This window comes from Falco biarmicus, chromosome 1 (assembly GCF_023638135.1).
Source record: "Falco biarmicus isolate bFalBia1 chromosome 1, bFalBia1.pri, whole genome shotgun sequence".
Lineage (NCBI taxonomy): Eukaryota > Metazoa > Chordata > Aves > Falconiformes > Falconidae > Falco > Falco biarmicus.
In genome coordinates this window covers 87,492,712-87,635,627 of record NC_079288.1, presented here as the reverse complement: position 1 = coordinate 87,635,627, position 142,916 = coordinate 87,492,712, and the positions used below count along the sequence as shown (strand labels likewise).

Here is a 142,916-nt window from a genome sequence, read left to right as displayed (position 1 = left end):
ACTTATCCAATGCTGCGGGCTCCGTGGCACCTGCAGCCCCAATGCACCCAGCACAGGAACAAATGTAACTCTGCTGTGGGACAGGTTTGCAGCAGCTGTTCTTCCAGGACTCTCTTCTTTTAGTGGAAGACTTGCCCAAGAGCTGCGAATTGAATAAACCCTACAAGAAAGCGTTAGTAGACAAGAACGGCATGCTGCCTTGCTCTGTGCCCAGAGCTCTGCCGGATGGAGGCAGTGGGAATCCCGCGTTACTCCAAATGGACAGAGCAGGGCTTGGCCCACTCTGGCTCGCTGACAAACACAAATAAACATAACTGGCATGAAGCACAAACAGCCTGCCAGGACAGTGCAACGTCTCCGTAGAAACCCCTGACAAGAGAACCTGATGCTAATTTAATGATGGCAAGAATAATGCTGTAGCCTGTTGATGTTGTAAACTTCCTTGTTTGAAATTTCTCCTTTTTATTAAAAAAAAAGGAAAGTGGAATGTAATTGTTGGAGATAATACCGGATGCAAGGCAAGGGATGGACACAGTGTCTCTGGTGGTGTGACAGCTAGTGATGACAGATGCACGCTCAGCTCGCACTGATTTCTCCTTCACTGTTCCAGTTCACAACTAAAAATAAGAAGAAGGAGCTGAGCCTGCTTCAAGGAATTGTAGGGCAATAGATAAATAAAAATAAAAAGTGATGTTCCTGACTGGAGACATTGCTAAAGCTGGATCACCTCCTTTAGTGCTGGCCCTTTAAACCTCTGCCCAGGAAAAATCACCGAATCAATGAGTTCCTGTGAAAAATAAATATTCCTTTCTTACACAGCCAGGAAAAATACCCAGAGATGAGGATGCAGTGAGAACTGTGGACCCAAAGCATTCAGGAAACACAAAGATGACTCCCCAGATTGCTAGATCTGTAGAGAGAGAAAGTTTTGATTCCTTTTTTTTTTTTTTTTAAATTTACTTTCTGCTGTTAGGTTTTGAGGCAGTGCTCACACTTGTTTCTGACTACTGTGATTGCAAGAATCTGGGTTAGGCAGTACCTATGCACCTAACTGAGGTTGTATTTTTAACTTGGAAATCTCTGAAGTCCTGAGTCCGGTCTCTCTCACTCTCTAGGTCCATCCCAGCTCCAGATCAAGGCAAACCCTGGGCACACACTGACCTACCCCTCTTCTCCTCTTCATCCCCTGAGCCTGGGTACACCAGAAAGTTGAGCCGCGGTGAGCTCTGACTACGCAGTTTAGGTGTTGAGGGGGATCAGGATCCCACGATGAAGAAGAATCTGGCGAACTCAGTTGGTATTTGGGCACTTTGAATTACCACCTGGAATTAGCAGCTTTTTCCTACCAGCTGAATAGTGAAATTTGAGCTCCCAATCAAATATTTAATTGCCCAAAGTTAGCTGAGGTGCATCCCTCTCCCAGCAGGTTGGGATGGCACTCCCTCTGCAACCTTTCAGTCTCTGCTAATTAGACTAGGCTTAATTTGTGCCTTGATCATGCTTCAGCTCCCTGATGGGAAAAGACTCTGTTATACATCATCTCTTCATCCCTCTCCTCCATTCTTTGGTCGCCTATAGAGAGGAAGTGCATGTCGGTGCTCCACAGCCATGAGGTTACCCAGTTGTATTGGCTGAGGCTCAGGGAATCCAGAGACTACTTGCATGACACACATTAGTGAATTAAACATGCATGGGAACTCGGGCACCGAGGCCAGCTGGTTAATAAACTTCTTACCCTTCAAAACAGCAGGGCTTCCTGCAAGCCGCCTCCTGGGAATGGTCCCTGGCCCAGCTCCCAATCTGTGCTAACTCAGAGAGGAGCCAAAACCAGAAAGATTTATTTGATTGTTGTTTCCTGTGTTAATAAAACCAAGGAGGAAAGAGCAGAGCTACAGCCCTGCACTCCCTTTGAGACCAGGCTGGGAAAGTTACTGCTTACGGTAACACAGGGAGAGTGAAGTGGCTGCCAGGTGGGCTTGGAGGCTGGGAATGGATTTGCCATCATAACAATAATGACTTGATGTAGAGAAACATTGTGTGATTTTATTCTTTAAGGCTTAATAAGTGTTTTAGAAGGACTATGAGGCGAATATCCTCTGCCCAAGGTCATGCATGCCACCAGTCACCTGCAGAGCTGTAACTAAAAGGACTTGATGAGTGAGACCTGTCTTCTGTAGGAACCTGCCATGAGAATTTTGACTTCAAGGGTACCAGCATTTCTGGTAGGTTTCCCCCCTACCTTGGAATTTATGCACACAGAGACATTTGATGCTATATACAGTTTTGTTTCATGACTGTTTGGTCTGAATTCTCCTGTCCCGCTCTCCCAATGAGATAAATAAAACTGATTTCTCAGGAAATACCCATTTCCTGATTTGTCCTCAGCACAATCCAGCTGTTCTCAGGGTCTGAATATGAACATGAGTATTTACTCTTAGCTCTGAAACACAACCAGTTTTGGTACAAAGCATGCTAATATTTTCTATTTTAACTTTCACATAGCATTCTCTTCTCCCCCCCCCCCCTTTTTTTTTTAGACTTCAGATTCAAGTAGTCATAGTAAAAGGTCTAAAAACCACAAAGCACTGGAAGCTTAAAAGTTTCAGGGAAAGAAGCATGCTTGTTGTTTCCAGGAGATGAAATGAGGCCACATTTTGTTGGCACTGCTGTGACTTTCCCGTGGTAAAATGCTTTGAAGGTGTATTATATCAAGAGATGGTGGTTCGGCACTTTCCCCTCATTGTCTTTGGTGATTATAACTTTTCATTGCTCCAGCTTCCTCCTCTGTAGTCATGGAATAAGGTGTTTAATACCATTTGGTACTTCTCTGATGTGTCAAATAAAACACCGCGCTGTTTTGCAAATGTCAGGCTCTTGCCTGAACTGAGCCTGGAACGTTTGTTTCCGACCATCAGGTTTCACTTCCCCTTTGTCATGTTTAAGTTCATGAAAAACAGGCATTACATTTTGATTTCCATTGAATCACAGGGCAAAGCCAGTCACTGGAGCCAACCAAATAACACTAACAGAGGAGCTGACTCATGAAATTGGCTGATATTGAATTACTCTTCCAGAGAAGACTGAAAGCTGAGGCTTTAACTCCCCAGAGATATTAAAAATCCTGTTGTGCTCTTTGCCAGAATGTCTGTATTCATTTTTCATTATTGCCCCCAGCACTTGTTATACCAGGATAATTTGGAATGAAAATTAGGCAATATGTACGTTAAGTGCTTCCAATCCTGTTATTCCACCATTTGCAGAGATATTTCCTTCAGCAAGGCAAACACTATCTGCTTACAGTATGCACAAGGCACATGACCTTGTAGAAAAGATTGTCCAGAATTGGGAAAGCCAGAAGTAAGGTTGTCCTTTGCAGGACAACACCAAGCTATGTCAAAACTGCTGCAGCATGTCTTGAGGTCCCTGGTCCCAAAATTATCTATGTCAAGAGTGAGGTGTACCTCCTTTCTACCTCATCCACCTGAGCTGTTTGCTCCTAAAGGAGGACTCAGCTGCCCAAATGCCAGCATCTGGAGTCATTTGAGGTGTCACCTGACATGATGGACTGTCTACAGAAGGTCTGTGTCCTTCTGGAATGGCAGGTGGAGTTCAAGCAGGGCACCCTGTGATAACTCCAAGGTTTAAGTCCCCGATTCATGCCCCAGTCTCTATTACCTGCAACATTTCTGCCCAGCTCATCTTCCCTACCTCCGATTCTCTCTAGCCCTTTGTTCCTCCTATGAGAGATACATATGTGCCTCACCCCTCTGCAGTGCCTTGGGAAGAGACAGACTCCTGCTACTCATGTCAGCTCTTGCCTGGATCATACTTGGCACTGGCCAAGAATGTTGTCTTGAGCTCCTATATTCCTAACATATGTCCTGTGTGCTGCAGAAGCAGGCAGAAGAGTACATACTGTTCACATTTAGGAGCTGTGGAGGGCAGAGATAGACTCATTCATGTTCACAGAACATGCCTGCAAACTCATCATAAATCTCATTGAACACAAGGAAATAAAGCCAGATTTTTCAAACATGTTTACCTAAGCATGTTCCAGTGGATATTCGTAGGACAGGTATCTCCTTGATCATTTTATAACATGTTTTATAACACTCCAAAACATCTTCTAGTCTGGCAAAGCAACATCTTTTTTATCTTCCCCTCAACCTTTTTTATCTGAAACTTTACATGAAATCTCTTCTGGGACAGATGTCTCTCCCCAGCTAATTCTTGTCCGAACAATTACAGTTTGGCAAAATTTCTGAGCAACTGAAAGCAGGCATTGAAAGTAGGAAAATCCAGGTTGCCTTAATAAACAGAGCAGCTGGAGCAAGATGAACTAGCAACAAACTGTATATGCCACTTACAGCAACAGTTTCTTTAGCTTTGCATCCATGAAAAGAAGAAATCCTTTACTCAGAGTGGTGAGGCACTGGAACAGGTTACCCAGAGAAGCTGTGGGTGGCCCATCCCTAGAAGTGTTAAGGCCAGGTTGGATGGGGCTTGGAGCAACCTGAACTAGTGGAAGGTGTCTGTCGCAGCACTATGAAAACCAGCCAGCTACAACAAGGCTTTTTTACCATCCCATACCAGGTTAACTTCAATAAGTAGTTCCCACACCTTGCCCCAGCACAGCCACCAATCCCCCACAAGGTATCAAAAGTTCATCTACTGTCCGTGCTGTTTCTTCATCCTCTTCAGGCCAGTCCACCCTGGCCCTCCCTCTGCTTCATCCAATACTCCTCTTCCATACCCCTTAGAGCTATTTAGCTACTTAGCAGGAACCAGCCACAGCTGCACATTATCCGTGTCAGCCAACCCACTGCCCCTGAAGCAAGCCCACAGCTGTATATTATAAATGTTAATTAACCTGCCTTCATTCCTCTCTAATTCTTCTACAGGTGTTCCTGCTCATGGCAGGAGGGTTGGAACTAGATGATCTTTAGGGTCCCTTCTAACCCAAACCGTTCTGTGATTCTATGAAAAAAACCTTCATTTTAAACATTTGGCTTCCCTACTGGCAAGACCGTCCTTGGCAAGATGTTATAACACAAGTGCACTCGCTACTTGTCTGCGCTGTGCGGAGCCTTGCCTCTTGCTTCCTGATGATTGCCCTGCTCCAAGCTTAAAAACATGGATACTGTAGCCTTTATGATTGAGCTCCATTTCAGCAGTGAATGAATCCAAAAACCCAAATGTCTTCTCTTTCTGAGGAGGTGGGACTTCAGGGTCTTCTAGAGACCTGTGGTTAGCCATGGCAGGCCTTTTTTTGTAATGGAAAATCTTGAACTTGGATTGCATGGATTTTCAAAGGAGCTTCTAAAATCTTAGTGGAGTGGATGACAAATATATAAGCCAAGGGCGTCTTGCTTCACAGATGGAAAGATACAGAAACCATGCTGATAAAATTACTGAAAACTGTAACACACCCACAACACATAGGCTACCATATTTTTTTTGCATGCAAATTCCGGGTGAACCTGTAGCCAAAAATGGCAACTAGAAAAGCAACCTGAGGGGACTCAATTCCTTCATACAACTTTGAGTCCAAGAATAATGATATGTGTCAGTTCTGTGGATATGTGCTGAACCAGCCAGAATGATTCCGAATGTTTGGCAAAACGGAAGCGTTAGTCACTGTGAAAGATCAAGAAGTTAGTGTTGGCATATCGTGGGCATGTCAAGAAGTGAAAACCAAATAGGGAAAAGGGTAATGTAATGGAAGAGAAGCTGAGAAGGAGATGGAGGTGGGAAGGGTAACTTCTCAAATAAAGAATACTCTGGAAGATGAGAATAGTACCACCACAGGCAGGTCATGGATGCAGCAGGGTGGTAGCCTGTGTTTGATCTCAGAGGAAGAGTAGCTCCAGCAAAGCCAAGCTGGCAAAGAGGAATGTGTCTTGCTCAACGTGTCATTGCCCTCAGCTGGATGACTCTGCATCCTCCACCCAGCATTTCTGAATCTAAATCCATGAGCAGGCACTGCTCTCTTAGATCTGACAGGCAACTGTAGGTCACCAGACCTTCTGCACCAGGCACTGAAGCAGGCTCAAAACTAGCCTTATGCATGCCGAGATCTCCCACCTCTTCTTTCCCACTGTGGACTGTAGCCTGGGCTGGATGCCTGTTCCACCTTGGGATGAGCTCTGTTGGGGGTATCTGCTGAGGAAGCAGCTGTCTACCTGGGCTCCTACTCTACCTGGAGAGCATGAACTGGAGCATGGTCCTTCCCAAAGGTGCGGAAGCTCTCTTTCTGAAGATGGGTTTGCCCAATGCCCAACACTAAGCATAGACAAACGTGTGCTGGCTGTAGATGGGAGACATCAAGCTACAGTGGGGCACAGAGTATTGCCTGACTTCTTTTCCTGACAGGTAAATCAAGTTAACTCAGGTTTAACTTGACTATAATACCGGGAAAGTGAGGCCTCCACACATAGCAAGCTTTGCCCACAAGGTGTGATGAACCATGTAAGTGAACAAGGTGGGCAGTGGTAAGTAGAACCAGTGAAGCCTGATGTCCTACAGAGGTGTAGCTCTTAATTGGGTTCCCTGGTGTCTCATAAGGCTCTAATTAACAGACTCCATAAAAATCCTTCCACGCCTGGGACATTCACAACATTTGGTTGAAGCTGCCCGATGACTATTGGTCAGTTATTACTTTATTCCTTTTAAATTAGGAAGATGAACAGACAGACGGATGCATACATAGTCACCTAAGCCTTGTTTCCAAGGAAGCCAAGGCTCATAGATGTTTGAGATAGCTCAAGGAGTTAGGATGGACATCTTACACCTCTCAAGTGTTGATTCATAAACCCCCACACTAGGAGTGACCTGTCAGACAAAAGTCAACATCATGCTTTCTTGGTAACAGGCTCATACAATGCGCGTGTGTGTGAAATACTAGCCTGGCAACATTCAAATAGGCTTGAAAGGGAATAAAATACACTTTTAAAATCAATCACCATCTTAAATTTGTTTCTGTATTGAAAAGAGTGGGGGAGAGCATGAAAAGGTTGACGTAGCATAGACAAAGTGATTCACCAGGAAAGTGAGGGTCAATAGGTGGGAGTGGGCTATACGTTTAATCTCTGTGCCAGGCTTTCAGGAATATAAATGAGGAGCTGATGACCCTCTGCAACATAAGTGGATCTGTGACCCCTCCTAAGGCTGCATTGTGGGTTTACATTTTGTTTTTGCAACTAAAAATTACAGCTTAAGACCTGAGAAAGAACACACTGTAGATAACTGGTTCAGCAAACAGAATCTTCACAGGGCAACTGTAATTTTTTATTTTTTATTATTTTTTAAGTATATGAAGTTCTATGCTGGTATAAACAGGCTCTATGTCTGTGTTTCCACATACACCTGATCTGCTCAGATGGTGTAAAGAAGAGCACAGCAAATATAAGTACCCGTTTTAGGGCACGTGAATTACTACCTAGGCTCCATTGCCTGATCTCCATTGACTACATAGGAGCCTGGATGCCAGTCGTACAAGCAGGCACCTGTGTGTAGACAAGTAAAATGGGGTCATCTTGTGTGCCCCTTTCTTTCAGCTTAGACCAAATGACATGGAGTTGTATTTCTGTAGCTTGAAGCTCAAGGGGAACCATTTCTTTGCCGGCCTACTGCCAGGACCCATATAACAATATTAACAATAATAACTAAAAAAAAAATAACAAAAAAAATATTAATACAGGACTGATCCAGACAACACCATATATTGTGATTTCTAAGTCATCACAGCGAGTCCAGGGACTGCAAGCGTGAATTTACAGGACTGGCCTTCAAATGCATGGCAGTTAGAGAGAACTGATTGTCTAAGCACACACCTCAGGGCCAGCTGCATTTTTCTTGTGCACCCCGGAGGACAGCAATGGGAAGGAAGGTTACCTGTAACTCAGGGATGTGTATTAAGAGACCCCACTCTTTTTCTGAGTTGATTACAGATTTATTACCCAGCACTTCTTCCCAGTTGCCAGCATTGTCTTTAGACACAGACAAGTAGGTGGTTACCTCAAGCAGAAGCTGAGCTTCGAGTAAGAAGAAGACAGTTCTGAATACTACAGCACCGACCACGTTCAAGATAGCAGAGACTTCCTCCAGGGACTGCCGGATCTGAAGTCCGAATGAAGCAGTGTTGGCAAGTGGTGGCCCAAACCCTCTTGCCTGCTCATCTGACCTTGCTCCATGCCTGTGTCTCTGCATACCACAGAGGGGAACTAGTTTGTTCAGAGCAAACTGAATTTTGCCTGCAGCGCTGCAAAGCCTGTAGCCAGCTCTGCCAACTTCTCTGCCTGTGGAATGAGGGAGTGATGATAGTGATATTTGATGCAAATTCCCACCTGCCTCACACGGCTGTTTTGGGCTTTAATTAATACTTACAAACTGCTTAAAAAGCCACATATAGGAGCTGTTATGTAAGCATGAGTTATTATTATTAAAAAAACATTATGAGTGAGTTATTAGACTGACAGATGGAATTATCAGTGGAATTATATTTTTATCAATCATCTTTCATTTTGTTTCATCTCATCTTTCTTTTATCACCCTTCAGCTAGGCTGGCAGTCCTAACACAGTCTAAACGGATAGCGTACTGAATGATAGCGTATTGAATGTTGCATCACCGGATGGCTCTCAATGGCACAAATGAGTAAGCCAGCTCTTCCCAGGCAGTGAAGGGACCGTGTTGTGAAACTAACCAGAATCCATCTGTGGGTTGAAAAGGGCACAAACGATTTAGAGCTGATGATAGCTGAGACCTGAATATCATTTCCCTCACCAAGGCTGGCTCTCAGCTTAGGCAAAGCAAGTGGCTGCCACCCTCACGGAGAGCTGTGGGCTGCGAGAAGGAAACCTGCCAATGGGAAACATTTACAATTCCCCAGCCGTAATTGTTCTTCATCAGAACTGGCAAATTGCTGTGACGGCGAAGTCATCTCAAGATGTTGGGAAGTGAACGCGCTATCACATAAACTCTTCTTCCAGAGAGCTACTGATCAGTGCCTACCTTCAAGGTAGGCCTAGGTACAACAGGAATCTGCACAGATGAGGCTTTTTTGTGCTCTGCTCTGTCCTCCATGAGAACCTGTTGTCTCCAATGCATGGGTGAGCTGTCACAAAGAGGAGCTGGGGGCAGAATTTGTGAGGGTGATTGAGAAGAGCTCACAACTGCTCTCGGGATAGGAACTGCAAAGGAAGCTACCTCCAGTAGGTTGGTGGTGAGGCAAAGGCTCCCATGACTTTTCAACACCCAAAGCCCCCAAAGAGATGACTGTCTCCACCACAGGGCAGTTTTGGTAATTCTTGTTTCAGTCTTGGTGGGTAACTGCATAGCAAAGATCTCCTTCCTCCACTTGGACAGTGCCTAGCACTTCACTTTTGGCTTTTTGGTTTTTACAGTCCAAGACAGAGGTATTTCTTTTTATTATCAGATTTCAATGGAGTGGATCTGTATCTAGAATCTGAAAAGTTTCTGGGATATATCTCAAGACTAAAAAACCCAAAAAGGGCCCACGTAGAAAACAACTACTGATAATGTAATCCTAATTTCTGTTGAAGAAAATCCTGCTTCCTTCTTGACTGCACTGGGAATGACCAACTGAGACAACTGGATCCTATAAAATACATATTTGGGACTCTGTTGCTTTCTTACTTTTCTGTTCCTGCCCAACCATCCCACCTGTGAAAACCTTCATATATCTGTTATTTGTTACATGTTTTCATTTAATTGCTACATTTAATTTATGATGCTATTACATTCTAAAATAGATAACCTGCTTGGCAGCATGTATTCCTAAAATAAGCAAGTTAATTAATATGATTAAAAGCAACATCTTTTACTGCTTCTGGTACTCAATATTAAACTGAAGAATGAACATTTAAATAGACAGTTTCTCATGTAGGTCTCTTATTTTTACAAATTATAAAACCTCAGTTAATTTTAAAGGTTTCTATCCAAAAATAGTACTGTACTTTAATAGTAAAGTAATAAAAAAAAACCCCTTCCATGAAGTAAGAAAGAAACAAAATGTTAAGCGTTGTAAGTTCCAGACGTTCTTTGCATGACTAATACTGTAACCATGATTTTCGACTGGTCAGAAACCAAGAAATAAGAATGCTCTATAATATCAAACTATGAGTAGAAGATGATCATGCAGTTAACATGGGGTGATGGTTTATGATTCGTAGGATTTTAGTTACTGTGCTAAATTTAAATCCTTAATTTGCTTAAATTAAAATTGCTCAGTCTGGTTACAGCCTTTTCTTAGACAAGTCTGAAAATTAACTACAGTTGCACATTATAAGTCTTACTTTGGAGGTTTATAACTACAATGTAAGGAATTTAAGGATGATCAGATGCTTGAAACTGAGGTAATCTCCTGACACCCCTGAAGAGGATTTGGGGAGATCAAGTAGTGTGCAAATTCAGGGCATCTCTTCTTTCTCATGAAATTCAAAGGCCAGGCACCCATTGCTGTGGGTTCAATAAAATAAACTATTATTTTATTGAACATTTAGCATAAAAGTGTCTTTTAGTTCTACTCCCAGACAAGGGCCAGGCTGTACCACACACTGTACAGACATGGAAATAAAAAGGACAGTCTCTGTCTCGCAAAGGCTATGGTCTAAGGATAAGGCAAGGTATAACAGATGGAGACAGACAGATGGAGGAAAGCAAGAAAACAATGATACAATGTCAGCCAGCATGACGGGAAGTCAGCTCATCCCCCCAGTAGTCTGTTAGGCAGCTTTTTACAGGATCGCAGCAAAATACGGGGAGTGGCATGGGAAAGAGCATGAAGGTGCTTGCCTGCAGGCTAGCACAGAGATAATGAAGGCTGGCACCGCTGGCAGAGAGAGCTGGCTTCCTGATGATGGTGAAAGGTGAGGGATGCACCATGAGTAGGTAAAAAAGGCCTTGAAAATGAAAAGCAAGCCTTCAAATTGGAGGTAACAGAGAGAAGGGAGCCAGAAGATGCAGGGCATCAGACACAAAATATTAGGTTTTGCAGCTGCTCCTTGGGTAAGTACAGGTGGGGTTAGGCTGTGAAGTCCAGAGAAGGGGACATCGCAGCATTCAGGATGGGAGATGGCTAAGTGTGGGTGACTGCATCTCTGAGCCTTCAAGTGGATAGAGTCAGAGACATTTAGACAGCTTGAGCAAAGGGACAAAGAGAAAGACCCAAGTCAAAGGTGGGGCCCAAATGAACAGTCTGAGTGACAGCCTGCTAAGAAAAGTAGAGGAGGGCTGGCAGAAGCCATCCAGAGCTTTAAGTGACATCCATAGTATGAGTATACCAAACACAGGTTGGTATTCTGCCCCAGACTGAGGAGGGCAGGAGGAGTAAAGGGTTGGATCTGCAAATCACTATCACAGAGGCAGTACCTGGGTTTGTCTCTATGAGATTCTCCAGAGGAGATGTAACAAGGAGACCATACAGCAGACAGCATATAGAGCCCCATGAGACTTGCACAGAGAGCCTGGGAGAGAGAAGAAAAATATTCTCCAAAGTCCGTGCTGAAGGAGCCACTGGAGAAATAGGAAGATGCCAGAGAAGGACCAGACTTCAAAAAGATCAGTGTAACTTTTGCAATTGATTGACAGGTCAGGGCAGGGGAGGATGAAGTATTGTTTTTGAGATAAAACTTTAAAGAAATCATGAGGGACTCCAGAATGAACATTTCTTAGGTGTTGAAAGGGATGGACACTGGAAGAATCCAAGACAGGTTTGGTATGTCCATCCTTGGAGATATTCAGAACTTCACTGGACAAAGTCCTGAGCAGCCTGATCTAGATGGATTTGCTAAGTTTCTTTCAGCCCTGAACTATTTTATGAAACTTGGCAGCAATTGTTCAGTGTGTTCAATGAACTTAAGAGGTGGAGAGAGAAGGCAAGGTGAGGCAGGAATGGAGGTGGCAAATGGATTTCAGAGTGGAGGTTTTTGGAGATGATAGAACCTAAAGCATGATTGTACTGTGAGGAGAAATTAGCAGTCAAGAATGAAGGTGTAAGGACAGAGTAGGGGACGGGATAAAAGTGTGTGTAAAGAAGATAACATGAGATATTTGAGGCAAGTGTGAGGATGATCAAAAAACTCCTACATAGGTGACCATGGAGAAGAATGAAAAACAGATGGAGGGCAGTGAAGTACAGAGGTAGGGAAGGGTCACAACGTATGTTGTCCACACACTCTTGGGAGTATTAGGCCTGTCGTTGGAGAGAAGCAGAGCAAAGAAAAAAGGGAATCTCAAGGAGCGAACAGCGCAAGAGTCTAACAGCATATTAGTCAGGTAGCGGAGCTCAAGATTGAGTTAATCCACTCAAAAGAATGAATATATAACAGATGAAGTCACCCTTGCTGTTCATTGTTGCGATTCATCAAACCAAAGATAGACTTTCATAGCACAGGTGTCTCCATTTGAGCAACTCACCCTGGGTTCCCTTTAAAGTAAATGCAGAAGAACAGAAACTTTGAGGGCATGCTTCATCTCATCCTAAAATAGAGATCTAAAACAGATCAGCTGACTCATGCCCTAAAAGAGTATGAATTTTTTCTCACAGATTACAAAGGGAGCTTACACACCCGAGTTCAGATTAGAACTATCTACTGTAGGAATATAATTTCAGGTAAGTGCCACACTGCCTATCCACCCCAAACACTCTGAAGTCTGAACATGGGAGCAGAGAACTGGTATCAGGGATGGGCAACTTTGCAATGGGAAAGAAGGCAGAAGAGTCAAACATAGAAGAAAATGAGGAGTGGAGACAAGAGAGGTGAGGTAGCTGAGCATGGAAGACAATTCATGGTCACCTGGACATCATGGAAAAACTGACTGTGGGTTTACCGTCAATGCTGAAAGAGTGCAGGTTGCTTCAGAAATTGCCACTAGAGAAAACATGTCTTGACAGTATTGAGTGTGTGGCAATTCTCAAGAGTGTGAAAGTTGGCTAAGAGTTGTACAAGACTGTACTCCTGAAACAGGAGCATGTGAACATGTGAACACCTGCATCTGAATGAGGTGTCTAAGCTCCCTTTACGGTCAATTAAAATCTGAGGATCAATTCTGTTGCCCAAACATAGGCATCAACTGCTACTTGAGATGCCCAGTGGTATCACATCTCCATTTCCATAAGGGCGTAGTTCTCCCATAGGTCTGGTATCAGATTTGCCATCTCTGCATGGATGTCTTGGCACTCTGCTACACCTCAGGTGGCACTAGAAGTCTGTGGGTAGGTAACAAGAGTTGAGCCCAGTGAAGTGTAGGAGTGATTCAACTGACCCTAGAGTAGATAACACATATTAGGAAGAAATTCTTCCCTGTGAGGGTGGTGAGGAGCTGCACAGGCTGCCCAGAGCAGCTGTGGATGCCCCATCCCTGGCAGTGTCCAAGGCCAGGCTGGATGGGGCTTGAAGCAACCTGGTCTAGTGGAAGGTGTCCCTGCCCATGGCAGGGGGGTTGGAACTAGATGGTCTTGAAGGTCCCTTCCAACCTGAACCATGCTGTGATTCTATGATTTTGACAGCTGAATGCCTCAGGAATCACTGAACGCTGCTATTGCAGAAGGATGAGGGGCTTCCCCCCACCTACGAGCTCCAGGCAGATGTGGAAATACCTTGGACTGAACTAGGTGCTATTTTTAGGCAACTGGATCCCATACCGTGCTGCCACCAGTTACAGAGGGGTTTAAACACACAGTCCACATGCAGAAAACCCTGTGTAGACACTTAAACTCAGGTTTAAGTCATCTGTCTGCTGAACTTCACCCTTGGTCTATAATTCAGATACCCTGAATGCCAAGGCATGAGGGCACTGTTGTGGTGGATGGACTCAGGAGCCTGCTCTTGAAGAAGACAGATTGAAAACTGAAATAGACTTCTCAACATTTCAAGCATAAAACAGATGGCTTGGCTTCCACGGGCACAGCCTCAGCCCTGATGCTACTGCAGATTTTATCAGGGAGATTAGCATGAAGAATGAGGTAGCCCTGGCACAACCAGGTCTGAAGTTCCTAAAAGTCACCAGTACAACTAGCAGAGATGAATGTATTTCTGGCAGCCTGGCGCACCACAGAAAGCAAGGTCTGAATGGGTAATGGAGTGCAAACCATTCCACTGTCAGAGCAGAGACATGATGATGGGAGGGCACAGACAGAAAGTGCACTGCAGGAGGTATTCTGAACCTGTGGGTAAAAGAAAGACTCCGGCTTCCAGCACTGCCAGTTTGCCATTTTTCATCCCCACTAAATTCACTTATTTATTTTCTTGTTTAAACTTAGCACATACCTCAAAGAACATAACATTTTAGCTTGACAAGCAGTTTATTCAGGCAGCTGATTTACCAATTCAAAGGCTACTCCCTACAGACTCCTACCAGAAATATAAGTGTTCAGTCATAAACCTCTGATTTAATTAAAGAAAGACTTAGACCTCCAAACATTATCACAGCTAGAAAATCCATAATTAGTTGTACATTTTTCCAAAGGAACTTTACCCTGATTTGCCTGAAACCTGGAGAAGGGCTCCATACATCTCTCATAATTTCCTATCATTTTCAGCTCAGGCATTAGAGACGCTGTGTGGGCAGATTTAATAGGTTCTTTCTCGCTTCCTGGTGAGGAGAAAGATTGCATAAGATATGAGTCAAGACACCAATCCTGAATCTGTGACAGTGACACTTGCAGGAGCTACGCTGTCTGCTTGTTGGTTGGGAATGTCAATAAACAGCACCTTTTACAGGAGGAAGATCAGCCTACTTTGGGTCACTGAAGAAAGGCTGGCTAAAGTGTTCTCTTTTTGCTTGAGATTGAGGGCTCAGCATTACCCACTCTTTGGGAGGAAGGCATTTGTAGAGGAATGAAGCTGGGTTAATTATCATTGATAATATACAGCTGTGGGCTGGCTTCAGGGGCAGTGGGCTGGCTGATGTAGATAAGGTGCAGCTGTGGCTGGTTCTGTTAAGGGGTTGGGCAGCCAATGAAGAGAGAGCAGCCGAGGAAGAGAGAGGAGGAAGAAGCAGAAAGAAGAGAGAGGGAGCAAGTGAGCCCATCCCCTCCCCCCAGATGAGGAGAGACTAGAAGGCAGCAGAGGGACTGCATGAAGAGTATCCTGGTATGAGATGGTAAAAGACTTTGTTGCAGCCGGATGGTTTGGAGAGCGCTATGATAATTGGTGCCCCATGTGAGGCCCTTCAGATTATGAGACTGGGTGTAATGAATGGCAACAGCGGTGATGGCTGTGCCAGGGGATGTTTGAAGTTTTGAACAGTGACGGTGGTGCCTAATGCAGCAGAGACAGGCAGGGATAGCCTATGATCCAGATCACGTTGAGATAGGTGGGAAGAGCCTGGGGATCTTGATCAGACGCTGGTAATGGTGAGCTGTTGGGATCAAAGAGAAGGAAGCCCAACTGCCGTGGAGTTTAGAGACTGAGGGTAATGTGTGATAGCAGCAGAGTACATAGCCAGACATGGCAACAGCCCACAGCGTTGGTGGATCCAGAGTGGGTTTGGCCAGACAGTGGTGACGGTTGTGCTGGGGGAAGGTGTGGGAGCAGCGTGGTGCTGCAGGTGGCTCCCGCTGTTGCTTCTGCTCGGGCTGGTGGTATTCTTGCCAGTGTTTATGTGCTCGTTGAAGGTGTCTCCAGATGAAGAAGAAATGGGCAACCACAAGGATGTCAAGAAGTTTTTCAGGACACAGAATGACATGTTAGCACTGTATTCTAGATCTGCTGCTGCTGCAAGCTCATTCAGGTTACTGTGCAGTGTGACCCAAGAGGTGAAAGGACAAGGTACTATAAGTTCATCAGAACCCTCCTCTGAAGAAAACAAAATCCTAGATGTCAAACAGCAGATAAGAAGAAAGGTGATCAACCTGCAGAAGATGAAAAACCCAAGATAAAAGTGAAGAAAGAATATGAGTATGACTTCAGGGACAAGTTGTCCAAACTGTATGAAAAGTTTATTTGTAAAAAGTTTGTGATGGTTGGTAAAAACATGAGGTATGAAATCTTAAGAAATAAAAATGAGTTCAGGGACAAGTTGTCCGGACTGTATGAAATGTTTCTTTGTAAAAAGATTATGATGATTGTTAAATACCTAAGGTATGAAATGTTAAAAAGGAAAAGAAAAAAGAAAAAAAGGGGAAATTAGAGGACTGTATGAAAAATGTATTTGTAAAAAGGTTGTGATGATTGTTAAAAACATAAGGTATGAAATGTTAAAAAAAAAAAAATTGTAGAAGAATGAAGCTGGGTTAATTAACATTGATAATATACAGCTGTGGGTTGGCTGATGTAGACAAGGTGCAGCTGTGGCTGGCTCTGTTAAGATCTTGGGCAGCCAAGGAAGAGAGAGGAGGAAGAAGCAGAGAGAGCAATGCGTGTCCCCCCTGGATGAGGTGAGACTAGGAGAAAGCAGCAGAGGGACTGGCATGAAGAGTATGATGGTATGAGATGGTAAAAGACCTTGTTGCAGCCGGATGGTTTGGAGAGTGCTGCAACAGGCATTGGTGTTTCTTTTCTGAGCCCAGCTTACCCTTTCATGCTCCTGACTGCATCCTATGCTTTCTGACCCCTAAGATAAATCTTTCTTTAGTAATGAGTCCTCTTGTTCACTCTCCTAGGGTCCTTGTTTATTCCCAGCACCCTCTTTGAGGTGTTTTTTTGCCCAGGTCCAGAGCCTTTTGACACAGGTTTCCTCCCCTGTATATGGAATAAAATTTTAAACAATTCACACACTGTTGACAGAAAGAAATCTGAAGCTTTCTCTATGTTCAGGTCCCCAAAACATGGGTCTATTTAACCTAATTTTGGGCATCTTACCAGAACACCTATCTTAGATGTTTACTTATCCTAGTTACCTTATGGGGTCACTGGTAGGAACCATGTACCCTCAGAGAGTGGACCTCAGGCATGCTATTTTTTTTTTTTTTTTTTTTCACAATGAGAATGGTGAGGCACTGGACCAGGTTTCCCAGAGAAGCGTGGATGTCCCAACCCTGGAAGTGTTCAAAGCCAAGCTGGATGGGGCTTGGAGCAACCTGGGTTAATGAAAGGTGCCCCTGCCCAAGGCAGGGAATTGGAACTTGATGGCCTTTATGGTCCCTTCCAAACCAAACCACTCTGTGACCCTGTATCTCTATAGGCATCGCAAGGCAACCATTGCTCCAACTTAAATACCCCAGTTAGGTGCCTGAGGTTTGGCGGAGCAATGCTGGGCTGAAGTTCCTCAGACCATTTTATCTCATTAAAGTATCTTCTTGGTTTAATCCTGATTTGCTTTTTTGAAATTGCGAACAGCAGTTAAGCCCAGATTCTGTTTATCCCTCAATCTGATTTAAACAGAATCAGCTAATAAACCCTCCTGCTTTCTCCAACAGTATTTCAGTAACTATGGCAGATTGTTAGCACTACCACAGACAGCAAGGAGAAAAATCTTTTCCAGCTTTCCTCGAAGTCATGTTGACCTACACTGGTTCTGTTCCACCCCTTCCAGCTCCTATTTCTCCAGCCTAGTAAATCACAGCATGTCACACAGCATCCCCATTCATACATTTATTTCCATCTTTCCTGAGCAGTGCTGACTTTTTGTTGCCTGTGCTCTAGTCTTGAGCTCTAACTCATTATTATCATTGTTATCCTAATACCTGGTTTCATGTCCTGCACTTGGAGTTTGAACTCCCTCACTTGCACTAATACATACACATTTCAGCTCTTCTTTTAATGGAACACCCCCACTGTCCTTTCGCTAATTGAATCACCTACCTCATCAGCCTTGTCGCGTATGAGCACTTTCTTTCTCCTTGCTGCCCACCCTCCTGCCCACTGACACACTTTGTCTTCACTTACTTGCTTTTTACCTCACTTTATTTTAACCAAGACTAGATGCGGAGATTACCTGGGTCTCTCCCACTAAACATATAATTTTTTTTTCAATTACAAACCTGGGTCTCTCCCACTAAACCATATACATTTTTTTCAATCACAAATTAGGAAAAGACAGCATGGAGCCAGCTCCACCAGTGTTCTTGAGATGAGTTTCCAACTACTTCAGGGCATCCAAATCCGACAGCCTGAAAACCCAGATCTTCAGCAAAATACTTGAAAAACAGCTTAGTATTTCACTGGCGTGCCAGTGTGTTGGTTAAAAAGTGCAATAGTGGAGGATATCACAACCATTCGTGGATCACATTTTACCCTCTCAGGCTGCCTGGCACCACCAGTTGTGGTAAGAGACAGAGGCTCTTAATTAATGGGTTGCAATATTCACAATGCTGTATATCTGATTTTATTAAACACTTCCACTGAGGTCACATCCAGAGTCCTCTGCCGCCTGGGTGCTTTTGCGCTAGACAGAAAGAATCCCCATGTCAAAAGCTTTCCCATCAACATGCCATTGACACTGTTTTTTAAATATTCCTTTTTCCAAGACATTTGCAGTCGTCAGGGACACCTGTGTTTTATATTGTCCTCCAGAATTGGCACATCAATAAATCGCTGTATTTTAAAACATTATATTTCACTTTTAAAAGCCTTTGGGCTTTTTTGGGGTAAGCCGAACCAGGCAGAGCTGGTCAGGCCTGGCTCTCTCTGAAAATCTTCCACAGCGATGGCCTTTTTAAAAACTCCTCTCCAATTTTCATTTCAAGTGACATTTTATTGGAAAGGATTTTAGTGTATTACATCTCAGACTGAGTAAGTCTCTGGATATTGTTAGAAAATTAATACAGAATGTGAACAGCTTCCTGTATGATGTGTAAGCGATAAACATTCAGAAAACCCTTCCTCCTCGCCTCTCTGCCTGTGAATTGATCTTCTAAAAATAAAGGGAATGACAGAATTTCTGTATTGTATGACAAGAGGAGCCCTTCAGTCACTTGCAGCAGAGGAAGCAAATGGCAAGCTTTCTCACTGATGACATTTGGAACTGTTATTAGCACTACAACGTGCAGGCTAAATTCTGCTCTCCCTTGCACCGCTGTAATTAAGGGAAAATGGCAATGAAATCAAGCAGGTTATTCCTCATACTTCCTGGGGAAAGCAAGCATGGAATCTCTGCTTCTTCAGCAGTATTTACTTTTTCACTGCTGCCTCTTCTCTTCCTCACCCAGTCACCCCAGGCACACACCCTGATATGTGCTATTTTCTTAAGCTTCACTTGTAAATTGATTTCTGGTGATGATTTCTGGGGATGCGTAAACAAGGACTAGGATAGGCTGAGACCAGAATATTTAATTGCATTTGTAATAGGAGATGGGTTTGGATATAAAGCTGCATTTTCTTGACAGCATTTTAATTATTACAAGGAATGTTTGCCTTGACATACTTTAGCATTCTGATTTATCTAGCGCTGAAAAATAACATCCAATTCACTGCAGAATCAATGCAGACAAAAATGAACATCCACTGCCTTTTGGGAGATGTTACGCTGGATACACGGCAGATAACTGCTAGGAGGAGAATAAATAACTCGGGAGACAGAAAATGTTATGGAGGAGCCTTTATTTTTCAGTCTACTTCAGCTTCCCTCTGCTTAGTGGAGAATGAAAACTAGTGCAGTTATTTATTGTCATATATGCAGAGAGGCGGACAGTCTGGAGCTATATTCATATGGACAGTTGGATGTATTACTTATACCAACACCAGAAAAGCTTAATTGCTTTTGAGAAGGAGCTCAATAACTTTATAAAAGATTAAATGATGTTCTGTCTGTGAAACACGGATTGTGAAGCTGCAGTCAATGACCCTGGAGACTCATCTCACTCCTCCATACTGCTCGAGCTGTTGGGGAAGGACTGTCAGTACCGTGCCAGATCAATGATCTGCATCTTCTGCTGCTCCAGCTTCAACTGCCTCTTGCTCTTCGTGCTTTAGAGGGAGGGTAAGTAAATAAAACACAGCTGGATGAACATGATTTTTGGGGCAAACTCCCTCCTTGCCCTTGCTGACAACCAGCTGAAACATAAAGTGTTAGCACTTGTAGTGGATGCCTCAGGGAGAGCATTATGGCTGTGTCAGGGAAGAAGTGGAGCCCCTCCTTCCTTCATGGCACCCAAAGGGAAACAATTAACAACTGCAGAGAGCCCACCGATGCCCAGGGCTGCCGGGGTCCTTGCAGAGGTTCATCTTGACTTCTTTGCCTGCCCAGAATCACAGAATTGTTGAGGTTGGCAAAGACCTTTGAGATCATCAAGTCCAACAGTTAACCCAGCACTGCCAAGGCCACCACTGAACCACGTTCCTAAGCACCGCACCTACATGCTTTTTAAACAGCGCCGTGTATCTCCCCCAAACTCAAGGCTTGTCCTTTTGCCAACGCAAATGGTTGCTGACAGACCACCACAAACAGACTCCCTCTCCTGGTGGAAAGTTTTGAGCAAGCTGAATGGACTTCCCACCAAGGAAAATCAAATCCATTCCTTGGTAACACCAACACTACCTCAAAATGTCTGCTGCCAGATTTTAATGTAAGCTCATCAGCAAGACCCAAAGCTTGCAACGATCCAGGTATTGCTGCTCTACAAGTGGCCTGGCACAGAGGAGCAGAGGAAACAGTTCCCCGCCACAGGAAAAGCGTGCAGCCACCATGTTGTCTAAACTCCTAAATTACCAAAGTCTGATTTAGTGTTTAACTATACGTTACACAAATTCATGATCCAATGTCTGCCTTTAATCATGTCACGTTGTACCCAATTGTGCATACCTGAAAGTCGAAAATATTATCAGAATTATGCAATTTAGGTGAGACTCCCAAAGAAATCTTGCTTTAGAAGTCTCAAAGGGGTTAAATGTCTAAACTCCCAAATTACCAAACTCCCAAACTCTGATTTAGTGTTTAACTATATGTTAAATAAATCTGTGCACAAAGTTTAGGCCAATCTGACTCTCTGGAGTTAAAAGTGGCAAATGAAGGGATTTCTAATCAAGGGAGTCAGCCTTGGGAAGGGTGGGAAACAAAGAACGGATGGTGGAAAGAACAGTTATGTGAGTTACGCAGAAAGAGGCCTCCAAGTGAGGAAGCTCTGGCTGCAAAGGACAAGCTAAGTGTTGCAATCCAGAGAAAATTAGTTGAAAGAAGGACAAAGGTAATTATGGCAGTGGGAGATTGTGATCTCTGACGCAAACAGCCCCCCTAAAAGAGGGCAAACCCCACCTGGAGAGCACACAGAGCTGGTTAAAAAACTTCAGTAGTGCTGCCTGAGGGTGTGTACTAGTTTGCATTAGCGGTGAGAAACTTATAACCAATCCTGTGTGTGAATGAAAATGAGTATGTAATACACTATGAATGTGCGAGTGTTCTACTGTATATAACGTGTACCTTCATACATATATAATAGACACCTAATACGTAACTTTGTGTGCACGTTGGGCAGTGATCCCCCGTGCATCCAGCACTGTAAATAAAGAGAACGCCAGCCTCTTAATGCGACGTCGGTGTTAAGAGGTTTACTCCTGATTGTTGCTGACAGTCACACTCACTCGGAAAGCCTCTCATTTAACAGACATTTCCCGAGTGTGCGCCTACGGACAGACCACTCCGAGCCAGCGGGCGGCCCGACCAGCCGGGACTGGAGACCGGTCTGTGTGAGGAGACGCGGCGGAAGCGTTACCACCCGAACACCCCGCCCGCCAAAACTCCATCTCGCGCTCCCTCAGCCGTCGCTGGGCGGTGCCCGCCCCGCCCCGCCCTCCAACGGCCGCCCCGCCCTCCAACGGCCGCTCGCCGCGCGCGCATGCACGGGGCGGGAGGGAGCCCTGGCGCCGGGGCGGCGGCGCATGCGCGGCAGGGAGGGGCGGGCTGGCGCCGGCTCGCGTCCCCGCTGCGCGGAGAAGGCGGCTGTAGGGTTGGTGTTATGGAGCCGGGAGAGCAGGCGGAGGAGGAGGAAGATGAGGAGGAAGATGAGGAGGAGAGGGTTCCTGTGAGTACAGGGTCTGGTGGAGGGGTTTGGGCAGGCGGCTTTGAGGATAATGTGGCAGGGAGGCGGTAGCGGCTCTCAGCAGCCCCTCACCCCGTCTGCGGGCCTTGGGGAAGGGGGGTGTGACAGGCTGGTGCACCCGGGTTTCTCCTTCCACCCCGGGCGGGGAAAACTGGCTTAATCTCACATTCTGTCGCGGAAGGGACTGTCACTGGCTGATTTTTCTGGTCCAGAAAAAGAGGGATGCAACTGACCTGGCCTTCCCCCATCTCCTGCCCCGGAGAGAAGGGGGTCTGTGACCTGTCTGATCCCTCTCCACCCCCTGCAGTCTCTCCTGGGAGAAGGGTGCCTGTAACTGGCTTGGTTTTTCTTCCCGTTCTGGGAGGAGGGTGTGTGTGTAATTGTCCTGTTTCTTTTGTGCCTTATTCTGCCCTAGAGAGGGGTGGATGCGGCTGGCTCAGTCATTAACCCTCCTGGGAAGTCAGAACCAGGGGGGCTGGCATTGCCTTATGGAGCTATTCCTGCCCTAGAAGGGCTCATGCATGGCTCTGTACACTTTGCTGTGTTCATATCAAAGCTGGAGATGGGGAACAGGAGTTCTCTGGGGATCACTGGTGTCCATCGCATCCTGCCACCCCTATGTTCTCACCCCCATGTTCTCACCCCAATAATTGCCGTCTTGCTGAACTTGCCCCTTGTGACAACATTGGAAAGCTTTCTTCCCGTGTTGTTGCACTGTTCTGGTGCCTGGTCTTAACTGTCCTGCTGTCTTCATGGTAGTTTCTAGAAGTGTAAAGGGCTTGTAGCACCTGCACAAGTTCTGACTCTTGTGAACTGTTGGGAGTCATGTTTGTGCAGGGTGCTTGAACAGCTGGTGTCAGACACTTTGGTCTGGAGATGTTTAGTGATGTCGTGCCCACAGATCTGTGTTAGGAAGGTATAAGAGAACAACCCAAAATGAAAAGCTACACGATGGTGATCGTTCCAGAGCTTTGTCCCGGAACTCTGAAGGAACTCAGAGGCACAACAGCCAGATGGCAGCCAGTAGTAGATGCTATGTCAATTTTTACAAATGGTCCGTGGGAAGAACCACAGATTAGTATAGGTTTCAGTCTTATCAGAAGAAATATTAGAAACTAAAACAAGGAATGGAAACAGCCATGTGAATAAATATGACATATTAAAGGAAAGTCTGGACTTAACAAACATGTGAATATGGGAACTCAGTGTATCACAGATTCACGGAATGGTTTGGGTTGGAAGGGATCTTAAAGACCATCCAATTCCAGTCCTCTGCCATGGGCAGGGACAGCTGCCACTAGCCCAGGCTGCTCCAAGCCCCATCCAACCTGACCTTGGACACTTCCAGGGATGGGGCATCCACAGCTGCTCTGGGCAACCTGTACCAGTGTCTCAGCACCCTCATATAGCTAATGTCAACCTGCCCACTTTTAGTTTAAAGCCATTCCCCCTTGTGCTGTCACTGCAGGTCCTACTAATAAGTCTGTCCCCATTTTTCTTGTCAACCCCCTTTAAGTACTCGAAGGCCACAGTCTTAATTCAGTTTCCAAAAGCCTTCTGCTGAAGTACCTTCACCATATGTTTTCAGGAAGGCTAATTTGCAGCAGAATAAAGGGACAGTTCTTCCACTACTCTGCGTTCTTGTATATATTTAAGTAGAAATGAAATTAATTTGAATGCTGATATACAGACAAATTTCACAGTAAGTTCTATGTGATGTTATAAACTAGTGAACTTGTTTCCTGCTTCTTGTTTTACCTTTATAATAATCATCACAGGTCAGTTTATTTTGATCCTTTTTGGGTGTCAGGTTTTCTTGTTTTACAGTGGCTGTTGCTTCCTTCTCCATATTTGTTTTGCGCTGTGGTTTAACTGCTGCTCTGACAACCAGAGCTCAGCTCTGGGAATACCAGATGGAGCTGAGCCAAGCTTGTTGCTCATGTACTGCTGCTCTTCTGGGTCAAGGGGATGCAGGTGCAGACAGAGAGTAGGCCAGGCAGATCTTCTGTCTGTCGTAGTATGGCTGCTCTTACACCTTTATTGTATGTTTCTGTTGCAAGAGACTATTTTATCTGTAACTTTAAATGGCAAAGATTAGCACTGAAAACGTGTAACTTCTAACATGCAGGGTTGTGGTTTCATGAGTGCCATATAAATCAGCAAGCCCCAGCTCACCTGTTAAAAAAGTGACTTGTGCTGCTGTGCCCTGGTTGCTTGTTGTTGCCTCTGGGTTGTTCTGTCACATATTCCAACAGACAGCAAACCAGCACAGCTAGGCAGTGGATTGTTAACTGCAGTTAAAATTGGGTTAAGTAACACCTACTCAACTCTTACCTCAAGCTTTTGCCTACTGAAGAGAGACTGGGGACTGTATCTTCCAGCCAAAGTGCTAGTTTATGATAATTATGGCATTTATTTATTAGGCATTATGGAGCTTTTGCCATCAGACTGCAAGAGTGAGAAGAAATTCTGTAACCAATGTAGAGATACTTTTTACTATTTATGCAATTTCTGTTTTGGGAGTTAAAATACTTGGTTAGTTTCCTCTTTTAGTTTGTATTTGATTATGAGGATGCTTTAAGCCCTGTCCTCCAAATTTCTTGACTCTACATTTAGCTAAGCATACGTTTTACAAGTAAGATCCAGGAGGATCAAGTTTTTGGTTCTCATTCTTAAGTGCTGCAAACTGATGGCTGTAGTCCATCATTAATAGAAATATTTCTGCCTCCTTTTTGTTTTTTAAAGCTAGGTAGAAACATCAAACTAAGGTACCTACTGACAGAGCTAGCTTTTATTTAAATGGTTACTTAGTGTGGGAAAGATACAGCAATGAACATTTTTTTTTTTAAATACAGAGGATAGTACAACACAAATTACAGTTCTTGTAAGTATGATCTGAACAAAAAAAATAATTCAAAATCAGGGGCTACTCAGTGCTTTTTCAGTGATCCAAAGCTGAGAATGTAAAGAAGTAGCAGACCTTTCCATTACATAAAATCACTCAGGAATGCTGTTAAATGTTCGTATTGGAGTTACAATTTGGACAGCAAGCAGTTAATGGATTTTTGCACAGGAATGAAAATAAGATGGCTAAGCTACCTTGTGTGAAACTCAATTTTGTCTTTATTTGCAATAAGTAGACAAGAGATTGATGCTTGGAGGAAAGTTAATAGTTTTGATGTTTAGCTGTTAGATTGCTGAAGTGACTGTAGCAGTGTGATCATACTAGGAATTTAGCATCTTATAATTGGAAATAGGCTCTCACCTAGGCTGCCTTTCCTATGAGAGTTTGGACCAGGTGATCTTTCGAGGTCCTTTCTCACTGAGCTATTCTATGATTCTGTGAAACCCAAAATAAGTAATTCTGAATTAATAAAGAGGAATGCAGCTTCCACTGGAAAAAAATTGGGATAAACCCATAGTTTCACTTAGTTTTTACTCTGTGTGCCTAGTAGAAGAGCTTGTGGGTGAGCGATAGTACCTGGGGTGGTGGAGGCTTGAGAAGGTGACTGCTTAGGTCAAGTGGACTTACACAGTCCATAGGGCTGGACATGATGTGTCCGAGGGGGTGGTGGAGCTGGCTGATGTCATTAAAGTCCCTCTCTATCACCTTTTCAAAGGCTGTGATGAATGGGAGATTGTTCGTAGTAACCACAAAAAGGTTGATGTTCTGCTCTTTTTTTAAGAAGGGTAGGAAAAAGGACCTGAAGAACTACTACTCAGCTTAGCTGTTCAAAACCTAACTGGTGGTGTTCCTCTGGGGCCAATCCTTGGGCTACTGCTGTGTAATGCCACACTGGTGACCCAGGTGGATGGCGTGAGTGCACATGCATTGAGCTTGTGGATGATATGCTGGAGGACAGGGCTGCCATTCAGAGGGACCTTGGCCAGCTGGATTAATGGCCCAAGAGGAATCTCATGAGCTTTAGCTATGAAAAATGCATAATCCTCATGAGAAAATTCCCATACATCAGTATCAACTGGTGGCCCTTCAGAGAAGAGCCAGAGGACCTGGTGGACAGGAAGTTGAATTGGAGTTGACAGTGCACTCTGCAGCAGTGAAAGCTAGTTATGCAGTCGGCTGCATTAATAAAAGCAGAACTGGCAGCTGGAGGAACTGAATATTCCCTTCTCTTGGCCACAGCTGGATCCTGTCTCCTATTCCAGGCTGCTGGTACAAGAGAGAGGTCAGCAAAGTGGCCTGAGTCTGGTGGAGGCCACCAAGACAGTCATGGGGCTGGAACACATGGTGATGAGGAGAAGCAGCAGAGGCTGGGTTTGTCTGGCCTGGGGAGGAGGAGGCTGAAGTTGAGGATCTGGCAGCGGTGCTTTGCCAGAGGAGAAGGCAGAGGCAGGCTCTTCTTGGAGGTGCACAGTGACAGGACAAGCAACGGTGGTGTGTTGCAGTAAGGAGAAATTAACTGGAGACAAGGAAATCGGTTTTTCACGAGGAGGGGTGGTAAAGTGCTGGACCAGGACCCCCACAGACATGGTTGATCCCACATCCTTGGAACAAGTCACAAACTGACAGGATGAGCCTGACCTAGCCTTGAAGTTAACTGTGATTTGAGCAGGAGGTTGGCCTAGGTGACCTCCAGAGGTCTCTTCCTGCCTCAGTTACGCTGTGATTACATGAATAAAACGTCTACTTCAGGCATTAAGATGTATTCCAGTAATCAACTTTCAGATTGCCTTCCAGTGCCTGTGGCTGAGGTGTGACTGTGAACAGAGCGTGCTGTCACCTTAAGAAACTGAGTAAAAAGTAGGCAGAGTTGTTGCAGATCAGCAGTGATTAATTTTCCATTTGTTGTTTTAGGACACTCCATAAAGCTATTGATGTTACAAACTTGACAGTGGAAATGACTGGTTTCAAGAAATTCAAAACAATGTGCTAGCAGTCTTTGTAATTCAGTGTATATTGTGTAAATATACAGATTACTGTTCTGGAACACTTTCAGCACATCCCCAACAGTTTACTGTGTCGTGAATCTTCCCTTCTTGTGTTTGAGATGCACTGCACTGGTTCTGATCTCTTGTGGCTATTTGAAAGTCCAGTGTTTGTTGCACAAAAGTAATAAAACAGTTTTTGGATGAATGGCTCAAGAGAAACCTCCTAAGCTTTACCTGTGAAAAATGGGCAGTGTTTCTCACTGAGAAAGAAAATCCCCGTACATCAGTACTGACTGGTGGCCCTTCAGAGAAGGGTAAATTCTGTAAACAGAATTTACACAGCAGCTGCTGTACTCGTTGGTGATGCCTTCATGTTGGGTGGGAATGGTATGGGTCTGAAAAGTACTGCTAGCACACCAGTCCTTACTAAAAAAAAGGCCACCTTAAATAATTTGTTTCTCATACCTGACAGCACCAAATCATTGTTACATTCTTCTGAGTATTTTTGAAATCTAAATTATTATGTTAATAAATTAACTTCTGGTGTTGACCTGTTTGCAGACAATGTGAGTTTTGTTATTAATTTCAGTAGCTGGACTTAAATGCTAAAAGTTTTTGTTCAACTTGTGGTACTGGGCTTCTGGCCAAAAAAATCTCTGATGTGAAAACTGAGTCTGAATTTGAATGAGGCTTCTATTTTTTTTATTTTACTTTGTGTTCTGACAAAGTAGGGTTGATATGGAATATAAAGCCACGATAAATGAAATTGCTGGGTTACAGTGAAGTGCAGTTGCATTTGTGTAGCATTAAGGGAATTCTGAGTTTGCATGTAGCCTCTGAAGTGCTTTTGCTTGAGTGTTCATTACATGCTGATAATTGCTCCATGAAATGAGCAGGTAGGTATAAGGCAGCATGACCTACATTCTTTGTGTTCTGGCAAAACTGTTTCTTTAATCTTCAGGGACACAGTCATCAATTCCGTTGTAACAGGTAAATATGTGTCTGTTTCTCTATGCTCCTTTGTTCCTTCCCCACAGCTGGGGAAGACCTTGCCCTGCGGCAGTGGGTTGCTGACTCCAAGTGGCGTGAGGCTTGCACTGCACTGTTGTTGGTACAGGTGATTTAACAAAAAACCTTTTAAAAAAATCATAACCACATACAATTTGAACATAAACCAATGGACAAATGAAAACTAGAACTTTTTATAACGTGGTGCAAGTTGTGCAGCTATGAAGAAACCTCCAGTGAAAGGATTTCATTCATACATTTTTTGTGTCCAGTTATTCAGGAAACGTGCCTGGGGCTTGTAGGATGGGGACTTTTCTGCATCTGTATTCAAAATTAATTTTGTGTACGGACAGTCAAATTCATGCTTGTCTGAAATATAAAATGTTGTTTATTTAATTATTCATTAATTGTAGTTTTTATATCGTATACTTGTTTATCCACCAGGAGTAGGCGATAGAAGCACAGAAATGCAAGAATTTAGAACAAACTGTTTGAAACCACTTGAAATAATTGTTAAGAAAATACCCACTGTGACTATTAAGGACAATTGATTTCAAACCTGTTTAATTACCGTCTTTAGAGAGGGTAAGTGATCTAGTAGCTAAGCAGGTGGTGGAGTATGATTGTAGTGTGACCTCGGAAGAGTTTTTGGTCTTGGGACAAGCTAAGAAAACAGGCAGCAAGTTTGGAAGGCATTCCGGGTACAGTTTTTGATTGTTCTTTTTTTTTTGGCTTGTTCCTGTTTATTGTCTTTGAATTGGATGATTAGTATGGTGAGACCTACAAAATGAGTAGATAAGGCTATGCTGGGGTAAAGTGATAAATGCTTTGGAAATGGTATCAGAATTGGGAATGTTCTTGACAAAACAGGAAAAAATAGTTCCTGAAGTTAGAAAGATGAAATCCAGCAAAGGCAAGTTCAGAGTAGGATCTACCTTTAGCACTTATGTGATCACCTTTATTTGGTGTAAATGCTCACTGATGTTGGAAGAGTTAGTCCTGAACTCCGCTGCCTGTTTTTGCGGGGTTGATGATTTTGCAGCTGCATGTTCAGATGGATAAGGAAACTGAAACACAGATTTATACTGACTTACCTTGGCCACATACCTCTGATTTTTAGGAGGGAGAAATGAAATGAAGTGTTTGGAAGAAATTACAGTGTATTTCTGATGTTTTGGGAAGATTAGCTTAGAATTACTCATCTAGGGAGTTCTCTTTATATCTCTCTAGATCTTTTTCTTTGTTGTGCTGTGTTCTATTGTATTTTCAGTGGTTTGTGGGTTAGAATAAAATAAGGAGAGCTAAGCCTGGATATACAGGCTTTCAGTAGTTCAAAACTGGGAAATGTTCATAGTTATTTCTATGAAACGTAGCATCAGTTAAGAATGCCAAACGTGAGCTGCTGTTCCTACCATTTCAGTTAATGGCACTGTGTTGTGTGTGGGTGGTTGTAGCTGTTCAGCTTTATTTTTGTCTTTTCCTCTTATTATGTATTTAGCAGCAAAGCCTAAGTTCTGATGTGTTGGATTTAAGTAGGAAAAACCTTGTTAAATTTTAATAATTGGTGTTTAATTATACGGAAGGCCTTGGAGATGATTATACTAATTTACTAAATCCTAAATTCTTGCTTGCAACTGCTTTGTTGTGTATGCTGTACCCTGGTACACACAGTGCTAATATATGGCAGATTTCTTTGGTTGTGCTGTTCTTTAATATTGCTCTTTGGATTGAGGATTAAAAATGATATAATGAAACAGAATGTGCTGTTGCCTGTTTGCTTCTTTCCAGCTGCTAACCCATGAGGTCTGCCATTGTAAAGGACAGATTATTTCCTTTATGGTGTTTTGTTAATGCAGTGTCAGGTTCCTTTAAAGAGCAATGCTAAATGCATAGTGCAGCCTTATGTATGCAAGCATGAGAAACTACAGCTGATGAGTGTGTGGGCCTTAAGTTCTGCCACTTTGAGCTGGGGCATTTATTACATGAAAACACAAATCAAGCTTGGGTGCTAGCAGGAGAATCCTGCTTGTCTGGGAAGTATTTGACTTCAGGAAGTGATCATCTTTCCCTAAGGTCCTGCTATTACTTCAGTATCTAAGGCATGGTTGGCTTTTGATTCTCTTTGATTTCAGAGCATAAAATTTTGATATATGCAGTTCTGTAAAACTTGCATTTTTTTGTTTTCTTTGAAGGAAATTTTGAAAGAGCAAACTCCAAAGTCTTAGGTTTTTCTGTGAAAATTTCATGAAGTATATTGGTGTAACTAATATGCTTTGAGAGAACCATGAATATGGTTCTTGCGGTGATGTGCAAGAGCTGAATGATTTAAATAGCAGTTTTGGAATGGGTAAATGTATTGGTTTCACTGAGCATTTGCTAGGTGGGCTGCTCTGAAGTTGGGGTGGTAGGATTGCTTCCTGATTTGTGGAGCTTTCAGCTTATTGAATGGATGTCTTCCTGGGAGAACATAATTCATGGTAATTTTTCTTTTCACATGAGGTTTCTTGCATTGAATGCTACTAATATTTTTGGAGGAGCATGTTTCCGTGGAGAATTCCTGACTAATTATGTTGCTTTCTTGGGGGTCCTGCTTCATCTCCCTTCCACTCACCCCCAATTCAAATCCTCTTCCCCTTCCACCCACTAGGAGCATTGCAGACACCTCAGTAGTTCATGGGTGTTTTAGTAAGAAGCATTGACAGTGAGCTGGAAACCAGTACTGGTAAACCTGGATGGAGTTGGGAAACTAACAATGAGTGTTTCTTGCTTTTCTATCATTGTATTTTTTTCTGCTTGCTTAAACAAAAAAAAGTATGTTTCTTGTTTAGATCAGGGAGGTGCATGCTGCAGAATCATTTGAATTATGTTTTAACAGGAATTGACTCTGTAAATACGCTTTCTCTACAGTTCTGCCACTTTCTTCTACAGTCACTGTGCAGACCACTTTTCATGTTCATGATGCCATAGCATCACTGTGACAATGACAGCAGCTATTTACATGAAATATTTAAATAGGTGAAAGTTATCAATTATCTAATTATGATACAAACATTTATTTCATAGAGACCTGGAATGGTTTGGGTTGGAAGGGACCCTAAAGATCACCTAGTTCCAGCCCCCTGCCATGGGCAGGGACAGCTGCCACCAGCCCAGGTTGCTCCAAGCCCCGTCCAGCCTGGCCTTGAATGCTTCCAGGGATGGGGCATCCACAGCTGCTCTGGGCAACCTGTGCCAGCGCCTCGCCACCCTCACAGGGAAGAATTTCTTCCTAATAGCTAATGTCAATCTGCCCTCTTTTAGTTTAAAGCCATTCCCCTTTGTCCTGTCACTACAGGCCCTACTAAAAAGTCAGTCCCCTTCTTCCTTATCAGCCTCCTTTTAGTATTGAAAGGCCACTATTAGGTCTCCCCATAGCCTTCTCTTCTCCAGGCTGAACCACCCCAACTCTCCCAGCCTGTCCCCATATGAGAGGTGCTCCAGCTCTCTAACCATGTTTGTGGCCTCCTCTGGACCCGCTCCAACAGCTCGATGCCCTTCTTATGTTGGGGGCCCCAGAGTTGGAGGCAGTGCTGCAGGGGGGCCTCACCAGAATGGAGAAGGAGGGGAGAATCACCTTCCTTGACCTGCTGGCCATGCTGCAGGTGATGCAGCGCAGGATACAGTTGGCTTTCTGGGCTGCAAGTGCACATTGCCAGGTAATACTGAGCTTCTCATCAACGGGCACCCCGAAGTCCTTTTCCTCAGGGCTGCTCTCATTACAGGCTGCATTCTCCACCCAGCCTGTATTTGTGCCGGGGATTGCCCTGACCCAGGTACAGGACCTTGCATTTGGCCTTGTTGAACTTCATGAGGTTCATATGGGCCCACCTTTCAAGCCTGCCAAGGTCCTTCTGGATGGCATCCCTTCCCTCCAGTGTGTTATATCTTATTTCACATTCTCATTCATGCTTTAGTCTGTTTGGCTTGTGCTGCTGTAGGTGTTTGTGTTTTTGACTTTCTCTTATAACCATCAGGCAAAGACAGGTGAAGTTTCCGAGCATCAAATAAAAGATGTGCATTATGGTTGGATCAGACTATTTGGGAAATCAGCTCTGCCACTGATTTTCCATATTGTTGTACACGAAGTTCTCTGTGCCTTGTAAAGGAGGATAAATATTTATCATGCACATTCTGAAGCAGTGCTGTGAATCAGTGTTTGTGAAACATTTTTGGGCCTTTGCATGGAAGGTACTACATTAAGTACTCTTAGCAATAGTAATACTATGATTCCTTCCTGCTCTTCTGGGTGACTGATTATTTGAGCCTTTGGTAGCTCTGGATATAACTGTACTCTGAATCTTCTAGAATATTGCTATTTGTAGTAATCGCATCATAACTCATTAGCATTTCTCCACCAAATTCTTCTTGAGAAATCTGCATATGATACATCTTTGGCTCTGTTCTCCCAAAATAAGATTGGTGGAACCTTTCCCAAATTCTAATGTGAAATGAATGGGATTTGAAAACTGTAAGTGCTAAGAGAGCATTTGGGAGGAGGAAGTACTTCTGGGAAAGAAATATCCTCGAAGTGGAACCTCAGTTGTACTTTATTCATACTCTCATTTTATCCTCGTTTGCCTAAGACTTGTTCAAGTTAAATTCTCTCCTCAAGAAAGATTCTTGCTAGCTTCAGTTCAGTAGATAGTGAATTGTGCTTTTTTTTTCATTCTTTAATAAAATATTTTGATAAAAGATTATGACGTGAAGCTACAGGTAGAAGAAACCTGTTCAGATTATGTTTTTTCATATTATTTTTCTTGCAGTGTTGTGACAAAGAATACATTGCTCCAGGTGCATTGAAACCTTATAGAAAAAGGCTCAAATTCCAAGTTTGGCTATAAGGTTTAATGAGGTGGTTATCTTGATCATATTTTCTTTAGGTTGCCAGTCAACTTTTTTATTTTTCTGGAAGCGAGTTTAGCAGTAGGCTTTGGGAACTGAAGAATCGTCTTCATGTGAAGTGGTTCCTCTGGCATGCTGGTGGGTAGAGTGAGGGAACTCTGTGATGGAACTGCTGCAGCATAGAAAAAGTATTATAATTAAAGTGGCTGACAGGTATACAAGTAATTAAGCAATTCTGAGAGAAATTGCTCACTGTAGGCTAAAGAAGGCCTTTTTAAAGGGGAGAATGAAGAATAACATGAGCGATTTGGTGGTGCAGTCTTTTGTTCATTGTGTTCATCTTGAACGCTGTCATTACTCATCCCTTCTAATACCTTCTAGAACACCAACTTAATTAGCTATGCTCAGCATATCTAAATAAAATCAGTATCTTTTTTTTTGCAATTAGTTTTCTAATCACACTATGGGTCTCTTACCTAACACTATTAATTTCAAGTACCTAATGCTATTAATTTTCAGTTGGATTAATAAAGCTGCCCTTTTCTGAAGATGCGTATTGTAAACCCAGATTTTCAATAATAGGCCTTAATTTAATTACCGAATAGCTACTGGAATGATTTGCCTTCAGAGCTATTGTCACGTATGCTTCAGTGCTGCTTCTTTTAATGACTTGATTAGTATGAACAACAGGAACTAGGGGAATGTAATAGACATTGAGTATATGCATACAGGCTGAAATTATTATCTTTAGTCCTGATATAAAGCCCAAACAAACTTACTTTTGTGTGGGGAATTAATTTGGAAAAGTAGTTTCTGCCTGGTTGAGTCCTAGTTTCATAGGTATGATTTGCATATGATCAGTAGTAAACATTTTACTTTTGAGTCCTATAGCTTTTTAAAATTTGGACAAAAATATTCTTGTCATTCTTCAGAATAATCTGCTTGACAGTGCTGACCTGTATAGAAAGCTACATCTTGTTTTTATTTCAGTGATGCTGTTTTGTGGAAGGATTTAAGATGCCATGTGGTACTGAAATTCGGGAAACTGTTATCCTTCCAAAAGCTAAAATTTGAGATTGCTATCTAGAATTGAAGTTTTTTGTAGCTGTGCCTGAAAAATGCAGAGGTGTTGCCCCAATGATGTTCTTTAGTTTGCAATCAGACATCTGAGCAAGTGGCTTATTTTAAAGGAAAAGCTGTGTGTTTAAGGGTTGAAAGGTAAAATCTTGAATTGGACCCCCATCTCTTACAAGTAAAGTAGGCTGCAGTTTCCAGGGAGGCAGAGTTTAAGGATTACTTGTTCATGGGCAGAATTAGGGCTGGAGTTAATGGGAGTCCGTGTGATGCTTTGCCAGTGAGTCTGGGCAGTCCCCTGACCAAATAAATGCTATTTAAAGGCAAGAGGGGTTCAGCCCATCTTCAGCTTTGCATGTTCTTAGACTTAGTAAGGGTGAAAATAAGCTATGCCCTGGAAGGCTGGATGCTGGTAATTGGGAATTGGAGGGAAGGCCCAAATTCTTTCTCTGTAGGTAGACAACCCAGCCACAGGATGATGATTATATAAGGTGTCCCTTCAACAAGTGAGTCAAAATTGAAGGGGTTTTCCTCAGCTTATCTCTGAAATCTGTCAATCCACTGTCTCCATGGCATAATTAATGGCTTCTTAGGAATGCAAGAGATGGATAAATATTCATTTGTGATGGCTGTAATTTATTTTTTGTGGATGGATTGAAGATGATATGTTTTGTACAAGAATCACATTGAACTGAGGAGGTGCCATAAATAGTTGAGTGAACTCACCTTTCTTAAGTTCAAATATGGGCTAGCAATTTTGTAATAAAATTAAAAAAAAATCTTAAGCTTTTATTCACATGCTTTCCAGCTTTTTAGTGCATAAGAAGAGTGAAACAGAAACCAGGTGTCAGTTTAGCTAATCTAATAGGTAATATTCACATTTAAAGAAAACAACCTCAAATGCTGAATTTTACATGTTTCTTTTTACACTGAAGTGTGTCTGTGTTCTGGACTATTCTCTAAGCTTGTGTCTGATCTCTTAGAATGTAATTAATGTCTTTATGAAAACTTTTATTGTTTGCTTTTTTTGTGATAGTGGTTGCAAATGGTTTGCTCAGTCCATCAAGGTAGATCTGCGCTGCTGAATGGAAATTTTCGAATTTATATTGGACTAATTTATCAGAAAATCTGTTTAAAAAAACCCAAACACCGTTGTCACTGGAGGACTTCTTAACTGAAGGCACATATCCAACAGTATTATTCATGTGGAAGGCAGGCTTCTGGGAAATCATTTGCTTCTTTCTCACTGACCCTCTCCTTTTCTCAGTGTGTGACCTTTTACTGTGGCCCTTCACATGTTGCCACATTATGGGCTGTTTCAATTCTCATGGCAGCCAGGTACCACCAGGTAGTAGATACATAATTCATGGTACAGGAGTAGGTGATGAGGAGCTTCCTCCTGCCTCCGCCCCCACTGCAGTGTTCTTCAGATCCCAGCATTTGCTGGCTTGGTCACTAAAAAATAACTCCAAGGGTAGCTAGGCTTTTTAAAAATATATTTGTGAGTTAAATTGGAAATAGAGTTGATGTGAGGAAGAGGATGAGGACAGAGAGGGGCATAAAAGAGGTGGGGGAGCTACAAGTTCTTCTGGTTGAGGCTTCATGTTATATTGTTATATTAATAATATTACCTGATACTCAGTGCTAGTCTCTATGATTTTTTTTTTAAGCCGATAGCTACTTTCCTGGAACATTTTTATTCGGCCTGAAGCTTGATGTTCCAGAAATGGCTATTTTCAGACTTATATACCATTATGTTTGAACCTGACCGGCTTTCTTGTCTGGGCAAAGCTTGTACAGTTGCAGTGACCTCAGGCATGGGCTATTATGGAAGAGAAATCTCATTCTGACTTCAGAACAGCTTCTTCTGTTGCCTTGTAGGAAAAAAAATGTTACAGCTGCTTTTCTAGGCAACAGTTCAATTTAACTTCAGTTCATGCCCTTAAAGTATGTCAGGTATTGCTAAATTATAATATAGAAATCAACCTCAACTGGATTTAAGATACTTCCATAAGGTTGCTTTTAAAATCTGGTTTACAACATTGATATAAGTAAACCCCTTCTGTTTTAAATAAAATAATAAATAAAATAAAATTAAAAATATTACTATTAACCCCCCCAACAATCACTGTTAATAAATGAGATGGGGCAGATGCTGGAACCTGACTTTGACAAGGTGATGAGCTTTTTTGGTATTTTGTGGTTTACTCAGAGCTGCATGTACATGGGTTGGGAATGAGAAATAAATTTCTGGCCCTTTGAAATGATTGGCTAATGTGCAGAACATCATGCTTACTGTTTTTTGGGGTGTAAAGTGGCAAATGAATCTACCTCTTTTAGTTAAATTGTGGAACTCTGGATAATACTTTGGTCACTAACTACGTTGAAGCAGATGTCCAACCTTTGGCATTGGGGATGGCTTGAGTATTTTATACATTTCATTATCTGTTACTTAAATACATATATGTGTTGAAATACGAAGAAATTATTTTCTGTTTTGAAAGCATGTATTGTTTCTTTTAGCCTATTGCAACAACTCCACCACGTCGCAGCTGGAAGGAAGAATCCTTAAGCCACAGCAGTAGTGAAACCCAGGCATCAGTTACCAGTGGGATCTCCCTAGGAGAAGAAATAAGGCAGAAAGTTGCCATTAATCAGGTTATTTGTACTGTACTTTGTTTTGCTTGTGATTGAAGGTTAACTATGTGATTGAAAAGAATATTAACTGCTTTATCTGCATAATTTAGACCTCCACTGTCCTCACCCTGTAAAGTTCTCTGTTCCTGTATCTTGGAACCATGGAAAAATAGGACTGTTCTGAACTCTGACAGGTCATCTAATGTAGTCTTGATCCAAGTGGTACAAAGCTTTTTGACATTTATCCATTCAAAACTGAATCTACAGTAGTTCAGTGATTTGATTTCATTTGTTCCCCCACCCCTTCCCCCTCTTCCTATTTTCTGGTTATAAGCCTAGTATATTTTTCTAGTGTAACGTTTTCTTCTTTGCAACAGCACCTTTGATCAGTATTCAGTTTGTAATTTGCTATAATCCTGGTCCTGCTACTGCCTCTTAAATTATCTGATCTGTCTACCTCAAAATAGCTGCTTTACATGTTAGCACGGAGCCATGCTTCAGTTCATGTGAAATCTGACTACTTTTAGTGATGAGTTCATATGTGATTAAGAAAAAATGTACTGTCATCGTGATATAGTCATAATAGTTCGATCTGATGGATATACTGCCAAATACTTAATTACTCTGAGAATTGCATAAGATCACAGGTGTTTTGAAAAGACAGTTCATAAAAAAATTTGGTTTCCAAATGATTATAAGAATCTTGTGCAAAAATTATAGTTCATATGGCAGAATTCTGATGTGAAAAGTAGCTTTTAATACCTTGGTAGTGTTTCAAAAGGTAGAAGAGCTTGCAGCTCTTAAGTAGGAATAGTACTGTACTTCGGCCATCGCTGGGACACTTAATTGTTTCTATTAACATATAGAATCATAGAATGGTTTGGGTTGGAAGGGACCTTAAAGATCTGATGATAATGCTTTGCCTTATAAATGACTGATATTCTTAATTCTCTGCACTAAAGACTGGTCTGTGCCTTTTCTATAATTAAAATTTATCTGTTTAATTACTTCCCCAGTAATCCCAATGCAAATTCTTTAATGAATTATGTGAACTAAAGATGCTTCTTTTGATTTGAACATGAACTGAAAATCTTTTTCTTAAAATATACCGAAGAGTTGGTTAGGATACTCAGGCATTATCTGTGTGAACTCAGAATTTCTGTAACTAGAGACTTTATTTAAAGACAAATCAGAAACCGTTCTGCTTGTTAATCCCCAGTTGTATGATGCAAACCATCTTTACTACACAGTGTCAGGAACTGGATTGGCCTGGCATCCTACTGAACTGTTTGTCCTTACCACAGTTTTTCTTTAAGTGAGAGATTTCATTCTGGTTTGGAAAAAGTCTTCTGCAGTGGCAGGATTTGGAGATGGAGCTCAGTTTCAGACAAGTGATGGAAGGCTGGTGATCATATAGTGAGCGATGACAATTTAGGCAGTAGTGAGGATTGACTCTGGACTTCAGGAGTTTATAGCACATCATAATTTTACATTAAAAACTGAGTATTTGTACAGAATTTAGAACCAATAATTCCATTGTTTCACAACTTAGTCATTATTTCCTTTGGAAGTAGGTCTTATAAAACTTTCTTGATGCTAGAGCACTTTTTTTTTTTTTTATCTCCCCACCTGTTCTTAGGGAATTGAGTCATGGTATCAGCTTCCAGCAGCAGTGGATGCCAGCCGTTTAACTGCTGCCTCAGAGACAAAGCTTTGCCTGACTTGTGATAGAAATGACCTGACGGAGTTCCCTACACTGGAGGAAGGAGTTTTGCCTTCAGCAGAAGCATCTGGAAGGCAGTTTCCTGGAGATACAGCACATGGCTTACTGCTGGGTATGTTCAAAGTTGCCTTTTACTTAACTGCAAAACAATTAGGATCTTACTTTTCCTTTTAAATCAATCCCTGACCTGGATTTGACTTCTCTTACTGAGAACTGGTGTTTACAAGGTACATTCTATGTAATTTTGTTGTCAAAGACCATCTTCAAAACGAGATAAGGGCTTGTGTAACTTCCCTGGATCTTTTAACAGGTGAACTGATTTTATTTCTTCTCTGGTAAAACTGTAGTCTTATTTTCCTTTAGAATTAGTAGTAAACTTGAGTAAAGTTAGAAATTTTTTTGGGTTCTCTCTAGGTGAGGTGATAGTTCTCTGCGTCCTTAAAATTACAATGAAATTTTAATTTATGTAGATTTGTTAGTAAAAAATATTTGATAATTTTAGAATAGGAGATGTAATAATAAAGTAGACATAATTGCATTGGTAACATGAAAAACAGTTTGATAAAACTGTGGGTATGCTTGCACCCCTTTCTCACATACTGAAGCTACTGTGCACTGCTTCTATGTTTCACTGCATTTTATAGGAGATCTTTATAGACAAAGTAATCCCCAAATACAGGTTTAAAAGTTTTTCAGTAGCTCTTTACAAAGGTATCTTACAAGTGTTACTGCTCTTTAAGTAATCAGTATATGTATTCCTTTTCAGATAAGAGGAAAAACTGAGGAATTATAGCTAGAAGTACTATACTACTGCAAGATTTAACCCAAACTATCCAGATAAGGGATTTGCTTATGTAGGAAGCTAGTGTAACAAAGACTACATGGAAGGGGAAGGTGGTAATTGTGTGCAAAATGTTAAGTAAGTTGATGTTTACCCACTTCTACTGTTGCACTCACAAGCACCAACTGTTTTGTTTCTTCCCCCCTCCCCGCTATCCCCCCATGAGTAATCTAGCTTGCCTGTAACACGGTGGCCTAGCATACTGGCTGTCAAGTCCTGGAGTGGTGCTTTGCTGTAGTCTGCTGTCCTGTTGGCCTGACAGAGAAAGGAGCTGTGTATGTCAAATGGAACAACCTTGTTGTCATCCTTCTGTTGTCAGAGCACAGGACCTTCTGCTAATGAGTGTTCCAGTGCTTAAACACAAGTTTATACACACAGTCTTCATTCATATCAATATTACTATCTTTGTTACAAGTCCTTACATTTCCCTCTGGGTTTGGACAATACCCATATTGGAATGTAGCACATTAATAGGGATTTTGATTCTTTCCAATATATTCGTCACCTGGGCCTCGGAATGTAGAACACCCATTTTAGAACACCCATTTTCAATTGGTGTGCTGTCTTCAATATTGCTAATTACAGCACTAAGATGTGAAAACCCATGTGCATTGTATTTACGTATTACAAGTGTTACCATTAACAGTGTGGTTTGGAATAAAAAACCCTCATCTGTGGGGTGTTAAAGCCCTGTTTGTAGTACAGCTGTGAGCATCCTTTAAGAATAATGCAGCAATGGTGAACAGTTAGGGTTTCTGCATCACTTAATCATAATGGCTATTGTTTTTCTAGCTTAATGTGTTTTCTGACTTGATGTTTCCTTGTACTTTAGCTGCTTCTTCTATTTATCGTAATTCACCAATGTTTGCTCCAGCCATACTAATCTCAGACTAGCACACTTCCACATTCCGTAATTCTGATTAGCTGTTGCACAATGGGTGGGCGCTGTATGTGTTTCATCCTGGATATACACAGGAAGGACGTTACTGTTTTTTTTTTATGTGGGGTTCAGTTTATTGATGTGATCCCCAGCAGGCTGGGTACAGGGAAAGAATGTGCACACAGCTGTTTCCAGTATCATAGGTGAGAGGAATATTAACTGCAGATCGGTGCTAGTGTGCAAGTAGCTGTTGCTGCATCAAGTACAGCATTCTGCAGGCTGTATTCATGTAGGACAGATGAATTTGTTATAACTCCATTTTTCATAATGTGTTTCTAGCTCTATTAACACACCATTAATGATTCATCAAGCTCTCACTTTAGGTATCCAAAGTGACTGATGGATTATTCAGCCTGGAGAAGAGAAGGCTATGGGGAGACCTAATAGTGGCCTTTCAATACTAAAAGGAGGCTGATAAGGAAGAAGGGGACTGACTTTTTAGTAGGGCCTGTAGTGACAGGACAAAGGGGAATGGCTTTAAACTAAAAGAGGGCAGATTGACATTAGCTATTAGAAAGAAATTCTTCCCTGTGAGGGTGGCGAGGCGCCGGCACAGGTTGCCCAGAGCAGCTGTGGATGCCCCATCCCTGGAAGCATTCAAGGCCAGGCTGGACGGGGCTTGGAGCAACCTGGGCTGGTGGAAGGTGTCCCTGCCCATGGCAGGGGGCTGGAACTAGATGGTCTTGAAACTCCATTCTGACCCAAACCATGCTGTGATTCTATAATTATTTTTGGTATTGTAGCGGGGATTGTGCATCTATTATTTGGCGGTCATCTTTATTTTTGATGTTAAATGTCCTGGTTTTTATTTCTCCTGATATCATGGTTGTATTATGTTCCATGCTTGGAATTTACACCAATCTAGACACATGAGGGGTTTTTTTGTTTGTTTTCTCCCCCCCTTCCCCCAGGCTGTTTGTTTATATTTTTGTGGCAATAAACCACCATTTATAGTGTTTACTGTCCTATTAGTAATCCTTATTGCTACCACTTGCATTTGGGTGCAATTTATATATATAAGTAATATTCTCCATTTCTAACATCTCTACTTCAGAAAAGCTAGGCGTTTCTGTTGCTTCCTTTCACATCTATTCATCACAGTTGAGTTGAAGATTGGTTTGGGAAGTTTCAAGATTTAGTATTTCACCTTTATCCATTCTTAGTTACATTCATTTTCTCCCATGTGGAGTCAGAGTATTCTGGTCAATTCTGGTGCTATAATTTTTAGTCCACTGGTAGTAGTACATCTTTGAAAAAGAAAACTTCTCTTTACAAAGATGCAGCGTTATTCTCTGCATCTTAAGATACAAAGCATGTTATAGATTCATTGTAATAATTTCTAATAAACTTCAAAATAATGGAAACGGAGAGACTCACATTTTCAGTCATTGCTGTTAATCATAGTTAACATATCTGTCCCCAACTTGTTTCTTATGGAAATAAAGCCAACTTCTATCAGATCCATTTTTCTTGTTAATTTATTTGCTCATTTTTTTCCTCTTGCTTTCTAACTTCAAGCTTCAGCTGTGGGCGTTAATCAGCAAAGTATTGTATCTTCCCCTTTTTGTACACGTACATTTAATGAAACCAAAACTAACAAATTCAGAACCAAGTAATGTGTGGTTAACAATACCCATATGACTGAAGTGGTGTACTTCTGTGCTTTCTATGGGGGACAAAACTAGCCAAGCCTGTTTTCAGTAGCTGTTTTAGTTACCCAAGCTAGAATGTTTTCCTTGCTTGTCTTACTTTATTTGCGTTATTTCCATTTATTGCATTTCTGCTTCCTTGTGTGTCCAAGTTACTGTGCGAAACAACTGTTCACCAGACCCCCAGACATGACTGTTAATCGGTTGATTCTGCTCTTAAGTTTGCAGTTGTTGCATTTAGACATAGATTTCTGAGGTTTTTTCAACTCTTAAATGCCAGTTCTAACATCAGTGATCATGCACTGTATGTTAACATTTGGCTTCCAAAATTAGCTCTGTCTCAATTCCAGCTGAATTGTTAATTTTTCCTGCACAAACCTTTGTGTATGTATACTGTAACTTACTGTTGTGTCATCTGTGAGCTTCTTACCTGCTCATAAAGCTTTTTCTTTCTTCTTTATTTTATGATGTCCCACCTAGATTCCTTTTATGCATGTACTTGCAGACACTTCCTTGGAAACACGTAACAATGCTGTTACTAAGCCTAAAGTGTTTCTTTTGAATTGATACCCCTTAGAGCAGGGGTCCTCAAACTTTTTAAACAGGGGGCCAGCACGCGGATGAAGTGGCAGGCAGTCATCTGTGACTGCTTGGTTTCCCCCCCAACCCCCGGTGGGGGAGGGTGGGGGGGTTCTGTAAATACCAGGGGCCGGATTGAGGACCCTGGGGGCTGTATCTGGCCCGCGGGCCATAGTTTGAGGACCCCTGCCTTAGAGGATCACTCTGCAAAAGCAGGTGTTACTCTTCCCATTAAGTTATTGTATTTGTGACTGACTTCTCCAGGATGTAACTGAAATTGCTGAATAAAGGTGTTTCTAAAGCTGCTTTCAGTACACGGTTGGGCTAGGGTTTTTCATGAAAAAACTAAATTATTGTAGGCAAATAACATGATTGCTTGTGGTATTATAAAATAAACCTGTATTGCTTCCAGTTAACTGAAAGTTGAACACGCAGTTTGCCATTCCTGTACTTGCTTGTGTAATCCTACTTGTATGTAGGTTGCTTCTGGGGTTTTTGTTTGTTCTGAAGTTAAACAACTGCTTAAGGGGATGGAGTTGAAATTGCGTTGGGAATAGCGTGGTAGACATTCATAGCAACTCTTGAGGGTTTTATGAGTTTGGCTGTTATTGCAGTGTACAGCTTTTTCTCATTTTCATCAGTTTCTGTGGTTATTTTGATAATCTATCCTTTGTGAAGGAGCCTCTAAGAAGAGAGAGTATCTCTGGTGGACTGGGATTCTGAGGTTCTGGTTCATACTGAACCCAACCCCTCTGAGGCCCAAAGCTGAGTGCCTTCCACTGTAGGTCTCACACTGATGGTTGCAACTAGCCCTTGTGTCTCCTGTTATGCTTTCTTCAAAGACTGAGTTTGGCTTTGCTAACTTGGATTATCTGGTTCAAAAAAATTGCTGTTTCTCTGCTTGAACCTTGTTTTACTTGTTCAGGGATTCTCTAGTAACTTTGTAGTGGTGAATACACATGCATTTCCATTTAAGACAGAAGATGACTTCTATCTGTAAAAGCAGAATCTGGTATGACGTTAGAGTAGAGATAAACATCTACTGAAGGAACTTTTAAAATCCTGCGTGTGATACAAAAGTGTTAAAGGGAAGACCAGCACTTTTTTTTTATTTCTTAAAAATTTCAGGTAACTTACTGGAAATCCCAAGCATTTGCCCGTAGAAAGTTAATGTGTTGCTTTTAGTCTACACTGGATAAGCCTTTTTGATTTTCTTTTTTTAGACAAAGTGTTAGGAAGATGGAGGGAGGTCCTATTCTAACATAGCAATACAGGCACACAGGCTTTGTATAGCTGAATTAATTGCTGGCTGCTGTGGGTTTGGAACTACTACAGAGATGTTTTCAAAGAGGTTTTCTCCTTTATGAAATAAAACCCACTCTTGACTATCTCATGTTTGGGTCTACAAACAGCTTTGTGATGCAAAGCCATGTGAACATCCAGCGAGTTGCTGTCTGGTTAGAGTTGCTTAATACTGAATAAAACCCCCTTTTTTGTTTTGCCATATAGGAAATTGAGGTTGAAGATAGAAAGTGGAAGGACACGGTAGGTTAGGCATTCTGCGTCTTCACCTACATCCTCTGTGTAAGGTTGTTGTATTTAGTATGTTTTATAACATTTTGTTCCCATTATTGTCATTTGCAGAACCGGAAACCATTTCATAAAGAAAGATTTCCTGATATTTGTCAGGTTTTGCATTTTAAATGCAACTGGAATTAAAGAGGAAGCATAAGGCTTTTTAATATGATACAAAGATGTGAGAATTCTCTATACTGCTGCTATTTTATTTGTTGCTCTCTAGAGAGTGTGCCAGTAGCTACAGGCTTTTTGTATATGCACTTACATTTACAGATATAGGAGGAAAGGTGAGAGGGAAAGGAGGAACATAAGCTATAATACTAATTTTGTTCCTTTTCTCTTCAAAAGTGTTTTGAATTTCATATAGGGAGGGAGGGAAATCACAATGACAGTTGTATTGAAATTGCTCCTCTTACATTGTGGAACAGATTGACAAAGCCAAGAAGGTTTTGTTTTTGTTTTGCCTTCCTTTTTTATCTTCCACAAATGGCAATTTGACTCTGGCATTCAGAATTGTCAGCAGGCTGTAAGATAAAGTAGCGTGCCCAGCTTTGCTTGTTCAGTGAATTCAACTGTGAGGAAGCTTTTGACCTTCAGAGCGACAGCAGGAAGAATTACTGTTTTGACACGAGATGCTTGAAGAGTGTTGTACTGACGTCACTTGCTGCTTTAAGCATCAAGCACCAGCTTCTCTGCCTGCAAAACCTAGGTTATGTCTTGAGTGTAATGAGCCCCTAAATCAATGTAAGCATCCCAAATATGATAGTAATGATCTTTCTGCCTCATGAAGAAAAGTTACTGAAAATATTAGAATTCATGTGCTATAAGATTAAAAAATGCCAGAGGAGGTAGAACATGTGACATAGCAGGAATTCTATATTATATATATAAAAAATTTGGTTTTGTAGCCCCAGTTAAATGTCATCTGTTGAACTCCTCAAGGGTGCTTTTACAGGCCATCTCTGCAGGTTGCTGCAGCGGGCAAGCTGGAAGAGAGGGTTTCCATTGAGGATGTGGCTGCAGTGAATCTTGACTATTCTTTCCTCCTTTTTTTTTCTGTTCCCTTTTTTCCTCACTCTTCTTTCCTGGTCTTGTCAGTCATCTGCTGTTTCAAGTCAGGGATCACCACCACAGTTCCTCAAATTGGAAACCCCTGAGGAATCATAGAATGGTTTGGGTTGGAAGGGACCTGAAAGATCACCTAGTCCCAACCCCTTGCCATGGGCAGGGACACCTCCCACCAGCCCAGGCTGCTCCAAGCCCCGTCCAGCCTGGCCTGGGACACTGCCAGGGATGGGGCATCCACAGCTGCTCTGGGCAGCCTGTGCCAGCGCCTCACCACCCTCACAGGGAAGAATTTCTTCCTAATAGCTGATCTAAATCTCCCCTCTTTTAGTGTAAAGCCATGCCTCCTTGTCCTGTCACTGCAGGCCCTTGTAAAAAGCCCCTCTCCAGCTTTCCTGTCAGCCCCTTTAGGCACCAGACACTGCTCTAAGGTTTTCCCAGAGCCTTTTCTTCAGCCTGAACAACCCCAACTCTCCCAGCCTGTCCCCAAAGCAGAGCTGCTCCAGCCCTCGTACCATCTTCATGGCCTCCTCTGGACCTGCTCCAACAGGTCCGTGTCCTTCCTTTAGGGTACTGTCAGCCTAAGGCAGATTTCTGACACATGGCAAAATCGGAACACCCCTTGGTGGAGCTGGGGGAGCAGGACTGCCTGAAATGGAGGCTAAACTGAGGGTACAGTTTTGCAGTGTATTTGGTCGGCTGAAGTCTGCTACTGAAAAGGAAGAGTCTGGCTTTTCCTTGTTCTGCATGCTTGTTGCTGCTGCATCCCCTCTGCTAAACCCACTGTGTGAATCTGTGCAATCAGATCAGCTTGCTGTTTGGATTGAAATGTAATAGCAGTTTTGGAAATGGAGATGGTTAAATTTCTGAGTTCTCTTGCCTTTGCAAGAAAAGGAGAGGGAAACACCTCTCTGGGCTGGGGTGGAGAGATTTGAGCTGTCCCTTCCTGCTGAGATGTAGTCTTGCTACTTCCAGTAGAAATAGAGAGTTTGATGGCTCTTGTTTAGGAGTACATGTAAGAGGCTGAGGAGGGAGGGAAGAGAGAATTGAAGCAAGACTTTTGTGCTGTTCAAATAACTGTTGAAGCCGTTCTGTTGTAGATAGCCAGCTACATTGTATTGTGTGTTGATGCACCCAGAAGTGTCTTGTTTGTCACCTAGGTTTGTGTAGCTTCAGCGTTTTACATTGGATTCTTGTTGTATATTATCTGAAGTTAATGACCAAATTTCTGTTCTTGCATATGTGCATACAAAGGTAATCGGGTCACCTTTAATCTTCTCTTTGATTACACTAAACAGATTTAGTTCCAGGAGGCTCTTATGATGAGGCATGTTTCTTCAATCTTGTAGCAGTTTCCTCTGATCCTCCTGTGATATTTGCAACTGGAGTTATGGTCCTCAGAACCTGCAAATACCATTTCAGTAGTAGTTTCAGTACAAGGTTGGAAAGAATAGTTCTTGTAACTACTTATTCACTATTCTTTTTATATATAGCTGAAAATTTTGCTTGCCATTTTGGATACAGTATTGCGCTGGCCTCATATCAGTGGTTTGTTCATGGTGACCCAAAGTCCTCGTCTAAGTTGTTGCTTGCCGAGGTAGCTCTTGACTCCTGTTGGATTTGCTGGGGTGCTTTGTTTCCCACCAAGGTAGGGCTGGACTTAGTTGTACTAAAACTTGTATCCTTTGCCATGCTGTGATGCCAGGTGACCCAGGCTGCCCTGTATCAATGGTCCGTGTAGTTCAGTATTCATTGCTTGGCAGATACCTGCCTCATCTGCATGCCAGCACTGTAAGACCCTAGGGATTTCTGGAGTTTCAAATAGGGCAGGGACAAGAATGGGTCTTGAAGGGACCCACTAGATGCAGTGAGGATTTCCTATTTATTATTGTGCGTGCAGAATGCTAAATTGTTTTTCATCTGTTTGAGTGCTTGGTCAACTTTTTTAATACAAACATTGAGTGGTACTTGAATTTTTGTTGATATAATATATCTTTAAAGCATTGATTTATCAACCCAATGTTGTGACTTGTGTGTGTGTATATATATGTATATGCACATTTATTTTATCAATATATGTGTAGGTGCATTATGAAAAAATGGCTTGGCAAGATCTATTTCTGACAGCATTTGACAGTTTTTTAGTTATTTTTGGTTCCCTCCCTCAGTCTTTTTTGTTTCTTCATTTACAGAGACAGCATACCCTGTCTTTATTGTGTGGAAAAAGGTTTTTCTTTAATAACTTCTGATTTTCAATTAGCTTGAAAACACATTTTAATTCAAAGTAAAGAAGTTAAGCTGAAAATCAGGAAAGCTTATTTTCCTCTACTATTGTATGAATAAAAATGAGATGCCAGTTCTGAAAACATGAAGTGTATCATGATGTGAGATGACAAGTCTAATTTGATAACTGCAATTACTATTGTCTTTGTTCACTAATATCGTTCTAAATGTTAAAGAAGGTTTGGGAGGGGAAAAAAGTACATCTAACACAGCCAGGATAGTTTAGATTCTAACTGGCTTAATGTTTGTTTAAAATACATGTTTTTGCATCTTTAATGCAGTTCTGTATCCAAGCTAATTATGATTAATCTACTCAGTATTTTCAAGTATAACAACAAAAAATTGTTCGAGTAAATATACACTAAACAGAATAAATGCATTGTAAATATTATCTACTCCCAGTTAGTGGTTGGGAATAAGGAATCTAATGTGCAAGCTCTGTTTAGTTCTAAGTCAGTGTCAGCCACTGAAAACAAACCTCTGTTTTCTGTAAAGACCATTTTAAATAAATGCTAAGGAGAGATTATAGTGAATTAGATCAGTCTCCTGTTCAATGATTTTAAATCACAGTTCAAATTGTGATTAAAATCACGTAAGTACCAATCAGTCTGGTACATTAGACCACAGTCTAGGTTGTGCTATGTAATATAACGGAGTCCTGAGACACTTTTATGTTATAAATGAGACTTCCCTGACCTTGTTCCATATTTTCTTGGCCTCTGCTCCTTCTATGCTGATGCTGCCATTTTCTCCTCTACTTTTTCTGTACTTCCATGTGTGTTACAGTTATTTTTTTTTTCAACCAGCTTTGCACAGGTGCTACCAGTCTACATTAGAGGCTCTTTTGAATGCCTCCTCTTGTCAAATTGCTTAGGAGTAGCTATGCATACTTATTTTTTTAAAGATACCTATAATTCTGTCCAGTTCTGGGCTCCCCAGTTCCACAGAGACAGGGAACTACTGGAGAGGGACTGGCAGAGGTTACAAAGGGAGATGCTCCAGTCCCCTTATCACCTGGTGAGGAAAGGCTGAGGGAGCTGGGCCCACTTAGCCTGGAGAAGACTGGACTGAGAGGGGATCTTATCCATGTCTGCAAATACCTTAAGGGCCAGTGTCAGGACGGGGCCAGGCGCTTTGCAGTGGTGCCCAGCGCAGGACAAGGGGCAACAGGCACAGACTGTGACACAGGCAGTTCCATCTGCATGTGAGGGAGAACTTCTTTACTGTGAGGGTGGCAGAGCCCTGGCACAGGCTGCCCAGAGAGGCTGTGGGGTCTCCTTCCCTGGAGACATTCAAACCCACCTGGACACGACTCTGTGCAGCCGGCTGGAGGGGAACCTGCTCTGGCAGGGGCTGGACTAGGTGATCTCCAGATGCCACTTCCAACCCCGACCAGTCTGTGAGTCTGATTCCTTTCCTGTGAGCTTCCAAAAAAGCCGGTGGCTTTGTTTTCTTTTCATTCGTGTTTGGTATTGCAAATAGGTAAGATGAAAGTGAAATGGAGTGGTGACTAGTGCAGTGTATTTATCTAATAAAGTAAGGGGAAGAGTTTAGCTTTAAAGAGGTACTGGGTGGTAAGAAAAACAAAAATTACCCACTTAAGTTGATGTAGCATGTTTGTGCCATCTGTACTACAGATGCTAAAGTATAAATTTGGCTTCCTCTAAGAGGCATTGGGCTGGCCATGTGGTAGAGACAGCTGCTGAGATAGAAGGGGATCTTTGAAACTGTATAGCAATCCTATTACTATTTTTCTAGCTGCTTATGAGGTGGGACTAAGGGGCATCCAAATTCTGAGCCAGCTTTGCTGTGTGATGTAGAATTATTTCTATCCATATAATTATCTTCTCGCTACATAGTGTTCTAAAGTAATTAAAAAAAGTTAATTGGAAGTATTAAATTAAAAATGAATCAGAAATGTTTTGTGGTTGGATACCACTCATCAGGTGATGTAATACAGATTGTAGAGAGCCTCAGGAAAAAGCTGATGTAATGTAAACTTGATTTTTTTTGTACGTAATGGTCATCTTATCTGATGTGATTATGCTTCTGTAAGTGATGCAGAGTATGGCTTGTCTGAGATGGTTGAAAACTAATGAACCTAAATTAAGTGAATGTGAAATCTGGTTCTGAAAGTCATACTCTCTGACGAATAGTTTTTCTGCTTAAAAAAAAAAAAAAGCTTATTTATCAAAGTATTGGAAGTAAAGTTTTTGCATCTATCAAACGTGTATGTAGTCATTTACACTTACCAAAGACCAGCTTATAGTGGTTTTTATTCTTGTGCTATAAAACATTTCAGTTTGTTTTTGTAGGCAGTGAACTGAAAAAAGAAGCGCCAGCTACCTCAAAGAACAAAGAAATATATGATAGAAACTAAAATGTATTGCTACAGTGGTAGACAGTGTTACTAGTATAATTATGATGGCTAAGTTTTATTATTACTTGTACCTTGAAACCCTTAAGAAAAAAAAACTACTATGCAGCCCTTGCCGTAATCAAAATTTGTTGAAAAATGGAGACTGGGAAAGGCATCAGTTTAAAGAAGTAAAGGGTGGTCCGGGTAGAAGCCCTGTGGTCATTTTCTGATGTGTATGGACTCCGTGGAGATCACGAGGGGAGGTGCTGACCAGTGAGTGGAAAAGGATAGGGTTGTGTGCAAAGAGAAGTTTAAGGATAAGAGGGTAAGTTAAAGATGTCAGTGTCATGTAGCGTTTTGAGATTGATGAGAAGAAACCTGAATTTGATATAAGAAAGCTGAATTTAACACATGAGGGAACATGCTTCAGCAGAGGATTTAAATGATGAGATTGCATCATTTTCACTGCAGTTGGCATTTTTTTGGATTTTGAAGGCTATATTAGTTGGCAGAGCAGTTGAAAGAGGGATTGCCTGGCAAGCTTTTATTACTGTGTTATTGTTAACAGATATTCAGGACAGTCTACTCTCTCCCCGTCTTCCGCTGCTGACGTATTCAACACAAGGCCAAAGGTTTTCAGATGAGACGCTTTTCCAGCAATCAGGAATGAATTTTATTCCCTTAAGGTAGGATAAAGTTACCTGGTGTCGTGACAGAATGTAAACCTTTTTCCTGAGTGGCTGTGAATTGTCCTACATTTGATAATTAAATCATTACAGTTCTGTGGTCACAGAAATAAGACAAAGGTGTGGTTTACTCTGTTTTGTATATAGAGAAGGCATTGTCAGAGTTCTGCTCATCTTTTATTTTGCCTTCAAAAGAGTTTGAATGAGGGAAAACCAGAACAAGCCTCTTCTGAACTTGTCGTCCCAATGTACCTGAAGAAAATGGGAAAATGAGGAACTCCATCCTCTCAGACACTTTCTTAGCTTTCTTAGACTCTGAAATAAACTTCATGAAATTGTTGGGACAAAAGTCAGATACAGCTTGTATTTACAGTGGTAAATACATGCATACATGTAGTAGCATTGTGGTTTGTATATACTGGAGTAATATATGTTATGTGTAATTTAAAATACGAATTTTTACAGAAAGTAGGAATACATAAAGAAGTAGCTATTTCAGTAAAAGTCTTTGTCCAAGCCTTCATTTCAAGGCATGACAAATGATTCTCTTTGTGCAAAGAAGGCAGGAAATCCTCTGCCCTTTATTAAAAAGAGGAAAAAAAGAAAATCTGCATATAAACACACACATTTACAGTGTTACTGTTGTTAGACTTCCTTGTACTTTTTTTGGTGTGTGATAGGAAGCAGATTTATTTCCTAATGTGATATGTTGTGACTTCGTTTTGTGGTTCAGTACTTCATTCCATCAGAGCTAGTCACCTGCTTGCATGGAGTAATATGAATTGGGGTTTGATGATCATTTTCACATAAAAACCCCTATTAATTCAAAATCCACAATAAAAGTAGAAGTTTATAGGAATTTGTTGATTATCTTCATCTGAGACATGTCTTATTTTTTATCCTTTAAAGAAATAATTGATACAATGAAACTGAAGTAGGTGATTTATATTAAAAAGAAAACCCAACAAATCGCACACAAGTTTATGTATGTGTGTAAGCAGCTCCTCTATTTAACCAATAAACATCCTGTTAGTAAAAAATACTTTAGTCCTAAATAGGTTAAAAAATGTTGACATATTGAGTAGAAACTAATAATATTTTCACTTCTTATTTTATAGGGCAGTAGGGCTTTTTGCTATTGTTTGGACTTATTTACATTTCTGCACATTGTGGCCTGTTCAGGGGATGTAATTATGTGTATGTTGCTAAACCCCAGTTACTTGTTTGAGTGAAGTTCTACTTTTGACTCTTCCATTAAAGCAGAGAATATGGATGTTGAAATATAAAATATGATCAGAAGTTCACTTATTTTTCTTGCCTCTTTTAGGGGAGTCCCTGATGTTTCTGGAGTGTCTGAGGAGCGTTCAAAGCCTTCGCCGGTCAGTGAAGCTGTGTCACTGACAGACATGGAATCTCCCTCTGATGTATCCAGCTTTACGTTGTCCCAGCATCCTCTTCCACTCAGTCATGTGGAACCTTGTGGTGCCAGCTGTAGTGGTTTTTTGTCTCAGCCAACCTCTTTTTCTGGAAAACTCCTTGTGAGCAAGGAGACAAATGAAGACTGTAAAAATTGTACTGATGAGGAGGCATTGATTCCCCGAACAAGTGACAATTTAGCACACTCCACTGCAAAGGTGATGCTAATGAAGGCAAATAGACTGAACCAAATGGAAGCTTCTCTTGCAAAGCAGATCTGTAGCACATCTGTAAAAGGTGAACATTTCTCCCCTAACAGCAATGTACCAACTACTGTTTTTGAGCTTTCAGAGAAAGACAGACAGTTACTGAGGCATGATGAGTTCTTATCTTTGGAAAACTACTCTTGTAAAACAGCACTGACTAAGAATTCAGAAAAAAGTGAAAGAGCCATGCAAAAGGAAAATGTAAAAATGGCTGAGAGTGAGTCAGAAGGGTGCACAAAGCAACTAGAGAAGCTGGGGAAAGCAAAGAAGGTTCCTGAGCTTGATATGGCTAATAATTTATCTGATTTGAAGAAAGACAATTGTAAAAATTCAGATGCTCAGGATGTTTTTTCTGCAAAGGCTTCTGAAACAGGTGGTGGAATGTCGAAGGAACATGGAGTAGATTTAAATGGCTCTGAAACCTTGAAGGCTGTGGCTGTTACTGAGGAACTGCAGGGAGCTTTCCTAGATCATCAGCAGAAACAACTATCTCCTGTAGTGAGATCTGAGAAAGGGGAGTTTATCCCTACTGTGACAAGCACCAGTGACTGTGCACCTAAACAACTAGTTGTGACTGACATGGAAGCACCTCCTTCATGGAGTGAGCGTGCTCCAGTGGAAGGAGAACCTGGAGTAAGCAGGACTGAATTAACTATTTCAGATTTTTCCATAGAAAGGGGACATAAAGTTGCAGGCATTTCCCCTTCCTTTAACCTTGTAGGTGATGGCTCATTCTCTGTACACTTTGCACATCCAAGCTATCAGTCTACTCCAGGGATACTTCTAAAGAAAAATGTTAAGGCAGAAGAACTTGGTGTCCTGGTGATCAAATCAGATACTCAGGCCTCTCCTTCATGCTTAAATGAAGAAACCTCAGGGAGCTCATCTACCAGTAAACCTGTACCTATTGAGAAGCAACATTCACTGCAGTGTGCTCAGAAAGACAACAGTAAACATTTTGAGTCCTTCAAATTGAAGTACCCCCACACTGGAAGAATTCAGTCTCTCCCATCACTTAGTTTCATGGAGAAGGTAGGGGCTTGGAATGTGAGCCAGCCAGAGGAGTTGTCTGATGTAGTGACTTCATGTGACCCAGGTGGAGTTTCTCCTACAAGGAAAGCTTACAGTGCAATTACCAGTTCTTTAAACAATATTTTGTCAATACAAAAAAGCAGTAGAGACCCCACAGATGATGTTGCTCCTTCCTCCAGAGGGACAGGTTCCCTGGGAAGTTTGCGTTTTCATAATAAAAACTTACTGCTTGTCCACCATCTGACCAGATCTCAGTCTGACAATGCAGTAAATGTTTCCAGTAGGAACACATCCTTGGCTGAAGTTACTCCACCAGCAAATTTGGCAGGGGCAGTGCAGCCTCTAGAAGAAAAAAGCAATGTTTTAGGAGTGTCTGAAAGTTTAGGAGGCTCCATGATACAGAAGTTTACAGCTAATATTGCTTATGGATCTAGCAGTGAAGATGCAGAAGGCAATAGTACAGGACAAAGTTCAGACCCAAATGTTTTTGTTTCCAGTGAAGAAGTTGCTCAGCTCCTTAGAGAGGATGGAGACTCTCCAGCTGATGACCAGAAGAATTCTGAAGCTCTTGAAAATCAGTCTCAAAACCTAAATATTCCTGCTGGCCATGTCAGCAAGGACAGTTTTGGTGATATTTCCCCAGATAGTTTGAATCTTCCTGTTAGTTCTGGGGACAGTAACAAGGAAGGCTTGGGCTCTGCAGAGTGCTCTTCAGTGGTTTCCAGGCACTTCTTTGCCAGCGTAAATGATGAAAACTTCGTCCCTGTTGGAGCAACTGATTTGGAAACTCCAGAGAAAAAAGAGCTTAATATTGAAGAAAGGATCCCAGTAAGTTACTTTCTAACAATTATTAACTCTTCTCTTTAACTTTTGATCTTGAACAGATCATAGTACAGTCGGCTGTCATAGAGTGAGTAGGACAGAGTACAGAAGGTATCTCAGGAACAAGATGCTAGCATGCTTGTGGTTAGTTTCCAATATCCAATCATGTTGGGAACCTGTCATGCAATAGCTTGTCTTCTAGAAATACTAGCAAATATTGTTTTATGTAAGCATAAAAAAATCTTAAAGGACCCTTTATAACTGATTGTAATTTAAACTGTGGTTTCAGAGTTATCTGTTCCCCCATCCCCCCTTTCCCCCCACTGTTCTTGTAGTAGACTTTTAGGATCTGCATCACCGCAGACTAAATGAAATGGGTTTATGCTGGTCTGTGCTACTGGTGAATGTCATCCATCATATTAGTTCAGCTTATCTTAAATACAGAGGTGAAAAAATAATAACTTTTCAGTAATACTTAACAAGGGCAAAGAAAGGGTTGGATATGGGAAAGGTATTTTTTGTTTTTTTCCAGGTATATATGGTAGTATCATGGTAACAGAATGCAAGAGAAATGTAAAGATTGGTGGATGATGGTAGTGGAACATAAAGGATGCAAGAACAGGACACAGTGTTAGTGATAAAAAGTGAAATCCATTTGATAAAATAATTGTAAATAAATTGATTATAGCACTTTTAGCAGAACATTGATAAGCCATTTCTGATCTTCCAGATTTTTTCAAAAGATCAGGTTATAATTATCCAAACATGAGGTTGAAACTCAACTGCTGACTAAGGAGATGCTAGGCTGCAGAAGAGAGATGAAATTCACACACCCACAGATCTTCAATAATAGCAAAACCAACACAGAACTCCTTGGCAAATCAAATTGCTTTTTTTTTCTATAAATACTCATTTTGCTTGTTCACTTTGTTCCAGTATCTAAGACATAAATTCTTGATCCTTTGTATATAAAGGATGTTCAAAGCCTCTCCATACTTTTCCTCCTTTATATCTTATTTGGCTAAAGCAGATTTCTTTCCTCTCTTCCCCATTTTAGGGTGGTTGGTGAGAATGGAGGGCAGATTGTGGCAGCCATGTTAACTATACTAATAGCTGTTGAGTGTTAGAGAAAATCATATGCAGATTTATGTTAATGATAAACATGTAATTATCTTCTGAGTAAGTGGCTGTTCCTCTCACAAGATGACTTATGTAATCATTAGGTCTTTGGAACTGTGTTTTAGAAGCACTCTTCACTCAGTTGTCTTTGCAAATACATGTTGAAACAAATATAAATATCATAGGGAGGATATTTTAAATGAAATTCATGAGATGTAAAGGCTGTCTGTTAGCTGCTTTTTGAAATGTCTATAATTAGGCATGTTCTCCAGCTCTGGTTCTGAGGAATTCTGCTCTCATAAATCACTGACAAGGTAGAGGACATTAGGTCATATTCATGGCTGTTAATGTGTAGGTTTACAGTAAAATCATAGGACGTAGTTGGCTAAGATCTACATGGCATTTTATTTTATTTTGTTGGCTAGTTTAGGACACAACTTGCCTAAACTAATTAACTTGCCCCTACAGGTGGTTAAGCCAAGGCAAATTTGGTGGTTTCTTTTTGTTTTCTGCATATAATGTCTGTACCTAAACTTAGTTGCTCTGTTAAAAGGGAAGAAAATGCTTTCTCAGCAGATCCTAGATGACCTTTGGTAGGCTTTTATCTACATGAGGCTCCTCCACCTTTCAACATATGTTAATGCAGGGAATGATGCTGTGTGTGTCTGAACTGACAGTCTCCTGGATGTTGCACAGAGCCAATTGGTCTCAGCCTCATAACACTTTTCTCTAGTATATTGAAGAGTTTTAGGTTTTGAGTGTATTTTTTTTGTTTAGGTTTTGAGTGTGATTTTTTTTTTTTTTGTTTGGCTTCTCTAACTGCTTTGTTAAATGTTAATGAAGTTATACTTGGATGGCAATTTTTACATGTATAGGTGGTATACAAATGCAAATAGTGCCTGTGTGTGTTTGTTCTGTACATATGGAAAAGGGAAAAAGACATGCATTTTATGCCGTCTTTACTATTGAAGGGGTTTATTGCTTTAGTTGCGCTAGTAAAACTAAGTCCTGATTGTGGTCAGAATTTGTATGCTTGAGTATCCTACGTTTTATAGTCTTAAACCAGTGCAGTAGGTTGTATCCAGAAATTATTTCATAGCCGGGGAGTTTTTTGAGGCACTGCTGAAATTTGTTCGTTGCACACTAGGCCACTGAGTAGGTGCACAATTATCTATTAGACTACCTGTGTCTTTTCATAAAACTATCAACAGCAGAAAATTATCCTAACCCCTGGCCAGCACAAGTTTATTCCCTACAGCAACATCACAAAAGCTTTTTCATGACACTTTTTAACCAGCTCTGACAAAAGGGTTTCCAACTATTTGCCTTGACAGCTAGCTCATAACAATCATGTCCTTAAGAGTGAGGAACATCCGTGCTGCCTAGCTTGAATTTCTAAGTCTGATAATGTTTTCTGTGCAGCAGTCATTTGGGGTGGAAGAAGGTGTTTAAACTAAACCTTTGTGTTCTCCTTCCAGCTGGCAAATGTCATTGAAGTTTACCAGTCTCCTCTGAAGTACCAGAGTTCTTGCTCATGCAGTGTACAGAGCATGCATTTGAGTAAAAAGGCTGTAAGCAGTTGGCTGTTGTCACAAGAGCAAGATGTGTCCTCTTCTTTGCTGACCTTTTCCATTGTTTCTGGGTCCTGTGGAAAGGGCTGAACCACTGGTTTGGTGGTAGCAGGCTACTGCCAGTTGCTACCTTTGGTGCGTGATGAAGGTCAGGAAAACCCCAAGAAGAAAACTATTGGTGAGTGCAAGCACAAGCTATCACCACCAGAACAGATCTTGCAAATTATTTCTAAGTGACTGCCAAACATAAATTAATGAGGAGTAGACCTGTAGGTCATTCTGCTGGGCTGCACAAGGCTTGTGAGGTGTCCACTGCATAGGCCTACTCATACTAGCTAGAAAAAAGGCTTGTCAGTCATGGTCCACAGAATAGGATAAACTGGCAATGATGTCTCATATGTGACTGCTTTAGTGTTTTGGGTGAACTGTTAGTGCAAGTTGGACAAGGCTGAGGCACAAGATGTTTTAAAGCAAGTGGTTTGTGTTTAAGATGATGTGGAAAACGTGCAACTTGAGAATCTATTGACGTTCTGTAAGAGTGCTCTATGTGTTACTTCTTCTTTTACCAGATATATCTTCACAACCTTGGCATTGATCAGTCACCTGGAACTATACTGATGCCATTTGTACCCAGAGGACCAATCAGGGAAGTGGAATTTTCCCCTTCAGAGCTTAGGACGCTGAAGGACTCCACTGACATGCTGACAAGGACCACTCCACAGCTGCAAGGTATGGGGAAGGAGAACTTGTGTTGTGCAAGCCTTAGAGAACACTGAAGTTCAGACTCACCTGTGAGGTTGTTCTTGACCTGGTAGTGTCAAGGGTGTTTCTTCTTGTGTGCTGTGCCATTTCATTCATACAAGTTGATCTTCTCCCATCTCTAATGTGAGATATTTGGCATTGGAAAAGTAAGCATTAAAAGCTTTGAAAACGTGCCTTCTCACTAAGAGAGTCATGGCTATGTGACATCTTCTAGCCAGTGCAGTGACATTTTATCTTTTTTTTCTTTATTTTCTTTATTTCTCTTTTTACGAGAGTTCTTAAGAAGAAAGTGTTTTGTATCTGAAGATTAAAGAAATGTTACCAGACTTTTTCTTTCTGTGAGAGAAGTAAGTCTTGGTTTCTCTTTCTTTCTGAAACTTCTTGGTGTGTTCACTGTGACAAAAAGTTACGTGCATTTTATGACTGACCAGATCAGTTCATAAATCCATCCATCTCAACATTACAAATAATAAAAAAATTTAATAAATCGATATGACCTTAACAAGTATTGAGTCATTTCTATATGAAGAACAGTGTGTGCTCAATTAGGCCTAAGATGTTCTTCAGTGACATGCCCATGTAGTGTGTCATTAAAATGTGAAAATGTGCATTGCAACTACTTCAAATGTGTATTTTCCTTAACATATTCTGTCTTGGCATTTGCATCTTGTAGCCAGTGGGGAAGAGTGGATCTGAAGGGTTTTCACAAATACCTGTCTAATCAAAATACCTTTGAATATCTGTGACTTCAAGAATCCTGCACTGACCTGTTTTTCTGACCAGAAGTGATTAAGCGCATCTCTTCTTATGCTTGTTGGACTTGCTTATTTTCTTTTATTATTTTTACCTTCTTTAAGCATTGTGGGAGACTTGGCAACTGAAACAACTTGGCAATTGGTACAAGGGTAGAGTTGTCCTCAACAGAGGTATTATTCAGCTGGGCGCTGGACTGGTTAATGTGCTTGAAAATATCAAGGTTGGGCCATGAAACAAAATTGCATGTGAAACAAAGTAAACAGCTGTTGGCAGCCGTACCTGGGAGCAGGCTCTTCATTGCCCTGTGTATCTGCCAGCCTGGATTTAAGAACAGCATTTGCCATTAAATTAGTTTGGTTTTTTTTTAACAAAGTGAGCAAATAGGTGTTGTACTTCTAGCGTTTGCATATGTATCTTGTCTGCTTTTGGACCTTTCTAACCAGTAATGGGAAACAAGCTTATCCGTAGTGTGTCCTTTGACTTCGTCCAAAAGGATATTTTAGAAATACTGCCCCACAGCCCTTCTGTTTCTTGCAAGGATACCTTTATAATATGAGTGTTCATTTGGGCATTCAAGCAGCACTGTCATTTACCTAAGAACATTTATTTAAAAGCAATTTAATTAAGTTCTATAGTTTCTTTGGTATTTATCCAAAATGGTCTAAGAGATATCTTTCAGTAGACAATTTGCATGGAAGTCTCAGTTCGAGTCTCAGTCTAAAATCAGTTTCCTAAATGTTTTCCAATATTAGAATTCTTCCTTTCCTTTACAAGCCCTTTAGTACAAGGAAAAAGTAGCCTTTACTGATGCAGCTGTTTTCTGGAGCCCTAAACTTAATGAATTTTCTGTTTCTTTGTAGGTAAATTGCAAACAAGTTTTAACTGCGGCACTTCTGCTCTCAGTATGTCTATACCAATGAATTCAGAAGTTGGCTCTGATACTATGTCACCCCGTGAACTCTCTCCCTACTTCTCGAGATCTTTTGGAGACAAACCAGTGAGTCAGTGCAGTATGTCATGCCACCAACTGCAGATAACTGCTCCGCTTTCCACACAGCGGGAGGCAGAGTGTTCATCTGTCTCCAGACTAGCTGAACCAAACCAGCAGCGGCAGACTCTTTCACCTGGCTGCCGTTCTGACAAAGAGAGTCCCATGCTTGTTCCAAAAAGTGCTCAGGATCATCTAGCTAAAAGTGAGTCAAAAGATGTGAATAGCAGCCTGCAGAGATGGACTGCCAGTTCTTTGGCTGGACTTAAAAATGAAATGGAAGTTGACAGAGGATCACAAACTTCAAGTGTAGGTAGTAAGAGAAGTAAGGGTCACGGAAGTGATTCTTTGATTGGATCTGGCACATTGCAAGAAATACGTGAGCTTTTGGCAGAGGCAGAGGATATAGCTGGCAGGTGGCGTGATCCTCTCTTTTCCATTGCCTCTTCAAGAGAAACTACTGAGTCTTCCCCAGTGCTGATTAGAAAGGAGGATGGCCCTGAAGGTTCCAGGTTAGGGAAAGACAACATCCCTCAGTTTCAGAAGATACTGTCATGGGATGAGAGTATGACCCAAAGAAGTATGCAAGAAGGAGGGTTGGTAATAAATCCGCTGAATTATGACGCATGCAATTTAAGATGGGAAAATTCTTTTGTTACCAGTTTGCACAGTCGTGAAGAAATGGTGAAAGAAATGACCAAAGAGTTCAGGTCAGGAAAATCTGTAGGAAGGGCTGAGCCAGAAGGTTGTAGTAGTGTAACTACAGACAGAAATCAGCCTGGTTTGGTGGGTCTTGCACAAAGCAATGGAAGTAGTGAAGTCAGCACTGTAAGAACTTCAGAGCTCGGGAATCCTTCATCCTCAGAGTGTCTAGGCAGTGCCACTGATAGCACAGGAGGCTTCCAGAGCGTGTTGTCTAAAGCTAGTGTAGCTGGAAGCAAGGCAGGAGGCATGCGAGAGAGTGATGACAGTAGCAGTGGAGATTCGCTAGCTGCCCGTGTCAAAAACCTTCTGGGGAATCCTTCTTCCTCAGAGCCTCTAGGCAGTGTCACTGGTGTCACAGGAGGCTTCCAGAGCATGCTGTCTAAAGCTAGTGTAGCTGGAAGCAAGGCAGGAGGCATGAGAGAGAGCGATGATAGCAGCAGTGGAGATTCACTAGCTGCCCGTGTCAAAAACCTTCTGGGGAATCCTTCTTCCTCAGAGCCTCTAGGCAGTGTCGCCAGTGTTGCAGGTTTCCAGAGCATATTGTCTAAAGCTAGTGTAGCTGGAAGCAAGGCAGGAGGCATGCAAGAGAGTGATGACAGTAGCAGTGGAGATTCACTAGCTGCCCATGTCAAAAACCTTCTGAGAAATGGATCATCTGTGATACATACAACACAAATTCTGAAGAGTGCAGATGAAGAGGAGAGGAAAGCACGAGGTAATAAAATGTCTCAGTTGTGTTTTATCAAGTGTTATGTTAGAATGGCAAATCTTTATTTAGGTATATGTTTAAGGGATTGCTTTGAAATGACGGGGTATGGATGTAAGAGGACCAGATTCTCTTCCCCTGATTTTAAAGGTGTTTATATTATATTGTTAGTGTAGGCTTTAATGGCACAGGGCTTAAATGATCAATGTTTTTTAGTCATCTTATGTAGTATGATAGAATGGGATAGCATTGTACTTTTCCAGTTCAAATGCTGCCTTCTGCCTAACATTGGTGCGAGAAGGTGTTTTGTCCATGTAGCTATTAGCCATGTGCTCAGTTAAGAATTCGGGAAGGGATTGTGTGAGAGTGATGACTTGAGCCTGAGACTGTAAAGATGACAGAATGAGTCAATGGGTCCTGGATCCACCTTTCCAAAGAAATGTTCAAAAGATGCATTTTAAATTCTGTTCCTGGTCAGTCCCATGAGTTATTTCATAGTGATCTTTGTTGCCTTAGTCGTGGTAGCTAGAAATGCCTAGCAAAGTTCTGATTTTAAGTTATAAAACTGTTATGGTATATGATGTGAGAAAATGGAAAGGGAACTGCTTTCTGTTTTATGTTCTTTGTGTAGCGTGGGTGAAGCTAAAACTGGCCAGCCGATCTCAGGAATCTGTGTCAGACTTCAATGAAGAGGACCAACAAAGAATAGAGGAAATAAAGGCAGAGCTGCTTCTGAGTGCCAGGAAATATGCACTAGCCAAGGTACAAAACAGACAAACGAGCTGTTCTGGAGAAAGTTTTTTAAATGGGCGATAAATGCTACTCTCTTGCTTGTGATCTTAAAATGATGAATTATATTCCTGCAACATTTTTTAAGATTGGTGGCTAGACAGAGAGAGGGGAATACAGACTAATGAGACCTCTGTTTTAGGGGGGATGCTTGTTTTGGCATAGTCAGTTCCTGGGTATCTTTTAGGACTGGACACAGTGCATAATATTGTGGGTTTGGGTTTGGTTGTTTTTGTGTTTTGTTTTTCCAAAGACAGTAGTTGGATATCTCAGGTGGGGGGTGGTGGTGGTTTGGGATGAGGGGGAGTGACACATCACTGAAGATGTCCTGAAGGAAGATACGAAGGACAGAGGTATCATCAGTGATGACGTAATGGGAGAACTGGTGTTATTGTGGTGAGAAAGTGCACACAGCTCATGATTCTTAATTGGCTTAAGAGTGCTGCTTTTCACAAAATATGCATGTGCTGATTGTGCCTTGTAAACTCTTCCTTCTGTGGAAGGAGTTTACTGTACAGTGCAGTAGTCTAGGCCATAGCAGTATTTGTTGTGTTACTTCCCGTGTGTTCTGAAACGTTTGCAAAGGAGTGTGGTGTTTATTTTTGAGAGGATACTTCAGGGAAGAAGGGAGTAAACTGTCCCTCCTTTCTGTTGACTGTGTCAAAGGTAGTGGGCTTCAAGTGCAAGGAAGAGTCATATTAGAAAAGAAATTCCTTAACGGTAAGGATGATGAGAAGAAGATTATGGAGTGTCAATCATAGGATGCTTTTAAGAAGAGCTTGGGCAAGTATCTCTAGAGAATAATCTAAGTGTAGTTAATGCTGATTTGGGGCAGGGATACAGACTGAACAAGCTCTTAACAGCTCTGTTTTTTGTGTAAAACTTAATATTGAACTGTTGTCATGTTTTGCCTGTCGTCTTTGGAGCATTTCTAGTTCATGTATTGATATATAGTGTGTCTGGATTGAGAATTGTCTAAGCAGGAGTATTCAGTTCACTTTAAATATCCATTTTCAGCATTTATCTAGTGTCCAGTCTAATTATGTCATGGTTTCTGGGGCCTTCCATGTGTCCCAAGATAAGGCACTATTCATAGAGAGTATTTTGAATAAAAGAACAGACTGGAAAAATTTGGAGGTGCTTGTGTAATAGGAGTAGTGGATGTATGATGTATTCATGTGTGCGGGACAGAGAACCCTTGAGTTGGTGGAGGAGAGACTGGATAATTAGGCAGACCTAAAGGTTGGGGCAGATTCTGAGGAGAATGTAGGAAATTTGCATTTGAAAAAGCAGTTGTAATCTGTCCTTAATCTGGTGTTTCAGACAAATCCCCTTAGTTTTGGCGCAGTGTCTTCCTTTTTTTTATCTTGTCTGTTTGTTTTGTTTTGAGTTTTGTTGTTTGTTTTGGTTTGGTTTTTTTTTGTCCTGTACACTGCCTGCCTCCCAGGAAAAACAGTAGGGTTTTGTTTGTTTTACTTAAAAGCCTCGCATTAGCAAGAATGAAAAGCTGTGTTTTAAGAGTAGTCTGTGTTTGTGTTTATAGTTTCTTGGGCATGAACAGTGTTGGTAATTCAGACATCAACTTCCCCAAAAACATCAGACCGAACTTCTCAGTTAATCATGTATTGATGTAATCTTTGGAGAGCTGGAAAAAGAAATATATTTTAACAATTTTCTTATTTTAACAACATTATTGACTTTAGAAATTCAGACAGTTCTTAAAAAAGAAAACCAAAACACAAAAACATTTTTGCTTCAGTCTACTCCTAAAAACTAGAGGCCCTGAAGCTTTCCCTCCCCCTAACTTTCGGATTTTGTTAGGTCACAGCTCTGTCCCTAACATTGACTTGTTACAGACTGGAACCAAGTATTTTACCTTTATGTAATCCAGTGTCAGCTATGAATTGTTTTATCCCAATTTAAAGTAAGAAGAAATTAATCATAGTTTTGCAAAGAAAGATTCCAAGAAATTGTTTTAGTTTTACCACAACACTTTCTGCTTTGATATTGAAAATATTTTTGCTCTACAATGGCTTTAATTTGAGATAAAAAATGGGTTTGAATTTGCAGAATAAAGGTGGCTGGATTTTTTGGTTATATTTAAGATAAATGTGTTTTTCCCTCCAAGCAAAACAATATGTCACTGAAATAAAGATAGTTGAAAACTATTTTACTGAAAAAAATGCATCCAGTTTTGTTGCTGACAAAATAATCTACTGTAAACTTAATGGAAAATCTTCTGAAAAATACCTTGAATTTATAAAGCAAAGCTGGCCATGTGCTGACTTAAAAAGAACAGAACAAAGATTATGGAAAGATATTTTCCTTCTACTTAACTTTAAGACTGAGAAAGACAAACTGTTCCTAGCAGTCAACCAAACAATTCTTTCGTCAGACCGTCATCTTTATTTAGTGCTTCTGATGCAGGCTTATGATGAATGTTCTTTTTGGAAAGTTTAGACTCTGCTTCTCGTTTTTATAGGTGACAACTTGAGAAAAATCATGTACCACTGTGATATTTTATTGTTTACCGCAGGAAGCATGTGAAGCTTGTATATATATAAAAAATCCCAACACAACCCACCAAAACATGCAATGAAGAAGCAGGACAGCTTGGGAGAATTCTTCTCAGTGATCTTTTGATTCTAGGGATTGTTCTATCTTTTGAGATAGTCAAGTATCTGTTTGATAGCTGTTTGTCACTGGTGATGTGTTAACAGACGCTCTAGAAAAGAAGCATCATAATGATTTCTCAAGTTCTAGCTGAGCAGAGTGTTTAAGGAGGTGACTGGGATATATGCACATAAATGGGCTCCAAACATGTACTCAAGTGCTCAGCTGAATAGTGTCCCAAAAAAGGGAACATTCGATATGAAAATTGAATTTTGAAACTATATCTCTAATAGCAGGCAGTGGTCATGAGCGCAACTCAGAATTGTATTTTATTTTCTTTTTCTTCTGTAAGACTGACAAACCTTGCACAGTGAGTCTGTTTACGGTACACTTCATTTGTGGAGTCTTCCTGTTGATTTTATAGCTGTTCCATTACACAAGGAGAGAAATCCTCCACTCGTGCTGTTATGCTTCTCTAATAAACACTAAAGCTTGGCAGAAATGCTTAAGAATAGATGGCAAGTGTGGAACTCTTGACACAGAGGGTTTTTCCTACATTTTGCATTGACTCAATTTCATACAGACTCTTCCTAAGGGTCTTAACTGGCTGTTCATGGAAAGAGAAAGTGCAGTGCATTGGGCTTCTTCAGGAGGAAAAGGAGGCAGAGGCTGGAGATTTATTAACTGCAAATGCTTTGTAAAGAGGCCTAAGATATGTGACATTTCAGATTGTCCAGAGATGGGTCTTGTGAAGCTTGAGAAGCGGATGGCACTGTCTATGAAGTTGTTTGTGATAGAGGCAGAGGGTTGCCAAGACATTCCTGTAGATGGTTACTGTTAGATATAGTATACTATAGCCTATAGATAGGTTACTGTTTGATGAATAATTCCTGCACCTGTGGCCATGCTAGTGTGGCAGTAGAGATCTGTTTTTCGCCTGAGCAGCTAAGTTTGCAGTAGAGTACTTACTATTTTGATAGCCTTGAGAAGTTTAATCCTAGAATGGGTGACGCTCTTTGGTCACAAAATTGTTTGTTGGTGTTTTTAGGAAAAACATACGAAAAATCAGTCCTAGGCTCCAGAAATCAGCCCTGTTACTGTCCTTCCACTGAAGTAATTAGAGTCTTTCTAGATAAAATGAATGTAAAGAACAACAGGGAAAAGCCAAAGATATGTAGGCTGTCTTCTGTTCCAGGAGCACTGTCTTTCAGGTTTAGCCGCCTTTTTGTGCCATTTGTACGTTCATTTTAGTCCCCCAGTTGATATAGAGGGATTTTTAAGTTGCTGTAAGATGTAAGTACAGTTTTACCATATTAAACCTAAGAATTTTCCATCTAAATTGAGGACCTTACTACCCCACCTGTATTTTTAAGGGTGCCAAATGGCTGTCTCTTGACTTACCTAAGAGCATTCCCCCATTGTATACTGTATTCTTCCACTATATGCTGTATTTTTCCACTCCTTGTGCTTTCTCACTTCTTCAGGAAGTTCACTGAGTTGTAGCTATAAATTTGCACTGCAATCTCTTGTGGATCATATGCCATACAGATCTTTTTTGGAAAGATGACACATAACAAGCACAATAAAACATGTGAAAGGCTTAGCAAGATGAGTTTATAGCAACTTCTGTGCTTGCTTTCAGTAGTAGGAGTTGCTGTGTATTACTTCAGGCCATTGAACTGATATGTGTTTTAGGGAAGAGCTTGTCTTGGGAGCACCCCTACCCTGGCACAGGACTGCTCTGTGTCCTTGCATTCTGCTGCAGTCCCTTGTTGTCCTTGGCTCTAGGAAATACAGGAAGCCAAATAAACTAGTTTACTTGCTTAGAATACAGAAGGCCACAGAAAAGTACTGCTTCAGAAAAATAATCCAGACCTTGCTGAAATAGTTTACTGCTAATGACATCTGGGATGTAGAAAGGTTGGAAAATCTGTTGTGCAATACTTGTTTATACCGTGACTTACACCAAAAATGTTTTTGACTGATTTGTGTTTCCAAATTCCAGCCAGCTGCTGAGGATGTAATCATCTGGGGACCTGTGTTGCACTTCATTAATGAAATATACTCTGCTGTTCCCACAGTTGTTCCAATCAGTAGGAGAAATAAAATAGCCAAGATTTTTATTCTGTTTTTTTCCTAGAAATAAGCTTATCTGGCCCGTCTCCATAGAAGTACATTTCCCTCAGATTTGGTCTCTGCACCGCAATGGAAGTATTGTAATCTTGAATGACACTTAAATTAAGGAAGTGCAGATACTGACAAATTAATAAAATGATGGGCATACTTAAATTCTCTCTAAAGAAGGCTGGTGGCCTATAGTTTCACATACACTAACGAGCTCTAATGATTTGGATGTAAGGTTTGATTGCTGATGAAATTATTTGTCTTTTGTCTATTTCCAGTGTTCACTAACCATGATACTGCCTCTGATGCTAAACTGACCTGTCAAAGAGAATCTGGGTGAAATAATGTAAGAGGGAGCTGCTTTCTAGCATGTCGTGTGAAGTATGGTGTGGTATTTTGTGTCAGGAATGGGATTAATGGTATGATACCTGTTTTGGTTAGTGCATATACAAGTGAGGGGGATCTCAGTGTGTAGTTAAATGTTCGTTTCTCCAGAGTCTATACAGCTGCTTCCAAAGGTTAGTATTCCAGTGTTATTGCCCCTCGTTGGAGGTGCAGTGTTAATGGATCAGGTGAGTAGTTGTCTCTGTTTGCTTCAGGGCAAAATCTGTTGCAGTTTTTTGATCAACCCTGATAGCAATAAATTACTGTGAATGGTAACTTTAAGGTTTTCCCAGTTATTCTTGCAAGGCTTTCTCTTCGTGCTCTTAGAGTAACAGGTTTTCTGCATGCATCTGCGAGTGTGGTATTTTATTCATTTGTTTGTAGTGCAATCTTTAATATAGAGATACTTGCATTTCTTTTCTTCCACACTACCTTCTGCTTACACCAGTCAGGTAAGTTGCTGCAAAGATCAGCTGTCAGCGTTTGGGAACTTCTGCTGTAATGAGCAAAGTCTTGGAAGCACAAGCCCTATACATCCCTTCCTCCTGATCTCTCCACATGTGTGGGGACTTGCAGAAAGTGGGGAAATGAGGGTGGTGAGCCAGTCAGTGTGAGAGGATCACGTTTTGTCTGTCTTGTTAATCTCGGTAAATCTTTGCAGACAATGAATGTGCCCTCTTAGTATGTGCTGTTTGTAATGAGTCGAAAGAAGAGTTTGGAATATCCAAACTTCATTGAGGTTTTAGACACATTTATTTCTACTTTGCCTGGCAAGTAACTAGAGAGCCATTTGCTGATCCCTTCATACCTTTTATCTCTGTGTGATACCTTCTGCATACAAAGTATTGAATATATGTTGAGAAACTAGGTTACATTTTGAGATGCCAGAAGAAGGTATAGGTTCCTTAGTGAGCAGGTGCTGTAGCCCTGGGAATTTTCCATTTAACTGCAGTGTCAGTAATCTGTCTTATTAATAAGCAGCTGAAAGGCAACACCATCTGATGAGTATGCTCAGAGAGCAGGGTGTGGATTTTTTTTTTCTGATTCTGCTGAGGGCTATAGCATATGTTGCTTTAATTTTATTTACCTGCTATGATAAATTGTTGTTGATTGTTGCTGCTGGGATTTTTTTTTTTTTTGATGGTGGAATGGGGCTTGAGGTACAGGAGAAAGTGGAAGCAATGAGGACTGGAGAGCATGCTGAAAATGGGTTAGTAAAATCAGGCAAAGAAACCAGGACAGAAGTTAGTACTAAAGTAAATTATTAGTGTCAGTTTCCTAAATGACCACAGGCAGGTAATTTAAGACACAACATTTTATACTGTTGTGTAAAATATGTGCCAGATACCTGAATACAATACATGTAGTCAGATAGCAGAGTCCTAAATATAGTGTCTCTGATAGTTGGGTGTGATACAGATGTGGGACAACTTACATGATCAGATGAAGATGTAAAGGTAACATTTTTTTAAAAAGGCTTTATGAGCAGAGACAACTGATAGTGAACTTCCTTATTTTTGGTGGGATTAGTGTCTTACCCGTTGCTAGGAATACGTTCTCTTTTTTTTGCAGCATTGTCATCAGCTTTCCAAACAAAAAAAAAAATAGTGTTTGTGGCAAACATATCTGCGGTGATGGGAGAATGAAAATGATCTGCACCTGAGAATTGGAAAGTTTTTATAAGTTGTCATTTACCTTAAAGAGCAAATCAAAGCTCTGATTATTTTCAGTCATTTTCTAATTACTGTCAGCAGTGGGCTGTGACCATAAAAATAAAAAGACTTATTATGGCTCCTGTCTGAGAGGGAAATTGGCATACTTGTTTTAGGGGAAAAAAGAAATATCATTTACAGAAAATTAAAGCTTTTCTAATTAGATATTTTCTCATGCTTTGTATAGAACAGCTTTCTTTTTTTCCCAACTGTTCCAATGTGACTGAGTTCCTTTTCATTTTAGTTCTGCTTCATAAATGCTAGAGTCAAACAACTCAAGTGGAAGGGAAAGTCTTTTATATCAACTCCTGTTTCATATAGTGATAGTTATGGCATAACAAAATGTCTAATGCAGAGGTATCCCTGTAACCCTATAATGTCACGTAATCTAGTGCTTTGATAGCGCGATGTTTGTTTGGACTCTGGTCCAAACCAGAAGAGTTTTAGTGTGTCTCTGCCACCTGATTTGGAGGTCACCAGAACTTAACATTACATACTTGGTTAAGGTTTGAGTACTTATAACTGGCAGCAGTTGTATTTCCGTGGAGTTATGAAGGGCTGCCTTTCATCAGTAATTTACGGATCACAAGTGGTTAAATTGCATACAAGATCTCCATCCTTGGAGATTTTTGAAACTTGATGGGACAAGGCCCTGAGTTTCAGTGTTGTAGTTAGCCCTACTTTGAGCAAGAGGTCAGACTAGAGACTTCCAGAGATCTCTTCTAACTGAAGTTGTTTCTGTGATATTGTGTGTGGCTAATTGGCTATTACTTCAATTAGTAAAATTATCACTGAAGTCACAAAGATTTAGCGATATGTATGTATCTCTCTAAATACCTGTGAATTTACATAGTGAATATTCCTTCAAAAGATAGTCATTATTCCTAGTGTGTTATGAACTGGACTGTGTATGAAGCCAACTGATAGGAAGAAATTTTTATTTTTGCTTTCCAGGGAGTGGAGTGATGTTGAAGAGGTGTTTACAACTTAGCCTATTTAACTGAGTTACAACTTTATAGTTCACAAAAATAAAGGGTTCTGTTATAGATGTCACTGCTGCTGTTTGTTATAGCAACAAAACCATGTTATATATATATATAGCTAATTTGCTAGCACTTAAAATAAGAGACTTTTTAAAATTAGTTCCATTAATAGATGAGTTCCAGAAAAAGCATGTGCCCATTCATGATGACAGACTATTGATTATTGACAGCACTAGCCTTTTTTTGAATTCTGCAATCCAGATTTTGGAAGTTATCCACCTATCCTCTGTGAATTCTGTATTTTTCAGGATCCATGTGTGTGTGGTTTGGAAGCTGCTTCTGAGTATAGCCGTAACCAGGAACAGGACATAGAGCATTTCAAAACTCCAAGTAACAAAAGATTTCAAACTGACAAACACTCTCAAGCCGTCAGGACTAAGGAGCTTTCAGAGTCAAGCTTACGACAAGCTGTGCCATTATATAGAGCTGATCCTGCTGATGGTTGCCTGCTGAAGGATATGCAGTTTAAATCTTTAAGTACCGTTCAAACGCCTATCTGCAACCAATGTCAAACTGCAGCTAGTCATTCTGATGCCATTGCTGAACTTCATCCACCGTTGGAGAAGGAATGGGACACAGGTGCAATGAGATCTGCAGCTTCTCCTGATATCCAAACAGAAGTCCATTTACCAGCTCAGAAGAAGCTGTCTACGGAGAAGTCTTCTGAAGATCTGGCTAAGCAAATCACTTCTATCACCTTTTCATCCCGAAAACGTTTGCAGTCACCATTGACTTTCATGGCACTTGACAGTGGTCTTAGTAGCGACGGTCTTGATGGGATAATGCCTTTGGATGTGGACCCTGCTAGCACTGAGGAGCAGAGGTGTGACAAACACTGGGAAAGATCTAAGACCTGTCCTCCAAGTCCAATGCTTGCTGGCTCAGTGTCTAATGAGATTGCTTATTCTGCTGAGAAAGACAGGTTTCATGTCTCTGCTGACAGTAACAGAGTTGGAGCTTATCAAGAAACAGACTGTTTGTCAGATCAGGATTGTGTAAGCATCCATGCTGATAAAAGACAGACTCTTAGCGCAAAAAATTCTGATGTTATGCCTCAAGATGCGGCTGAATTGGGCAGGCATACTGCCAGACTTGTGGGAATTGACTGTGATACAAGAGTCAGTCAAGAAATGAATAGATTTAATGAAGCTCATTCTGTAAGCTCATACCAGCAGGAGAAAAGCAGCCCACCTGGCCACATGCAATTGTATGAGAGATCAGAAGGTTCAGGTCCAGCTGTACAAACTGATTTGCTGAAGACCCGTTTTAAGTTGTTGGCAAAGGAGAAGAAAAGTCCTTCTGATAAAGTACCTCTCACTCAGAAGGAGGCTGCAAGAAAGCAAATTGGTATGTCTCACCATTCATCTACAGATGAGATTTTATCCACCACATCTGTATCCCCTTCATCACCAACTAAGAAAGCACTTTCTTGTGTCCACATAACTCTTTCCACAAAATGTAATAACTCAGAGCTGCATAGTGGCCGGAACACTGAACATGAGATGAAATCAGGGGATAAACCTGAAGTTAATACTCAACTAGTGTCTTTAAAAACTCCAGAAACTTTACTAGAAGCTGTACCTCAATTATCACCTGCTGACCTTATTCCAGAAGATCAAAGATCTTCATCCTTCCCAATACCAGTGTCTTCAGCAGATGCCTGCCCAGTGCTTTCCTCTGTTACAAGCACAGCAGGGCAAGAGCTGCCTCTGCAAAGCAGTGAGAGCCCGCAAGTCACTGTTCCAGGTTCAAGAGGATGTTGTCTGAAGAATACCTTCAACTCTGTAGCTCCTGCAAAAAGTGGGAAAAGTACTTCTGATGCTAGCACTCAGATAACAACAGAAAGTCCTGAAAAAACAACCTTTTCAGCAGAAATCTATGTTAATTCACAAGGCAGTGAAAATGCTGTCCACCAGTCGTCTCTCCAGAAAACACATGAACTTCCCAACAATGCAACTTCATCTCTTGACAAGATTTCCTCTTTCCCAAGGCAGGGTGGTGAGCAAATGAGTGTCTTATATGTATGCATAGACTTCAGTCTATTCAAGCTCATTATATTTATAGGTATTAAAACCCAAAATCAAACCCAGCTTTTTTGTGGAAGTAACTTTCTTGAGATAATTTTGAGGCTTAAAGTTACTCATATGGGAAAGCCCCCAGCCCTTAAACTCAGGCTCTGCAGCCTTCTGGGTAGGGAGTTGTATCAATACAGTTGTGATTCAGTTCAGGTTTATCTAGAACTGAATTTGTTATGTACAGGTCTGGTTCAGGAAAATTTTCTGACATTTGTTTCTAGATAATTTGATTTGGCTCACTGTTCAGAGTTTATTGAGAGAGAGATCCGATTACTGATTTGCTAGGCAAGGTAGTACAAAAACTAAGAGGAAAATATGCACGTTATTATTTTCAATGGAATAAAACAGAATGTGCAGGGCTTTTAATATCTGTTGACAGAGGAGTGTGGATGTTGCGCAGTCACAGTGATGTTTTGTACTACTGATGTGTGTAGACTTGTGTAGCTTTCATGATTTTTTTCCTGGGCTCCAGGCTTTGTATGTCTATTCTCAGGGTGTTTAAAATATTATGAGTTGAGAGAGCATTATATTAGAGTGCAAAAAATATTTCAGCTATCTGATCACCTCTTCTGTTTGCTGTCAGAAGTCAGCTAATGTTCTGGTCCAGACATCTGCTGGAATTCTGTTATGACAGCACACTTTTTCTTGATGTAAGAAACAGATATCCATGTTGATTTAAAATTGTTTCATTAAATATGGATCAACTGGGAGCCAAGTGGGTATGAGAGTTATTTATTTTTTTAAGTCAGTGTTCGTTGCCTTAGTCAAAAATCTAGTATTGAATAGGTAAGCAAGCTATTTTTTCTAGCTAAGCAACAGTCAACCTTCTACCCATTGGGTGGGTATTAAATAGTTAATTAAGTAATTAATAATAGCAATTTATTTTCCTAAATATTAAGGTATTTCTCCAGATTTACCACAGTGAACATTGTCAGTAGTTCCTTGGGTTCTGATTTCTTGCATTTTTCTTCAGTTGCATTAAAGGATTAAAGCCTGACTTCTGGTAATTGCTTTGCCTTCCATCCCCACAGATCAGCCCTTATTGCTGCCGTATAAACCTTCTGGAAGTACTGGGATGTATTATGTTCCTTATCTAAAGGCAGGATCTAAAATTTCTCCAGCTGGGTCAGAAACCAGTGTTGAAAGCTCTCACTCAGGTACTTATCTTAGGTCTTCCAAATGCAAAATGATGGTTGTAGTTCATGGATCAGAATATTTCTATTTCATATGCAGAATTGTCTCAGTTGAGCTCAGAACTCTTCTGTTCTAGCAGTTTAGATTAAGTGCACTGTTTTTTTTCAAGTAGAAAAATGTCTTTATTCATGTTCACACCACTTTATAACACAAAGATGTACGAGTCCTGACTTGAAGGCTATGGTTTCAATTTCTTTGATGAAAGGGATGTTAGTGCTCCATTCTGGCAGTGAAAAGAAACAAGGCTCAATGTTTTACAGCTTGATAATTTACTTTCTTCTGGGAATTACTATTCAGTTTAGACTCTTTCATATCTCTGCCAGTTCTCCTTTTCAATTCCCTTATTTATGTACATTCTCCCAATTTTTTTTATTAATTTGGTATGTGTGCATTCTGAAATATCTGCATAATACAACCTGCATTTTGAATAATGGCTTTTTCAGTACTGAATTTCTTTCCTCCATGTTAGGGGATTCCAGTGTAGAAAGCCTTTCTATAAACAGTGTATTTGTAACTGTCGTTTAAAATATATATTCACTTCTTCCCCACATCCTCCCATCTCCCAGTAAAAAACACTTCTTGTTTACTGGAGGAAAGGATGCTCTGTGATTCATCAACTTCTGCTTTGCCTGCTGTTATTTTTCAGTTCTCTCCTGTATGCAAAGAATGCATCAGTTAAGTATTATAAGTCTTATTCGCAGGTTGTTTTCAGTCAGTGCTTTTTGACAGCCAAAGTTATTTGTAGACAAAACTTAATATTACAGACATGTCCAGTTCCTGGCAGATGTGCCCCAGGGGGGCAGGTTGATAACAGCAGTGACAGTAAGTGCACAGGTTAGTCATTATAGCCACAGATTGTGCTTGTAGTTGTTTGTGCGTCTCTCCTCATTACCTTTTTCCAGTCTGTCTGTTGTAATATGGTCAAAACGAGAGAAACAAATGTGATGCGGGTCTGTTGTTTTGCAGAAACTATGATGCTAGATATGAAAATGTAGTATGCATATGAGGCAGTGCAGCATTCTAGAAAATGTACAGCAGAATTAAAAGATATATTTTGTTTTATAAACTCCCTGCTGCAGCTAAGATACTTAGCTCACGAGTAGTAGCTGAAAGAAATGGAGTAAGTCCACTGAATGTTAGGTGGTGATGACAAGGATGGTAAATCAGTTAGGGGACATTTTAAGCTTCTAACATTAGGAATCAATGATATGCTAGTAAGAGAGCTCTGCTGCTGTTGTCTTGAATTCTTGTTTAGAGGTTATACAGACCTGCTCTAGTCTTTCAGTTTTTCACTATTGCTATTCTGAGCTTGGAAAATAGATGTTTACATCAGTCAGTGAAAATGTCTGGAATTTTTATGAGAGCATGAGGGAGTCTGGACCCAAGTCCTGTGTCTGGCTTCCTGGCTGACTTGTCTAATGTTCGTTTCCTTGTATTTGTCTCTGCTCATTAGTACAATAGGTAAAATGTACCTACCTTTCACGGAAGAAGCTTGCCACCAAAGATCATGGAAAACAATGTGGTGCAATACCTACTGTTGCTGTATTAGTCACTAGAACTGCTCGCTAGGGATCATGACTGTTGGCTGGTGAATATATTGGTACTACTGCTTGGATAACAGGCTTTCTTTCAGACCTTGTCCTTGTTGTGAAACCTCTGTATCTGTTTTTCCCGCTTTCTCTTTTTACTCGTAATTATTGCTGTCTTTCTCTGCAGGGTCAAATGATGCTCTTCCTTCAAGGTTTCTGGCAAACGTGCTTGATTTAAGGGGTGATAATCCTCCAGACAGTACGGCTATCAAGCATAAAGAAGTAATCTACAGTAAGAGGGCCAAGCCCAAGCTAGCCTGGGCTGAGGAGCAAATGATACCACTGGAAGCTACTGCAGGTAGTTAAAACCTGTGTTTATTTTTACATGTGTTTTCATACACATGAAAGAAAGCAGAGCAAAAGAATTACTTTTCAGGATCTGTGATTTCTGGTCTCATGATACTGTTCATGGTCTGCCTGAAGGTGCTGAATTTGACTCATTTTGCTCTTCCCCAACTTTCTGTGTCTCCCCAACTGTCCAAATACTTGGATATTTTCTAGCATTTCAGTTGCCCCAGGGCTTGTCAGAGCCTTTGTAAGTTTTTGGGTTTGGTTTTTTTTTTGGTTGATTTTTTTTTTTTTTTTAAAATATGATGGGGTTTGGGTTTTTTGTTTGGTTTTTTAAAGGCACTGTTAACTTTGTGGAATGTGAAGTCTTCTTTATGTGAACATGAGCATTAAGTGTAGAAAGGATGCCCATGTAGAAAATGAGAGAAATTCCCTGGTAAATAAAAGCAGAGGATGGCTGTGTATATTGGGTTGGGGTTGTGTGGCTGCCCACAAATATGCTGATGTCTTGTGATGTCATGTAAAGTATCTCTGTTATTTTGGTATTTAGCTGAATTTTAATTTGATTTGACTGATATCACTTTCTTCCTCCATTCCATTAACCTTGTCGGATGGTACTCCTGAGAGGTGAAGGTAAGGGTTTACTCCTCTAGTAGCCTACTTTAAGGCTTTATTTGTTGAGAATACTGGCAAAATTAAATTATGCTGAGCTAACTGATGATTTTGACACTGTATCTCATGACAGTAACTAAAATTAGTCCTGATGGACAGTCTTTTTGTGCACTCGTTCTTTAATTTTGGGTGGCTGATGAACTCCCTTCAGTCTGAGTAGGGATGAGGATTTTGTTGTGTTTGAGAATTGCATCTTGTTCCTGGACAGAAGTAACTGTAAAAAGAAAATTGCTGAGTAGTTGCCATCTCTCCTAAATGCAACTATGAATTCCTCAGGGAAGCTCTTTATTGCATGGTATAGTATTTTCCAGCATGTTCTATATTAAAGAGAGAGTGAGCAAATTGCATGGAGGTAATGTAATTGTGGCTGTTGATGAGGGATGGGACCTGAAACATATGAACGGCATAATGGATTCTGAATTAGAGTTCCCACTCTCTTCTAGGCAGTCACATATACAGGGTTTTTCAGAGCCCCTTTATTTTTCTTAGCATCATGTAAATCTGTTATATGAAGACATTTAATGGAACAGATTTTAATGGAGTACCTCAGTGTGGTTATTGTTGTCCTTTTTAAGCAGGCAGCTCAATATGCCTGGGGTAAGGTCACCCCACAGAGCTGTGCTGATATATTAATAGGGATTTCTCCTGATTATTTTAATTTTTCATTTTAGAAAGGGTTTTGTTTGAAGCTTCTCTCTTCAGAATGGAGAGATTTTGGTATTTCCAGAAGATAATTTAAAATAATTGCATAAGACACACTGGAAGTAATTATTTCATGCTAATTTTAATTTTTTTGTGAGCGTACAAAGGATCAGTAGTTGAATTATTGCAACAATAAAGACAATGTTGTCTGAACCTAGTTTTTCTAATGGAAGAAATAATTCTCTGAGAGCATTTATAAAATGCAAGAATACAAAAAGAAGTGGACTCGTATAGAAAAATGCTTTCTTCATTCACTGTGGGTAGCTCAGAAGAAGAATGCTGGATCATGGTGGTAGTGCTGAGGAAAGAGTGCGTGTATAGAAGTGAGTTCTCCGAACAAGAATCTGCAGTAACAAACAACACATCGTGTTGGAGCAGAGATCAACAGATACCTTTCTCTGAATAGCCTGATTAAAAATGAAAGGGGAACACAAGTGTTAATATAAAATTATCTAATAGTATTTTTCTGTACGTGTGGTGGTCTAAAGACACAGGCAAGAACAGAACTGTAAGCAGAAATCATCTTTTGATAAACCAGCCAGTACAGTCGGAAATTTAAGCAAGCTTTCTGAAGAAAGACTTGTGTGTCTAAAATTTCCCTGACTTCTTGCACTGTATTTTTAGATGGTCTAATAAAAGATTACTTCTACCCACAGAGCTTGTCTAGAGCTTAAAATTATGCAAGTTATGTATTTTTTAAAAAGTTTCTCTATATAAACTTACCTTTATTTTTTGCCTGTTTGCATTCCTTCCATTTTGTTGGTAACTTTTAAAAAATACAGAAATAGCAAAAATTCTGCATAGTGTTCCCAAGCCTGTTTCATTTGTCAGGAGGATGTGGAGGAATCCTCTTACATTAGTATATGAATATTGACCTTGTATGGGAAGACAAATTCCTCCAATTTCGGAGTTAGTGAGACTGGTCTGGTTACACTGTTCATGATTCTGACATTACACTGCAGTGTCTTTGTGTTGGGAAGGGAAAAATTATATAAAATACAAGGAAAACAAGTGACTAAAAGTAAGGTTTATGAGGCAGTGTTAACAGTGTGAATTCACACAATTGTAACCTTTCATAAGCTTATCTTGCACTGCTTTTTTCCATGTGGAATTGAGGTTTTATAAAAACATAGCTTGTGATTCTTGGTGAGGTAGGTAGGTATGTTCCTCCTGGGGTAGGGAGAGGCTTGGTTGTGGGACTTGCCACGCTTTTGCTGGATCAGTGGCAAAACTTGCTCAAATGATGGAAGGAAGACCCGGTTTCCAGTTCTGTTTTCATCAGTAGGTCACAGTCACAGAAACAAGACTGTTAAAGGAAAAAAACAGACCACCAACAAAAATACAAACAAAAACCCAAACTTGGTAGGAATGTTGGAGAGATAGAGAGAAACTAGTATGGGTGTGATTCCTGCCACTAATGGAGCCTGATATGCATTTGCTGACAGCTCCCCGTTACCTGGTCAGTGTTGTTACCATTAGACAGTTCTTTTTTTATATTAACTTTTTATTGCTATTAAAGCTATTACTAGTTTATAAGGCATCTTTAAATGATGTACTTGGCTAAAATGGCACGGAATATCTTGCAGTGAGCATAGGTACTTGGGAAATCCTTCTGGCAGTAGCCATAATTCTTAATTTCTGCCTTCATGGTTCATGATATAATGTAATCCATTATACAAAGAACATAACATTAAACACTTTTTACTTTTTAAAATTTATTTTTTTTAGAGTGTATTACAAATGACTTTAAACTTATTTTGGAGTATATTCCTGCTAGCACATGCTGCATGCATACTTAATGTATGTCTATTACGAATGAGTTTATAATTGGATTTCTGCATATAGTCCTTTGTAATTTCAGATAGTAGCATATTCTGGAGGGATTTAACTGCTGCTTTGAACTAGAATGTGTCATCTGAGCTTGAAAGCAAAGCCAGGTTTTAGAACCATCTCTGATGGCACACTAAGAGCTCTGCTGGTATTGGTTGTCTTATGTATAGTGCTGTTCTGAGTTAGTTAAGAGATAACGTTTAGGCATAGCCTTAGAGGGCCTTTGTACTCCCTGGGCATTTGTCTGAAAAGAGGCAAAATGAGTTGCAGCTGCCTGTCATGAGTTTCCATAAATACAAAAAAAAGACTCAGTCCAACTTTTGGTCGGAGTAATTACCTGTGGTGTGACTAGATTATTCCTTCAGATTCAGTTGGATAGAATATTGTCTTGGATTCTGTGTTGCAAATGATAGAAAACATTATTTATGTACTTGTAATAATGCTGAAACTTCATTTCTAAGTTTGTTGAATTTCAGGAATGGGTACAGTGATTCCTGCTTTTAATACTTTGAAGTGATTGCAAAGTATTAGGATGAAATTCATCCTTCTTAAGATTTGCTGTTTGCTACTTGCTTCCTTGTACAGAAACAAAACATTTTAAGTGTTTAATTCTCTTCTAGGACATACAGATCATTTGAAGTCTGTAAAACCCACTCATTCAGTCTTCAAATCTTCACGGTTCTACCTTCATCATCCAATGCCCGTGTGTGAGAGCTACTTCCTGTCCAACAGTGAGCTGTCAGAAGACAGTTCTGGTATTGGATATGCTAGACCTCCCTCAAGTGCTGTCTTGCAGAATTGGAAAAAACCACATTGGCATCAGCGTGGTGTCTCTGTTCATCATAAAAAAGATGGTGAAAATGAATTCTTTCCACTCACTGTGGAAGCAGATTACAGCAAGAATGAGGATCTAAATGCTAGTGCATCTTTGGGGAATGAAACATCAAGGAAGGAGCTACTTCAGCATGGCAGAAGAGCAGCAGAACGAAAAGCAGCTAGAAATTATCCTTTGCCATGTAGTCAAACAACTTGCCTTAGTGAGAATGTGGAGAAAGACCTACCACGGAGACAGAGAACCCACTCCAGTGGTAGCTTAGATGAGCTCTGGATTAAGTTTTTGGAGTGCCAGAAGAGACACCAGCACCATGATTTTAGGAGTAATAGTGAACTGTCTCTTGTTGAACGCCTCCATCGATTGGCCAGGGTCCTTCAGAATCCCATTAAGCATATAATAATACCAACAACATCTGAAAAGAACATTTCTGAAAAGAAAATAAAGGGAAGAGAACCAAAGGAAATAAGACTGCCAGAACAGAGCATGTCTGAAAGTACCTTGGAGCCTAATGCAACATGTGTTGAAGAAAGACCACATATCACCCATGATAAAAATAGCTTTGTTAAGCTCAGGAAAAATAGGTCAGGAGAGAAAATTATCCGCCACATGAATAAAATTTTGGAGCACCAGCAATGCTTGGAAACTCCTAGTGACACTTCCTCAGAGTCAAGGCTTAGTAGAGATCATGGCACCATGATCAGTTCTACCGCCTCAGAATCAGATGCAGTGACCCAAACAGAGATGGAAACTGCTACTCAGACTGAGGCGAGCAGTTCCATTTCCACCATTGATACTGCCAGGCTAATCAGGGCTTTTGGGCATGAAAGAGTGCAGGTGTCACCAAGACTTTCCCAGCTTTATTATACCATCAACCACCAGAAATGTCGCTGTGAAAAGTGGGACAAGAGAAGCGGCAAAGCAGTGGGTGTAGAATATCCAAAGGTTCCTTCTGAAAGAGCCAAGAAAAGGAAAGAGATCCAGGTATGTGGTTGGTTAGACCAAAAGACAGTTTTGACTAATCTTTACAGGAACTTTTAAACTGCTGTATAGTAGTAGAGTTTGTTATTCAGAGAATCATTTAAAATTTCCCAGAGAGTGTCGTTTATGTGGTAGGCTTCTGTCTTAGATCAAAGTAGCTCAAACAAGTGTCTCTGCCTTTCCAGGAATAAGGATGAGATCAAACTGTCTTAAAACATCAACTGTACTTTCTATCCCTTTGTTCTTGCCTTTTGTTTCTTACTTTATTTGTCTTGGGAAGCAAGATCCTCCTGTATCTGATTTCTGGTTGCCTGCAGGTTCTGTACTTTAGCAATTGTGAAGATTGTGGTGGTAAATTAAGGTCGTAGATTCTGACTGCATATTGCTACCTGAATTATCTCTGTGCAATGATGAATACCATTTCATAACAGTAGGAATTATTACTTGAAATTTCTTACTGTTTGTCTATCTTAAGTGTTGGAATTATTTTGTCTTGCTTGAGTGTTGGTTGTAAGCTTCTTCAATTTCTGTATTTGGCACATGAGGCATATTAAAAGACCAAGTCTCAGCCATAAAAATTCTAGGTGAACAGTCTGGATTAAAGCTGTCTTAAAGTGGAGAAAATGTTTTTAATTACTTCAATTGAATTTGGCCATTGTCCTTTGGAGGAGAAATGAAAATTTCCTTAAAGAGGGTCTTGGCATGGATTTGGTGAATATAGTAAGAAATTACGAAGTCTTGGTGTTCTGTAATGTACATTAATGCTGAAAAGTACAGGAACAACTAAGAAATATTTCTTTTTTTTTTTTTTTGTATTACTGGAAGACAGTGGTATTGTCATCATTACTAATTGCTTTCATTAAAATGAGGTATCGTTTGTGGGTTTTTTTGTTTTGTTTTGGTTTTGTTTTTTAGTAGAAACCACTCAAACCCAGTCTGTGTGTCAAGTAAGGTAATGAATGCATGTCTAGGGGAGAAGCAGTCCTTTTCAAGACTAAGAATGTTTAAAAATATTTTTGTTAATATTTTTATTTATAATATTTATTTAAAGGTAAAATAAGATTCTCATAAACTTGCAACATTGGGACCATTACTCAGAATACTGATGATCTAACAATGAAATTCGGATCCAGCATTTCTTGCATGGTTGCACTGTTTAGGGGATGGTTTTATTCCATATTACATTCATAAGACTAATCTTTCAATGTCTATTTTGACCTTAAAACCAACATCTTGTCTTTTGCCTGTTAAAATCACCCATGAGATAAATGATTGCAGTAATACTTTTATGAGAATAAAGGCTCACTGTTCCTGGTGCTTGCTGTTGCATTGAACCCATATGACTTTAGAAAATAGTATCTTTCATCTGCTGATGTTGTGTTCTTTTTTAAAAATACATACAAAGAGATACATGACCAACCTCAAATACGGAGTAAGAGGAAATTAAAGGCTAAATGGTAAACTTAATTTAAAATCCAAATTTTGGTAGTTTCTGTGGTGGTTGGTTGAACAGAAATCATCACTTCCTGTTTTGTTTTAGTTGCAAATATCTGTGGTTCAGAGACAGATATTTATTTGTAGCAGGAACCCTACTCCTAGAGGGACTACTGTATGAATCTTCCAGGCAAGCACTGCATTTTGTAGCTCAGTTTTTTATGACAGCCTATTGTCAGCACTGCTTCCAGAAAACTTGGTTACAGCTTTTTTTATTTATAGATGCTGAACCCATCCCAGAAGGTTTTTATCTATTCCAGTTTCTGTTATTTCTAAAGCACTCTTCAAGCTGCCATCTGGTAGCAGGTACAAAGCTAAAGGTTGCGCTATTCAACTGCTCAAGGGCTTTGAAAGCACTGCGCTGAATATTCTAGTCCAAATAGGAATATGCATGTCAATATTCAGTATTGAATGGCTGCTTATATTTATTTCAGCAGGCTGATATGCATGTGCATGTAAATGGGTTATCTTGATTTTTTTTTTTCCTTACTTTTCCCTTTTGCCGAGCATGTATTTAAATTTGCTTCTGTTTTTTGAAAAGAGATGCATATCTACTACATCTGTCTAGTGCACTTTACTGGAGCTGTAATAGTTTTATGAAACTAAAAAATCAGTTCTTGCCAGTATGCATGAGAGTAAAAATTGCCTCCTTTTAATGTTGAAATGAAATTTATGTTTAGCACTGAAGTGGTGATAGCAGAGGTTCAATAAAAAGGTAATAAAAAAGCCTCTGTTCATTTCCATCATGGCAAGCATTATGAGTTACTAATAGGATACTAATTGCTATTATCAAGGAAAAAAAAAAATCTGTTTCATAATTAAAAATTAAATTCAGCATGGTTGCAGAGATTGGTCTGTGCTGCACTGTTGGATTTGAAGCCTGGGGATGCACTGTCAGTTAATTGCTATTAATAAAGTACTAACCTTCTCTGTTTTTTATATAACCAAAAAGCTTGCGGACTAGGTACATTACACTCACAGAGTATATTCCTTCTTAAATGGCTGTAAACTTGTCATAAAATTTAAATTAATTTATTAAAACAAAGTTGTGCTGCTTACATCCCTGCAGCTGGCACTTCTGTTTGTGTGAATGATGAAAATGTGAAACTAGTGTTTTGCCTAAGCCATGCTTTTACCATGTGACTTCTATTTCTTGTTTTTATTGAGTTTAATTTTCTCTGCCTGGAGAACTTTGTATAATGAGGATGACAGGGTGAGAGAACTTCCTGTGTTTTGAAAGGACTCTGCTCTTTCATGTCAGTGGTACAGAACTGGATTTCATTGTGAATTTACAAAGTAGTACGTTGATCTTTCAAGACAGTTTGTCCCTCCAGCAAACCCAGCAACCTTTAAAGGCTTTTGGTTTGAGAGGGTAGGAATATACGATTCAGTTTAGATGTTTATTCTCGCTCTTCCCAAAGCAGAAGTATTTCACACTTTGCAGTCTCTCATGAAAGCCCAGCCAACAAATGATCTTGCTGCAGCAGAGGTTTTTTTCTAAGTCTGTCTTGACAGGTCACATTGTCCCATGAACTCTGGACAAATGAGTTGGAGGATGCTCAGCACTGTACAGAATCTCTTGCCTACAGAAATAATGTCCTTGTCTTACTATAATGGGATTCTGAAAATGCAGTGGTGCATGAGGATAAAGTCAAGGCTGACTGTTGTGTGGTGTAGCACTAAGAGACACTGGTCAGCTTGTGATAAACATCTAAGTAGCCATAGAATTAAGATACAACAAAGAGTGATGGCTATACTTTTTTGCTGTTTAAAACCCACTTCCTGTTCATTTTGGTTAGAATTTCAGGAATTTCTGTTCTCTTGCATCCTTTTTTTCTAGAATGCAATCTCCCTTTCATCAGATTCCACTTCAAGCAGCGCTTGTTGGGGGCCAAGCTCTGCTCTTAGTAACAAGCGACGGACGCGGATGCTCAACAAAGGTATCCAAGCAGGTGAGCTGTTGAATTACAGACTTGTCTTTTCTGTATTTGCTTCTGCCTTGCATCTCTTTGGAAACCATTCTCCAAAGTCTGTTGTGTGTTTCTGGTGATGGGTATATACAAGCAGCATTCTTCAGATTCACTTCAAATGCTTTTGGAGAAAGATGTAATGTTCTAATTAAAATGAGCCATTTCATTTTCTTTCTTGGTCTGCTTTAGTAGCCAGTTTCCTCACTCACAAGTTTATTAACCTAAGGGTCTGATCCATTTCAATAGCAAAGGTGGACTAGCTGTAGGTTTTTTTTTACATTATTTTCTCCTCAAGACATCTGTTACTCACAGAATGTATTTTGTAAGCATATGCTATTTCTGAAGGCAACTGCAGTGTTTCATATTCTTCTTGGTAATATTTTGGATATTATATTCTATTTAAAACATAAGCTGATCCTGGACTGGTACAGTTCTGCATTTGGGTTTTTCTGGTGGCAATTATCAGTTTCTTCATTGCTTTCATTTACACACCAACTTCCTGTTGTCAGATTGAGTAAGGGCTTTGTTTTGTTTGTCAGACATATCAATGATTTATTATGACTTTTTTTTTCATGTGCAAGTGGATTGAACCAGAAAAGTATTTTCATGGCTTGTTTTCAAGATCTCATTATGGTTTTTTGAATGTTGTTGATGCCTTCCATGTTACATATTTCTGTTAAATATTTGTAGTGCTGTGGGCAAACCAATCTTCTATAGCCAAAACATCGTTTTGGAAGGGACACACTGGGTAAACAAACAGGTTCAGAAAACCCTGCAGTACCATTGTCCAAAATGTAAAGCTTTATGTTGACCTGCCACTGTGTCTTTCACCAGCAGATTTGAAGTTGACTCTTCCGAGAGTCAACTGGGATCCCCAGCCAGGGCCATAGTTGGTTCAAGTTTAATTCCCTTCCCCGCTGGTATCTCTATCCGTATCTGTGTTTGGTTTGCTTGTGGTAATTGATTTACACCACTTCAATTTTACTAAGATTATTATACAGTAACAATCCTGAGTCACTGTAAACTTTCTTCAAAGTGGGAGAGTTGGAAGTGGGAATATAAAAGATTTTTCTTTTTGAAGGTGGGGTAAAGAAAGTGATCCTTCAGCTTCAAAGTAAAAATTGAGGGTCATCCCCTGAACTATGCGTGTCACACATACTGATGTTGAAGTACTTCCAGCTGCTCTGGAATAAGATGTTACTGCTTCATTTTCAACTACAGGAGACTTGGAGATTGTGAACAGTGCAACTAAGAAAAACACTCGAGATGTTGGTGTGACTTTTCCTACCCCAGGATCTAGCCAGCTAAATCAACAGCCACAGGAACCCTGGCATTGTGTTGATGGTAATTTTGGAGAGTCAGATGGTGTGGTCACAGATCATCAGGCAGCAAGAAGCAAGGACAAGCAGAAAGGAGAGCCAGGCAATTTTTTCGTGGAGAAAAGGATGAAAAGGAGCAGGCTGCATTTACCACAAGGTCAGTCCAAAATACACTTTCTCTGCAGACAGCCGTATTTCTCAACGGCAACCGGCAAGTTATGTGGGGAGGATTAGCTAGGACACAGAGCAGTCTGTCACTAGTACAGTCAGTTCTTATTCTGGTTTTAAGCAATGAATTTTAAACAATAACACTATGTCAAATGAACTCTAGTGCTTTATTATGATTGTATTTTCAGTCAAGCTGTTAGATGCAACCTAGCCAGTAAAGGCAATAAATAGGAGGCAATGAATAAGGTAAGGAAAGACGAATGAGATGGGAATCATGTAGGTACTTAATTTTGATTTTAAGGTGTAAAGGGTTCCGTTAAGCTCTGAGTAACTGGTCACTGTAAGTTGTACTTACTGTTCATGTACTGAGGCTTCAAGAACAAGTATTTTTTCAGGAGTACTTGGGGAGCACAAGATCCGTGGTACCAGAAGAACTAGACTAGTCTCCCTGTTTTTAGCTAGAGCTTGGTTTTGGGCTGATGGTGTAGCCTCCTGATTTTTTTTGTCCCTTTTAAATTTCCTGTCAGTCTTCACAATTATTAGATGTTTAAAAATGTTTTCCTTAGTCATCTTTGTTGTTATTACAGGGACAAATCATTCTCTCTCACACCATTTTAATCTAGGAAATTTAGAATATCTACTCAGACTACTAGCTGATGCATTTCAATCCCATTATGTATGTAAATTGTTAGTAATCTAATTGTTATATACATATTTAACATTTGGAAGATGTAAAGCATTTGATCTTCAAAAATATCTATAGAAAGCCATAGGGCTTAGGACAGGAGAGAGGCTCCTTGAAATTGTGTGATTGCTGGTGAGTATTCTTTCTATAGAGAGAAACCTGCAAACTCAACCATTTTGTGCTTTTTCAAAAGTGTCATTTAATAAAGACTTGCTGGTTTTCTGACACTTGGCAAAGGAATTGTTTTGAAACTGCCAAAGATGTCTCTTACAGAGTCCCGCTGTTATTAAACTGAAGTGAGTATTTATTGCAGTGTTACGCCACTGGCTGGATTTAGCCAAGACCTTGGGGCATTGTCATGGTTTAGCCCCAGGCAGCAACCTAGCCCCACACAGCTGCTTGCTCACTCTCCCCTGTGGGGTGGGGAAGAGAATTGGAAGGGTAAAGATGAGAAAACTTGTGGGTTGAGATAAAGACAGTTTAACAGGTAAAACAAAAGCTGCACACACAAGCAATGCAGAACAAGGAATGCATTCACCACTTCCCATGGGCAGGCAGGTATTCAGCCATCTCCAGGAAAGCCGGGCTCCATCACACGTAATGGGGACTTGGGAAAACTAATGCCGTCTCTCTGAACGTGCCCTCTTCCTTCCCCCAGCTTTTTCTTGCTGAGCATGATGTCATGTGGTATGAGATATCCCTTTGGTCCTGACTGTGTCCCCTCCCCTCTTCTTGTGTACCCCCAGCCTACTTGCTGGTGGGGCGGTGTGAGGAGCAGAAAAGGCCTTGACTCAGTGTAAGCACTGCTCAGCTGTAACTAAAACATCCCTGAATTAGCAACACTGGTTTTAGCACAAATTCAAAACACAGCCCCATATTAGCTACTATGAAGAAAATTAGCTTAGCCAAAATCAGCACAGACATAAAGGGCCATAGATGGGAATGGAAAATAGGCACATGTATTGTCTACAAATTTTTATTCTTTTCTGTGGTCTTTTAACAGGGATTTCATGGTTTGTCCAAGCAGAAGACTTGAAATCTGAATCTAGGAAAGAAAACCATTCCAATTCCTTTTCTGGTCCTGGTCCATCTTGGTTTGAACCATTGACCAGCACAAAGCCTTGGAGAGAGCCTCTCCAAAAGAAGAACTGGAAGGAGCAACAGCACGGCAACATGATTCAGCCAGCCGTTCCAGAAGGTGATGCTGGGAACAGGTCCTCGCGACCGCTCGGAAAGCTTACACTACAGGTAAAGGCATGTTGCACTATAAGGCTGCTGAGATCTTGGCAGGATTTCAGGAGTTATGCTGAATCTTGTGGAAACACTTTTTGATCCTTTTTTAAAAGCATTTCACCTTTATAATCACCTTTATAACCATTTATAATCATTGGAAAAGCAAAAAATCCATCAGTCCTGTTTGCTTATGTAGTCTGGCTTTCCACAATACACTAAGCTATTTGAATTGATCTAATAGATTAGAGCTTAAATCATTTGGCTTCAAGAACTGGAGGGAATGTAGCTGACATAATATCAAGTCATACTTGCTTCCATACAGAAATAATACTGTGTGATGTGCGTAGTATGCAATTAAAATGGGCTTTAATTCATACAGTGCAAATGGTGTATGTGTGTGTACATACACGCACATGCATACAGGGCGTACACTTCAGATCAGGTGTGGTCATGCTGAATATCTGTATGTTATACCAAATACTACTTTGATGGGATTTTCTTCCGTGCTTTCATAATGGTGTTTATATATTTTGATTATTCTCTTCCAGCTGTAGGGAGGCAGTCTGGCCACTTTAAACTTTGTTTTGTGTCATCCCATTTTAGGAGGCTCTTGCAGTGCATCGTCCTGATTTCATCTCCCGCTCTGGAGAGCGTGTGAAGCATCTGAAGCTTGTAATGGAGGAAAGGAGGATACAGAGTGTACTGCAGTCCAAACGAGAAGAGCTACTTAATCCTCCTGAGAAAAGAAAGGGCTACAGGAATGCAAGTCACATGCTGTCTGATCGAGGTACCTTCATGGTTCGGTTTTGTACTTTCTATAGGAATTAATGCATTTCCACATTATACTTAAGGGTGTGTGTACTTGTAATAAAAGTATTACAATTACTTAACATTATTGTCTATAAGAATCCATAATTTATAAAGGAGTCATATTGTTGCAATAGCATTCTTTGTGAGAAATAGATATATTCACCATTTTGTTATCTCAAAATTTTCCATTTAGGTTTTCTGTTTAGAGAAAACAGAAGAACAATTCCAAAGAGTGAAATGGTTCTAAGATCTAAACGGTAAGATTAACAAAAATTTCTTTCAGATAGATAAGTGACCTGGATAGGAAAGGTGGATTAATCATATCTGCAGTCAGAGAATTGGGTGTTGGAGGTAACTCCTCTTTTTTTGGTGTAAGATGTAGAGACTTTATCAAAGGCTGAAAGCACCTGTTTAGAAGGTCTGAGAAACAGAATAATTTTGGAAAAAAATTATTTGTCTAACTAAACCCGAGTATTCTGCTGCACTGTCTGCCATCCAAGCACTACAGCAAACTGTGCAAGTACTGGATCCCAGAAGGAGAGGAAATGTAGGGTGTGGGTCGCTGAAGCATCTGTATGGTTTTAAACATTAACAAACTAGGTCATTGGTGCAGGAAGTGAGGCATCATTTCACCAGATGAAAGTAGCTTTATGTAAGAAATAATTACCCACGAAGGAATACAGAGGCTTTTACCCTTGAAGAAAACCACCTTATGATAGATTTTTGCCTTATTTTTGACTCAGTTCATATATAAAATGCACAGCATGCTGACAATGTATTAAACATTTGGCATACCTATGCTACAGAGAGCACCTGAAGGTATAATAAAAAATAAGAGTTTATTGCAGCTAGAACCTGAAGCAGTAGCAGGGTCAAAAGGAGGTTGTTTAGAAGAGTACCAGTTCAGAAACAACATAAATACTTAAATTAGAGTCTCATGAAGTCGTCTCTGATAATTTGTAAAGTTACATAAAAATACAATGAATCAGTAAGTTGTTTAGAGTCAAAACAAAGCAAAGGTCAAGAGTGTACCTTGAGGCAAAAGATTGTTTTAAGTAGTTGGGATTTCAGCATACAAGCAAGTGCTTTGTTGCATTGAATTCCTGAATTGACAATGCTGTGGGCCAGGACTGTTTCACAGCATCTTCATCAGTAGTAGCAATGGGATGGAGCACACCTGAACAGGTTTGCAGGTGACACTGAACTGGGAGGACTAGTCAGTATGCTGGAGAGTAGGTCTGCAGTTTTGAGACATCCCTGCAGGCTGCGGAACAGCGCTGAGGGGAGTCTCGTGAAGTTCAATAATGGCAAATACCAAGTCTCTTCTGGGGACAGAAACCCATCCCAAGGACAGGCTACCTGTAGAGTGGCCCTTCTGGAAAGGGCCGTGGGGCCCTGACAGCTCGTGGGCAGCAAATTGAACGTGAGTTGGCATGATGAAGGCCAGCTATTTCATATGTATTTCATTCATATATATTCCATATATATATGATGAAGGCCTGCATTTCGGTGGATATTCCCTCTGCTTGGCACTCATGGGACCACAGCTGGATCCTTTCTCCTGTTCCAGGCTGCCAGTACAAGAGAGAGGTCAGCAAAGTTGGATGTGGTTTTGAGGGGTGTTGGAACTAGATGATCTTTAAGGTCCCTTCCAACCCAAACCATTCTGTGATTCTGTGCAAGTGGCCTGAGTCTGGTGGAGGCCACCAAGACAGTCATGGGGCTGGAGCACATGGTGATGAGGAGAAGCAGCAGAGGCTGGGTTTGTCTGGCCTGGGGAGGAGGAGGCTGAAGTTGAGGATCTGGCAGCGGTGCTTTGCCAGAGGAGAAGGCAGAGGCAGGCTCTTCTTGGAGGTGCACAGTGACAGGACAAGCAGCAGTGGTGGTGTGTTGCAGTAAGGAGAAATTGTAACTGGAGACAAGGAAATCGGTTTTTCACGAGGAGGGGTGGTAAAGTGCTGGACCAGGACCCCCACAGACATGGTTGATCCCACATCCTTGGAACAAGTCACAAACTGACAGGATGAGCCTGACCTAGCCTTGAAGTTAACTGTGATTTGAGCAGGAGGTTGGCCTAGGTGACTTCCAGAGGTCTCTTCCTGCCTCAGTTACGCTGTGATTCTACAAAATATCTGCTGGAATATGCAATATATAAAATAAACCCCTTGATAGAGATGATTGGAGAGTCCAAAAAGGATGTTTTATTTCAATAGATTTTGGCATTTAAAAGTATTTTTAGGGCATTAATAGAGAGGAGGCAGAAGTGGTAAATGCAGTAAAGATGTCAGTTCCCCAAGGAATGCATCTCCAGATGTTTTAGCTGAAGTAGAAGGATTTGGGTTTGGGTCACTTGGACTGTGAGATCAATGTATCTGAACTCATAATTTCAGAAACACTGATTTCATAATAACTGAACTCACCAGGTTTTCTATGGAGACTGATTCAGGCAGTCACAATTGATGACTTTTTTTTGTTCTTGCTGCTGTCATAATCCATCTCTCAGTTGGAGCTGGGAAGAAATTTGTTCTGTACCATTCTTTTGAAATGCACACCTATAATGAGTATGAAGGCTTTTTCTTTTTCTCTTTGAGGGTATAAATGGAATTTCTCATGGCAAATTAGCTAGGTAATGAAAACAATTTTCAATTAATTTCCCTACAATTTTGCATTACCTACTTCTTGCTCTAAACATCTTTATGGTGGGATGATTTGTGAGGGGTAAATCTTGATCTTTCTTTGAGGGGAGCCCTAGAATGGTGAAATCCTTTAGAGAATGGTGAGACAGCAGTAAAGCAAACCCTCAAATCTTGGGGGTATTCCTACCCCCGTCCAGTAACATGTGTATATACCTAGCACCCTCCAATGCCTTCCAGCAAAGCATAAGAGGGGTAAAGTAAGCACCTAAATGTGATTTATTTCCTCTTTTCTGTAGCTGTAATGTGGGTAGTGACATTTTTAGAAAAGATGACCTCCTAAGAGCAGCTGCAGACAGTAGGAAAATAGGTATACACAGGAAGGTAGGCCACTGGAAGGAGTGCAATTGTTCTTGTTTTTCTTCTCTTTTTGGGTGTTGGATGTGTATTTGCTTGCTCATCAATTCTACTGTGAAGTCTGATAGACTGTTAAATGCATTTGTGTAGAGGACTGTAGAAGCTACAAATGTGTATGGCTTTGCCTGGCTGATGCTGGGGAATTAAAACAGGACATAAAATTCAGTACTAATTGAGATTTGGATTTTATCTTTGCTTTCTTGATTCTGCCTACTTAGTTATGCGTTATCATACAGCTTCCTATTTGTTTTCCAGCTAACTCCTCATCCTTCTCTGCTTTGAAACATGCAAGTGACACCTAACTTGTACTGACTAAAGAGCAAAGGGGTGCAAACTGATAGACATTTACCTCCCGCTCTTCTCTTGCCAGTCTGAAGTATTACTTATTTTGTTGCTGGAATTAGTACCAAGACAGCTGTCAAAAATGCTCCTCCCAGCTGGTGGGCTGTATTTATTTGCAATGTTCAAAATGGAGCGTGCTGAAATATTTTCAGATAATAGGAGCTGAAGGCATAGATGTGTTTAAAAATATTTGAAATGCCAGCTGTAATTGTGCAAAGATATTATACAGATGGAAGAATGGAACAGTTTCTAAAAGAGTATAATGCAGCATTGTGTTTGTAACAAGTAGTTTTGGTATTTTTTTCTATTTGCTGATTATCAAATCAACATGTTAAGAAAGGACTTATAGCAGGATCTGTCTTTAAATATTACAGGACTGAAATTTTTGGACATGGTTTATTTCCACCTCCCATAAACTGCAACATTTTTGAAGCTGCATGTTTCTTGGCAACCACTCTCATGAAATTAGTAAAGCTTTATGATCTCAAAGGAAGATTTGGGGAAGGCAGTGTGAGCAATACACTACCATCCCAGCTCTCGGGTTCCTCTTTTAAATGACAGCATGTAAAACTGACTAGAATAGCGCACTGACTCTGTACTGAGCACCAGTCATCTTCTATTCCATTCAAAGCATCCCTTGCTGTTTGCCTCTGGTATGGGAGACGTTCAGCACTGGAGAAGACAAAGAATTGATCTAAACAGGGCAACATTATTGAGTGTTGAAAACACTAAAATTTTGAAAAGATGCCTAAATAGCTTAATTCAGGTTATTCTTGGGATAAAGATATCGCTATTGATGGATAAACATGTTACTCGGAATCAGCATAACCAGTACGGAAGAGCAGTGGGGCTGTTCTGTACTGAAGATACTGGAGCTCTACCTTTTGTAGCTGGGTAATCATATCAGCTGTATGGTGACTTGAATGTTGAAAATACTGGGTTTATTTATTATTGCTTTAGGAGGTGCTGCTTGCATGAGAAAAGGCATTATGGGATGTGGGAATTTCCGGTATCACAACTGCTATGTATTCCACATTTCCCCTGTGTGACACTAGTTAACCCCTAAATAATTTTTTCTATGCTGTGGTTACCCAGTAGCCTTTAACAGAATGTGAATATGAAACAGAGGTTTATTTTTTTTTTAATATCAGTAAGTTCCATCCTTTCAAGTCAGTTTTTTTAACTTTTTGTATTTACACTTAAGGATCTATGAGCAGCTGCCAGAGGTGCAGAAGAAGCGAGAGGAAGAGAAGAGGAAAATGGAATACAGGTCATACCGCCTGAAAGCACAGCTTTATAAAACAGTACGTGTTCTAGTAAAGTATTTATGCTGGAACTTTTTAGATTTTTCTTTTTTCCTGAAGTCACAAGCGTCATAGTAGTATTTACTAAATGTTAATTTTGTGGTATTACTTTGCAATTTCTAGGTGGTTAGGATGTATTAGCATTTAATCAGGGTCAAAGCAGTCAAGCTTAGTAAAACTTGGAACAGGAAAATCCCCCTGCCTAACCTAAAATCCTTCCAGGACCTACACATGGTGTATGGAAAAAAGACAGGGAAGCATGGTCCTGATTATAGTATACAAAGAAGGTCTTGTGCAGAGTCCTGAGGGCAGAACAGAGGGATTATCAAGCATGCTTAAAGGAGCATGCTTCCCTGAACTGAAGGTTGCTGGTTTTGCTCTTGTGACCCTTGCTGTAAATGAATTTAGCATACACAATTCACAGTTAACTTCGCAACCATGGTTAACAAAGCCTGGAGTCATCATTCTTTCTTTTGCTTCAGTGTAGAGTTGGCAGTCCTGGTGATAATTTGTTAAGTTTGGGGGCTGTGGATTTCACCATTATGTGTTTGTTCAGCTGATAGCATGGCCTTGCCACACTGGCACTGATCAGCTAAGGATCTCCTCTGTCTGGCAAGTGGTAGAAATAAACCGTATCCTGAAGCATGGGTGTGACTAACTGAACCACAAACACTTACTCAGCAGTTCAAGAACAGTTTCTGTGCTGGAGCCTCACCACACAACCAGCAGCAGAGCAGAGGTGGGCTGAGAACTCCAGGATTTTGGTGAGCAGGAGAAGGAAACATTGGGGCCCATTTTGCTGGCTTACTGTAGGACTGTGCTGAATCCTGCCTCATTCTGCCATGAAGCAGTGAGATCCCTGAAGGGAGCTGCTTCTGTCCCAGCAAACAACTGCTGCTAATGCTCTTCCTCCCTGGCTCTCCAAGTTGTGTAATGTGCTTTATGGCAGTCTGTTAAACACAGGTTTAATTAATGACAGAAAGATTGAGAAACTCTGTGGTAGCGACTCACCTGGGTTAAGCATGATAAGTAACATGGAAGAGTGTCTTCTGTCCCTACGCCCTCCCATGTGCATACATCTAGTTATCTAGTATTTCTGTGTAACAGGCAGTATCAGTTTATATGTCATGATGCGATAAATGTCCTGATCAAACAGAGAAGGCCCATTTGTCCCCTCTGAGAAGTGCATCTCCAAAACTGACTAGCGTATCCCTTTTTGAGCTGTGGTAGGCATATGTATGCTTAAGCTTTCTCTTAGGACTTAGTAGAATTAAAAGATGAGAAACAACAGTTTGCAATACAAACATTGGGGTTCTAACTGACTTACCTTCATGCTTTTTAACTAACCCGTATACCATAAAACGTAGCCTTCTGGAGAGCTCTGGCAGCAGGCAATAAACTGCATTATAAGCCTCAGTGATTTAAGGACATGCGTTGAAAATAAAAACTGATTATTTTTTTTTCTCTCTGGATCTTAAGCTTGCACTTCAGATTGAGTATTGCATCTCTTTCCTGGCTGAGTTGTCCTACCAGAACTGGAATAATAGGGTTAGTTATTTGTCAGGAACAGCAGTAATTGGATTTTAAAAGTCAGGCCTTGTAATGCGGTATATTATCCAGAATACCTTCCTAATCTGATTGTGGGTATTTACCACTAGAATTACTTGAATTTGATACTACACTTTTGCAGGGTATATTCAGATCATAGGTTTTTTCAGTAGTCTGAGAATCTCAGATGCCTGTACAGAGCCTCAGGTGCTGGCCTGTACAGAGCCAATGAATGCTGGCAGTGACTTGAAGTAGCTTAGTCAGCTGGAAGCAGAGAGGGAATCAAATCAGATGTTTTGTATATAAGTATGCTTTTGGTTGGGAGAGGGATGATGATTCATTGCAGTAAACATTGTAATCTTTTTGTCTTCCTTGATGCAGGATAGCTGTAGTGAGTAGCTGTAAATACAGTGAATGGTTTGTTTAGAATTTGCTTAATGTGTGGCTGAGAGCATCAGTATCTAAGCGGATCTGATTGTGCATGAAAAAAAGAACCACAGATTTTTTGGAATGACTCCAAAGATGACACAGAGTATTAGGAGAAGAAAACAGCTGGTACAAAAGCTAGAGTAAAAATGTGTGTAATCTAGGGTTGTATCATTTAAATGTAGCCCTGTACCCAAACTGTGGTCTGAGTATCTCTCATAGTGGCAAGTTTGTGAACTGCTGATGTAGAACAGCAAATCAGTACTCTGGAATAGATCTGACTCTTTGTTTTAATTACAGTCACCTAGAGGAGGCCTGTTGTGCCTTATACAGATGTAGTAGGGGAACAGTTCCTTCCAAGATCATTTGGCATATATCCAGACAGATTTTGGGGGAAGGTCTGGGAGTCAGAGAGTCAAGTGCCTTGCTCAAGTCTGTGTGTGGGTCAGTGATGGAGTGGGGCATAGTACTCGTATTCTCTGACTCCCAGCTCAGTGCTTAGTGGCATGACCTGTCCCTGATGAAACTTCTTTGTCCTTCAGTCTTTGGATTTTGTCTAGCTAGCACTGGTCATCTTGATGGAGAAAGGGTGTAGTCATGCCCCAGCCACTCCAGAGTGCAGCTTAGTAGGTTAAACTGCTGGTGAAAGTGTGTGCTTGGGCATGTTTCTGAACTCCTGTTCTGGAGTGCCTGAGGCTTACACTCATATTTTCTTGGCTGACTTTCTGCTGTGCAAGTGTTAATAGCTGGCAGAGGAGCACTAATGAAACAGCTGGGCAGGTGGGGATGTCTTAAACTGCCAGACCAGCTGGATTGGTAAAGGAGAGTCTGAGCACTTACTCTCCTTTTCCAGCACCTGTGGCCAAACACTTTGTTGTAATAGTGAAGTGTGCTTATATCCTAAGTTTATTACATCTCTGCCATGATGTGATATGGTGCTGGGACAGTGGTTGCTTCTGTTTCTTTCACTGATACCAAAGGAGTAGCCATGTAAAGCTAGGTGTATACCTCACGAATAGCAGTACAGCTGGCTCTGAGGGTGGGATTTTCTAGCAGTACAGTGTGTGTGCCATTTCTGCAGGGCATTGAGGGCTTACAGGTTAGGGGTGATTAAAATTTGGGAAAGGAAGCAATGAGTTAAACATGTACACACACTCATACCTGTACATACATGAACATAGTCAAGTGTTGTTTGCTGCAGTACCCTCGCACCAAGATTTAAAGGTATGTCAGATATAACTTCATATTGATGTAATTTATGGGTTGATGCTTTAGAAGAAAAAAGGACGGCTTTTTAGAAATGTATTGTGAGAAGAAAACAAGTTTCCAGTGTTTGCAGCGTGAGCAACAACAGCTACTACTACTGTGCTCTGGAGGCAGTGTGTCTGTCATTAGCTGTAGGGAATCAAGAGTAATGACCTTAGTGTCCAGGTTGAGGGATGAGATGCAACTAAGTTTATTTGGCTCAAAATAAGCCCCCAAATTAGTAAATACATATGAACAAAATTTGCTTACCTTTTGTGAAGTACAAGTGAAAATATTCATGCAGGACACCTGAGAAGTAAGGGCTGTCAGTGCTTGTTTTAAGGTATATATGTGCTACAGTGGCAGTGTGGGGCAGCGCAGTGGGAGGTGAAGAGAGAATGAAATAACGGTTTTGTTAGCACTGAGTGAGGATGAGGCCCTCAGGGGGAAACAATATGGGCTCATATAGAACTGGAAATGTATCAAAATTCCTGTGCTAGAAAGCAGCTGAGGGGTTGCGCAGGCATTCTTAATTTTTCGAATTGTCAAATGCCTATCTTTAATAAGATAGCAAAGTTATTTTTATCATAGGATGCACATGGGTCTGGGCTGATGTTCTGTCCCATTATCCCTTTGCTTTTCTACTTTTAATTTCAAATAGAGCATAAAATTGTACTAGTCTGATAAGGCATGGTACATGCCCTTTAATTTTGAAAACTGTAGAGTCAAGACAGATTTCTGATCCACTGGCAGCATAAGTCAGAACTCTTTCAGCCCAAATTAAGTGAAAATGAGTTTTATGGGTTATCGGATGCAAAATTGTTCTGTTACTGAGGCTTTTCCATTAGATGTAGTGAGTTTGTAATTTTTGTAAATAGGGAGCATGGGAGAAACCTCCATAAAGGGCATAGCAGAGTTATTAATTTATACATTTTCCTCTATCCCTTAAAAAAAGAAAAAGATATTACCATTCAGGAAGACTAAACGCTATTTCATTTATGGATGGGACATGTACTTTAGGGCCTATGCAGGATAGGGGCCACAAGATGTCACTACCCCAAAGGACAAAGCACATGCTTCTAGATGTGTGAAACTGAATTGCACTTTGCTTGCTGCTTTACAGTAAATTTTTTTTAATGTTTGTTTTTCATCCCCTTGGTTACATTTTCTCTCCAGTCAGCAACGTGTTAGGGTTTTTTGTTCTGTATTCGCTTCCTGGAATGGAGCAAAGAGGCAAGATAGCATCTAATTGCTGGTTGGGTTTGCTTGTTGGATTGCAAAAGCGCTTGTGAGCTGTGAGGACTCATCAGCGGTTTTGTGGTGAGGTGTTTTGAGACCGTCTGAGGCTTCATGAAGTACTGTGGACAGATTTCACACTGAGATTCATGTCAACAGCTTTGCTGCTTTTTATATGTATGTGTGTAAGCAGGGTATATTCTGTATTGGTATATACACTATATATAGTATGTGTATATACTTTATACACATATACTGCATACTCTGTGTGTGTATAAAGAGCTGAGCTGTGTGCTGCATTCATCTGTGATGCAAAAGGTCTCTTCAGGTGAAGGCTGTATCATTCCCACTGCTGTTAGTAATACACGAGTTACCCAAAGCTCTTACTTTATTCTGCACTTCTCTGAAGCCACGTAATATGTATTCTGTGCTTCAAAACATCAGTGATCTGCTGGCTGAGCTAGCAGAATGATGTGGTGTTTCATTTTCTGGATTGCCCATTGCCATGAGAACGGGTCACATTAGCAGGTGCCTGGGGAAGAATATCGTAATAGAGCCAGCGTTAACAGTCCTTCTCAAAGATGCTCTCTAACAGTCTGGTGTGATTTGTGTCCATGGGGTTTTGTGTCCATCTTTGGATCGGTGGTTTGGGTTTTAGGTTTGTTTTTTTTCCTCTCATGAATTTGCCCACTTGCTTTGTGAAATGTAGATGTCTGATGTTTGCCACACAGCAGGGCAGTTTCACAGTTTAACTGTACAAGACTGTGACTGTTCACACAAAGTATTTGGTGGTTTTTTTTGTTTCACTTTAAAATCTGTTGCCAGTTGTTTTATACAATGCCTTCACAGACTATTTTTGTAAGAGTCTGCAAATAACTTTACCTTGTAACCTCGTCAGGCTGCTTAGGATTGTATAGACTTTTCATCTCTTCCTCTTCAGTCATGGCGCATCCCTCCCACTGTAGTGAAGAGTCCTAATTTATTCAGTTTATTGTAGAAGACACTTCCTGTATCTTCCACTGTGCTTGTTACTGTTCTCTGTAACTCTTCCAGTTTTCCTGTGTGGTTTCATAAATGTATCACAAACTAGGGAATACATGACTCCCAGAAGCTCATGTTCAGAGGATGAAGGGAGGGACATGCATCACGGTTACTTAGGGAAATAGTCTATCAGCTAATGTCAGGATGTATTCTGACTCTTTAGACCTCTTTCTGACCATTCCCACTGCAGCCAGCACAGGAATGTCCTGGTGTTCTTCATACCAATGAGTGGGAAACAGTTAGACTGCTTTAGCTGTCCTAAAAGGTGTAAAATAAGCACTTCCTAGTTTCACCCCTTGATACTCTGTTCCGAGAACTTATTAGCACTATCTTTATGCTTAGAGTTTTTAATTTTTAGAGGAATAACACTCATTTCTCTCACTTTGTTTTTATCTTTCAGAAAATCACCAACCGTGTCTTAGGGAGGAAGGTGCCTTGGAACTGATAAAGATCTCCTGTTCAAATTAATGTGTATTATGCTTAGTAAACTTGCAGCATAAAGGAGATTGTAACGTGGAAAAGATAATGCAGTGAATACTTGGGCAGTGTCTGTTTTGTGGTATTCAGTTCTGTTGTTGTGCTAGTATAATCTTGCTGCATTTAAGAGTCAATGATGATACGAATGACAGGTTTTTAAATAAATGCGTGTTTTTTGTAGTGGTTTTATGCACTTCCAAAATAAACATAGTTTGGGAGTACTTGGCTCATAATATAACTACCTGATTGGAATAGCAATTTTATATATTTATTTTAAATCGGTTTTAACAATGATTTATTTTTTTATTTCCTATCTCAATGTAGATAACTGACTTGTAATGTTTTGTACTGCAAAAAAATCCTTGAATAAATAACATTGGATCAGTTTGTGGTAACTATTGCAGCAATCATGAATGTATCGTCCCTGTGGGTATGGGCAACATCTAAAAACAGGGGGCTGTAATCACCTCTTTCTTTACCCAACACAGACCTTAAGTTACAAGGTAACTGTAGTGGCCCTTTAAACTGAAAGAGTAGAGGAGTTGTGATTCACTGATCTTTTGCTTAGTTTGCTGGGTTTCTGTATGAGCCAGGAGAGTCTAATCAGAGAAATTTTTATGCTGTTTGGAAATTTTTAAGTCTTGCCTGGAAGAGATCCCTTCACTTCATTTAGATAGTTGCATTCTGACAGGATATGTGGTTGTACACCTAACTAACAGCACAGTGAGAAAAGGTGATATGTAAAGGTTGTGGTTCTTGGTGATAGAAGCCTGAAGTTTCAGCTTCATATGTTTATCAAAGTAGAGTTCATTTGGTGTACAAACAGGAAGAGACATCTGAGGGAAGACTAAGTGGGTGTGAACAGTGGTTTCCTTATCTTCTGTACTTGAAATGTTCATAGCAATTTAGTTCAATGAACAGCTGTAACAGTGCGCACAGTGCTGTGGAGGGTGAGGCACAACTCAGAGATTTTGACCTCTCATGTTCACTAAGAATTTCGAAGTGCTTCTCGTTTTACCCCTTGGCTCAGCCATCCAGCTGTGGCTACAGTCCAGCTCTGCCGGTTACCCCTGGAGTTCACATTGGGATGTAACGAATCAAATCTTCAAATGATGGGAAACGATGTGATTTCTTTGAAGGTCAGCAGAACTGCACTAAATTACCCTCAGCAGAGATTTGGCATAGTATTTTTCAAGCTGTGTCCTGTGCTGGTGGTACCATGTGCTTTTAAAGCAGCTGTTATATCCTACCCCAGAGTCAAGTGTGAGAATATATCTGGGTGTAAAGATTTTTTTTTTTTATTTTATTTGGAGCATGCAAAAAACCCAACCACCACAAACCCATGATCTAATATGTTGAAAGGCCATGTCTGGTCTGGTCTCAGAAATCTGAAATTAGAAGTACAGCTTAGTACAGTACCACCTGGCTGTGATAAATCAGCTCAGAAAATGGCTTATCTCTTTAGACCTTTTCACTTTTCAAAACTTGTTTTTGCCTATTTGCTCCTTTCAGTGTCTTGTCCGTGGGATCAGTTTGGATGCAAGTTGCTTTGCCTTTTGAAGCGCTGTTCTGGGGCTAGAAAGCAGCTTTGTAGGCTGCTGAAGAAGGTGCTGAAACTTGCTGGTGCTGAGATTTCTCATGCGACTCTGATATACATATGAATAGGTTTGTTCCTTGCGACAAGAAATTCAGTTGTGTTGGAGTCATGGAGACATGCATCTTGCCTCACTGAGTGCTCATTTAAAGCCAGTTAGCTTCTTAAATATGCTTTTAAGCTTTCAACTAATGAAAAAAGAAGAGAGGTTAAGGGCCCTGCTGGTGCCTCAGGGGATGCTTCTAAGTCTTCTTACAGTCAGATAACACAGCTGATGGCTTTTTTTTATTTGTGTCCATAGTGTGCCAGTGTGTTGCTCCCTAGCAAAAGCATAGAGGCCAATAAACAAGCGCATTGCAAACCGAGGAGAGGTGGAGGCAGTCCATTTCAACTGGTCGGAGTACCCATCCTCAGCTAAGTAGAGAACTATAAGTTATAAAACCTTTCAAAACAAAGAGCTGTTGCAAATTTTTTAACGTGTTACCTTGCTTAAAAATGTTCACTAACTATCAAAATTACCTAACAATTGTTGTCATTCTCTGAGTTAGAGTTGCAGCTTGAGAGCTGTAGTGACAAGTGGCTGTAATTCCTCATTTAGTAATAATAACTTAGTGGTTTTCCTTTGCTAGGGGGGGGAAGTGTGTTTGCTTCTGTTAAAATGTTTCTGTTCAGGCGTGCTTTAGTATATCACAATGTGTGATCTGAAGATTGTGCTTGGATGATTTATGCATCTTGGGCTGCACAAAGAGTTTACACTCTGCTTTCTGAAATACTGTAAAGCAAATATTCTCTTTGCTTTGCACACACACAGCAGAGGAAAAAGAAAGTTTTGTAGAGGAACAGTATGAGATTGTTTGACATTTCTCCCCAGAGGAGTGAGCATCTGCAATTCCAGATGGAATCAGGAGCTGCAGTTTCTTAGAACTTCTGAAAATTAGGTCACACATAGGCAGATTTAAAGGAGGCAGGTCTCCTCCTCAGCCCTGTACTCTTTAATCGTGTTATCATCCATCCTTCTCTGTATTTCTTCATGAGGGATGCTAGTGAAGCTGACTTACACCCATTCCACTACCATTCCTTGTTGTCGTCAGGTCAGATAAAGCTTGTGCTGGGTGAAAATGCGTCCAGTGTTTATAGTTCTATGGAAGGAGTCTGTTGACATTTGGAGTCACTGGTTCAAACACACAAAATTTCTTTCCAAAAACTCAGGAAATTATGCTTGTCTTGTGTTGATTCCAGAGTGGAGTCATCTCTTCTTAATTTACTGCTACACAAAGACTTTCAGGGTAAGTTCTGCAAATCTTGGGAAACTTAAAGAGGGCAGAAATGGTTTTTTTGAACGCTGCAGGCTTCTGTTTTCAGTAAATCAGAAATGTTCTTTGATCAGCATTTGCTGTGCCCACCCCTCACAATGATTATTCTGTAGATACAAAATGGATGTTTGAGTCTCACCAAAAGGCCACCTGTTGTAGCTGCCCTCTCAAAAATGGGGAAAGGGCAGCACTTTGACTGTTGAGTTGTCTCTGGAAACTTAAAGCGGCTTTGATTGTTGGTCATTTGTACCTTGTTCATCAAGTAAATAAAATGACTGGTCTTTGGCTTTTGATGGCCTGTAAATGTGATGTCTACAAACTGAACCAGAGGTGGGAAGCATGATGGATATGTGAGTGAGGTGATGAGGTAAGGAAACTGCAGAGAAAAGGGGCGTAAAAAACCACTTTACGCTTTGAAAGGTTCCTTATTTTAAAATAAGAGGCTTGTTTGCTCTTCAGAAGTACCTTCTGTCTCCTCTTTCACAACTATTTCCACTAGTTCAACTTTCTGTGCTGTAAATTCCATCCTGATGGACTACTTATAACAACATGGGAAGTCCTCTGGTTCTTGGTGAATGTTTTCAGAGTCCTTTCTATGGAGAACCATCGTCAAGTCAGAGGCCTGCCACATCAGGCAGTGATGGGGCTTGAGTGGATGTTGTTTGGAACACGTTCTCTCATTGCTGGTACCTGGAAAGATCTCCATGGAAACCAATTGCAAGGATGATGTGAAAATATAGTTGAAGTGCGCAACTTCCTTGGCAAAAGGAAGTTCCCCACAGAACATGGTTGTGTTACTGTAAATCTGTCTAGACATGGCCTGGTTCAGAGTGGCTGACTCCTGCAGTACTGCTTCCCAGAAGGACTTCTGCCATCTGCCTCTGCCGGTGGGGAATTTGTTAGTGGTCGTGCTTGTAGGAGAGCACAACTTAATGACTTTGAAGAAAGAGATTTGCCTCATGTGAAAGCAGGTAAGCTAATGGCTTCCGCTTATCCGTGAGAGCATCCTGGTTTATAATTCACTTTTCCTAATGAAGGAATTGCTTCCTGGCTGGCTGTTCATTAGTCCAGATCAAGCTTTAATCCAGTGAGGAAGATCTTAATATATTTCTTCCTTTATTTTGCATTTATTAGTTAGCCAGCTGGGCAGCTGTACTTCTGTAAAGCTTGAAAGTGTAACATGAAGTCATTGGACATGCTTGTCGCAGGCTTGGGGAGGGAATTCAGCTGAACTGCTGAAAATGGAAAAGACACGATTCTTTCACACAAGCAAGGTTTGAAAGTCAAACTTTTATTAATATTTTTCTCCCTACATCAGCAGATAAACTGAATGCTCTGGGCCAAATTAGACCCTGCGGGAGGGTGAATGACCTCTGCATGACAAATGAAAGCCATGTTGATTAATACACTTCTGGAAGGCGCTCAAATTCCACGGTGGTGAGGACAGTTGTAGGAGGTCTTGAGAGGGGAGGTGTTTTCTTTTTTAAATACAATCTAATTATATTCATGTACCCGTGTGCTGCAGCCCTGTCGCTTTCTAGCTTTATCGGAAGCTACTTCAAACTTGTTTTCATGATGCAAAAGAGAGGAGAGACTCCAGCTCATTTGTCTAAAGTTGTGTTGGCTCCTCTGCTGAATTTCTGTTCGGTACATCCCATGAATCACTCTGCCGTAGGGGACGTGCTGCTGGTCTCTGCCCAATCTCCTTGACTCATCTGGTGAGTAGCCAGCCCTGACATTCCTCCAGAGAAGGGTAAGTCTCTTGGACTGGAGATACTCAAAAATACCTCTGGGTGTTCTCTGGAGACATTCAAAACCTGCCTGGACATTATTCTATGCAACGTGCTCTAGGAGAACCTGCTGTAGCAGTGGGTTGGACTGAATGATCTCCAGAGGTGCCTTCCCACCCAGGCCATGCTGTGATTCTGTGGCTCTGAGACTCTCCAGTTGGATCTGGAGGAGCTAGCATGCCAGGCGTGCACTGCGGCCTCCTGAATGCCAGTGCATGAGGAGTTGAGTTCCTGTGGCACTGTGTGCAGATTGAATAGTTATTTTAATAGGAGATTATATGAATTTTGGTCTAAGGAGACACTATTTTTAGGTCTGTCAGGCACAAGTTTTTATGAATGGCGTAGAGCTGTTTTACTATGTTACAGCTGTCCTTGTCCTTTGCAGAAGGACCTGTAACTGGCTACGAGGGATGCCGTTTCTGAGGATGAAGCAGTGGTGGAAGACCAAAAGTGTGGGTGCCCAGGATCTTCCTGAGCACACCCCCTATGCTTGTGTACTCTGTGCTAGTTGCCTCCTTCAGTGAGTGCCTGGGAGGACAGGAGCACCCTGAAAATGGATAACAAGAGGCTCTCCTTGTCTTGAATTCCACAGTTGTGAGTGGTCCCCCTGCCCCTGCTTCACATGTGCTACTCTTGGCTTACTCTGGGACGCAGAAATCCCCGACCTCGGGCTCAGCTGCCAGGCTTTGTGACCCAGCTGCAGACCATGGTCGGGTGCCACAGCTTCTGTAGGCTTTTGTCAGCAGATGTATCAAGTGATTAAGGCTGTAAGCAGGGGGAAGAACGCCTGTTCCTTTGCACAAAAAGGCCTTTTATAAGCTTCTCTGGATAACCACCAGCCGTTGCCACCCTCAGCCCTGTGTAGGGCCACATACTTCTCCACAGCTGATGGGCATGCTCAGGTTCCCTGTGCCAGTGGGAAGCAGAAAGACTTCTGCCTTCACCTAGCCCTGAGGCTGCGCTGCTTTCTGTAGTTGAGAAAGTGGAGGAATGAGAAAAAATATCATGTAACCTAACAGTGAAGCTATGTTGTGGTGACAGGCTGCTGGGGGAAGACTGGAGCTTGTTGTCTGCACAGGGTTTCCTCTGGCTTACGGTTCCTACTCCATCCCAGCCCCTGGCTCACCCCTCTGCAGCAGTTCTGGCCACCAGCTGCCCTTTCTTGGAAGGACGTTTGCAGCACTCTGCAGCTCTGCACAGCCTCGTCCCTCTGGACCTTGCTGATGATGGTTCCCTGGTGGCTGAAAGCCCTGTCATGCCTTTGAATCTCTCCTAGTTGTGTGCCAGGCTGCTGATTTACAGCTGCTCTGCTGAACTTGCACCAAGCTGCCGGGATCTGAGAAGGGATGGCCATGCCCTCTGTTTCTCACCACGTTTCCGCAGGTTTATTCTTTGGAGTGGCATTATTTTTTGCAGTGACTTTATTTTTTGCAGCATTTGTCCTCTTGTGGAAGTGGTGGGATCCGCACAGCCCCTCCATGGTGAGGTTTAGCAGGAGGCTGTCTTCAAGCTTAGGGGAATCCTTCCTGGTGCTCTGCAGAGCTTGGCCCAGAAAGGGCAGAAGATGCTTGGCAGAGCTTGTGGTGGGAGCGAGGTGTTGCTAAATGGCATTAAGCCCACCTGAGAAATGCTGCACCTGAGGCTAACGGGGGCTTGAAGGTGCTGCTGAGCTGGGGAAGACTCACTAACACTGTCCAGATGTTTGCATCTGCTGGTTGCATCCGAGGGCCCTGTTAACAGGACCTCCACATGTGTCAGAGTGCCAGGAGGGCTCTGACTGTGCTGCTGCTGGAGCTCTGCTATTTAGGTTTGCCCTTTGTGCTGTGAAACCCCAGAAAAGTCCCCTGTCCCTTCCGTTCCCAAAATGTCACCTTGGGCAGGCGTGCCCAGAGCTCCCTCGAGCACTTTGGGTGAGGCTGTGTTGCATGCAGCTTATCCCTCTTTTTAGTGTAAAATCCTTTGCAAAGCTTTAATTACTAGCATTAATCAGTGTTGTTATTGGGACTTTAATAAGTCCTTGCCCTAACCCCAAAAGACTGGAGCAGAGAAGATGGGGGGGTGTTTGTGTGTGTGTGTGCAGGAACGAAGGGGAGCAGCACCTCATCCCCAGCGCTCACTGGGCGGGGTGGTGAGCTGGTTTGATCGGGCTGGGTGCTGGCACCCGTCTGTAAGAAAAATATATTTCATAGTAATAATAGTAACTGTGGAGAGTAGGGGGGTGGTCATAGAAGTGTCTCCGCTCTGTCTTGCCCCGGTGGGCTGCATGGGCTTCTTTAATTTCTTTTTCTCCCCCCTTTTTCGTGTGCAGGCAGCCTGCTTGTACCCCCTCACATCTCCCCCCGGAGCCGGGGGGTGAAGCTGCGGCGGGGAGCCCGGGGGAGGGCGGCTGCCGGCCCGGCTGCGGCGGGATGCCCCGGCGGGGGGAGCCTGGGAGCAGCCTTCACCGCCGGTCTGGTTTTCATTAAAGCAGCCCGGCTGGGCCAAGAAACACAGCAATAAATAAAGGCGAACAATACCTCCCCCCTCCCTCCCACCGCCCAGCCCGGGACCCGGGGAACCGGGGCTCCGGCCGCCGGCGAGCGGGGCCGCCGTGCCGGGTGCATGGGGCTGGCGGGGGGCAGCCGGCCGGAGGGGAGGGGACCCGAGCGCATAAGAGAGGAAGGCAGGGCTGGTGGCGGCGAGCAGAGGTGGTGACAGCCCCGGGGAGTGCCGGCATGGCCGGGCGGGCCCCCCGCAAGCGCTGCACCCGCCGGGGCTTGGCTGGTTTTGGGGGGAGCCGTGTTTTGTTGCTGGGGTTGTTGCTGCTGCTCCCGGCGCGGGGGGATGCTTCTGGACCCGGAGGTAAGGGGGTGGGGGCAAGGGGCACCCGCGGTGAGGGGTGGGGGGTACAGCGGGGTTTGCCGGGGAAGATGTAGGTCTTGGGGGAGTGGGGGGGGGGGGGGAAGCAGTGGGCAGCACTTCCTCCCTTCGGCCCTATTGCCCTGCTGGGGGTGTGCCCCCCAAATCCCCCCTCTCGGCTGGTCCCCCGAGCCCCATCCCAGCGCTGCCCGGGACAGGGTGGCTGGGCTCTGCGCTATGACTCTATATGGTCTGGTTGGGATGGGAGGGCTGGGACCAGCCAGCCCCCCCGCCCCCTGAGAGAGGGGCTGGATGCAGCTCCTCACTCCCCAGCACCCCGAACAGCAGGGACCCCCCTTGTCTGCCCATCCTGCACCTCCCTGGGGTCCCCACCACCATCCCCGCTCTGGGCAGTGGCACCCTGAAAGGGAACTGGCAGCAGCTGGTGCTGCTGATGCATGTTTTGGGGTGAAACTTGGCTTTTTCTGTCGTTGAGGAAATAGCTTATTTTCCCTAGAGGTTCCTATTGCTTCTCAAACTGGAGGACGAGGGGGGTTGCCAGGCTGGATTCAGCCTCCTGTAGCCTCTCTTCTCCATCCCTAATTCCTTCCATGACCCCACCAAGAAGCTGGGGCTGATGCTTCTCCATGCAAAGCACAAATCTTAGTATTATTTTTTGATTTTTGAGCATTGCTGGGTTCTCTGCTGCTCCTGAAAATAAGTTTTTCACAAAGTCCAAGAGAGTCCATGCAAGCCGTGCAGCTGGGAGAGGGATGTGGAGGGTGGTGGGAGCCAGAAACCTCTGTTTGGATAAAGAGGAGAGGAAGAGCAGACGGGAAAGCTGCCAGTTCGGCTGAAGTCTGGGTGCTACAGGGCTCATCGTGGGGCTCGGGCATCCCCCAAACACCAGGCTGTCCGGCTGCAGTGGCGCAAACAACCCAAATGCCAAAGCAAGGCTGTTTGCAACTCAGCATTCCCAGAGAGGGCTGAGAATGAGCGTGCCTTCCAGGAAATAAAAGAGAAGGGGGTGGGTGGGAAGCCCCCTCTGCACTACATTTGGGGTTTATTTGACTTAGATTTTTAAGGTCCGATCTCATGCTCTGAGTCTCTCTGATTCCCAGCAAAAGCTTATAGCTAGGATGAGAGGAAATGGCCTCAAGTTGCACCAGGGGAGGTTTAGAATGGATATGAGGAAAAATTTTTTTGCTGTAAGGGTTGTCAAGCACTGGAACAGGCTGCCCAGGGAGGCGGTGGAGTCACTGTCCCTGGAGGTGTTCAAAAAAATATGTAGCTGTGGCACTTAGGGACATGGTTTAGTGGTGGCCTTGGCAGGGCTGGGTTAATCGTTGGACTTGATGATCTTAAAGGTCTTTTCCAACCTAAACGATTCTGTGATTCTATAGTCAAAACAGTAAGAAACTTAATAACCAAGAAGTTTTTACAGTGTGGCCCAAAGCCCAGCCCGTAATCCCTGCAGGACAGCTGCCCCTCGTGTCCCATTCACTCCCCAGACAGCGTGGGAGAAAGACGGGCTTTGCAGTGAGCTGGGAACCGCAGCGTCTCGCTGCCCTTCTCCCTCTGTGGCAGCCAGCAAATTAAAAATAGGTTTTGGGTTTTTTTAAATTTGTTTGTTTCCCCTTGCTCTGTAATGGGAAGGCAGCAAACCCCGCTGGAACTGCTCGACCTGTGAGGCTGAATGCAAGTTGCATGGTAGCTGTGCCTCAGTTTCCCCACCAGAAAATGAGGTTTATATATGGCTGGGGGGTTGGAGGGCCTTGCTAATGCCTTCAGGGGAAGTGAGGAGATGGAAACTGGGATCGTGCCATCACCTTATCTGCAGTTATTCCTGGAATCTAATTACATGCTATATTTAATGATAGCTGATTAAATGCCACTGTGCGATAGTGCCAGGCGTGTCCTGGGGCCTCGTTGGACAGACATGGCTGGGCTGGGTAGCTCGATCATGTTAAACACTCAATCTGCAATTCCCAAAAAATAACTCCTTTTTTTTTTTTTTTTCTTTTCAATAACTTCATCTTTCCTCAAGCCAAATCCCCCCAGATCGTTGCACAGGGAACCAAAACAAGCATATAAAATTATAAAGCCATAAGCCCCGTTATTCCACTCCCTTAGTAAATAACTTTGCCCTTTGCTGGGGAAGGTTATTAGATCCGAGCTCTCGCTGACAACATTTGGCTTGGCAAGGTGGTCCAACCTCTGACATTTTTCTAGACCTCATCCTCATGCTGCAGCATCTTCAGATTTTACTTCTTTTTCCTGTTGTTGTCCAGGCTTAAGTCATCAGTAGCTGCTCGCTCTGCTACAATCAAATACAGCCACATAGTTTAGGGAAAAAAAAAAATATCTTAGAAAGTCTGTCTGTCTCTAATCGAGCCAAGGAATTGCTTGTACTGCTCTGCCCGGGGGAGCTGGGATGGCTCAGAGAAACCCGTAATGTGCTGCAGCTATTTTAGCTCCTCTGCTCCCTGCTCGAGCCCAGCTCTGGCTGGAAACATGGTGGTTTGATTTCTAGGTGATCGAACTACACTTCCCCATTCCATAAATGACGATGATCAATAGTGTAAAAGCATAAAGCCAAAAAAAAAAAAAAAAAAAAAAAGGAAAGCTGTTTGTGTGATTCACGAGTGACGGAGCAGGCAGGAAGATGCGCTGTTGCCTGGGTAGGCCTTGCCCTTGCCCAGGGCTGGGGTGCTCGGTGGGGTTTAACCAGGCTGGTTGGTGATGGCCGGGATGTGGGCAGGGTCTGGGTGGTACCACACATGCTAGTTGCTTCTCCAGGGTGGGTTCCAGGGGATTCATACTGCTATTTTGGGACCTGGGTGGGCAGCAATGCTCCTGGGAGGCTTCCAGCAGCAGGGCTGGGCCAGCAGTGAGGGTGCTGGCCTGGGGAGAGGGCGATGCTTTGGCTTCCTGGTGATGTCTGTCCCCCCGAAACACCTAAGAGGTGGCCCTGGATGTTGACCAGAGTCCTCTGGTCTGTCTCCCACATTTTTCTCTTGATGTGGTGGTGAAGTAGCTCCCGCTCTCAGGGGTTTGCAAGGGCTGTTCACACGCTCATCAGATCGTCTTTTTCCCAGGACCACCATCCCATGGAGAGTGGGTCACCCCGCACTGGCTCCTTGGGGGCCGTACCAGACGAGCTGTCAGCCTGGCTGAAAAGGTAAGGGCAGAGATCATTCATCTCCCCTGTGCTGCGTGGCTGGGTCCTCTACCTGGAGGTCTTCGTGGTGGGACTCGGATGGAGATGTTGAGTTTGCAGAACCTGTGAGCAGGATGTCAGGTTTTCAGGACTCATTTCTCTGTCCTCTGTTCAGGGAAAGCAGAGGGTGCAACGGTGAGTTAATTACAGGCTGTCTTAACTACTGGGCAGTAGGAGGGGTGGCCAAGAGCTATAGGGAGAGTGGAAAGGGGCTGGGCAGTTTGGAGAAAGGAGGTGGAGGTAATTCATCAGACTGATGGTTTGGCCAGGGTAGACAGACCAGCAGTATTAACAAGAGGCAAAGCGCTGCCGGATTTAAGAGCGATGTCCCTGGGAAGACTGTGGAGAAGCTAGGTACAGCCTGCAGGGAAGAGAAGACATCTCTTTCTAGGGCTGCTCTGCGGCCTGTTGCACCCTCCCTTCCACCCCCACTGTCTCCAAATCCACTTTATGAGATATTTGTGGTGACCCTCGCCTGGGTTTGGTGCTTTGCCTGACTCTGGGGTCAACTGGCTCTGCAGCTGCCCATCGGTTGTAGCAGCTGGTCCTTGTACCCAGCAGCTGGGAGGGTCCTGGGGGCTGTGGTCTCCTTCGAGGCAGATCAAATTGCTTCCCAGCAGAATGAGCACTGATGTGGATGTTTTGGGAAACTTGTGTTTTGGAGCTGAGGAGACTTGCTGCTGAGAAGACTGAGTGCTGGGAAGTGACCTTCTCTGGTGGCATCTCCCTGGAGCAGGGGCTGAGGACACAGCTTTGAAACCACCTGAGATGCCTCCAAGTGAGACCTCCTTGCTCCAGGCAGGAGATACCAAAGGCAGAATCAGCTGTGCTTCCCATCGGTGAAGCAGAGAGGGGCTTTGGGCTGCCCTGAGGGGCTAGACGATTCCTTTTCCCGGGGAGAATCAGGAGCGCTGCTCCCATCATGCTGCCTGCTGGGAATTGTGCTTCTCCGGTAGCTGAAATAGCCCATTGTGTTGGGGATGCTGTGGTCGCCCTGCAGACATGTCCCTTCCCTTTCTAGCAGCCCTGGGTTGGTCTATATTTAGGTTGGAGGCCGCTCAGGACAGGGAACACATGGAAGCGGGAGGTTTATTTATACTCTAGCTAACACCCCGCTGCCTGAAATTGTGCTGGGTGGGTGCAAGTCGCAGGCATGTGGGGGGTTTTGGGAGCTGTCGGGAGAGTCTGGGGCCAGGGTGGCTGGGCAGGTCTCAGAGTGTTTCCTGGCATGTGCTCTGCCTCCGCTGGCTCCAGCCAGCCTGAAACAAGGAGGCTGCTGTTCCTTGGAGCTGGGGAAAGGAGGGGAGAGGGAGGGTGGTCGCAGCCGGGAGCAGGGAGGCTTTGTGAGGGAAGGATGGTGGGAACCAGACAAAGGATGGGGTAGGGGCGAGCGGGCTCCCCACTTGTGGAAAGAACCCCAAACCAGCCCTTTTCGTCCTGGTACTCCTGACATGTGTATTTTTAGGATCAATTCAGTCCGCCCCATCCACACCCCATCTCCTCCTGCCCTCCAGCAAAGATCCTGGAAATAAATATGGCTGCGTGATTGCTGCCAGCCTGCTCTGTTTGGCCGGGCACGCCTGGCTTTTGGGGCAGGAGCCTGCAAGGGGAAAACATCCGAGTGTGTGAAGTGGTGGGTTCAAGTGTGGTGATGGTCCCGAGGCTCCTTTCTCCCTTCCTTCGGGGCTGCTTCTTTGCACAGCAGGTGGGATGCTGCAGGGTGGCCTGTGCCACAGTCCCAAGGGTCATCACTGTATCTCCTTTCCCTCCTCCCGGAGGAGCAAGGTCACACCAGTGGGAAGAGGAGGAGGATGGTGGTGGTGGCCCTGCAGTCCCGTCGTGTGCGGGCTGGCGTGGCACTGGGTGGGCCAGACGCTGCCTCCCCACTCTACACCCTCCACTCTCCTATTGTTTGGGGCTGAACTCCCTGCGGGCTCGACGGCTCCTGACACACATGGAAGCAATTTCAGAGAGGCCGGGAAGGAGGTCGTGGGGACCCTGATTGCAAACAACTCCCTTGTTGCTGCTGGCTTGGGGTGGGATCCTGCCCTGCTGCTGCCGGCATCCTCCTCCTCCCACTCCTTCCCCCCAGCTCGGGATGTGGCACAAAGGCTGCCAGAGCTGACCATGGGCTTTTGCCATTTTTCAGAGGTGGAAATGGAGGTTGTACCCAGAATCCTGGCCCTGGCACCTCACTGGCACCCAGCCCTGAGGCACAGGAGTCCCCTGTCCCCACACTGGGGACACGCCCAGCCTGTCTTACTGCCTGTGGTGTTCCCTGCCTTATTTCTTTGCCTTTGTAATTGCTTTTTCTCAAGCATAGTTTCTCACTGCAGTGGTCTTAAACTGAAAGAGAGTAGGTTTAGATTGGTCATAAGGAAGACATTCTTCCCTGTGAGGGTGGCGAGGCGCTGGCACAGGCTGCCCAGAGCAGCTGCGGATGCCCCATCCCTGGCAGTGTCCCAGGCCAGGCTGGACGGGGCTTGGAGCAACCTGGGCTAGTGGAAGGTGTCCCTGCCCATGGCAGGGAGTGGGACTTGATGACTTTTAAGGTCCCTTCCAACCCAAACCATGCTGTGATTCTATAAATCACAAGGGCTGAGGGGTACCCAGGCAGAAGAGCCCCTCAAGCTCCCTCTGGGTCTCTCCTGGCACCTCATTCCAGCATGGGAACACCCTTGGCACTGATGGAGCATCCTTCCACCCACCGATTCCTCTCACACCGCAGGCTCATCCACTGGGTCCCTGGAGCAGCCACTGTCTCCCTGTCCTGGGGCTGGGACATGGCCATCCGCTTCATCTTCACTGACCAACGCTTGGAGCATCCCCTCTGGTCATGGTTGGGGTGTGATACCCCCATGAGTCCCCCCCGGGGAGTACCGCATACATGGGGGGTCACAGCTCTGCTCTGGAGGAGGAAGGGAGGAGGGGCTCTCCTGTGGTTTGGGGCTGGCTGCAGGTGCCAAGGACACGCACTCCTACAATCTGTTTCCTGCAGGGAAAACCTTTTTCCCTTTGCAAGGTGTGGCAGGACTGAGCAAACCCTGATGTGGTCCCTGAGCCAAGTTTGATTTAAAACAACCAAAATCCTGCCTCTGCCTCCAGGGCCTGATGCCCTACTTCCCCTGACAACCCCTCCCCCTCAAGCTGGCTGTCCTCGGGATCCTTTTCCAGTGAGCAGCTGGAGAGAGAAGCTTGTCCCTGAGATCTCAGATCCCAATCCCGGTGTGTTTAGGACAAGGCAATGTCCTCAAGCCATGCTCTTCAAACCCCAACTCTGCTGCTTTAATCCAGCTGCCTGGGGAGGACCTGGCTCAGCCATGATACTCCAGCTGTGAAACCCATCACCAAATCCTCTATGGAGCATCTCCTGGTAACTCCGATCCCCATCTTCCTTGTTACGTCCAGGCTTGGATGTGCTTCGTTAGGAAATCAGGGCTTATGGGACCTGCCCAAGCAGATGGCCAGGCTGTGATTTGAATGTGGATTTTGGATTTTGGCTTGACTAGTGATTTCCCAAGGAGCTCAGCACTCCCTGAACCCACTCCTGGGAGAGCCGCTCTCCTGCAGGGCAGGGGGAGTTTTCCAGCAAGGGCAGAGGAGAGAGTCTGGGTGAGGAGAATAGCCAGGAGCTGTGGGGAAACAAAGACCGTTTTCCTGCTCAAAGAGCAAAGCAAACCCCTTGGCCTCAGCTCCTCTGCAAACATCGCTGTGGTTTTTCTGATCAGCAGATTGGAAAAGAAAAATAGACTCGAGCTCAGCCCAGTGGGTCTTCTGGGCCGCTTGCAGGCTGGGTCCCGGCCAGGGCAGATTCATCCCAGCTGCTCTTTGCCTCTCTCAGCCCAGCCCCTGGTGGGACTGGCTTTGCTGGGATGTCCTGGAGAGGGGCCACCACCTCCACATCCAGCCAGGGCTGAGAGAAGGCAGTTCCTGCAGCCTGGGATAGGGACCAGTGCATCCTTTTCATGGCTGCTGGAGAAAGGATATGGTGGTGGTTGGGTGGGGAGGAAGGTGCTGGACCCTAGGAAGGTGCTGGGGCCCAGGATGATGCTGATTCCTGCTCATTCCTGGTGCACAGCATCTTGACAGGCAATTCCTGGGGACCTAGCTGCCTGCCAATTAGGCTCAAGGCAAAACTATCAGTGTTTAATTAATGTAATAACCTTTCCTGATCTTAGGGTTGAGTTACTTGGCTCCTGCCTGCCTGGCACAACTGGTGCTCCCTCCTCCTTCTTTTTACTGCTATTTATTTTCCTAGGGGCTGAGCTGGTTTCAGCCCATCCCAGCTGAAACCAGGATCAGTCCCCTGCTCCCCACTGCCCCTTCACTTGCTCTCAGGGGAAACTCTGAGGCACAGGGAAGGGGAGAGCTTGCGATGCATCACCTCGCAGGGGTCAGACGCAGATCCCATTAGCAGCGGTTTGTTTCCCAGCCTTTGGCAGCCTGGGAGACAGGACAGTGCTTGCACGGGGAGCTGTGAATGCTGGAATAACCCTGTACACACACGTGTCCCTTTAAGACGGCAGCTGGGAAAGAGCATTTTGCCAGTAAAGGCCCTTAAGTCGAGGCAGGGAGTAATTGCTGGGGAATTCAAAACCGGGAAGGAGCCGGCAGGGACTTGGGGAGGAGGAGGAGATGGGCTGCGGGGAGTGGGTGTTAGGGAGATCAGAGATGGGGAGAAACGGGCTTGAAAAAAGGGAGGGTGAGAAGGGGAAAGAAGGGAAACAGCAAGAAAAATGTACAGACCATGTTTGGCCAGGGAGTGATGTTTGTATAAGATCATGTTCTAAAAATACAGCCATTTCCCACCATCACTGAAGGAGGGGAGCCCTCTGCCCTGGCTCTCTCCTCCCCACATCGCACAGGGCCCCTCGCTGGGAGCTGGGGGGCCATGGCCATGCCATGGCTGTGGCCGTACTGAGGGGGCTCGCCGGGAAGCAGCACGGCCTTGGGCTCAGTTTGCTTTGCTGTTATTATTTATTTTTTTTTTTTTTAAGTACTGTGTCTGGTCTCCTTTTTTGGAGCTGGGAATACAGTGCTGGAGGCAGAGAGGGAGCTCAGCCGACCCGACTCCGTCACCATGTCCTCAGGCTGCTGCAGGCTGGGGTGACTGTCACCTCCTTGTCCTCGGGAAATGGGGCCATGAGGACTCAGGCCCATGGGTCTCCTTGGGGCCAGAAGCACACCCCTGGCCAATTTGAGCAGCTTAATGGGGTGCCTCCATTGCTAGAGCTCTGTTTGGGGTGGACCTGCAGGAACACCCACCCTGGGAGCACACCCCCCCTGCCCTGGGGTGCAGCAGTGGTGGTACCCAGCTGCCCTGCACCCCAAAACGCTTTGTCCCATGATGCTGCCCTTTACAAGCATGATGGTCCCTGAGAGGGTGGCCCTGGGGCTGCCAGGCTGGGGGTCCCCTGATCTCCCCAGTACCCAGGGCATGGGGTGGGGACTGGGTTGCATAAGGAGCAAAGCCTTGCTGGCCATCTCCATAGGGATAAGAGGGGACAGCAGGATTTGACCTCTGTTTTAGCCCAAGCTGAGAATCACCCAACTTTACCCCCGCCCCGCTGCATTCCTAGTGATTGGCTGCAAAACCCCGTGATGCTAAGAGCAGCCAAAGCCAGAGCCTTGTGGGGATGGCTCCTTCCTCTCCCCTTTCCCTCCACAGCTGGGAAAACCTTGCCAGCTCGTGGCCAGTGTACTGGGACCCAGCAGTGGATCCCAAGCGTAGGGGCAAGGGCTGGTAGCCCGCCAGGGTCCCTGCATCTGTCATGGATGGGGAGGGACCAGGCGAGGGAGACGGAGCCAGCCAGGCCATAAACAAGAGACAGGGCGATGCTTTTAGTGTCCCCAGCGCTGGAGCCAGGGAAGGGATGTGGGGACATGGGAGGAGGGCAGTGCTTTTGGGCTCTAGTCCATCCTGTCACATGCAGACAAGCCATGCTGGTGTGAATCTCTGCATAGGGATCCCATTTAACACCCTCCAAAGTGAAGGAGTGAGTAAAACCACCGGCATCCTGGGGAAGCTGAGTCAATCATTTCCTTTTGCTGCCCCATGGTATTTTTAACAGTGCAGATATCCGGTGCCTGGGTGGTTGCTATATATTTCTTTACCTTGTAGGGGTGCACATAGGTAGCCTCTGCAGGGGATGAAGCCCTTTTCCCTGGCTCAGAAACTCCGGTAGGATGGAGCTGTGGTGGGATGGAGCGTGCAGAGACCCCACTCAGGATGCTTGTGGTGATAATCCCCATCCCATATCCCGCATCTGTTCTCCCTTGCTGCCTTTCTTTGGGGAAGCTGCCAGCAGAGTTGGGATTTGCTGTCTCACCCCCATTCTTGTGGGCTGAATCTCAGCTCAAATCGTCTTTTACCCCCTGATAGACTGGGAATTCCCAGGCAATCAAGCAGGAGGGTTTATTTCTTCCCTTCTGCGGGCTTGTGGCAGGGGATGGAGTAGGTGGAGCGTGGAGGAGAGGCTGGGATGCACCCTGAGCTGGGGAGCAGAGGAAGGTGCTGGCGACCGGGATGGGCAGAGGAGATGGTGCCTGGTGGGAACAGCACAGTGTGCCCTGTGGTCTGTCACCATCTTGAATCGAGGGGACCGAGCTTCTGGGAGGTGAGAGCCGGTGTGTGTCTGTGTGGGTTGTCCCCTGCAGAGTGTCTGGGGATGCTTGGGGACATCCTGATCCTTGTGTCCCCACTCATGCCCGCTCCTGCCCAGGGGCATGCATGCTCTCCCTGCTCCCGTTGCATTTTGCAACTGGCAAAGCAGCTCCTACTTTCCAAACAGGGACAGCGCTCAAAATCTATTGCACCCGCTGTCCTCTGTGTTTCTAAGGAAGCAGTAAGTCCTATAGTAACACAGGCAGGCAGCAGGATGGGCCGGCACCTGGCTGGCAGCATCCTGGGCTCTGTCTTTTCTAACCCAGCCCCTTCTTTGCTTCCTCCATAGGTGCTGGCACCTGCCCGGGCAAAGGTGGCCGTCATGGCTGAGGGCAGAGAGCTCATCCTGGTGCTGGAGAGGAACCAGTAAGTGTCGGGGCTGGGGCTGGGGCTGGGGAAGGGGCATTGGATGTCCATGGTCCCACCTGGAGCAACAGCATCCTGGCTGCCCTGTCTTGACTCTCCTGCCCGCAGGGGAAGGGATGGCCCGGTGTGGCTTCCTGTCGGCTGCAGCTGATGCAGCAGTTTGGGCTGAAATGCTCTTTTTCCCACTGCCCACACCCATGTTGTGCAAGAAGCAGCCTTGGCTCGATGCTGTGGTGCAGGACCCAGCACGGGCGAGGGTGGTGTGAGGTGCGCAGGGGATGGAGATGTGCCAGGCAGAGGGTCAGCGGGACAGGGGGCTCTCGGGCTGCCACACTGCTGGTAGCGCTGATCCTGTGAGGTCTTTGGGGGTATCTTGTGGTGGGCAATGCCAACAGCTGGCAGTGATTTGGAAACCTCTGCTGCTCTTCTGCTGGACTGGTTTTGGGGTTGTGGCAGCCTGGCACTGTTCCTGATGACCTCGCCATGCAGCCTTGCTCAACTCTTTCTGGGTTTCTTCTTTGATTCAGCTTGGATGCAGGTGCCAGCAGCATCTGTCCCCTGTGACACTCACCCAGCCTGCCATCTCCTTGTGCCAGGGCTGGAGCAAGGAGAGCAATCATCTCCATCTTCCTGCCCTGCTCTCCTTGCCCCTCTTCCCAAGAGCTGTGGCACTTGTCCCTTTGCGGGTTTGGGTCCCTCCTGGTGCCAGGCAGCCCCATGGTGGAGCAGGTCAGAAACCTGATCTCTGCAGGACGGGCTTCTGCTTCTACTTCTGCTTCTCGCCAGCAGCTGTGGGAGGCTTGTGCCTGGCAGAACCCTCTTCCTGCTGCTGTTTGGGTATGAAAGCAGCCATGACGGTGTCCCCCAAACTGCCCTGCCAGGCAGCAGGGAGCTGCTTGGTGTGTGCAAGGAGAACTGGGGAGGTTCCCATGCACATTGTGTTTTAGGACTGTGGGCACTGCAGGGGTTGGTAGTGGGGCTTGAAAGCTCATGTGCAGAGCTTAGCCTTGTTCCTAGCTGCTGCACCAGCCCTGGAGATGTCTGTACGTCTTCTCATGACTCTGGCTTGGTATCACTTTGCAATGCTGAAGGGATGCGTGTGGCCAGGAGGAGTAAAGAGCATCCCCGGTGGCTGTGCTGCCTCTAGCAGGACTGGAGGAGCGTGGGGTGCTGCAGGATGCTGAGCTCTGGATAGGGCACAGTGAAACAGGTGAGGGGCTTGGTGGCAGCAAAAGGGAGCTGAGCACCCATGACCATCCCATGGCATCCAGGATCATTCATGCCACCCAGGACTGTCCCTGACACTCAGGACTGTTTGGTGGCACCCAGGACTTTCCATGACACCAAAGAGCATCCATAGCACATAGGACCATCCATGACACCCAAGACAGTTCTTGGTACTCATGATAGTCCATGGCACTCAGGATCATCCATATGACACTCAAGATAATGTCTGGTATCCAAGAGCATCTGTGGCACCCAGGACCATCCATGGTACCCAAGGCAGTCCATATAGCTCCCAAGCTCCACAGCACCCAAGACATCCAAGACTGTCTGTGCCTAGTGAGGTGTCTGCTGGGGAGACCAGTGCAGCCCAGGCCATCTAAACTGCTGTCTTGTGCCAGCTGACAGGGCTACCGTAGCCCTGCTAGCTCATGGGTCAGTAAGGCCATGCTAGACCTCAAATATTTTTTCTTCTGGTACTGGGAGGCATGGTTGGCCTCCAAAACCATCCTTTGTGGTGTTCTCCAACAAGGCCTCTTGTGCTGGAGAAGACACCTTGCTCTTCCTTCCCCAGGGCTCCTGGTCCTTGGCCTGCCCTGGAGAGGACATCCCAGTGGTCTGAGCCATTCTGGGACTAGCTGTGACCCTGGATGGGACTTGCTGTGTCCCCGGTTGGGAGATTAGCTCAACCTCCTCAGTTCTCCAATTCCCCAGGCATGACATGGAGGCTTTTGCTCCTCTACTGTCCTCAGCCGACCTGTCCCCATCCCTGTCTTCATCCTGCATAGGACCTTGTGCTTGCCAGGCTGCCCGCTGGTCCCTTTCCAGGAACAGGGCTGAGCTCCTGTCTCCTTCCTCTGCTGTAACTGGAGTTACTGGTGCCAGGCACCCACTCACAGGCAGACTGGGAAGCCAGGAACGTGCCCACAGTGACATTTTTGCACCAAACTAGTTGCAAAATAGAAACCAAGAGGCGGGAGGGCTATTCTGGGGCTGGCTGCTTGGTTTATTTTCTTACTGCAGAATAAAACTTCTGGGACAGAGCCAAACCCCATGAATTGAGGGCCAAACTGTCAGCGGGGGCAAACCCAGCCCTGCTTTGTCTTTCTCTGGATGGCTGAGACACCTACGTGCACGCTGCCCTGCCCGTGGGGGACCTGCCATCCCCACAGTGGCTGCAAGCTCACAGTGGGATGCCCATCACCCTGGCATCTGGGCAAGGTTGCGCAGATTTGGGCAGCGTGGGAAACCCCCATCCTCTTCTCTTCTCTTCCACCATCCGTGGGGTCATTTCAGTTTAAGTCCCCCACATCTGCTCCCCAGCAACCCCAGCCCCATTCACTCACTGGCTGTGAGCTCAGCTCTAGCTCTTCCCCACGGCAGGACGCAATTCGTCAGCGTGGGATGGGACTGTGTCACAGACAGCCCTGGGACCGGCCACGGTGGGAGACCGGCGGCAGCTGGGTGGAAGCTGAGGCACATGGGGTGAAGGCAGGGGGGTGTGCAGGCTTTGCTAAAAGCAGCCTGAGGTTTCTCACGATCAGTTCAGTTTTTTTGGGAACCCCCTGCTTTGCTGCTGGGGTGTTGGGTTGGGAGCGTCACCCTAGATGTGCTGTGAGTGAGGTGAAGTGACATGCCGAGGGCTAAAGGGGGTGACTGTGTCGGAGACCCCAAACATCCCAGTGTCCTCACCTGGATCCTGAGTATGGGGTTGACCCTTTCTTCTCCCAGCAGGATGCTTCCCCCTGGGGACTTTGGGAGTCCCAAGAGGGGTTTGGTCCCTATGGAGAAGCTGTTACCCTGCCTGGCTGCTCATCCTTGGTGGTGGCAAGGTAGTCTCACCATGCCTGAGTCCTCTGGCAGGGGATGGTTGGGCAGCTGGACTCCCCCCATGCAGGTCCCCCATCCCAGACCAGCAGGACCCCAAAGCAGTATGGGCAGCTCCTTCCTTGCTGAGATGCAAGGGGGCACATTGGACTGTGATTCTTGTCCCCACTGGCCACAGGCACCTGGTTGAGGGCCAGACCTGATGCAGCGGTGATGACCGTGCTGCCAGCTCCGCTACCTGAAGGTCTGCAAGGGGGGCTGAAGGGGGACCACATGGATAGCTCAACTCTGCTTGGGTGCACGGGTCTGGGCACAGAGACTTGTTGTGTCCCTGTGATGGGATGCCCAGAGCAGCTTGGGGGTCCTCACCCCTCTCCTCTCTCCGCAGGCTGCTTGCACCAGGCTACACCGAGACGCACTACACCACGGATGGGCAGCCTGTGACAGTGTCCCCCAACCACACGGTGGGTGCCTGGGCATGGGCGTAGCTCATCTCTGTTTTTCAGGGTGCCTCGGCACTTGGGATGAAGCCAAAGCCCCACCAGGCTGGGTCAGGGTGTTTTCACTGGCAGCATCCCCGGCGCCTGTCGCAGGAGGAATGCAGCAGCACGCGGCTCCTGTATCTCTTGGCTGTGATACAGCACCTCAGGAAATAAACACACGCAGCGCTGGGCTTGAGCAGCCCTGGCGCTCCCCAACGTCCACCCACCGGCCATTTGTCACCCTTCCAGCACGCTGAGCCAGGCGTGGGGTTGTCTGTGTCCTGGGCTGAACTGCCGGAGCCAGAAGCCTCCTGGCTTCATCCCTCCCATTCCCCGGTGCAGAGGGACACAGCTTGCCTGGCTGGGAAAGGCAAATTGAGTGGTTTTTTGGGGTGAGCATGTGGGGTTTGTTGCCGCCCAGCCCTGCGTGGTGGTTTCTAATGGAGGTTTTCATCACCTTTCTCCAGGACCACTGCTACTACCACGGGCACGTCCGGGGCTATGGAGGCTCCTGGGTTGTCCTCAGCACCTGCTTGGGAATACGGTATGGAGACGTGCAGGGCAGGGGACGGGGTTGTGGGGCTGATGAAGAGGGGGATGGATGTGGCTGCCCCCTTCCTCCCTGCAGGGACCCCCTCTGGGGACCCCCCAGAGGAGCACTGATGGTCCTGCAAGACCAGCTCTAGGTGCTTCACAGGGCTGATTTTTCCATCACTCCCCTCCCATCCTTCACCCAACCCCGGGGGGTGGGGGTGGGGGGTGGGGAGGGCAGTGGTCCAGCTGTTCTTCTGGCAGCGTGAGCTGCCTTCAAGAAAATTTGTCTCTGGTGCTGACAAGAGCCCTCACCATGCAGCAGGTACCCCAGAGCTGAGCTTCTCCTTGCCGCAACCTCCAGCTGCCACCCCACGTTCATGTGGTCTGACTGGCATGGAGCTTTTAATGCTAAGGATGTAATAGCTCATAGGGCTGCACTGGCAGAGACATCCACCTCTTGATGTTGCCCCCACCCCGGGTATGGACCAAGCTGAGGTGCAGTGAGTTTGTGGGGTCTCGTAGGGGCTGGGGGAGCCAGAGTTAAAGCACCACAGGAGCCATCGGGGGCTGCTCTCCATTGCCAGGGGCCTGATAGTGCTGAGCAGCAACACCAGCTACTACCTGAAACCCCTGGGGACCCCCGAGCCGGGCCACCACCTCATCCACCGAGCAGAGCACTTGCCCGTCAGAGGAGGGACCTGCGGCCATGGCAATGATTTTGGGAGCACCATCGCTGACATTGCTCAGCTCTTCCAGCCAGTGTACCACCGGGTAAATCCATCCTGGGGTCCTTTGCTTGCAGAGGGCTGGGAGTGGGGCTGTCTGTACCCCAGCTAAATGCCTGCAGCTTGTGGCGGAGTGCCTGTCACCCTGGCATCTGGGCAGGGTTGCGCAGGCAGATGGGACGTGAAGGGTCTGCATGGGCAGTTTACATAGTTTGAGTTTGGACAGGAGACCTCAAAGGAAGGGTGTGTGGGTTGGGTACTGGTGCTGCATCATATGGTGTGGGACATGATGTGAGGAGATACTGGGAATTGCACTGTAGCCACTCAAATTTTCCTTGTCACCTCATGCCTCAGTTTCCCCTCTCTGCTGTCCTTCCTGAGCAAGCTCTCTGGTGTCTGGGAAGCCTGAGATGCCCAGAGCCATGGGCTGCCTGCTTCTTCACTTCTCTGAGCCTTGCTGTCTGTCTTGCAGGCGAAGAGAGATGCCTGGAGGACCATGAAGTACATGGAGCTCTTCATTGTTGCTGATCACACACTGGTGAGTGCCGTGGGGGGACAGAAACTTGGTCCCCTGCTGCAAAGCTGTGACATCTCTCTGTCTCCCTCCCTGCTTTTCCTCCCGTGACCCTTCCCCATCCCTGTCTCTCTGCAGTACAGGAACCAGAACCTCAACCTGGGCCACACCAAGCAGCGCATTGTGGAGATTGCAAACTACGTGGACAAGGTAACAGCTGGTGAGAGGGACCTACTGGTCCTTGTGACCACCTCCATCATTCCCAGTGCATGTGGGAACACCTGAGCTTGGGGCCAGCCTGGTGGTGGCTCTTAGGGACTGTCCCCATGTCACTAGGGCTATGAGTTCAGATGACAGATGTGAGCATGTTATGGAAAATGTTTTGCCAACCATCAGCTGAGCAGCAGCAGCCAAACATATGCTGGCTCTTGCCCTGTTGTGGCGATGGGCATCAATCCTTGACACAAGAAGGGACAAGTTTAGGTGTTTCCAGCTAATGGATGGCATTGTGCCACCCTGACTGGCTCCTGTGTCCACAACCTGTGTCTGTAGAGTTCATGCCTGCAGGTGACGTTGGGTCACCCAGCTGGAGGGAAAGCACGGAGACCCACCAGCTGAAATACTGTGGCAGGGATGGAGGATGCACAGCAAATGCCACTCCTTGTCCCCTCCATCCCTGTCCCCTCCCTGCAGTTTTACAGGTCTCTGAACATCAAGGTGGCCCTGATAGGCCTGGAAGTGTGGACGGAACGGGATCAGTGTGCCGTGACCAGCGACGCCAATGCCACGCTCTGGTCCTTCCTGCAGTGGAAGAAGGCGCTGAGGTCACGCAAGAAGCATGACAATGCCCAGCTGCTGACGTAAGCATCCTTACAGACCTCAGGGCAGGGGGGGTCCCAGCTTGGACTGGGGTCTCCAAACCACCCTTGGGGTGCTAATTGCCCCTCCATTCTCCTTTGTGGTCAGAGGGAAGACATTCAGGGGCACAACCATCGGCATGGCCCCATTGGAGGGGATGTGCAGCGTGGATAACTCCGGAGGCGTCAGTGTGGTAAGAGGGGCGTGGGGGTCTCCACTGCTCCTCCCAGTCTGAGGGACCCCATCACCACCTTGTCTTGCTGGGGTTCTTCATGGGCTTGGAGGACCAGCTGTCCAGGGTTGGTCCTGGGATGCAGCCTGAAAGCAAATGATGATGCTAATAGCTCCTTAACCCCCTCAGGTGTTGGCCAAGTACTAAGGAGGCTGAGAAAGGTTTAAAGGTCCCACCCCATGTACACCCCCAGCTTGCAGCTAGCAATAGCGTTGGGATCTCCTGTGTTGCTTCTGCCCCTCATGTTAAATAACCCTGGTTTGTTCCTTGCTTATGCTCTCTTGTTTTGTAGGGTCATCTCTTCCCTGGATAACTCTCCTCCTCCTCCTCCTCCTGATGGGGTGATGGTGGCTCTGGTGACCTGTGATCCCTAGGCAGGGTGGTGGTGTGGGGCACCAAGTTTTCTGGTTTTTAGGATGCGCCTTCCAAGGCCCCAGGTTTTCAGCAGATGGCTCCAGCAAAACCCTTCCCAATGGTCCCATGCAGGACTTCTAGGAGACCAAACCTCACTTCTGCCATGAATCCTTCTCCATCCCTCTCTCTGTCCCTCCCACGGGATCCAGTTGCAATCCCCAGGGATGTTGCGGTCCCTCCATCACCCCAACCCCATTCCCTGCTGCAGGATCACCCCTCTCCATCGCTTCTGGCTGCTGTGCTGACACATCCCCTGTCCCTCTGCAGGACCACTCAGAGCAGCCCATTGGAGCAGCTGCCACTATGGCCCACGAAATCGGCCACAATTTTGGCATGAGCCACGACAGCACGGGCTGCTGCGTGGAGGCCACCCCGGAGCAAGGTGGCTGTGTCATGGCAGCGGCCACCGGGTAAGTGGTGGTGGGCATGGGATAGAATTATAGAATCATAGAATCATTTAGGTTGAAAAAAAACTTAAAAGGCCCCTAAGCCCCCTGGCAAGTTGCGGATGCTGTTGCAGCTGGGTGGAGTGGCAAGGGAGTCCCATCCTGCAAGGCACCACTGGGGGTGCAGTGCCCCCTTGCAAAGGAGGACCCGGCTGGTTGCCCTCCTCTCCTTTTGCCCTGCACACCCCAATTCCCTGGAGCAAGCACATCCCAGTGCCCAGGAGCAGGCAGGGATGGTGGTCTCTGAGGGGTAGCAGCCCCCATCCCAAACGAGCTAGGGATGGAAGCAATCTGATGTTGTCTGCTTGACACATGACAAGAACCCAAGGCATTGTCCTGTGCTAGCCCACACTTCAGCACCATGATTGTTGTAAGGCCGGAGGGTCCAGGGGTGCCCAGTCCCCAGTCATGCTGGCAGGGACTCCGGGCATCGCAGGGCTGCAGGTAGTGAGCTCACATCCCTCGCCCCAATCCCGCTAAATCTGGATGCGGGATGCTCCAGAGTGGCAGTCATTAGCTTTCATGCTCTCCAGAATCCATCTGGGGTTTGTTTTCCTTTGCTTTTACCCTTTCATTCAGCCCAAAACTGCTTGAAACTCAGCTGGTTGGTGCCACTGTCCTTTTGAAAATCCTCCTGTTAGGTTTTCCAGCTCCCAACAATACAGTCACCCCAGATTACCCTGTACTGCAGGAAAGCAGCTGCTTATTCCTCTTTATTTGAACCCACCCACTCTTCCAATTAATAAAAACAGTCAAAACCCACAATATGGTTTCGGGGTGTCTCCAGGCTACTTTCTTGTGGCTCTTGGGGCTGGCAGACTGTGGTGCTGATGCCAGGGGGTTTAGGCTCTGCCTAGGTGGATTGTGGCAGGGAAAAGCACCAGCTTTCCAGAACGAGGCAGTTGTACACTTGTTTAGTTATCCAGCTGATCACTGTCCTGCACCCACCCACTGGAGCTGGATGCACTGGTGCAAAGCAGTAGCAGGTGCTCTAACTCAGTTGTGCCCCTGCTCACCCCTGCCAGCAAAACTCTCTGAGCTGACATCCCTTGTGACGTTTCCTCCTTCTTATTTTTGCTGAAATATTTTTTTCCCCGCATGGGCAGAAAACACATTTTTGACTGTCTTCATCCTGTCCCTATTTGCATGTTCATGTACCAGCTTATTGGGTGTATTTACTTGCCCACCATCCCATAACTTGCATGGACTTACAGCTTTCCCTACAGCTCAAGAGATTACCCCCAGACTTCAAAAATACTTTTAGAAGAAGCCCTCTGTATCATTTTGGAAATGAGTTGGCCTAATATGAAATGAAACTTTTTTTCAACGATAAGAGGAAGTGAAACCAGCACTGAAATGGAGCGTGGTGCACAGCTCTTTCTGCTTCCTCCTTCTTAGTACATCACACAAAAATCCCCACAAATTTGTGCAAAATTACCAAAGAACCACGCTCAGAGCTGCTCTAGAAAATCACTGTTTCTCTTCAGCTCCTTATGAAAAAGGCCAGTTGGGCTGTTAGAGTAATGACCTTACATGTTGTAGGCTCTTTTTTTTTTAATATTTTTTTTTTTTTTTGCTGCTCAGGTGTTGTAAATGATTTCATATGGGATTTTTTGGTAATTCTTTTTCATATTTATTTAATTTTTTAAATGTTTTTTCTCCATCTCAGCCTCAGAGGCATTTAAATAGCCCCGAGCGGGTATTTTCCATCAGCGGTTGAGTGATAACAGGCACATATTTAGCAGCCAACCTCAGCAGATAGTCACTGCACATGTGGAGAGCTGCCTTGCGGTTAGGACGAGGGTGTCTGCTGTGTCCCAGGTGGAAGGGACCGAGGCACAGAAGGGACACCTACACCAGCATCAAGCTGACAGAGCCTGCAGGCACAGGTGCTCCCTGGGCTTTGAGGTTCAGATCATGGGGGTCTCCAATCTCCAAAAGGTTTCTTGCTGGAGGGTTGATGCTCTGAGGGTGGCGTATAGCAGCTCTGCTTGTCCACCCCATCGCATTCTGGAGAATATTTGCGTTCAGTGTGGTGTCCCTTTGTTGTCAGTCTGGTGCTCAGCCGTGTGAGTTGGAGTGGGAGATGTTCATGGTCTTGATGCATCTGGCCGATGGTGGCTTCTGCTCTTGGATGTGTTTGTGCCAGTTTGCCCTGTCCTTATTTCCCAGTTCTGACTGGTTTTCCACCTTCTCCTGGTCCCAATCACCCTGGTTCCTGTCCCTCCCCATCTAACCCTTGTGCAGGCACCCCTTTCCTCGTGTGTTCAGCTCCTGCAGCAAGAGGCAGCTGGAGAACTACTTCCAGAAGGGAGGTGGCATGTGTCTCTTCAACCTGCCTGACACCAAGGACCTGGTGGTGGGACGGAAATGTGGCAATGGCTTTCTGGAGGAAGGAGAAGACTGTGACTGTGGGGAGGTGGAGGTATGGTGCTGGGTCCTGCATTGCTTTCCTGCAGGGGCTTTTGCAGCTCAGCTCAGGTGCTGGGTGGCAGGATGTGGAGAGGGGTATTTCCAAGGGAAAGAGGTTTGCTGGTCACCACAGGGACTCCATCCCAAGGGCTTTTCCTGGTCCCACCTTCCTAAATTCATTAAACCTGGTCCTGGCTTTCTTCTTGACTTTGCCTTAGAGTGCAAAGGGGCACTTCCTCATACCCCCTGTGCCTCAGTTTCCCCGTTGGCAAAAAGAGAAGAGTGATGCTGTGCTGGGTGGAGAAGGCAACAGTAGGGAAGGGACGGAGTTACTGACCTTCGTGGTGTCTGCTCCTTCTCCCCACGCAGGAATGCACCAACCCGTGCTGCAATGCGCACAACTGCACACTGAAGGAGGGAGCCCAGTGTGCCCACGGTGACTGCTGCCAGAACTGCAAGGTAAGCCACCCTCTGTGCCCCCCACCATGCCCACCTGCCCATCCATGGGCTGAGCAGGGAGATATGGCCCCCACCATTCCCGTGAGACTCATGTGCTGCATGTCCATAAGGTCAACCGCCCTCTCTGCGCCAAATGAGGAGTGTTATGTGTAAACTTGTGTCCGCAGCAGTCTCTGCTGGCTGCTTTATGGCTGGGGTCCAGGAATGTGGTTTTATACCCAGACAGCCCCCATACAGACTCACACAGGACACACTAGATGGTTTATGGCCCAAGCTGTGCCAGGAGGCAGCAGCAATCCCAGCTCGGCCCCTTTGCTGTTACTTAGTGCTGGTATTTCTCTCTCCTCCTGCCACAGCTAAAGGTGGCTGGGACGATCTGCAGGGAAGCAGCGGGATCCTGCGACCTCCCTGAATACTGCACAGGCGCCTCACCCTACTGCCCAGCCAACGTGTACCTCCTGGATGGCTCGTCCTGCGCCTACGGCGAGGCTTACTGCAACAACGGCATGTGCATGACCCACCACCAGCAGTGCGTCCAGCTCTGGGGACCAGGTGAGTCCCACCAGTCCCAGCCCCGCATCCTTGCCACCTCTCTGCAGAGCAGGAGCCATGGTGGGTCTCAGCACTGTGCCTGCATGTGGGGTCCCCATGCCCCCTGCCCATGGGGCCGCAGGGTAGCGGATGGAGGGGTTGTGCTGTCCCCGTCCAGGGTTGGGATCTGCATCCACGGGGCTGGCGTGGAGGGCTGGGGGTGCTGTGCATGGACACTCACAGGTGTCTGGTCCTTTGCTATGCCCGTTTACCCTCTGCCTATGGTCCCCATGCTGCCGACAGCCCATACACTACATACAGCCCCCATGCTGCGTATGACTTCATATGCTGCAGGTGACCTCCATGCTGTCCTGCAGCACATAATGGCTTCAGCACTGCATACAGCACGTATGCTGCACAGACTGTATATGGCTTCCTCACTTCAGTTAGCCCGTGTCCTGTATATGGCCCCCGCATTGCCTATGGACCTTATGCGGTATACCGTACATAGGTGATATGGATCATAAGGCGTACATGGCCAGATGTTTCGTATGGTTGCTACACACTTCATATATATATATATATATATATATATATATATATACACTTTACGTGGCTGCAGGCTGCCTAGAGCCCCCATGCTGCATATGGCCCATAGCTTATATGCTCTATACGGCCATCTGCTGTGTATGGCCCCCAGCTGTGTACAACCCCATGGTGCATGGGACCTCCCCACTACATAAGGCCACGTGCAGCCACACGCTTCACCCTGCCCCTGTGTGCACTACGGTCCCCACACCCACACTCCCAACACCCTGCTGGCTGCTTCCACCCCGTACAGGGCACATAGGGCCCCACTTGCACAGCAGTGCTGCCGCCCCCAGGGCCAGAACCTGTGGGTGCCCCTCAGAGAGCTGCAGCAGGCACAGGGGGGAATCCTCCCCCACGATCAAAATCCTCTGCGTGGCCCCAGAGAAAAGGGAATTTCATCCTTCTTGTGCTGTTCTTGGCCCCCCCACCCGCAGCAGCAGCTCTCTGGGAGAATTTCCCATGGTGTTTTCTCCATGAGCATCCAGCTGCTGCTCCTGGTTTTGGTATTTCTCCCTGCTGGCTGCTGTCCCCACCCCACGCGGGACCTTTCCTTTTCCTCCGCAGGTGCCTGGCCAGCCCCAGATGCCTGTTTCCAGGATGTGAACATGGCTGGCAACACCTACGGCAACTGTGGCAAAGACAGCCAAGGGCGCTATGTGAAATGTGACAAGAGGTGGGTGCAGCTCTGGCACCCATGGGTGCCCCATTTCCTCCTTCCACATGTGCAGCCCCCACACTGCCCACCCCTGCCAAGAGGTCCTACCTCAACCTCCTGGCATCACCCCTTGGGCCAGCTTCATTTTGGACCTGCAGAAGTCACCAGGTCCTTCCTGAGCTGAGTCCCCATCATTGCTGGGAGGCAGTCCCACCATGGATGCAGCCTGAAAGGAAAGGCTTTTTTTTTTTTTTTTTTTTCCTGAAGGGAAAAAAACCAGCAGGAGGTGCTGTTTAGGGAGTGTGTGCTCTCCACTATTCCCAGTTAGACCAGGAATGTTAGAGGGACCCACCCAGCTTCTTTCCTCCAGCATTTCTTTGTGCTGTCAGTGATTTAGCGAAGTCCTTTCTGAACCTGCTGAGCCTCTCCCATCACAACCTAACATGGCCATAAATTCAGAGGGAGATGAGCCAGCAGGCGGCAGGGCAGGGGCTGATGGGGCAGGGAGGGTGAGGTGGCCGGCGGTACCCACATCTCCTGCTCTCAGCTCGGCTGTGCCCCGCTCCTAGGGATGCTATGTGTGGCAAGATCCAGTGCCAAAGTTCAGCTAAGAAGCCCCAGGGGACCAACACTGTCTCCATCGACACCACCATCCGCTTCAACGGGCGAGAGGTGAAGTGCCGAGGCACCTACATGTACACCGCGAAGGATGATGAGGAAGATCTCTCTGACCCTGGGCTGGTGATGACTGGGACAAAATGTGGAGATGGGATGGTGAGTACCTCTTCCTAGGACTGGGGTTTCCTGCAGGAGATCATCTCCTTGGCTCTTATCCCACCTCCAATGTGGACATTGGTTCTTCTCTGCATTGCAGCTGGGCCATGGGATGTGGTTTCCTCCACAGTTGCAGGCATTGCCCTGGTGACATCTCAGCTGGGGCATTTCTAGACATCATCAGATGTTTGTGTGTAGGCCACCACATTCTTCTCTCTGGTCTCCATGCTTCTTTACTGATTTAATGCATAGTGGAGCAACCCCCACAAGAATTGCATGCCCCAGGACTTGATGGATGAGGCTTCCTTCTATGAATAAATTGTTTCCCAGGGGAAAGCTGTGTTAGGAGTCAAGATGACAGATCCAAACAGATGCTGCTAGCTGAGCATTAGTCTCTTTTACAGTCCCTGCATCTCCAAGCACTTTACAGAGGGTTAGTTCAGCTGAGAAAGGGCGGAAGACTGATAGACAACACGGTAGCAGGGATGCATGCCAGAGCTGGCTGTGGAGATGTGGCCGTTACTATTTGGCATTTTAATCATGAAATTGTCATCCCAGTTTGGGATGGAAGGCCAAAATGTTGACATTTTCATGAGAAAGGATGGCTGGTCTTAAAATCCAGTGTCGTTTTTTTTGGCTTGGTGCCTGTGTTTTAGGGCCAGATGGGAAATGCCTTCTCTGGGAGCTGCAAGGTGGGTTGCCAGGGGAGGGGGTGGTGGGGGTGGCTGGTCTCTGCTGAGCCGTCCTGGATGGGGGAATGGCAGAGGTTTCCTGGGCTGTACTGAAAATTGGAGTGAAATGCTTTTTCCTGGAACAATACAATTTAACCAACCGGCATTTTCCAATGGACAACATCCTTCCAGAGGACTCCCATCTGTGAAGCCAGAAGATCACTGTCCCCCCCTCTCTTGGGTCTTTCTCTAACCTCAGCTTTCTTGGCTCCCTCTCAGGTTTGCAAAGATCGCCGTTGCCAGAATGCCTCCCTTTTTGAGCTGGAAAAGTGTGTTTCCCGGTGCAACGGCCATGGGGTGAGTTACTGCCTGAGACCTACAGCAGGCTTCTGAGATGAACCAGCACAGGCTGCCCAGAGCAGCTGTGGATGCCCCATCCCTGGCAGTGTCCCAGGCCAGGCTGGACGGGGCTTGGAGCAACCTGGGCTGGTGGGAGGGGAGGTGTCCCGGCTCATGGCAGCAGGGTGGAACTGGAAGATCTTTAAGATCCCTTCCAACCCAAACATTCTGTGATTCTATGATTCTATGAGCGCAGATTCTCAAGCAAGTCCAAGTGTCTCCCACAGGGATGAGTCTTGCAACACAGTGGGCATCTGCTTTTCATAACTATCTCATGCATCAGCTATGGGTGAGACTGAGCTCAGATCTTTGCTCACCCATGTCCAGCTTAGAGGAAGAAGATCATTCATGATGCAAGGACCATCTGCAAAATTTGAATCAGCGTCTAATATAAACTGGAGAATGTTTAGTGCTCAGAGCAGGTGCCTGTTCCCTCTGAGAACAAAACAAGAGTGAGAAAGACAACTGGGACTGCAAAAAGGCAGGGAAATAGTTCAGCAAATAGAAAGAGCTGCTATTGTCCAAAGCTTAAAGGCTACAAAGATGTGACCTCTGCAGACCGCAGGGCTTTGTCAGATAAGGCAACAACAAACTGCTGTAGAAAATCGTTGCTGGGTTATGTAGAGAAGTGTGATAGGTGAAACACCCAAATTTACCCTTCCATTCTGCTCAGCATCATCAAGGCTCTTGGTTTGGGTTCTCTGCTTCAGAAATGCTATGGTTTAATGGGAAAGACCCTGAGGGCAAAATGTTTACCAAACTTCTGGCTTAGCACAAAGTATTAAGGGCACCAGGCTTGTCTAGTCCAGTGGTGTGAAAACTGAGGGTGTGAGATACCTGTGTTCAGGTTTTCTGCAAAGAGCAGGGAAATAAAAGTATCAGCAAGAAAATGTCTCTGTACATTGCAATCACAGATTTGAGGGCAACACAGGCACGATCCAAGTGATGTTCAAGGGGTGAATATTGGCAGGGGTTAAGCTCCTTCACCCTGAACTCCTGCCATTGGCTGTCTGCTCTTACCCCCACTGTACAGACCATCATTTCCATACCTCCCTGTGGTCTCCAACCCTCCTTCTCTCTCTACAGGTGTGCAACAGCAACAAGAACTGCCACTGCGATGCTGGCTGGGCTCCCCCCTACTGCGAGAAGCCGGGCTTGGGTGGCAGCGTGGACAGTGGCCCCGTGCAGCGCGATAGTGAGTCACGACTTCTTGTCTGCTGCCTTATGAGGCTGGTGGGGCTGGAGCGATGCCACGGGAGGGGGACATGGGGTGGTAAAGGTGCTGACAGCTCTGCTCCCAGATGTGCTGTGTTGGGTCCCTTCAGGAAGGCTCACAGCCTGTGCTCAGCTCTGGTTGCTTGGTAGCCACCTGTTTTTATCAGAGGCCGCTGGATGGTCCTGCTTCCTTTTTGGAGGTGTGATCAGCGATGATGTCTCTGGCCTGGGTGGCTGGGAATGGGCAGATGGGACTCCATCGAGTGAAGCTGGAGGCTGCTGGCTCTCCCAGCCCCACGCTCATCTTTGTGCTTTCCCTGCCAGATCATGAGGCCATCTTAATAACACTTCTGCTCATCTTCCTGCTCTTCCTCCCCGCCCTGATGATGATCATCTACTTTTGGTACCGTCGGGAGAACTCACTCCTGAATAAATGGATAAAGGAGATGAGGAGGAGGGGCCAGGAGACATATAGGTGCGTGATGGCTCCTAAATCCTTTCTCTTTTGAGGACCCAGTGAGACTCTGAAACCTTCTTTTCTTGCCACTGGCAGCATCCAGCCTGGTAGGAATGGTTGTGGGGGAGCTGGTAATACACAGGGTCTGTTTCAAACTGGTATGACACCTGGTCTGAGATATGAAGAACAATCTGGGAAAATTGGAGGCACTCAGCTCTTCCCAGAGCAGAGGACAGGAATGGGCCTCTGGATGAGACAATCCCAGAGAATGATGACAAAGGTGATCTGGTACCAAGAAGCTTTCTCACCATCTGCTCCTAGCAGGCTGCAAGAACTAGAAGGGGTCTAAAGGAGCACTGAATGTAGATATTCTTATAGTTTCCCCTCCCAATACAGGTACAGACACACATGCACCTCAGAGCCTCTGCAATAATTTGAGAACCTTCCCCCCGCCCCGCCCCCCAACCAACCTCCTTCATTACCTTCATTATCTCAAGACAGTCTTCTCATCCCTGCTCATGCAGCACTGCAAGACTGTTAACAATCTGTTAACAGAGATAGGATCTCCCCGATGTGCAGCATTTTGGGAGGCAGCTGTTGCAGAAATGGTTGCTTTATTTTACCATCTGTGATTGATGTTTGTGATCCTGGGCAGGAGCAAACCCATCAGTCGGAAGTCAACCAGTGGCCATCCCAAAGCTGCTTTCACCTTGCGGAACATTTCCACCTCCAGCCATAGTAATAAAGTAAGTAATAACTCACCTTCCAGGTTTGCTTCCCTCCTTAGGACGTGGTATGTGTGGGCGATCACACCTACCTCTAGCAACTGGGCAAGCAACTGGTGTTTCGTGCCAGTTTTGCATTGTGTCTACACTGTGAGCCCTTGCTTAGTAGTAGACATCCCTCCTAAAAGTGAGCCTGAGGAGCTCTGCCTGCTCAAAAACAGCCCAGTGATTGCCAGGAGCCTCCACTGGGAAACTGCCCAGCACCATGGCAAAGCTTAGCAGGGGCTGTGCAGCCCGCCGATGACTTTGTCCTGGGTCTCTGAGGAGGCAGATGCTTCTGCTCTGGTGACCTTGGGATGGGTAAGCCCAGGGCTCAATTTAGGAAGAATTTAGGTTTTTTGAACAATGGCCACAGTGCCTGAGAGCAGGGCAAAACAGATGATGCCTCCTGTCTGGTGGAAATCTGGGATGGATTTACCAGAGCTGACCCTGCTCCGGATCTCCTGAGGCCAGCACCTTTCTCATCCCTGTGTACTCTCATATGTTAGTGAGGAGCAAACTTGTTCAGCTTTTGGGTGGGATGGTAAAAGTGGAGTGGAATAGATACCCAGTGCTCCTCCTGCAGCTCCCTAGCACCCAGACCTTGAGGGGACATCTGTTTTCAGCACCCAGGAAAACCCACCTAAGGATTTTCTCCATACTTCTGCTTTTCTCATCCCTGCAGGCAACACGGGCTGCATTCCCCCCCAAACCCAGCACACACCAGCCCGGCTCTCAGCCTGTCAACGTTGTCCACCCTCTTCGCCCAGCTCCCCACTCCGTCCCTCCTCGCCCGAGAGACCCCAAGCCTGCCAGGCCACCTCCGCCGGTCAGCAAATCGCCTATGGTCCCCACCAAAACAGTTGTCTCCCAGGTTAAGCTGCCGCCTCCTAAGAAACCTCTTCCCTGCAGCCCCGTGAGGACCCCACTGGTGAGCTTTGCTGGCTGGCTGTACCTTCCTTCCAGACTCATAGAAATTCCCTCTTTTTTTGGCTGCCTGTGGCTCTTTTGGGTTGCGGACTATTAAGAAGCTGTCATGCCACCCGAAGAGATGGATGTCTTGTAATGATGAACAAAGCTCATTAGAAAATGAGAATATTTTAAGTTGTTTGGGTGGTGGTGTTACGTGCTTTGAAGCATGTCAGCTCTGCAGCAGTGGAGGGAGGTTTGCTGGAGGTCGTTAGATGCTCCTCTGAGGATGTTGTCTTTCCCCATACACTTTGTGATCCTAGATTGTCCCAAAGCACCAGCCCCCTCGTCGGCCTCTGCCTGGAAGTCCTCTTCTGGCCAAAGAGCTGCCTCCTGCACATGGACAGACCCTGCTGGTCATGGTCCCTCCTACCAACTTCAAGGTGTCGGGTACAAGTGCTGTCAGCCACTCCGCAAGGCCATTAAAGTAAGTTGAGAGAGGAGTTGAGCTATCTCCCACCCCTGCTGGGGTCCTGCACATGGACACAGTGGGGGCTCTTAAGGGTTACGTTGGGGTGGGACAACCCAAATGTCATTGTGGCGTGTAGTGGTCTGCCTCTTGTGGTGTCTTCACTGTGTCAGGGGTTTCTCTTGCTACTGTTATACAGCTGGTGTGTACAGGCCAGGCTGCTGAGGAGCAGGATGCTCTGGGGTGTTCTGTGCTCTGGGGTGTGCTGGTCTGTGCACGCTGTTGGAGCTACAGACTTCAAAGCCTACCAGCTTCAGGGTAACTGGCCTGTAGGGCATGGTGGATCTTTGATATGGGGCATTTGGGAGCAGCGGCAAAAGGTAGGAAGAAAATCAGAAGACATCCCAAATTCTGCTACCTGGGGAGCAACTACAAACAAAGTGTTTTTCCAGATGGGGCTGCTACGTGCATAAACATTCCTGTGCCTGTGCTCCTTCCTGCATGGGGCAGGAGAAAAGGCTGCCCACCCAAGCAAGGTGCTTGCAGGTGCCCAGGGTCAGCAGCCATGCCTCTACTTGGCAAGACCCTGTGGGGTTTGGCCAAGGTTGGCCAACAGTGATGAGTGTTAGGGCTTTGGGTCTTGCAAGGTCCTGGTGGGTTAAGGGAGATGCTATCCTTTGGGGGTGCATGTGGCCTCCCATCCCAGAGCATGGAGGGCTGTCAAGCACTGGAACAGGCTGCCCAGAGAGGCAGTGTAGCTGTGGTGCTTGGGCACATGGTTTAGTCGTGGCCTTGGCAGTGCTGGGTTAATGGTTGGACTGGCTGATCTTAAAGGCCTTTTCCAACCCAAATGATTCTATGATTCTGTGGAGGGAGCTGTTGGTGTTCTGCTGGGGAACGGTGGAGTGAAGGGATGGAGACTGATGCTCTCTTTCATCTTTTCTCCCTGCAGGCCGATGCCACCTCAAAGGTGAGTCACAGATGACACCATGCAGGACCATGGGGACTGCTTGTGGGGGGATGGCCTTTGGTTAAGCACTGAGCTGGGAACCAGGAGACTGGGGATTAAACATCTTCCTTCCCAGAGGCTCCTAGGTGAGCAGGACATAGCTCCTCCGGGTACCCCAGCAACAGCAGGGCTGGGGCACCTGTCTCCAGGGGAATGGAGGGTGTGGGTTTTCCAGTTCAGAGCTAGGAGATTAAGTCCAAGTCCTTTACAGTATCACTGGCACTTTCAGCTGTTGCTATACTGCTAAATCCTCTGGATACAGTTCAGTGGATCCTCAAGGGATCGCGCGTGCATCTGCTGCTGCTGTCTGGTCTTGTGGACTGTATCCAGCCATGGAGGGAGGGCACTGTGCTGGACTGAAGTTGGCCCTCACCCCCAGGCAGTCTGCTTTGCTAATTCCTGCTTTGACCCTCTGTCCGGGTTTTGGCTGGGATAGAGTTAATTTTCGTCTTGGTGGCTAGTGCAAATCCCACATCAAATCCAAAACACAGCACTTCACTAGCCACCAAGACGAAAATTAACTCTATCCCAGCCAAAACCAAGACACCCTCTTACACTGTTTTAGTTTCTTATGCCCTTGTAGTTGCCACCACAAAGGGGCTGAACAGGTCGCAAAATTTCTCAGTAAAACTCAGTCCCTATAGCTCATATCTTCTAGTAGAGAGAAAGGCCTGTTCTGTGGTCCCAAAAGAGAAAGATTTGGTGCATCCTGGCAGCCGAACTCACCTCCCTTCCCCAGTCACTGTAGTTTTGTCCTTGCTGCCCACTGAGAGCAGTCCCTGGCCATCCTCTCTTGAAATGGTGCCCATGTCAGAAAGTGTATGCTGGCAGGGCCAGACTTGTGCCAAGGAGCACGACGTGCTCCTGTCTTGGCCCGTATTTGTTACCTGGCACCACCAACACACTAGAAGAATGCATGGGAACTACTGTCCTTCCTGGATGGATGAGGTGGGACATTTCATGAATTCCCAGGTTGCACTATATGGTCCATATCAGGTTAGTTGCTTTGGTGATGTCTTGTGATGAATCACCATGGCTGTTTTTGGGAAGCCAAGAGCAGTAACCCCTTGGGGGGTACCTCACTCCCACAGCTAGCTGGTGGGCTCCCCGTTCTCACTGCTGGTAGCTGCTCAGTGTCACCACATGCTTTGGTGGACCCTGGGTCCTATCAGGGTTTTGAGGGTATGCCAAAGGAAAGCACCTCCAAGTGATACAGTTTGGGGTTGTATCTTTGAGAGAAGACATGGGTGACCATTACAGTCCCAGGTCCTCTCGGGTCCCAGGCGCAGCAGCTGGTGGCAGGATGGTTGTGGTGGAGGTGGTGGATGCTTGGTCTCTGCACTCAAACGAGTGGTCTCCTTTCTTCTCCCTCTAGGCCAATCCCAGCCATCAAAGTCCAGTCAACCTCCTTCCTCTTGAAGAAGTGACAAAGCAAGGACACCTTAAGCCCATCCTTCCTGAGCTGGCTCTCCTGATTTGCACTGCTGCTGGCGACAGGGGTCTTTTATTCCTTTCTTGTTTTATTTGTCTTTTGATACCAGAGGACTATTTTTATAAGACAGAATATGTATTCAGCACAAAAACTGCAGTGGTGGTGGGAGGAGAGGGGAAATTGGTACTATGATGTCACAAAGGGTTAGGGTGGGTTGGCGGTGGGGTTACCACGATGCAGACCCCACCACAGCTCACGGCATCGCTTCCTGGCCAATTTACCCTCCAGCTTTAGTTTCTTCTTGACATTGCACATGGGCTGGGATGGGGTCACTTGGGGTCAAATGAGCATCCAACACTGATGAACAATGCTGATGACAGTGGCAGCAAAAGCCGTGTAATATCCTTCTAGCTACCTCCTCCTTCTCCTCCAGGCCTGGTGAGACCCCACCACCACCCATTGCCACCAGAGTTCAGTGCTGGGCATTGTCTCGGGGGAGACATTTGCCGTGAGAGAAAAATGGTTTCCAGTTTGGACTGTGCCATACAGTACTGGGACATTTTCCATCAAGGGTCCAAGTTCTCAGGCTCCTCCTGGCCTCCTGCCTGATTGCACAAGAAAAAGCCAGTGGCAGTCCTGGAGGTGTACCTGGAAGGAGACACTGTCTGGGAAATGGTTTAATGTCTGAAGTGCTGATGGCAGCTGGTTACCAGGGTGCTTTCAAGGGGCTCAAAAGCCCCCCCTAAACACTGCGTGTTCCCTGCTCATGGGGCAAGCCCAGCAGTGGCTCTGTGAGCTGCTAACACTCTGTTGTCCAAAGGGGAAAGGAGCCACAACCCGGGAACAAGAGCAGGAAGACCTCCTGCCTGTGTCATTGGCTTGCCCAAAGGCCTTGGCCAAGCCATTGCATTTCTCTTGTGCCTCAGTTCCCCCCATCTTTAAAATGGGGGGAGGGGGGTAATACCTACCTCACAGGGGTGTTGTGAGGTTTAACAAACTGATGTCTTGAAAGGGCTTTACAATCCTCAGACGAAAGGTGCTGTTGACCTGCACAGTATTATACGGTGCCACTTTCCTATGACTTGATACGCGGCTCTGTCAGGGTCTGAAACAAGAACAAAGGCTTTGTACAGTCCCCTGGCTCCTCTGGCTCTTTTTTTGCTACGTTCCCTGAGCCTTTAGACACCAAGGTCTCCAGGCCACCTGGTGCAAATAGATCCCTGGATCCCCTTCTGTTAGCCCTTAAACCTCGGATCATTTGTCCTAACTGTGTGCGACATGGCAACTACCCTGGGGTAGGTCCCCGATGTGTTTAACCAGTGTAAAAGCTGTTCATGATGTAGGCTCCAGGACAACCCTCAGGAAGCTGTTCTGGTGTTTCATTATCCCCAGTGTTACAAAATGAGCTGCTAATTGCAGGCTGTGGTTAAGGCCACCCTAACCTATGCTGTCCTTACTCTCATGACCAGGCTTTGTTTCAAAGTTTCTGATCATGGATGTGGGTCTTCCCTGAAGCATCTCTTTCTTGGTTGGTGGATATCCAGGTGGGATCCCAGGAGCCAGAATCTCCTCTTTGATAACAAGTCACAAAATCACAGTCATTTAAGTTGAAAGAGGCCGAGACCTCTTGAGATCATCCCCAGATGGCCTCCAGAGGACAGGATAAGTGAGCTGGGCCCTGAAACTTCCCAAGGTCCCATTCTTTTTAGTGGTCTCCCAAGGATGGTCAGACTTGAGGAAGAGCCTACAGAGTTTCTGGAGAGGGGAAACCCTGCTCTCGGCTTGCTCCCTCTCTTCTACTGCCCAGTACAGGTGTTAGCATAGGGTTAAACAGTTGGAGAGGGTTTGGAGAAGCTGCTGCAATGATGAAGTCGTTGGAAAAAACTTTTCCCAATGAGTTGGACGGTTTAGCTTAATGACAAAGTGAGGGTTGGTAGTGCTGCAGTCAAACACCTTACTGTGAGACCAGCAACTGAATGATCACATCAAGCTGTTGCAATCTCCCTGGGCTTGGATTCTTGCCTATTAATGTCATCTACCTGGCCATCATGCTCCCTTTTGTCTCCTCCTGTTGCCAACGGGGAAAGATGGGGAGCTGATGGGGAGTTTGGGACAGCTACCCAAACTTCACCAGCAGCACACAGCTAGGGCGTGCACGTTCGGGGGCTAAACTTGAGCTATTCAGGCTGGAAGGGAATTTGTAGAAACCCCCATTCCTGATCTCAGGGATTCTGCAAAGACATATAGGGTGTAGGGCCCTGCTCAGCAGCACAATAAGTAGTCAAAGATACTTTTACTCTTCTCAGAGACCTTTTCTCTGCCTGGGAGATGTCCTTGCATGCACCAGTGGATTTTTCTTGAGTCAGAGTGGCTGTGCCATGTTGCAGAAAGACCCACCACATCCCTTTTCTAAAGGCAGAGCAGCAGTGCTGAGAACAGCCCTTCCAGTCCACATGTCCAACACAACCCAACTACTCTGCCCTTGAGCTGCAAGCTGGCTCCCTGAGAGGATCATAATTTCGGGGTGATTCACGATGGTCTGTTTGCTGGCTTTGTCTAACCTGAGATAGTCCCAGGGAGTGCAGATGGTTGATGTTCATCCTGATGCATCCACAAATGTAAGATGTGGCCATGGGACAGGCAGGACTTGAAGCCTGGTTAATTTACGAATCCAGGGAGGGCTTTTGGGTGCTGAGGTGACACTAGATGGCAGCAGATGACCATGAAATCCTCTGCTCAGCCTTCTGAATTCTTGCTGGGATTTCCAGGGACCAGGTGCTCAAGTGCAGCTTTTCTCCTTGCTACTTCTCCCCTGCCCCACTACCTGCGAATCCATTAGAAGTGTGGGCTGGGCATGAAAGCTGCCGAGTGCTTGTGATAGCTTGTCGAGCTTGCAGTCCATCTGAGTAGAGCCTTCCTCTTTCCAAAGGGCTCTGCTGCCTTCGGAAAACGACAGCAGGAGAGCTGAAAAATCACAGCCCTTCACCCTCCCGTGTCTTCAGCATCCAAAGCACCTTTTTGGCTAATGGAGCCTTGCTCAGACAGCACGTGCTTGGGGAAGGAGGAAGGGGAAAGCTCCTGTGGAGGTGGTCCTGGATCAGCCATTTCACTGAAACCTGGGGGCACCGAGATGTGCATCATGGTCCCATCTGCTACTTAAAAGTCTTTCAGTCTCTTGAAGGCTTGGAGGGGTGGGTGTGGGATAGAGGATCAGACCACTATTACTTTCATCACTTTGGAGTTTCTGGGTGCTTGTCCCAGCTTTGCTGCCGTATATCACGTCTGTCCCTGTATGACTCTGAGGTTGAAACCAGCACCAGAGTGAGTGCACTGAGTGCTGTAACTTGCATTAGCCCATCTGCATTTCTTGGCATCGGTCTTGCAATAAATGTCCACAAAATGCTGCGTCTGCTGGGACATTGGGCTTCACTGTTTCCCCTCTGGTCAGGTAAGGGAGGACCTGGGACTGTGATTACGGAGATGTGTGCTGAAACTCTCCACCTCCAATGAGGTCTTGACCAAGGGCTGAGGCTGAGGGGCACAGGCTAATGCTTTGCTGGTGGTTTGAGCAGTCCCTTTGCATGCAGATTTCTCATTTATCCAGTGGTACGTGCATTTACCATGTGGCAGAATTTGTGAGATTGAAATGAGGAAGACAAAAACCTCCTAGCTAGCTCAGAGAAAGCATCTATATGACATTCAATTAGATTGTACATGCTGGAGGGAACAACCATTTTTTAATTCTCAGTAGCATTGTGGAAGACAGGATGGGTCCATCCCCTTGGTCCATCTAGTCTGATATCCGATTTCCAACAGAAACAAGATCCAGGCATTTCGGAAAACAGGTGAAGCAAAGTCCAGCTCCTTTCAGATTTTAACCTGATTTCTGATGGAGCCTGGTGCCAGCTTTTTTCCCTGTCCTGGTATAACTGCCTTTATGTTCTTCAACCCTGCAGTGATGGAAAGCCCACACTGCTCCAGGGAGCATCTTCCTGTGCCTTCCTCCCCACGGCACAAATGTTTTCTCCAGCTTTGGTCTGATTTACCCATCTCCATCTTCCTCCTGCATTGAGATGCTCCAGGTCCTGTGCAAATGAAGTGGGGGAGAAGTTAAGCTGGGGTAACTTGGGTGAGTGATTTCCAGCTGCGTCTCCTCTGTGCAGCTGTTCTCTTGCTGCGTCTCATCACCATCAGCATTCTTGTTAGGACTTCTGAGGTCCCTGCACACCAGGTGCTTTGCGAACAGAAAAACTGAGAGCTCGTGATCCAGCCTATTATGAAATTAGTAGGGGCCTCTGGGCTCTCTCGGCTTTTTGGATGCTTTCACTCTTACCAGGGCTGATTAGGGGGTGTAGGAGTGCACGTGGGGCTGTTTTAACTTTTCATAAGCTTCCTTGTAACATCATGGCCTCCTTTGAACTAAACACCCAGGTGATACGACAGGCACAGCCTCAACCCAGGAGAGAGGTTCTGCTGAGATGATAGGGCTCATTTGGGACCATTCTGGTCCTGGAGGTGGCCAAGGAGATATGACACCATAGAGAAACAGCTCCAGTGGCAGTGGAGGGGAGGCTACAGCTGTCTTCATCTCCATGCTGGCAAATCTACCCTGAGACAGCTATTGGTCACAGGCAGACCTGGCCAGGACACTGGGCCTGGGAAAAGTCCTGCATTTGAGGCAGGAGTGGTGTAGCTTGCTGGGAGGAGGACACCGTGGCTCTGTGGATGTCTGGTTGCAGAACAGCTGCCTCAGCACGTTACTGGGCTCACTGGGACTGGCTGCTTTCCCTATGGAGCAGAAGCATGCTCAGCTTGCAGAAGGACCCAGGACTGTACCTCCTTGGACATTTCAGGGGGTCACTGTCACCCACCACACTTGTGGTAAAGCTGGGAAGATCTCCTTGCCCTTGGGCAAGTTGTTGCCTCAGTTCCCCTTGGTTTGTGAGATGGAGCCACCTTCATCTGTCCCACATGTCCCTGTCCTTTCCAGCCACCCTGGGGTGCAAGAGCCAAAGCAAGAGGCCAGATCCTGACCAACAGCATCTCCATGGGCTTCTGGGCTCTGCAGGGGTTTCCAAGGGATGAAGGGGAATGTGGAAGAAGGGTCAAGCAATGGAGGGGATGAGGAGAGTCCCCAGTGATTGCGTGGTTTCCAGTGAGCTTCAGAAGTTGGGGGGCTTTTCTGAAGCATGTTGGGGAAGTCACCTTGGGGCAAGAAGTGTCCTTCTTGGCTCCATGAAGCCTGAATTTTGAGGTGCACCAAGTTAGCACCGAGTTTGCTGTGGGTGTCCTGGCACCAGGCAGGCTCTGTCTCCTGGGATGAAGCACAAGGTGACATGGCCAGTGTAAAATGTAAAATCATCTTCTTTTTATTTTTCTTATTTAATGCTGCATCCTGGAGTGGGAGAGCTGAGGAGGCTGGACACCTGAACTGGGACTGTGCAGCCACAGCCAGGCAACACACTCACAGGCATACAGAGCTGCAGGTAGGCAGAGGCATGCAAGAGCCAAAGGACAAAAAACAACAACAAAAAAAAAAAAAAAGAAAAAAGGAAAAAAAAAAGGGGCAGTGAAGCGGTTAATGAAGAGGCTCCTGCAGCCAAGGAAGTTGAACTGTTCGTTCATCTTCCAGCGCCTTTTCTTTCCTTTTCCTTTATTTGTCTTTGGTAGAAGACGATTGCTCTCTCCACCCATTCCTGCCATTCAGGGGCTGATAGAGCTCTCCTTGGAGCCAGGAATGGTCCCATTAAAAATGAAAGTATAAAGCACAGCTTGATTTTAATTCACTGCATCAACATTTCTGTACAGACGGAGAGAAAGAGAGAAATAGATTTATAATATTATACACACACATGCTGAAGACGGAGGTCCTGTTGAGTGCTGTCACTCAAGTGTTGCCTAAAGCTGATGTCTTCTCTCTCTAATTTCCAAGTACTTCTTAAAGAAGCGAGTGTCTTTAAAGTCCCAGTGCTACAAAGTCCAAAGCCAGCTTGGAGATGGGCACTTTTGTGTCAGGAATGTCAAAGCAGGATGCAGCTTTCCCTCTCCAGCTTTCCTTTCTGTTTTAAATCCTTGCTTAGAGAAACAAATGAAGAAATCAGTGTGAGTTTGGACAACCTTTGGAGCCAAGAAGCAGTCCTACCCTGTGGCTTCATGGTGATGTGGCATCCTGATGCAGACACTGCTTCCGCTGTCCACCGTGGTTTGAAGAACATCGGTGAGTGGAGACAGGGCTGTATCTCGATATCAGGGAGCCCGTGCAACGTGCCTGTTTTGGTCCCAGATGCTCAGCTGAGATAATCAAACCAAACCATCCCAAAGAAGTAAAATTAGGAAGTTGAAGAAGGCAGAAACGGGGGTGGATACACCACAGTGTGGCTTCAAATGCACTGTATGAGACCCAGGTGTCCAGCTCTTGTCAACAGATAAGATACATAAATGAGGGAGGAGCTGTTCTGGCCTAATTGGCAAAGACAAACCCAATTAATGACTTGAGAAATATATCTCAAAGCTCTTCCCTGGCCCCCTTTACACAGTGGCTGCTGCTGATATGCTATGAGATGTTCGCAGAGGGCAATCATGGCTAGCCAGGGACTGAATGGGGCTGACAGCACCCATGAGAATGGCTGAGGTTGCTGTCACCCCCCCAGCCCACACCTCCACTGTGCTTGCCTGCAGCACAGCACTGGAGGTAGGGATGTTGCTCATCTTCCTGCTTGGACAGGGAGAGCTGGTGGGGCACTTGCCTAGGGACAGAGGGCTGCTTATTGCTATTACTGCCGCTTCTTTGGTACCCAAAAGTGCTTTAAAGAAGTAAGTATAAGATTAAATTTTTGTCATAAAAAGATAATTTTATCTCTACTGGGTTTGCATAAAAATAAATAAAGAAACCGTTTCAGCCCCAAGTGGCCTCCTTTGATGGAGTGACTTCATGTACTTTGTGATCTCTAGGCTTGCAGAGCAAGGAGCTTTGGTCATGTCTGTGCTCGTAGATCAAAGTGTCCTTGGGAATGTTTTGGGTGTCCAGAGGCCAATGGCACAGAGCAGCCTTCATCTGTTTTATTAAATTCTCCTACCTTCAAAATGAAGTGGCCATCAGCAAACTGTCTGCTGGGATGATTCATGGGCCACATAAGTGGCTGACCCATGCAAGAATCATATAGTGCTTTGTGCTAAGGCCAAACGTGTGTCAGGAAGGACTGAAAATTTCGCAGCTTGAGCTCAGTCTGTTGCTCAGCTCATGAGTACAGACACGGCTTTTGGGACTAGGCTGAGAAAGGACATATTTCACCTCTGTGGCTCTCCTCAGCCAAGGATGATCCGTTTCTGACCCTCCTGCTTCTGGCTATGGTTGGTGGAGCAATGTGTGAAGACAAAAGCAGAGAGTCCTTAAGCCATCTTAGGTAGCATTAGTGCAAAAGGACTGATCTAAGAGGTACCTTTAAAGGAGGAGGTCTAGAGGAGTCCCTGGTGCCAGCATCCACTTTTGTCGTGAGAAGCCAGTTATTCCTGTGGTCAGTGGTGGATATGAAGAACAAGAAAATGTTACCACCCTTGTAAGACCCCTTTCATTAGAGTCACCTTACTATTCCCAGCTGGATCAACTTGATACAGCTTTTGGACTAGTTTTCCAGCAAGGTGTAAATTTACCCTTTTGGATTCACAGCAAGATTCTGC

General features: G+C 44.5%; 2 protein-coding genes across 6 annotated transcripts; both read left to right on the top strand.

The window, feature by feature from the left end:
- Positions 1 to 21,800: 21,800 nt before the first annotated feature.
- ALMS1 (ALMS1 centrosome and basal body associated protein) lies at positions 21,801 to 97,846 on the top strand. 4 transcript variants are annotated; one of them, XM_056344543.1, is made up of 19 exons: positions 21,801 to 21,921; positions 36,316 to 36,450; positions 38,069 to 38,264; positions 50,015 to 50,132; positions 51,460 to 53,674; positions 56,928 to 57,087; positions 58,737 to 60,284; positions 60,907 to 61,037; positions 69,189 to 70,938; positions 72,047 to 72,172; positions 73,926 to 74,096; positions 77,911 to 79,106; positions 82,438 to 82,549; positions 83,789 to 84,043; positions 85,743 to 85,987; positions 86,576 to 86,759; positions 86,976 to 87,039; positions 91,379 to 91,478; positions 97,375 to 97,846. In XM_056344543.1, exons 1-19 carry the CDS (start codon positions 21,856 to 21,858, stop codon positions 97,417 to 97,419), a joined length of 8,817 nt encoding a protein of 2,938 aa, XP_056200518.1. In that variant the 5' UTR covers positions 21,801 to 21,855; the 3' UTR covers positions 97,420 to 97,846. The 4 variants fall into 4 exon arrangements, with proteins under 4 accessions (XP_056200518.1, XP_056200539.1, XP_056200544.1 ...); XM_056344564.1 differs by lacking the exon at positions 36,316 to 36,450; XM_056344569.1 differs by lacking the exon at positions 73,926 to 74,096.
- Positions 97,847 to 104,422: 6,576 nt separating this feature from the next.
- On the top strand, positions 104,423 to 136,374 carry ADAM33 (ADAM metallopeptidase domain 33). Of its 2 annotated transcripts, none has more exons than XR_008822740.1 (24): positions 104,423 to 104,989; positions 108,085 to 108,167; positions 115,160 to 115,236; positions 118,676 to 118,751; positions 119,237 to 119,313; positions 119,888 to 120,074; positions 120,501 to 120,566; positions 120,681 to 120,752; positions 121,236 to 121,402; positions 121,509 to 121,593; positions 122,314 to 122,456; positions 124,740 to 124,917; positions 125,274 to 125,363; positions 125,720 to 125,915; positions 127,050 to 127,158; positions 127,710 to 127,914; positions 128,865 to 128,942; positions 130,071 to 130,179; positions 130,524 to 130,674; positions 131,312 to 131,402; positions 132,106 to 132,351; positions 132,653 to 132,816; positions 133,751 to 133,893; positions 135,183 to 136,374. XR_008822740.1 is itself a non-coding variant. In XM_056344581.1 (24 exons), exons 1-24 carry the CDS (start codon positions 104,863 to 104,865, stop codon positions 135,232 to 135,234), a joined length of 2,847 nt encoding a protein of 948 aa, XP_056200556.1. In that variant the 5' UTR covers positions 104,430 to 104,862; the 3' UTR covers positions 135,235 to 136,374. The 2 variants fall into 2 exon arrangements, 1 of the variants encoding a protein (XP_056200556.1); XM_056344581.1 differs by having other exon boundaries at positions 104,430 to 104,989; positions 133,751 to 133,768.
- Positions 136,375 to 142,916: the final 6,542 nt, after the last annotated feature.

Excerpts from the sequence above, each read along its gene's own strand:
- ALMS1 (XM_056344543.1), top strand. The coding sequence starts at position 21,856 with ATGGAGCCGGGAGAGCAGGCGGAGGAGGAGGAAGATGAGGAGGAAGAT. Across the intron at positions 50,133-51,459 it reads ATGAATTTTATTCCCTTAAG|GGGAGTCCCTGATGTTTCTG; the intron begins GTAGGATAAAGT and ends TGCCTCTTTTAG. Across the intron at positions 91,479-97,374 it reads AAGCACAGCTTTATAAAACA|AAAATCACCAACCGTGTCTT; the intron begins GTACGTGTTCTA and ends TTTATCTTTCAG.
- ADAM33 (XM_056344581.1), top strand. The coding sequence starts at position 104,863 with ATGGCCGGGCGGGCCCCCCGCAAGCGCTGCACCCGCCGGGGCTTGGCT. Across the intron at positions 115,237-118,675 it reads CTGGTGCTGGAGAGGAACCA|GCTGCTTGCACCAGGCTACA; the intron begins GTAAGTGTCGGG and ends CTCTCTCCGCAG. Across the intron at positions 124,918-125,273 it reads GTGACTGTGGGGAGGTGGAG|GAATGCACCAACCCGTGCTG; the intron begins GTATGGTGCTGG and ends CTCCCCACGCAG.